General features: G+C 41.5%; 1 protein-coding gene across 3 annotated transcripts; it reads left to right on the forward strand.

Moving 5' to 3' along the window:
* The first annotated feature begins 10,791 nt into the window (after window positions 1–10,791).
* On the forward strand, window positions 10,792–95,481 carry TGFB2 (transforming growth factor beta 2). 3 transcript variants are annotated; one of them, XM_014849872.3, is made up of 8 exons: window positions 11,547–12,531; window positions 26,621–26,704; window positions 62,907–63,070; window positions 86,213–86,345; window positions 86,468–86,578; window positions 88,112–88,289; window positions 89,491–89,644; window positions 92,685–95,481. In XM_014849872.3, exons 1-8 carry the CDS (start codon window positions 12,186–12,188, stop codon window positions 92,841–92,843), a joined length of 1,329 nt encoding a protein of 442 aa, XP_014705358.1. In that variant the 5' UTR covers window positions 11,547–12,185; the 3' UTR covers window positions 92,844–95,481. The 3 variants fall into 3 exon arrangements, with proteins under 3 accessions (XP_014705359.1, XP_014705358.1, XP_014705361.2); XM_014849875.3 differs by having other exon boundaries at window positions 11,633–12,531; window positions 88,227–88,289; XM_014849873.3 differs by lacking the exon at window positions 26,621–26,704 and having other exon boundaries at window positions 10,792–12,531.
* Window positions 95,482–131,129: the final 35,648 nt, after the last annotated feature.

The following is a 131,129-nucleotide window of genomic DNA, read 5'->3' on the forward strand; positions in this document are numbered from 1 at the left end:
TTAAGAAAACAGGAGTGTGCATTGTGGCCAGCTGGAGAGATGAGTCTTACTGACTGTTGCAGTAAAGTTTGACCCAGAGAATTTCTCCATTGGGTGGACTTTTCTGAACCCATTAAATGTATTATTGATCAGGAGGACCTGTGAACAAATTTGGAAGTAGAACGATGTTTGAGGTAGGTGATGGGACATTTAGCATAGTAATTGATGTTCAACAAAATACTAAGACTTTTCATGAATATAATCAGAATATCATAGATTGAAGGTAGCTTCTAACAATCCTTAAATAATTTTAGACTCTAGTGTGCTTTCTAGCCTAGAGAACCACATTAATATTTGGCATCTACTCTAAGCATCATTTCAGGGAGTTATAATTTCGGGCTTTTTGCCTGGGTGTTACGTGGAACCTTTTGTGCTCAGAAGAAGCGTCCTCAGAGATGCAGTTACAAAACAGGTTTTATTTTATTTCGTTTTGTTAACAATATCTGGTCCAACATTGCTCACCTCACTCTTCCCTCTCCTTTGCCCGCCCCACTCTCCCAATAGCAGGAGTACATATTTAGCTTTCTGTGAAATGCTCTGTGGTTCTCATCTGAGCAGGGAAGCAAGGATATGTATTGGAGTAGTGGGCATAATTCCTAAAATTGTAGTCTCTGAATCAGTGCTGTGCAACAGAACTCTCTGAGATGAGAGAAGTGTTTTCTCTCTCCACTGTCCACGGTGGCAGCGCAAGTGGCTGCTGAGCATTTCAGATGTGGCCAGTGATACAAAGATACTGAATTGTTAATTTTACTTAATTTTAATTACTTTACATTTTAAGAAGTTACATGTGGCTAGTGGTGTTCTGTCTAACTCTGAAGATAAGAAAGTTACAGAGCATCTATTTAGTCTAAGAAATCATCAGTAATTTTGGAATCGTGAGTCTGTCTTGAGGTTTTCCCATAAACCTTTATGGATACAATTTAAGTATATAAAAATACTGGTGTAATTTTATTGATAAAATTATTGTTGATTTCATTTTCACTATTTGTGTTTCAAAAAAGATATATTAGGGTCCTGCCCAGTGGCGCAGCGGTTAAGTTCGCACGTTCCGCTTCTCGGCGGCCCTGGGGTTCACCGGTTCTGCTCCTGGGTGTGGACATGGCACCGCTTGGCAAAAACCATGCTGTGGTAGGCGTCCCACGTATAAAGCAGAGGAAGATGGGCATGGATGTTAGCTCAGGGCCAGTCTTCCTCAGCAAAAAGAGGAGGATTGGCAGTTGTTAGCTCAGGGCTAATCTTCCTCAAAAAAAAAAAAAGATATATTAAGTTGCTTTATAATTAAATTATTTCCTGAGGTAACTATTGTCCTTAAACATTAGGCCACTGGTTAAGAAATAGCATTTGACTTTTTAGTAGTATTATCTGCACCTTTCAGAATGAATACACCAAATTTTAAATCTTATTGCTGTACTCTAAAAGAATAGTTCTATGATGTACAAAAAAGCACATATTGAGAACTGCCAGAGCAGCTGATACCATGTGCCATCTAAGCCAGTGAGCTCCCGTGCTTTGGACTTGTATCGGGGAGCCCACTTATTTAGGAGGTTTCCTGAAGAAGTGCCCTCAGTTGCAGGACTCTATAGTTGTCCAACAGCTCCAGTCTCTTCCAGCACACTTAACATCCTGCCGAAGCAAATGTAACTTGCAGATTTGGGCAAAAAACAGAAAACAAAGAGCACAATGAGGATTATTAGCACAGCCAGTTTAAAATGATGAGGTGTTAACCACATTTGTATAAATAACAGTTTCTCTAACCCCTGAATCATTATCCTGTATTTTTAATGCAATCGGTTCATAAACATCAAAGCAAGAACACCAAATTCGTATGGGGTCAGGACCAACTGGGGCTCTGAATGGGAAGACAGCTGAGAGCTGTGTCCTTATGCGTGGGTGGCCTCGCAGCTGTTGATTCACCCTTAGGCTACTAGACAGTTGCCTCTGTGCTTGCAGAACCAGACTTCAGTCTTAGGTAAAAATGTATCCCCTCCCATGGAATGGCCATAAACAATGGATTGACATCAGCTCTCAAAACATCAGCGAGGCAGCCAGACACAGCAGTTCCCCTGAAATACTGAGTAGTACCAAGCATAACATCAGGGCTGTTTCTACATAATATTTGTCTTTGTACGCTAACACTGGGTCTCTTAAGTGTACTATAAAAGCTCATAGTCCGAAAGGTTCAAGGTGATATTATCTTTCTCCACAAATGGTAAGAGCGCTAGGAATAACTAGCTTGCATGACGCACAACTGCCATATTTTGGTCCTTACAAGGACTCCCAAATATACTTCTTAATGACAAGTGAAATTATATTTACATCGAACATTTTTAGAAAAATCAGTATTCGTTGTGAGATGATAGAAGGCATAATTTTGGAATCAAAACTGAGTTCAGAGTTCATTTGGACTCTTATTAGCTAAGTGTCCTTGCACAAATTTCTTAAACTTTTGAGACTTAAAATCAGGCATGGGGATACGTTTGTTCATATTCTAAGGATTTGAATAGTGTATGTACAGTGTGTATCTAGCACAGTGCCTGATACATAGTAGGGTCTCAAGAAATGTTCCCTGTTACGCATTTGGAGGATCAGGTGCTGTGCGTGTAGATGTGTCATTCATTTTTGACCTATGTAATAGTAAATGTTCCTCTCCTAGGTAATGAGTTCCCCCACAAAAGGTTAAAGTCTGGCAAATAGTAGATACTTACTGAGACCCACTAATTCTGCTTCTAGAAACCCTACTCAGGAAAAGATCTTGATTACAAAAACTGCTGTGTGAATAGTATTAGAGTATTGTTTTTAATAGCAAGAAATTTGAGATTATGAGTTCAGTGATGTGAAACCATTTATGTAAACTATAGCGTTTCCATTTTGCTGCTCCCATTTAAAATGGTGGTTGTGAAGACTGGTAAAAACACACATGTCAATAGTATGTTCACTGGAAATGTAAGATTTAAAACATGGATAGTGTGAGTAAATTTTTTAAATGCCAAAAATTCATTAGATGAATATAAGAATATAATAATACATTCTTTTTTTAAGAAAATAATTTTTGAGAGTCTGAAAAGACAAGTCTCACACTGAGTTTTAAAAAAGATCCTGACATTTAATGAGATATTAAAACATAATTTGTGCCTATTTATACTGTTCCAGAAGCCAAACTCTAAATACTGTCTTACTAGGACCCTCTAAGAGTCTATAGAGAGCTGCAATAAATGACTGTAGGGAGAGTCCTTTTTGCTAGAATCCTAGTTTTTCTCTTACATTTTAGTAATTACCCTGCTTTGAACATTGAACATAAAAAAATCTGACTTTTCCTCTCTCATGTATCTCTTCTGTTTCTCACTGTCTCTGAATTAATAAAAATTTACTATAGTTTGCAATGAGAACCTCTATTTTTTTTATTTATTTTAAAAATATTGTTGCCATTTCACTTTCGACCATCTTATTTTGATAGTCCCATCAATTATTCACGTGTAAGTTGGGACAGAACAGTAATAACAACCAACATTTATACAGTAATTATATGCCAGATAATATTTCAGGGTTTTATAAGGCCCTTAACTCACACAGTCAGTCTTCCTCTAAGCCTGTGAAGTAGGTGCGGTTATCGTTCCCAATCTGTAGCTGAGGAGACAGGCGATAAGTCAGATAGCTTGCCCAAGGTCACACAGCTCGAGTCACAGAGCTGCTATACACAACACTGCTTCTTCACATTTCAGATGATACTAATGTCTTAGAGAAAATCAGATTCTAGAAAATAATGTCTTAGAGAAAATCAGATTCTAGAAAATAATGTCATATAGAAAAATCAGATTCTAGAAATTGAACTTTGCTCTGGAACAGTAATTGGGCATGTTGCTGTTTTCAGTCTCCTTTACTTACGGCTTGAAGCTATGGCCAGTGGAAGGTAGAAGCAGACATGTATGAAAGGGTGAAAATTTTCCTGGCAGTGGCACTTTAGAGTTTAAAGGAGCATACACTTCAAGCTTCAGTTTGGTTGCTACTGTCAGTTTATTATATAACGTACTATTGGAGAAGTTACTAGAGGTCTTGTTTGAGTATGATAATTAAAGTTTTGCTGCAGGATGCTGCAGAAAGGGAACTACTGTAACTACTGGGGCGTCCAATAGTTTCGTCTGTTGGAACATGACTGTTGCTCCTTTTATACTAAGATACAATATATTGCCCATATGCTGCTGTTTGTTACTTAATGACATTAGATGACTTATAAAAGTATAAGTGCTCACATTTTTGCTATTAAGAATTTAGATATTGAAATATTAGCTAAGAGATAACAAGTAACTGAAACTTTAAAATTAAGGAAGTTCCATTGTTACTGATCTAGAATCTGTTCTAAAAATGCATGTTTCCCAATCTTTATGTGAAATTGTAGTTTTCATTTTATGTGCAATAATTTTATATAGTGCCTTTCCTCTGGAAAAAAAAACCCAGCCTATCAATGGAAAATATTCTTGAGGTGAAACTGTTAATTACAGTGTTAAAAAATGTTTTACAATAAAATGACATTGTGTAATTGTTTAATAAGCCAGTGATGAAAATACCCAGAGAAAACTGGGCATGTTCTTCTCCAAATAGGAAATTGTAAGACATACCACTGCTCTCCTCTAGGTGGCAGGATTTAGGCTATCATTGAATTAACTGATTGATAGAATTTTTTTTCCCACAGCCTGACAAGTGGCTAGTTTCTGAACAATCAGTACAACTGTAGCATTGATTAGATTTAATTGTTACAACTGGTCGAATAAGCAGATTGACCTTGTAATAGTCTGTTGTTTAATGACCTTAGTTAACATTGAAAGACAAAGACCTCTTAAACAAAAAACAACTTCTCTCTCATAACCAGGCAGCCAAAATCATTTCTGTGTATTGCTGAAATCTCTTAGAGTCATATCTCACACACATTTTTGGATTTATTTCTTTGGTATATGGTAAATAGCTTGCCATTTGATAGGAACTATGAAGATACTGCCATTGTACTTAAAAGGACACATAGATAGAACTGAAATAATAAAAATTTGCAAGTTAACAGGACATACAGCCCTTTCAATTAGGTAAGGTTAACTTCCCAGGTATCCTTGGTTTTGTGCAAACTCTACTGTTTTATTAAACAGGAAAGGTCAAGATGCAAAAAGTCAGTATTTGGTGACCCGTGAGCACCACATGACAAAAATGAAACGTTCTCTTCTTTTTTCTGTACATTAAAATGGGAAGGAGACAGAATTCATTTTTACTTCTTGGATTCTTTAGCTATTGTTCATTTTCCAAAATGTAAAAATGAGTTTGGCTGTACACGGAATACATGAAATGCTTGGTAATCCCTAATCACTATTATCTTTATCCTCTTCTTCCTTTCCATGTGGGAGACTGGCTTTCCTGAAGCTCAAAAGAATCTTGACCAAGCACCTCTCAGGGACCTCAGTTTCTGGATGGTGCATGTTTATAGAACTGCTAAAATTATATGAGTATTTTCAAATTATAGCTGATACTATTAGAATCTGTAGCACAGGCAAAGAAAAAAAGGCTTGGAAATATGCAAAATATATCACTATTGTAACCAAGAAGAGGGAAAAGTCTAACTGGTGTGTTTTACAGATTCAGATGTAAAGTGGCTTCATTTTAAATCGGGTGACTGTGTAGCCATCCTGGTTTACCTCTCCTAATGTATTGATGAATAGCATCCTCTTCGCTCTTGAAAGTGTTCGGGAGTGTGTGATAAATTATATGGTCACCCTAGTTACAAGAACTTTCTTTTCTAAGACTTGAAACAAACATCAAGAAAAGTTTGTGGCCATTAATATCCAGTTTTACAAATTATAACTACCCATCCAGCTTTGCTTTTTAAAATGTTTATTAAAGTATACTTACACTTTGCTTTTTAAAATACTTATTTACTAGTTTTTCCTTCTAACTTAAAAAAAAAACTATATCCAGGTTATGTACAATTACTATTGCCTGTTGGTTTTTATTTCATTCTCATTTTTTAATTGCAGGACAATTGAGACAGCAGAAAGGCAGGTTGTTTGAAATATAGGTTGGTAACTTCGCTAACGGAGATTTACACATTCAGAATCTAACAGAATCTGTGAAGCCCACAGAAATGATGACAAATTCATTTAAAGACCATGTATCTTAAAAAATAAAAATTCTACTTTGTTATCATACTCATTTTAATTATGAGAACATAATCATGTTTTTCTCTATCATTTGCCTTTTCTTTTTGTTCCTCATTTTTTATTTTTATTTTTATTTTCCCTTCGTTAATATTTCTCTTCCTTTACCCCCAGCAACCTAATTCCGGCTTCTTGCTCAGTGAAGCGTGTCTGTGGACTGCTGGGGCGGTGGGGTCAGTGAAGTAGTAGAGATTCTGGAAGGGCGAGTGTCAAACACTATCCTAAAAAGTATGGAGAACTATGCTGCTGGCTTCTTTTTATCAATATTAGCATTTTATTAAGCTCGTATCCATACTATACTGTATGACGACTGTCCCCATATGTTCATTTATTTATATCACTCCCTAAATGCTGTTTATTTATATCAGCCACTAAATGCTATTTTAGTGGATAAATTTCACCAGGGGCAAGAAACCAGAGCTGCAACTGACTTCAGTAGACCCAGGGGATGACAAAGCCCAGGCCACTAAGATACTGCCTGCCAAAGAAAGACTTCCCTCCTGCTGGACCTCTCACAGAGCTGAAAATGTACAGATAGACGGGCCCAAAAGCAACAAGCAATAATCCATCCGCTAATCATAATTCCAAAGGGTAAGATAAATGTTCCAGTGAGCGTATCAGTAAAGGGTGAGGAGTTTATCTCTCTCAAACCTCACAGCCTACTGATAGGCTCTGCTTTTTCTAGTCCCTGTCTCTGGAGTTTATCTCTTTATCTTGTACCACCTCTGAACTTCTCTTTAGGCCCTTCTCCTCCCTACCCATTGTTCCCTCCTTTCTCTGTATCACCTCTTTCTTAGATTAACCTCAAGATACAAAACGGAAATGATGACTGTATTACTTTTCATGGGGAAACCGCTAACCTTTCCATTTCCTTATTCTGAGAGCAGACACTTGTTTATCCATAGAAATGCACACAGAACATGAGACAAAAATTGCTATAGACCAAACATTGCTTTTGAATTGCAGCATCAAAGGAAAAAACTGTTAAGAACTCAAAAGGCTTTTTAACGTATTATCACATTCAAGGGTTATTTTGCATTTATCAGGTGTCACTATTAGAGTAAAATGTAATCAATAACAGTAGTTCCATATCTTTCTTTTCTCCACCTCCTGGTTTTTAATGCTTGAAACCATAGTGGAAAGCTTTCAAAATTGTTACAAATGAAGTTATTCTTTCATCAGAGTTAGGAAGGACCTATTAGATCATAAACTCTTGCCTGTGACCCGTAGGGGTAAGACTCCTGGACAGAGATGAGTAGTTGTCTTGGTATCAAACATTTGTTTCGCCTCTTGCAGGAATTCCACATTAATTAAGTGAATAGACCTATTAATGAGCAGAGGAGGGCTAGTGGTCAGAACAGCTGCACCCTCTACCTCTCTGATCTGGAAAACAAAGAATTCTATTTTAGGATGTTAAATAATGAGCGACTTTCATCTTGAATTTGGGCTTAACTGGACTTTGATAGTCATTTAGAGTCGTAGTCACCAAAAGTGTATTATCTCGTCCTTTCTTCCTACAATTACCAGGGGCAAGATACCATACTATGTAAAGTAACTTAATGAGCATGTCCTTCTAGAAACTGCTAGGAGACATAAACCATGAAGCAATTCTCATTAGCGTCTTCCCTGGCTGTTTCTTTCTATTTATATCTGAGAAAGAGTGGAAGCCACACGTGTGTTATCGTACATTCTCCGACAAAATGAAGAAGTCAGAGGATAAGAACATGGTAGGTAGCATTTACTAAGCACAAACTGAATGCCAGGTTGCGTTAGAAGTGCTTTCTGTGCCTTGTAGAATTTAATCCGCACAATAATCTTATGTTGTTGGTATGATATGTTAACCCCATTTTGCAGATGAAGAAACTAACCCAAAATGTCTGAGTAACTTGGCCAGGATCACAAAGCTGGAAAGTGACAGAAATTTGAACCCGAGAAAACTTGACCTTGGAGCCTGCCGTTTTAAGCACTGTGCCCTCCTGCCTCCTTGAGGTAATCATGACGATCTGTATGGGTTCAATACCCTGTTACCCTGTATAAAGTCCTTAGCACATAAGATCTCAATACATTTGGTGAATGTTTACATCTTGAATATAAAAGTGAAAAGACTCCAGAGAGTTATTTAGTAGAAGAAAGGATCCATTTATGGTTACCAGGGAGACAGCTCTTACAGTCTTACCTGTTACATCTTCAAAGGATTGCTCACCTGAGAGGTAGAAAGGGGGTCCTCCTCTGGTGCTCAAGCTATTATACTCACCCATTCCAGAAGATTTCACCAACCCCTGCCCTGTCCTACCTTCCTGGGCAGTGGGAAAATTAAAAGTAGCTTAAGGAGTTGTTAAGTTAGCAATAAGTGTCCCACCAAGTATTGTGGACAAAAGTGTGGGTTTATGTTGGGAAGGGAGATGGTTGTCAGAAGAATTTATGGCTTAGTTGTTTTCCTAGAAGTGATGTAGGTGGGCTTTTGCTGCTCTCTTCACACTAATCTGAATCCGCTCACCATCAGGGGCCTTTGTGTCTATACCAAGAAGGTGGTCTCCCTGGTTTGAGGGGAGGTGGAACTGACGTCCCCAGCGGAGGATGGGGACCGAGGTAACCAGCCATATTCCAAGCGACATCTTCACTGGGTGGCTCTAGGTCGCCACTCCTTGTCTGTGTTCTCTAATTACCCCAGGTGTGAGGATATTCTCGTTTTCCCCTTTGTGCATAGCTAGATTCCTGCAGTTCTCAACCTGAACTCACAGGGCTGACAGCCTGATGAAACGGCTGGCCCCACATTAGCTGCTCTTGACTATATTTTGCTTTGGCTGTTGGAATGGTAGCTGGTTATCTAACTCCCTTCCAGTTGCTTCCATGTGAAACTGGCCTCAAAGAAAGGAGTCTGCTAATGCTGATGTATACATAATTTTCAGAATTATTCAGAAGTGAGTTGGAACAATTCTTTTATTCCAGAATTTTCTGATGTGTATTAATACGGAAAAAATTCCATGTTCAAGGGAGTTCAGAATATGCTGTGTTAAAAAGAGCTGAACAGTTTTCTTTTCTGCAAGATTCTCAGAGCCTTGAACATGATGGTGGGAACTGTGAATCTACAAGAAGGCAAATACAGTACCCAGTATCTCCCAAACTTACTTCACCACAGCATCCGTTTGAAAGACATATTCTGGGTACCAGTGTTTCTTAGGAGTACCTAGGGGGTAAGAACACAGACAAGGATCCTGACTACAAATCCAGCCCCACCACTTAATGTGGTCCTGAGCAAGGTGCTTAACCTCTGTACCTCGGTTCCTCATCTGCAAAGTAGAGATGATAATACCTATTGTATAGGTACAGGTTGTGAAGATTAAATGACCATCTATATACATCTATATATGTATCTCACATTACTAAGTGTAATATGTGTTAGCTATTGTTATAGCTATTTATTCAGCACTCTATTTACTAATGATATAGGCCCCATGCGCATGTCAAGTATAAACTCCAAAAGTTAGAGGAACTTCCTTGTGACCTTTCTACAATAAAAGGAACATCTGAACTAGGGAATAATATAGAGGCTTTGAGTTTGGGGGGACACTCAACAGAGTTTCCAGTTTAAATCATCTGTCTAGTCAGTATGGCCACAGTCATGATGAAATGAAAATGTTGACTTTGAGTAACTCAAGGTAAAATAAAAGAAAAAGGGGAAAGTGAACAGTGGCAAGAATTATTTTTATATTCATCTAATTTGGACTTGGTTGAAATAGAAAATGTCAAGTTGTGTGTAGTGTGTAACAGTAGACACCAAACACTTAAAATGGCAGTTTCCTGGATGGATGCTACAGAAAGAATGAAGTTGGTGGCTAATGTCTAGCTGGGGAAGAGGGTGAAAAGAAAGCCATATCAAGAAGTGGCTTAGGCAGCAAATGAGGAAGATAGCCAGTCATTCACTCAAACAGTGAAACAAATAAATGTACTTCATTCTCCAGGTAAAAAAAAAGATGGAGCTCTCTTTTTTCAGCAGTCCACAGTCAAATGGAGGACTACACTGTAAACAACAAACCATAATGAAATAAACTTAGAATAGAGGTACTAGCACAGTGTTCTGGCATCTCAGAAAAGGATTCCACTAAAAACACAGGAGGTGAATTTTAAATTGGAAGCCATGTCTCAGGGCTGGCCTGGCCCTGAGTGAACTGTTTGATGCCCTTTCACGTGTGTGTCTCTGTGTGTGTACAGTACAGGGGGGAAGACTTCCATTCTACAGCAAGTGATTCAATTTGGGAGGCTGTGGGTGAGCCACACCAAGTGAAAACGGGAGGCTTGATAGCTTGTCCTTCAACAGACCGGTCCAAAATGACTATATAAAGTAAATACCGTAAATCACTGTTGTCAGGGCGCACACTCCACCTCCTCCCGCCCTCGCCCACAGCCATCCTCATTTCCACACCCCCTCAACGGTTCGGGGAGAGCCCGTGGTCTAAGTAAACGAGAGGACTTCTGACTGTAATCCTAGCACGTCACTTTGTTGAAGGCAAACACGTGGTTCAGAGGGAACTTATAAATCTCTCCTCCCAGGCAAGATCGTGATGTTATCTGCTGGCAGCAGAAGGTTGCTCCGAGGGGAGCTTCAGAAGCTTCCGACGAGAGAGAAGAGAGAGGGAGGGAGGGCGGGAGGGCGGAGCAGGCAGACAGATACAGAGAGACCCAGAGAAAGGCAGAGAGAGCGAAGAGCGAGAGCGCAAGTGGAGGGGCATGGGGAAAGGGATGGAGAACACAGTGTAACGGTCTAGGGAGCCATTTGGGAACAAACGGGCTGCCTGGCTGCAGACAGGAGAAAGCAGAAGAGGGTCTATTTCAGGGTGCCAAGTGCCTGCCTACCTACCCGAAGCGAGAAAGTCCAAGTGGGAGAGACAGGAGAGGGTGGGACTCCAAGGGAACCCCTTCGCATCCCCTTAGGAATAAAACCCCCCGGTCCGCGATCTCCGGGGCTGCCGTTGCGGTCCGCAGGGGGTGAGAGCCACGGCGGCGGCAGCTGCTCGTCTGTTGCCGGGTTGGCGTTTGGAGCGCGAGAAGAAGGAGGAGCAGAAGCAGGAGGGAGCTGGAGGCTGGACGCGTTTGCGAGCGGCGGCGGCGGCAACGTGGAGTAACCGAGAGGCTCGGCGTGCGCCCGCCCGGGGGTAGGCCCCGGCGCGCCGCTCCGGGAGCAGGATCCTCGCCGCCTCGGCAGCCCTTGCGGCCGCTGCACGACCCGACCGAGTGCCCAGCGCCGTGCGAAGCGCACCCGCCTCCCGGCGGCGCGCCGGGCTCGCCCGCAGCGCGCGCGCACGCCAGCGCGCGCGCACACACACTCACACACACACACACACTCACACACGTGTGCGCTCCTCCGCTCCGGAGCTGCTGCTGCTGCTGCTGCGCTCAGCGCCGCAGTGGAAGGCAGGGCTGAACCGCTCCTTCTTTAAATATATAAATTACAGCCTGGGCCAGCCTCGGCGGCCCCCCTTCCAGCGCTCCCGGCGCCCCTCCCGTCAGTTCGCCAGCTGCCAGCCCCGGGACCTTTTCATCTCTTCCCTTTTGGCTGGAGGAGCCGAGTTCAGATCCGCCACTCCGCACCCGAAACTGACACACTGAACTCCGTTTCTTCCTCTTAAATTTATTTCTGCCTAATAGCCACTCGTCTCTTTTTTCCCCCCCATCTCGTCGCTCCAAGAAAACTTTTTCTTACTCCCCAAAGTTAGGGTTCCCCCTGGCCATCGTGTATTAATATTTCCCCTTTTGGAACGACTTGTATTTTCTTTTTAAAGGAATTCAAGCAAGATAGCTTTTCTATTGGACATTGACTCTCGACTGTTTGCAAAAGTTTCGCATTAAAAAAAAAAAAAACCTACCTGATCTGAACTTTGAGAGTTATTGGTTTCCTTTTTTCCTACTTTTTAAATTTTTTTTGTTTTTTTTTAACTTTTTCCACCTTTAAAAAAAATGCACTACTGTGTGCTGAGCGCTTTTCTGCTCCTGCATTTGGTCGCGGTGGCGCTCAGCCTGTCTACCTGCAGCACGCTCGATATGGACCAGTTCATGCGCAAGAGGATCGAGGCCATCCGCGGGCAGATCCTGAGCAAGCTGAAGCTCACCAGCCCCCCAGAAGACTATCCCGAACCGGAGGAAGTCCCCCCGGAGGTGATTTCCATCTACAACAGCACCAGGGACTTGCTCCAGGAGAAGGCGAGCCGGAGGGCGGCCGCCTGCGAGCGCGAGAGGAGCGACGAGGAGTACTACGCCAAGGAGGTTTACAAAATAGACATGCCGCCCTTCTTCCCCTCGGAAAGTAAGTACTGTTTTTCGCTTCCACTCCCAGAGGTTTAAGCGCTGCGCGGAGCTCTCAAAAGCGCAACAACTCCAGGGATCGCCCTTCCCTCTCTGGGTCCCCGCTCGCTCTTTTCCCCTTCTGCTGTACTTCGTCCCACCCACCCCCTTTCCAGTTCTCTGCTTGAGAAAGGTAGGCTTTAAAATCTTGACTTTCTACTTTATTTTCTCCATTTCTCCCTGCCCCCAACGCCTCAGTCCTTTCTAAGGCGTTATTCTCTTTGACTCTTCCCCGAAATTCTTTACCAGGCCACCAGCTAGGAGTCAGCCTCCTCTGTCAAACTGGAGGCGCTCCCTGGGGCAGAGTTAAACTGGGAAATCCTGGTAGGTTTGTTTTCTTTGCTCCGATTGGCGTGGAGCCCGGCGAACCGGTGCACGAAGGGTTAAAAAAAGTGGCTCAAAACTAGCCTCTCCGGAAGGCGCCCCTTTCCTGCCGACCTATCAGCTGGTTCCCCAAGCCTCCTCTATTGTCTGTAACTCCCCGAAAAATGTCAGCATCGCCAAGACAAAACCTGATTTGGAGACTCCTCGGGAAACCTACCCCAAAACCTCAACTCTTGAACCGATTGCCATAGCTAGGTGTTTACATTCCCCGAAGGCGAGGTCCTGTAACCAAGTCCCCTTTTGATTTCACCTGGAGGGGTGGAAAGAAAAACTTCGTTTCTGACTATATTTAAAAGGTGTTTCATCATGTTAATTTTATAATTCGCCCAAATCTGCCTTCTTAAGATAGCAGATCACTTTTCTGACGCGTTTGTCGTTTATCTTTCTCACCCTTGAGCCCCTTGCTCCCTGCCCTTTCATAGGCTTCCTGCAGTTACTTCGATGCATTCCTGAATCTCAGAGTAGAAGACAGCCGATTTTTTTTTTTTTTTTTTTTACTGACTTCTCTGAGGGCAGTGTCCTCAAAACCAGCTGGCATACAGTAGCAATGGGAGTGAAATGATTTATTGTGGAGTTCCTTGGGAGGAAGGGAAGAGGACAGTTAGATTAGAATTTTTCCCAAGTTCTTAAAAAAAGAAAGAAAAGAAGAAGCATCCAGTGATACCTGAGAGGGTTAAATACCAGGAAGAAGAAGAAAAAGAAAAAAAAAATCCGCTTCGACATTTGCGTATTCCAAATCCCAAGTCGTAAACTTTTCATTGGCCGTCCATTTCTCTCCTCCCCTTTCCATGTCCTATATACTCACTGGCTGCCTTCACAAAGTCTCTGTGTCTTGCCTAAATAGATAATATGGCCATCTTGGTAATTTCATCCTAGAGGTTCTAATTGCAGGGTGGTGCTTTTCTTTTTTAATATTTATTTTTAGTTTGACAAGTCCTAGCTGTGTGACTTGCCATGTCTTGTACTTGATGGTCTCAGAATGTCAGCGGATGGATCTAACCCCTGTCTTCCTGGCAACCTTTCCTCTGCTGCAGCTTCTCCTGTGCTTTTTCAAGAGCAGAGCAGATGCAGGAGATCCTGGCAAGCAGGATGATTTTATTGTTGTAATTATGGCACCATCCACAACAGTGGTGATAAATCCGCTCCACCCTGCTTATTCCCCTCGGGAAGTAAAGCTTTCTACCTGGGGCGGAGCCAAGGAGATATTAGGCAAGAAAGTTCATTGTAATTAGTCCAAAACCATTGAGACCGAACAGAGGGTTGAGTCAGTTTGCTTTCTCTTCCACGTGCATCAGTTCTACTGGTGTTTGGGCAGACAGGCAAGTACAGAACCTGACCCAGTCATCGCTTCAATGTTTACCTGCAAAAGCTCTAATGAACAGCCAGCACTTTTATAACAGAGGAGGTCTGATCGCATCATTAGATAGGTGTGTGGAAAGAGCAAGAGCAAGTGGAGAGAGGATGTTCATTCTTTGTTCTTTCAAACACACTTCAATCCAAAGAGCTGACATGATCCAACCCAGAATCATGGTATCACCAAATTAGAAAAGTTCTCAGGTTATTAGGATTTCAAAGGATGGCATCAAAGATCAGTGTGTAGATTCTCTTCTCCATCCTACCCCCAGCCACCAAATAAATTAAACGTCTGATAAGTTCAGTATGAAAAATATACTCCTTAAAAGCCTCCTTAAAGCCTGTATTCTCTGTATGAAAGTTTAGGAGCAGAAAGCCATATTAATAGCAGGTTTGATACTACTGTGCGAGGACTGTGCATAATTTTATAGAAAGTAGGTTAACTGATTTTCCAGCACTTTCTAGGTATACTGGAATATAGTGAACCCTTCCAAAAGAAAGGAAGAAAAGAAGAAATCACTCCACCGTATTTTTAAAGAGCAAACTGAAAGTACAGCATTGGCTTCTATACCAACTTTGCCTCTTTAAGATTTTTCCGCCTGATTTTTAACTGGGCCGGCACTGAAGTGGCTGTGAGGAGGGAGTGTGCCTGTCATTTCTTGCAGTGAATCGGCGAGGGTCATAAGCCCCAGAGATGAAGGCATGGGAAAGATCACTGGTTCATTTTTTACCACCAACTTATTAGCGTTCAGGGAGTGACTTCAGCTCAAATATTACAAATATGCTCTAATTATACTCAATGAGCTGTATATCATTACAGATTGCTGATAGCCCTTTGTGGGACATTTTATATAGTTCAGACTAAATATTTTTAGCAATGTTGAGACTTAAAAGTAAAAATATAAAAGATATTGTATATGCCCTCAGGCATATTTTGTCTTAAATATTATCCTTGGCCCAGGATACTATATAAATACAGTAAATATGAATAGAACTGGCCAGGTGCCAATCTCCTAGGATGAATTTTAGTCAAGAAGGTATTTATGGGATATAAATAATACTGTGTCAACATTTAAAGAAGGAGTCTGATTAGTTTTGAATTTATTCATATTGATCTTTTCATAGGCTGTTAGTTTAAGGCTCAATGTGTAGTTATGCTAAGGTTTACCGATCGTTTACCCAGTGGGAGTTAGTGGACGTCTAGTCCTTTGACAATCCATTTGAAGTTCAAGGCACATCTATTCAAAAGACTGTGCACAAGGCTTTAGAAATTTACTAAAGGTGACTCCATTAACTAGAGTAAGGATCCAAATGATTGATGATTCAAATCTGTAGAGGCTTGGACAATCAAAAAAAGGAAGAGACAAACGTTTCATTTTCTTTCTTTCCTTTTCCTTTTTCATTGTAACAATTCAGGCACACGGTGTGGTTTTAATGTGGTGATTTTGCCCCCCTCCCACACCCTCAGGGAACATTTGACCATGTCCAGAGACATTTTTCATTGTCAAGACTGGGAGTAAAGGGCTGCTCCTGGCATTTAGTGGGTGGAGGCCAAGGATGTTGCTGACCATCCTAGAATGCACAGGACAGGTTTCCCCCATTCCCCTAACACATCAAAGAATTATCCAGCCCGAGAGTCAATAATGCCCATGTTAAGCAGCCCTGGTAATCCAGGTATTTGTTTGGGGTTACTTGAATTCTGCTAGTAGTACCTTTTTAAAAGTAGTAACCTAAAAATAAAATATCTTTATGATCAAAAGGACATTAAAATGAAAGCATTGACTAGAAAGAGAAACAAAAAGTTATCTTAATTAAATGGGAATATGAATTGGACCATTTTTTATGGCATATACTTTATTATGAAGATCTGGAAGCTCCTAACTTAGAGACATCAAAATTTCCCATTCATTTAACCTAAGTAATGGTGTTGCCCCACCCAGCAGTAACTTCAGTCAGCGCCAATGTGATGTTAGTCAGAGCAGAGAAAAAAGAAATGAGGAATTACCTCGGGGGTTCCTTGCAAGGAAAATAAGCAATTCATGTTGATGGAGAGTAGAATCTTCAAGGTAGGCAACCGAAGACAGTAAATAATCATGTTGGTTTATTCTATCATGTTGAATTAGATAAACTAAGATATACAGCCTGAAACATCACAATAGGTTTCCTTTGTAATTGTTTCACGAGCATGTTAAACATTTAGTACCAAACAATCTCCTTTTCTATTTCCCCTGTAGTTTTCCAAGTGAAATCCTGGAATGTAGAGTGAATACCAATAGCACTATGGCTGGGGGGAATGCAACTGAGGATTCTGGTCATGGATATGTCTTTCTGTATACGAACTGCTGGACTCTTGACCAATTGCCCAATGAAGGAAAATATCAGCAACTGCTAGAACATAGTGATATTTTTGTTTTCTGTTCAGGGATTTTACTTTTTAAGATTCTCTGTGTGAGAAAAAGAGAGACAGAAAGAGAGAGAGAGAGAGAAGGAGAGAGAGAGATCAAAGGAAGGCAGACAGACTTGAACCTCTTGACTTCTACAATGACTGAGTTATTAATACACAGCAGACCAAACTTTATTCCTGCATTTTTATTGCATCATTGCTTGTACTAACTCTAGTGCCTAATTGTGGTTACATTTCACTTAGGCCACATTCTCTTTCAGGATTTCCTCTTTTCTTTCTTTTTCTTTTCATAGACTAGGAAAAACCCTCGAAGAAATATACTGTTTATAACCGAAGCAGTTGGGCAGTCTTTGTTGCCAAGTGAGGCCAGCCAGCTTCAAGCCTCTCCTGAGGAGTCTCCATCCCAGAGGGGCTGGGCTTTGCAAAGCTGGAGGGGCAGGTGGGAACCGCTTGACCTGGCAGAGGGACCTAGAGCCCTCTTTGTCTCCACAGCGACCCCTGGGGGCTCCTCCAGGAACTGCACTTTTGAATTAGGACGTGTCTCTGGTGAAAAGATGCTGATGTAACCTCGTCACAGCATCTTTCATATAAAGATATGAAAGAATGACAGATCATTTTTCCTAGAGAAAACTGAGATGTGAAAAAAGGGCTAATGACTCACTGCTGATCCCACATCAAATCTGGGTTAGAACTGAGGAGGTCACCAACTCCTAGGCCTTCGTCCAGAGATTACAACACACTTCAGGCTGCATTTTTAAAGATTGGGGAAAATAGAGTGGAGCAGCCTGGCCCTGGGAGAGATGTGCAGGCCGACCACCCACCACTGAGGGTTTGACTGTGGTCTGACTCCTCCCTCCCCTGGCACCACTGCCACCTGCTTTATAGGTTCAATAGTAAGGTGAGCAGCAAGCAAGGAGACTGCATGGAAGTGCTCTGGACCAGCCCTTTCAGCTATCCCCATGTAGCATTTCCGGTACTGAGGGATCCTGGACAGAGAATTTGGTTTGGCCAGATGTTCTTGCTCTGCTCAGGCAGAAGGGTGTATTCCACTTTGCAGATTCTGAACAGCTTGATGAAATGTGCCTCTGGCCGAGATAAACAAATGTTTCCATTGTCATTTTGAAACCAGATGGTGTGCTTTTGTTTCTTAATATTCTTTAAACAAAGATGGTTTTTAACCTAGGGATTCAACTTTCTCCAGGTATTTTAAATTTAATAACATGCTAGGGATTCTTCCTGGTGGGTTTGTTTAGACTGAAAAGCTTGCTTCCGTCATTTGTTTAGGAGAAATTCGCATCATGCCGCCACCAGAAGTGGATTTGGGGTGTTGTCCCTCTTTTTGTTTCTTCTCTAACCTCTATCTGAAAGTGGGTGTTGAAGTGCGCTGCACTGTGACCACCCCCTCACTTCCGGGGGTGGCTTGGGCATAAAACTCCCCTTGACCTCTTCCCCACAATGTCTGAATTGTCTTCCTGTTCTGCACTATACTGGAATATCTGCATGTATGGAGGTTAACTTCACTTAACCAGGCCTCAGTTTCTTCACTTAGAAGGATGAAGAAGGACTGAGGAGGACGTCTGTAAAGAAGCACCTAGCTCTGCTTCTGGCACTTAGTAGGACTTCTTTGCATGGCAGCTATTAATCACTGAATCTCAAATCCTTAGTTTTCAGATGCACCATTATTTTATGTACCACTAAGACAGAAGTATTACTGACAACTGTAACGTGCCATTGCTTACAAGAGATATGAAAAAAGAGATATTTTAGAGATATTAAAATTTGATTGAAAGTGATGCCCTGGGAGCCACTTCCACTAGCCTGAGGTGTCTTGGAACTTCCCTCTCATTCTCTTCTTTGTAACTTTCACTCAATGGATCTATTTCCCTTGCTCCCTGGGATTATTCCTTCCATGACCTTTACCACTTAAGGGGCTGGGAACAGAGACTGTCAGGGCTGGTAAGCTACCATGTCTAGCACTGTCTATTCCTCGTATATGAAGGCCTTGAAGGTTTAGGCTTCTTAGGTAAGATTTCAGATTTCTTAGATAACAGCCAAGAGCTTTCAGGATCTGGCCCCTCCTCCTTGCTCGGCCCCACCTCTCTTTAAATACCTGCATGAAAACTACACTCCAGCTACATTATCCTCTTTGCCTTTACCCAAATGAGCCATTTATTTTCGTGCCTCTGGGCCTTTGTTTTTGCTATTTCTTCCACTGGGAGATCCATCTTTTAACTCCTTTAAACATCCTTCGAGTTTTACTCAGTTGCTGCCTCCTTTTGAAACCGTCTTTGATTTTCCTAGTCATATTTAATTAGCTCTTCCCTTGCCCTCTCACAATCCTGATATTCATCTCTAACTCGACTTCTGTTCTTTCGCTGTAGGTAAAATCTGGCTGTGTTCTGACCTGTCTTCTTCATTGGTTCATAAACTGCCTCAGAACAGAAACTGACTCTGACTTATCTCTGTTCTTACAGAAACTGGCACATTGTATTTGCTCAATGAATGCTTCATAAATGAATGAGCATTTCCCTTTAGAGAATTAGATTGAACCACCGGAAGAAGGATGTATGAGTTCAAAGCATTAGGATCAGGAAATGTGGAGAGATGAAATCTACTCACCTTTGTTTTCAGGGAAAATGTGCCTGATGCATCACATCACTTTGCTAAAGGTGATAGAGGCTTCTCATAACCATACATTTCCTGTTTCCAGTTTCACAGATAATAATGAAAATGATGGTGATAATGATGATGATGAAAGCTAACTTTCACTGGGTACATACTGTGTGCCAAGCATAGTTTTAAATATTTTACACATATATACTTATTTAATCCTTACGAGCAACCCTATAAGGTCCTTAGGAGTATTTTCCCTGTGACTTATGAGGACATGGACACAGCTATTTCTATCAGTGATGTCTTATTGGAAGTAAGGCTTTTAGTTACCACAAATCATAGAGACCAGGACATGAAGAGCATGACTTTTCTGGCCCTCTTGCAAAATGATGTAACATAACCGTGAGAGAGTGGTGGCTTTCCTTCTCCTACCGGAAATCACATTCATAGGCTCTGGATTTTTTCCCTAAAAAAGGAAATAGACCTGTGAAGACTTGCATACAACCCTGGATCTTCTTTCTTGCCTCTCACACATTCAGCTCATTCAGCTTTTGTCTCTGCACTTGGTTGACATAAAAATTGTGATTTATCAAGTCTCTTGGTCTTGGTCTTTAACTGCAACCATTTTCTCCCCAAAAGTTTTGGTAAATTTGATTGATAGGGCATTCATCTTATCTCTTTCAGAGAATTCATTTATTTGGGAAGGCAGGATAGTGTCATACAATGAGCATGGACTTTGGAGCCAGACCGACCCAATAAGTAAAAGAAGGAGCATAAATAGCAGGGAATTGCACAGTAGGAAGCTCAGAGGCTGAAAAGGGGAGGTGGCATCAAAGACAAGGAGTCCTACTCCAGGCCTGTGGCAGTTGTTATAATGTGGTCTTGTTCGGTTGGCAACTTGGCTGTCTCAGTGTAATTTAGTAAAACTGCCTCATTGACATTTAAGTTGCTTCCTGCTGAATTCAGATCTGCCCTTAGTGGCTTTTTGGCCAGGTTGAAACCCCTTCACTTAACCTGACCTCAGTTTCTTCACTTGTAAAGATAAAGAAGGTATTACCTTCTCCCTGGGGTTGTAAAGGATGGACAATGGCATGTACAAAGAAACACCCAGTACAGCTGCTTCAGGCTGCTTAGTAAGCCAGCTTTGCACAGCAGCTATTCATTCACTGAGCCTCATCGAATCTCCAACCCCATTAATTTTAAGATGCACCATTATTTTATGTGCCACTAAGAGAGAAGTATCATTGCCAATTAATTATAACATACCATTGACTATAGGAGAGAACAGGGATTTTAGAGGTATTAAAATATGAAAAATAGGTGAAATCCCGTAAATGTTTGTGGAATGAAAGAGTAGCAGCAATCCATGTGCACAGAGCACAGAGTGCTATACTAGAAGCACATAGAAAATAAAACTAAGTGTAGGTGTGATATCTGCCCTCAGAAAACTTTCCTTTGTAGTAAACTTTAAGAGTCGCCAACTCATAATATCCTCCTCTGGAATCAAGAGCACGAGGCCCACGTATGTGTTCCTCCCAGCCAGCATGTCTTCCTATGCATGCTCAGTGTATTAATTTTCAGTTCTGATTTTTTTGACATCTCAAAATGTTTCCAGTTGTTTCGAAGGGTATATCAATTTTTAGGGAGAAATGTTTAAATTATTTTAACAGATCTCTCTGAATAGGCATATGAGTCACATAGCACTCACCTCTTTATCTTTCTGGGCCATAAAGTCTGAAATCCAACAAAAGACGAAGGGAATGCTGTTCCTAAAAGGCTAACATGCAGAGGGGGCTTCTGTATAATGTGTTTCTGGGCCTGGTTTGGCTCCTCCTCGCAGGTCCCCTGTCTCTCATCACCTCCCCTGGTGAGAGTCTCTGCTGAGAAAGAAGCCAGGACATTTGGAGTCAAGGCTTAGCCGGGTCAGGCAGCTGCAGTTGGACTCCGGTAGACCTCATTCCACCTCCATAAGCCAGCACCAGCCACAGAAGTTTCTTAGCTGTCAGGTGATTCATTTAAAAAAGGACATTAGCAACGAAATGACATTAGGGAGTAGAAGTCGCAAGAAGATGGATGAGAGGAGAGGAGAGGGTGGTTAGGAGTCACTGCAAAGAGGCTAGGAAGAAATGAAAACTTGGGAGGTGATATCAGAAAGGAAAGGCCACATGTGGCCTTGGGTCGTTGTTAACAGAGCAAGATGTTCTGTGCGTGAGGTAGCATCCTGGCTTTCCCCGGGGCAACCGAGTAAATCCACTTCAGGGATGAGAGAAACCAGTGCTGTCCAAGAGGAGTTGAGTTTACTGGGTTCAGCATCTGTTAGAAGGAAGGAAAGCCTCATGGTGCTGAGAAAGCTATCTTTGTGGACCAGGACCATCCTTTCATCCTCTCAAATGAGCACTTGGATTTGTTGCTGCCTGATAAGTCAGAAATGTGGGGCTTAGGTGTTCCTTCCACCACAACAACTTGAAGAACTTCAGGCAAATGGAAAACGCTTTCTGGATGTTGGGAAGCCCAGACATCTGAAAGTAGTTCAAATGCATTTCTAACTTCCCCGGCCAGCTGTTTGCTCTCACATGAGCGTGTTCCACATGTCTCTGTTCGCGGACACAGTGTCACTCTTCCTCTGGGCCTTCCTAGCTGCCTACACATTGATAATGATGAAGCAGGCTAGCCCTGAAGAAGAGACATTGTGTTTCTGAAAGAAGAGTCATGGAGTAGCTATTTGAAAATAAGACTGCTTTTTTGGAGATGTTTGTTTCTGGAAATACTGTAGCATCTTTCCAGTCTCATGAAAGCAAAACAAAAATGTTGTGACTTAGACCTTGGCTCTGTTCGCTTGGCTTTTCCTATGTGACCCACACTACACTGACAAATACCACATCTGTCTTGACAGGCTAGTTCGTAAGTAACGACTCATTCATAACTTCAGGCTGCTGTAAGAATCGTTATTTGTAACTGCATCTTGTGAACGAGAAGGCACAGTTTGGCTTTGAGGAAGATACTGAAATGACCACAAGTCCACTGGTCTTTGCAAACCTATGAGGAAGCACTATCTAAAGAGAATACAGTTATTTTTTTAATGCATTTGAAGAGCACTAAAATATTTATTGTTGCCAAAACAGAAATGGGAATTTTCTAGGAAATATGACTTAATTTTTTAATTTTTGGATTCATTTCAGTGTGGGTAATTTGATGTTTCTTAGACCAAAGTCATCAGGGATTATTCTCTCTATACCATACATAGCAGTAAATTTTCCATTTCTTCTATTTGGAGACTTTATTCTTATTTTGTCATTTATTTCCCTATCCTTTGACTTAATCTCATTGTCACTTCTGCTTCGATGTGTTAATGACAGTACCATTGAAGTTGTTTCTACTTGCTTTGTAATAAACTCTTATAATTAAGTTGCTAAATTAAGACCAAAAAAGGTAGATGACTTATTCTGATTCTGCTTTAGAAGGAGAAAAAAAATATCACAGACTCAGGACATTTCTTTGCAGAAGATGGATGATTTGGTAAAGGAACTGTCCCCTTGGAGGTCTGTCAGGGGTTTCCGTGGGGAAACGTTTCCACATGCAAGCTCATACCTTGGCATTTGGGGCTCTGGAAGTTCAGGAGAGGGAAACAGGGAGGCGGGTACCAGACTCCTGGCTTTTACCCTGAAGTAGCCAGGCAGAACCCAAGCTAAATTATGGATTTCACCTCTGGTTCTGAAGCAGCAGTTCCTGTCCTTAAATATGTCTGTTAAAAATCATGTTGATTTGAATAGTGATTTAGCATTCATCTGTACCTCCTCATACTGTTAAGCCTTAGGTTGTTGGATGTTAATGGAAGTTACTGGTCAGATCTGTGAACTAAGTCCTGAACAGCCACTGTTTCACCTACTAAACTCGTACTTTTCTCCTCCAAGAAATGAGGTGACTAGGGTACTAGTTTGTCTTGGAGAGAGCTATCTTTCAGAAGAATTCCACTGTCGGAAAATATCACCATCAATAACGAAACTATGTGTACAGAGTCATGTCTTATTTCATTAATTTTTTGGCACTAGTACCTGAATCCTAGAAAGAGGGTCTTGAGCCAAGCTGACCCCAAGTCATTATACATTTGGGATCAGCAGTTTGCCCTTTCGCAGTAACATTTGTGGGAATTCTTTAAGTAGAGTAGAAAAACTCATAGCATAGTGTCGGGGGGAAATGATAGCACCCGCTTATGGAATTGTACCATCACGAGAGAGATGTCCGTGTGGCAGTCTTGGGAGGAATTGAGGCAGGGGCTAATTTGACACAAAGTTTGCCTGAGCATTTTTAATAACATTTAATCCTGCTTAAGATATCAATGCAGGAAGAATGGCTTTATCTTTATCTCTCTTATAGACACTTTAACACTACACAAAACCACTACTTACTCAGAACAAACAGCTCTTATGAGGGGATAATTTTTTCTTGATCCACCTGGTTGGGTTGTTTTCAGGTCAAATGAGATTTTGGAAAAGGCCTTTCTAACCTATAAGTCACAAAGGCCTACACCAGTGGTTCTCGAATTTTCCCGTGCAAAAGAATCACCTGCAGTGCTTATTATAAACGCAAATTTCCAAACCTCTGTCCCCTACCCTCCATCCAGATTATTTATCAGTAGTTTTAAGGTCGGCTCCAGAATCCTGCACCTTGACAAGAAGGCCAGCTGATTCTCAGGCAGGTAGTTCAAAAATACTCTGGAAACACTGCGTATTTTTTGTTTTGCTGGTTTATTTCTTAGCTGTGTCATCACAGGCAAAAATGAAGCCCAACACTTTTATGGTTAACTTCATCTTCTCTTAGTTATTTTAATTTAAATGCAAAATTTTAATTCCGGGACTGTTTCTATCTTGTGACTTCTATGAGCCATGGTCTCCCATTATCAATTAGTGAGTGTCCAAGTACTTCTAAAAACTTTATTTCTCTAAGACTGTTAATGTCTCAGATTTTTCATAGGATTTCACATTTTACAAAGCATTTCTCATTTACCCAAAGCCTCATTGCTCTGAAAAAGTGTATCCGTACCACAGTGCCACATCAATCATATAGATTGCTGAAAATTGTTTTTTTGAAAACTAAGAATTGCTTTCTTTGGCCTAAATAATCACTATTAGCATCACTTATATCTCCATCCAATTCATGGTCCTAATTTCTGAGGCACCAGAGCGCCCTGTTGACCCTGCTTAAAGACAAGCAATTAAATAAAAAACAAACAAACAAAAACAACCAAAAAAAGAAAAAAAAAGGAAAGAAAAGATTTTCATACTGCAGCTGTACAGCAGAGTGAAAGTAAGCCAATGGTGCATACTTGAGACCTGCTTGTTGGAAATTGCAAATAAAACTAGTAACCTTGCCTTGTCCCCACCCAGAGCTCCTTCGACCTGGGTGACCTGGGGCAATCTCAGGGATCAGGATTCAATTAATAGAATTGTCCCTCTTCTGCATCACAACATCCACTGGCCTGAAGAAGGTGCTGTTTCCCAGGAAAAGGAGTTAAATCCCCCCAAGAAACGCAGAGGGCCATAGTTTGAAGAAAAAGTGTTGCTCACCAAACGACTTATGCTCTGCCTTTCTCGGATTATACGCTTTGAGATTTTTATTTAAGATAACTTTCAGCATCTCCTTTTAGAGGTCAGATGTGAATGAGAAGAATTTGTTTGACTTGCTAATCTTGTGACAAACAGTTTATCCCCAGTGTAGCTTCCTGTCTTTGCTGACTGGTTATTTGAGGGCATTTTCTCCCTGTAAGACTGTGAAGAAGGCTCTAAAAATAAACAACATGGTTGCTTATTGGTGAGAACATATGTGAGCAGATGTCAGCTGGTAACAGCATATGGTGGCAACATGATAGCAGCATGTTGCAGAAACCTGAGTGGTGGGCCTTCATCTTTCATGCAGGCCATTCAGAGTCCCGCATCTCAGTTAAAAAGGGTTTTGACTAGAGGGTGTAATCCACACAAGGGTGAAAATATATCACTGGGATCTTGTTAGTGGGCTGGATGTTGGAGACGGTAAGTTACAGGGGATGGGAAAAGTCTTATCTATTTGAAAATTGAGAGATAAAAGGCACAAATCTGGCAAAAAAAAAAAAAAAAAGAGGGAAAGAGAGGAATCCACAAGGCCTTTGTCTTTTGTCAAAAGAAATTTACAAGTCAGGTCTGAATAGTGGCAATGCTACTTCTAAAAGACAGGCTTTGGGTGAATGGAAGGTGTGTGGATTTTAAATCTGTGTAAGGAGCTAGGGGAGAAGTATATTCCTGCCAGGCATACAAGGCAATCAGAGCTTCATCTATCAAATAAATTAGATCACTAATAATGTTACATCCCTTGATCACCGTTTATTTGTCAGTCTCTTTGAAATATGTCATCTCATTTCAATCTTCTAAAAACCCTCACGGGTGGCATTATGTCTACTTCATCTTATAGAAACAGAGGCTTGGGAAAATCAAGGGATTTGTCCAAAGATTCACGGGAAACCTCTGACAGAGCAGGGCTTTCAACCTACATCTTCTCGTGCAAAAATCCTATATTTATTATTGACTCCACCACAGATAGGATAGCCTTTGAATGCTCAGCAATGTTTTCTCTTCAACTGGAGGTATTTTGAGGGGTATTTTCTTTTATAAGACTATAGTGGGCAATATACCAGATCTGGTTGCTGTGAATTTCAAGAAAGAGAAGTTCAAAATTTCAGGATGTAGTAACCATCACGGAAGACATGTTTAATCCATTCCAAGGAGCCCTAGATTTTAAAACTGTAGCTAAGCAGCCCCAAACCAAGATCCATTTGTATTTTTGACTCATTGGAGAAGGACTTTTCATGGGCGGGTTAGAAATGATGACAGGTGGTTTTAAGAAAACTGAAATCTAGGCCAACCAAATGAAAAACAGAGTTTTATGCTTAATAGGTAGGCTGTCTTTTGTCAAAGGAGGTCAAGGCCTTTCTTATTCATCTTTATTATAAGTAAAGGTATTTATTTTACCATTTCAGTATATAAATTGTACATTGTTATTTTAACACTAGAGCATGTTAAAGGGAAAACTGAATTCAGGAGCCTGACCGCTGGTTAAGGGATGCCAAAAGATCTGGGACTAGAATCCAGAAACCCCTGTAGATGCTTAGTGTCTAATCTTCTGGCCCTGAGTAGCAGGGACCTTGTATTTCTGGGGGAATGATAAGTACATTCAGCGAGTCCCTCTCCTACTTTGAGTCTTTGTATAGCTCTGTGCAAGGCATCTCCTCAGTAAAATAGCTAATGACTGTGCTTTTTAAAACTCCTAGCTGTCTGCCCAGTTGTTACAACACCTTCTGGCTCAGTGGGCAGCTTGTGCTCCAGACAGTCCCAGGTGCTCTGTGGGTACCTTGGTGAGTACACTTGTCTGCTTTATACCTCATTTGACATAGTGATAGCAAGCCCATCTTGAGTGTTTGTCTCCTGCGGGGAACTTGTCAGAGGCAAAATAGAATTCTGAAATGCAGCTTTGGAGCTGAACCATCACAAAGGTGCCCCCAATATTTTAGTCAGTGTATATGAGAAAAAAAACCTATGAATAGCTTTGAAGTAATATGATGACTTGATAGCAATATGTGAAAGAGTGGATTGTGGGTGTATGAGATATGTGTTCCAGGGGTTCCAAATAGATTTGAAACATTGATCACCTGACCCTAATGGAAGACACTTTCTGGAGGGTTGAACAGAGTGGCCAGAATGTCCAGGGTCCTTTTTGTGTATCATATTTGTATCTGTTCTTATTCCTGACACTTAAAAGTCGCTCAATTAATGTTTCTTTACTGAACTGAAGGGGAAGAAGGAGATTTTCTCTCCTTTGACATTCTAGAGGGAGGCCTGAGGAAGAGTTATGCTGAAGCCATTATTTGTGACCTTCATATTGTCATTCCTGGGTTGCATGAGAAAATGGACTTCCATGGGTCAAGCCTTCTGCTGACTGGACCTGGCAGCTTGCCACTTGCTCCTGACCCTCCAAACAAGTACAGACTCCTCAGAGCCAGTGCCATGAGTTAGTCTGGGGGACACCAAAGCCAGAGGTCTCACCCTTTTCTGATTTGGAACATTAATCAATTCAACCAGGTTTTATTGAGCGCCTACTGCATGATGGGCAGTGAGACCACAGCAAAGATGTCTCAGATGATCCTGGCACTCAGGAACTCAGTGGCCCAAGTTGTCTCTGATCCATTCTCAGGAAGAGAGGAAATGGACTCACAATCCTGGCGTGGGTTCACTCTGCATTTTTGAGGCCCTGAGAAGATTTGGATTATTTTGATTCTAAGTGGGTAGAGGTCCTGGATAGGAACAAAATAAATGTTTTTATTACCCTGGTAGATGTCTGATTCACTGGTATATCCTAGTCTGCCATTTATCATGCTTAACCTTGCTTGTTAGGAATAAAAGAATAAAATAGTTTATTTACAGTGGCCTAAGCTAGGGTTTCCTCAAAAAGAACTGATCTATTGAGAATATGCATGTTTTTCAGTACAGAAAGCCTCACAGTGGCTAGAAGCTGCCATGTGAATGAAAAGAGGGAAAGGTTTGAATAAAAGGAGTGAAAGGCTTGATCCATGTTTTTAAAGTTCCCTTTCATAAGACAGATTATATTGTTTTTAATCTCTAAATTTGTGTTTTATTTCACTATCTAAACCAAGGAGTTAATTGTCTGACTTTTTTTTTCCCCCATTAGCTTTTTGGGAAAGAAAGGGAAGGAGAGAAGGAAAATATTTGTTGAATACCCCCCAGCTCTCTGGTACTTAGTTCACACCATCCTGGTCCTCCCCATGTTGGTCAGTTGGGCAGGGCCAGGATGACGATCCCCATTTTTCAGGAAGCTGTGCTTGGAGCAGTAAATCCCTTGTCCTCGGTCAAAGCACTCGCTACTGGCAGAGCCAAAATCTGAACTCAGGTCTGGCCTGATGCTCTCCACCTGTCCGCAGAGACCCCAAACTTTTTTGCCTTCCTTTTGCTTTACCTTTGGAATCCTGTCCCGTTAATTTTATAATTTTCTTACCTACTACTTTAAATTAATTTCCTTTTCATCTTTTCCTCCCATAGTAAGCCAGTTGAGCAGCCTACCCTGGTTCTTTGCATGGTTTTCCTTCTCGGACACTCCTCTCACTTGGGGTTACTTTTGGTCATAGAATTGCGTCAAGCTTCCCTCTTTCTTTGGTGAAAAAACATTGGAAACCCACCCTGCTCCTCAGCAAGTCTGGGAAAATCAGGAGTGTCTCCGAGGGCGTGGAGAGGAGATAGGCGCAGGCTCCAGTAGATTCCCATACAGTGGGAGGTGCCTCCACCCCACCCGGCTTCCAGGCCTCCAGGAAAGCCCTGCGGACCCCTTTCCGATCTTCCATGCAAGGCTGCTGAGCAGTGGGGCTCTGCATTTTTTTTTTTTGTCTCTGTTCTTAGAAATAGTAATTGAGTAAAAATGTAAGTGAGCGGATGCCAGGGGGCAGGCGTCCAGGGTCAGGGTGAATTTCTCCATGCTGAGTGTGATTCTGAACACTCGTTAAGTGAAGGCCGGCCTGTGCCAAGCAGCTCGAGGGCCATCCCTGTCACCTTGGGTGAACCGCTTCTCCATTCCAAGGAGATGCTGGGAGCGGCTGGAGGGAGCGCAGGGCCTGTGGCGCCTCCTGCTCTTCCACTCACTGTCTAACCTGGGTGTAGTTGATAACTCTGTGTTCTGACACTGAGGATTGGACTGGCAGCTCTGATGCTTCATCAGCTTTAAATAAAATCCCCTGGAGGACAGAATAGTCCTTGCTGTTCACAGCCCATGTGGCTCCTAAATCATTTTTCTCTTTTTAAATTCATCATCCCTAAAAATATTGGTTAAGATGAGGTTATCCTGCCCCAAAGTTTTCCCAATAAGATAAAAGAACCCAGAAGATAAGCAATAGAGACGGTCTCTTTTTGAACAAATGGATTAAAAGTCATGAAGGCGAATTCATTTTTTATTTTCATGTATTTACTGAGCAAGAGGCTTTTAAGTAGCTTGGTTAAGATTTAAAGATGGTGCTGCCAAAGTGTAGCCTGTGTTTGTGTCTCCCGAGGTGACATAAAAAGGAGATTCCCTGGCCTATCTCAGACCTACCTGCAGAGTCAGAATTGCTGGGGTTGGGGGACCCGAGGAATCTGCACATTTAAAAGCACTGCAGGTGACTTGGACCTCGCTCGAGCAGGAGGCACTGGATGCTTGGATTATGCAGGTCTGTTTGCTCCCGTCCTCCAGCACAGAAGGATCAGATGCAGTGGAGCCTCTGTTTGATCAGCTGGTCCTGCAGTTCTGGGACCCTGAATGTACAACACGGCTGAGTTTTCACCCTGGACTCTCCATTTGCCCAAACACATACAGATACCAAGATAGCTCTGTGGTTAATCGCACATATCACACTTATCTCCAGCTCACCATTCACCACAGTGAGGGGGACAGTGAGTGGCAAGGAAGTCGTTTAACCACATTGAGGGGTGGATGCATAGTTTGGAAGTTATGGATGAGAGTGATTGCCTCCACTCAGGTGCCTTCAACTGGGCAACTGTGGAGTGGAAAGGGGATTTCAAAACTAATGTATACATGACATATATTGTATAATGTGTAAGTCAATGTCTAATGTTGAATTCCCGGAGGTCGCGTTTGGTCAAAGCACTGCCAGCCTCTTCACGGCCTGAATCCTGTTCTGAAACATTCCACGGGGTAAGGATCTAGCCAACAGTGGAATGTAAACTCCACTATCTCAGCCAAACTCAGCTTTGAGTAACTGCAATGTTCTCTTTCCGAATAGTGTTTTTCTCAACCAGAGCTATCAGAGCAGGTGAAAATCTGAGCCAGCTATTAAAAAGAAAAGTTAATGATAAATTACTTGTTATTGTCTTTGTGCAACCCTGTGCCTCTTGTTATTCTGATGTTATTTTGGAACCATTCAGCATTTTCTATCCACCCACACCAAATGGATAGTCTATAACTACTGTAGTGTTTTTGGCCATCAAACTAAGACAGAAATATCCAGTTCTCATATCTGGTCTTTATCACTAAACAGCCCACGTGGTCTGCATCACTGAAGTATGAAAAAAATGACTGATAGTATTAATTCTACTTCCCAACAAGCCTTCAATGGAAAATCTCTGCATTAACTACAAATATGGGTATGGCTTTAAGATCAATGTCAAATGCAAGCAGAGATCGTGGGAAGACTAAGGTAAAGACAAGACATTCTTAGGATGTATTGTTTATCAAGCATCCATGTGTTAGGCACCAATGTTGGCATTAGTGATACTATCAGTGAATAAAACAGCAAAAATTTTGCCCTTGGGGAGTTTTGCATTCTGGATGAGGAAGATAGGCAAGTAATTAAAAAGATTACATAAGAATGGTAGAATTTGATAAATGTTGTAGGGGAGAGAAGTAGAACAGGGTTGAGGGATGAGGAGGCGAGTTGCAATTTTAGATGAGCTGGGCGTGTAAGGGCTCATTGAGAGGGTGGCATTTAAGCAGAAACTTGAGGGAGGTCAGAGAATAGCCTGGGGCTATCTGGGGAAGAGCATTTCTGGCAGAGGGAACAGCTGCTGCTGTTCCTGACATGTTTAGGGACTATCAGAAGTGTCCTAGAAGACGAGATTAGAGAGATAATGATGGACAGGTCATGCAGGGCCTTGTAGGCCATTGTAAAGTCTGAAGCTTTTCCTCTGACTAAAATGGGGAGAAGAGTGGATTTAGCCAAGGGGTTCCCATGGCTGTTAAGTTGAGAATAGTGTCCAGAGAGACCAGGGTAGGAACAGGAAATCCAGTGAGGAGCTCTTTGTAATGCATTAGAAGGACTCTTTGCAGCTGCATTTCTAGGTGCAATTGCTCTATACCAAGAATTTCCCTTGTGCTGAGTTCTTTCTTTAGTAAATAACTTGATAGGCAGGCTACAATGGGTTCTGTATGTAGAATGTGTATTTTGGTTTTTTTCATTGTTTTTAATTAATACTCCTGAGTTATTGGCAACTCACCCCCTTCCTTTCTGGAAAGAAGCTATCTTTGCACCCTTCTATGTATGAAAATAACCCCTTGGACCTCCCATCTTGTGCTGCCAAGTGTGGAATGACAGCTGTTGAGGTTCATACTTGCTATTAACACCTACTCACAACCATCTCCCACTTGGTGTGCAGAGACAGTAGCACTAAACGCAGAGATGACCATGCATTGGCCTAGGAGAATGACCAACTCTCTTGCCCTGCGTGAAGTAGAAAGTCAGGCTTAGAAGGATCTCTGGATCTTTCCAGCTGTGCCTAGTGCATTTGCCTAAACTTTGAAATGAGGTCATGAGCCAGGGAATTTATAAAACTATGTCTCTTATCAGTCAAAAAGCGTTTCTGTTGGACTAGAGTTTGCTTTCTAATTTTTAAGTTTTGAACAGCGAGACTTTGCCCTGGGATGTTGACTATATTCCTTCATCCTTCTGTACAAGAACTATCTATTGAGTCTACCGTGTGCCAGGCGCAGTGCGAGGTCTGCCGGTAGATGGAGGAATATAGTGTAGACTCTGACTTCAGGGAGCCTACAACTTACTGAGGAAATGAAGCAGACCGAACCAACCAAACAAAGACAAGAAGCCAACATCATGTGGTTGATTATAAGGAAGGGCTCTGAGAGGTCAGAAGAAGAATTGCTTACCTTGGTCTAGAGAGGTGAAGGAAGTCTTCTTGGGGGAGGTGATGTTTACTGCTTGAAAGTTGACCTTTGGGATTATAATTTGGCAGTCATCAGGCAGTAATAGGAAGCTGCTTATGTTTTCTGGAAGGAGAAGATTTGCCCTTTCATGTTTTCTTCTTTTGTGAGCTGGCATGACTACCATCTTGATGAATCATGGAACAGCGGAAGTGCTTAGTGTGCTTTGAAAACATTGATGTGTTCCTACAGGAGACTCGCTTTGAAATACTAAGGCTAGAGAATAGGGCGGGATGGTTATATCAAGTATTAGTTATCCCAAGTTGATACATTCAGAAGACATAATTGCCCTATTGCATAAAAAATCCATGTAACAATGTGCTGTGGTATAATGGAACTCTGTGGAATAGGGCATTATTTTACAAACTCAAGATCACTAGAGCTTTCTTCTTCATCTCAATGGCATAACACAAAGATGGATCTCTCACTGATATTATATGGACTTGTGGGTTGGCTGTGGCTCTGCTCCATGACATCTTCTTTCTGGGACCCAAGCTGAGGGAGCAGCCTCTAACATGGGTGTGCTGACTTCATGGTGAGACCATGAGATGTGGCAGCTACGCCTACCTGTACTCCATTGGCCAAGCCTGATTTTAATAGGGTAGGAACAGGGCACAAGGGAGGGGCCATGTGAGGATGGGCCCAGGGGAGAGGGACAGACAACATTTTGAACAAATGATACACTGTACTACACTGTAGGTGGGGGAAGATGGGTTGGGGAAGAGAGAAAGATTTCACCCATGTTAAAAACTTTCCATATTGTGGGTATGACATGATTGGATCTGCACTGTTGCTTTATCTGTAGAATTATGAGGAGCTTTGTAATGGATATCTACTGACTAATTAGTAGGTTGACTTTATGAGACAGACATAAATGTCATCCTCTTCCCTTTTTATATATAATTTGCTCCTCCAACTGACACAAGTTTATCTGGTGTAAAAGGCACAGATGGAGTACCAGGTTTCTGAAGCAAGTCCTGATGTGTTATGTGAAGTGTAGGTATGTCAGGGAAGCTCTGAATCTCAGGCTTACCTCCAAAACATGTAGTGACATCCCTTAGCCTTAGGGTCTCAGGTTGCCACCATGGTCCTGACACACCCAACAATACTGGGTAGATGTTGTCCACTGTAAGGATCCAGGCTAAGTTTCCATGAGAGTGTCTGTAGAGGCTTAACTGTTTGCTAGAGGGAGCATAACTTTCCTATTTCTTATCTCTCTTGTATGAGTTCCATGCCAGTTTGACGATTTCTTAAACATTGTGTATGATGTGGTTCCCTAGAAGACTGTCTAACTTGAACCTTTATCTCCTGACAGTGACCTGTCAGATAGATTGGTCAACTCATGCTCCTTCTTACTGTGTCCAGTGAGCAAACTGGCGTGTAACCTTGCCTGGCCTGGGGCATCTTCTCTGTGACCCTCAACACAGTGGCAGCCATCCGTCCGCACTGACCTCCCCTGAGCATGCTATGTAGCTTGGTGCTTGCAAGTTTATGATCACCTCCACAGCCTATTCTTAGTAGCAGCAGATGCTGAGCTTTTCCATCCTGCTCTTGGGGTCAGTGGTGGGAAAGAGCAGAAAAAAATGAAAGCATTGTTTTGCACATGGCTGGACATCTGTATTTCTGAATTGCCCTGTTGTGTGTATGATGCAACTGCTGGAGCTGTTTTGCTGAATGTGAACTTTGTGCACCGACTGGAGTCTAAATTGGTTTTGGATCCTTCTGAAATCTTAATGGTCAGACCCTATTTTTCTAAGTGATTGGGTTGTATCTTTGCTCGGAAGTGGAGCTGCAAGTGGATTCTTGTCCGCAGCAGGGGTTGCTGTTCTGCTTTCCTGGTCTGTGTTCTTGTTTTCCCAAGGCTGCTCCTTACCTCTCCCATTGTCTGTATTCAGGAGGGCAGGCCGGCAGCTCCCTGTGGCTTCAAGGATTGTTTACCCAAGGCTTACTGGTAGGGAGAGAGCTGACTGTTTTTCAGAAACTAAACAGGTGAAGCACCAAGATCAGCTAACCTCCTAGGTGTGCGGGTACCATGGCAGAAACGTGGACTTGGGCCTCAGATGTCAAAATACTCAGGTCCTTTACTGGAAGCTTTGACTGTCAAGTCTGTGGTGTCTGTTTTGTAGCTCTAGTGCAGAGATTCTCGATTTCACTAAGCATCACAATCACCTGGGGAGCATTTAATACATCCTCATGCTGGGTCCCCCTCCTGAAATTCTGACTCACAAATTGATCTGGGGTGGGACCTGACATCTTTTGTTTTCGAAAGGTCCCCAGGTGATTCTGACCTGCAACTAGAGTTAAGAACCTCTGTTTTGGGAGTTTACATAGCTTTTGCTAAAACCGAGTTTTGATCTAGCTCTCTGTGTTATAATATGAGTGAATTTCTGCATGAGGAAAAGGCATCTATTTGGGTAGGGGTGTTGAATAGGTGAAGAGAGTTTAATAACAATAAAATGAATAATAATGATACTGATAGCCAGCAGTTACTGACTACTTCTATTAGGCACTGTGCTAACCTCCTTATTAGCCCTATAAGATAAGCAGTATTATTATTCTCAGCTTTATCCATGGGGAAACCAAGGCTTACAGACAACATGTGACTGCCCCACAGTCACACAGCTAATAAGCGGCAGAACCAGACCTTGAACTTGGCCTGTCTGATTCCAGAGTTCATCCTATCAGTTACTCCCATAAGGTGATAAACTTAAATAGAAATAAGGAGATTTTGGATGAACGAATGAGCTGTCAAAAAGGAGGATCCATTGAGTGAGAGTAATATGTATCTATGTATCAGGAAACCATTCTTTTCTGAAAAAGGAAAACAAGATATGTTTGGATATCTTTCTTTTTTTCTTCTAAATCCAGTATTTCTCTCCTAAAAACCTATGAAAGTTCAAGGCAGGCAGCAGGACTCAAGGGCTTGACTGCTGGTATTCAAATTAGGCAGTGGCTTCTGAGCTTAGTGCCTGTTTGTTCTCTGGGATCCCCATTTGAGGAATGGAAACGGTTTCTTCTTATATGAACATATACAAAGTATGGTGCATCCTTACAGATATCTCCTGTCCAGACTGGGCAATCACTGTAGTATGCAACATAAAATCCTGGTGTTTTACGTTTTGTTCCCTGGATAGGAACAACGTTTTTTTTTTGCAGGCTGGTAATCTGAATACTTGCTTAAACTACTGCATTAATCCTTTAATGCCTGTTAAAAGATCAGAATGGTACTAGGCCAGGGCCCTAGAAATTCCATCGCCAGTTCCTGGCAGTCCTCTCTATCCCCATACATATGAAGGAATGTTGCAGATTCAGGCACCCAATAAATATTTGTTAAATTAGGGAGTGAATGAATTTTGCAAATATGGACCATACTAGAAAGAGTGCCTTGCATGTTCTCAGGAAATGGGAGAGGGCTTAGACAATTGGTATGCTCCCAGTTTCTCCATGGGGCCACGTGGTCTGTTTGCCAACTCCCAATTGCCTAACTGAGAGACCTTTTTATATACTAAGCATAGAAAATATTAATAGGCCGTTTTTCTTTTAATCTTATCACCAGCTTCTACTCACATCTCTCAGCCTTGATGAAATGACACTGACTTTTTCTTTGCTCTCAGTAGTATTTTTCATATAATAAGTTAGAAAAAGTTCAGAGTCCCCGGGGCACAGAGGAGAGAAGGAGAGAAGCTCCTTGCCAGCCCACATGAAAGAGGAGAAGCCCAATTCTGCTGCATTCCTGCCACGGATAGTCCTGTGGGGACACCTGGATTAGACCCTACTCCCTCTGTGAGTTCAAACTGCTGTCACTGGAGTTATAAAGGGACAGTTAGGCCTGTGTTCTTGGGGCCTTAGCCAGACAACACAAGTATTTTTAGGGCTCTTCTTGTTTCAGTCTGATTTCTGCTTGAAACTTTAATACATGCAGGCTGCACCGACACGACGTTTGAACTACTCTCTGGGTAGCGAAGGAGGGATTAGATTAGTACTACAGCCTTTAAGCAGGGTTTTTTTTTTTTTTTTTTTTTATTGCTAAATATCCAACAGGCTGAATGGAGGAAATTCGAGTCTAACCCTGGAGGGACCCCTGTTTAGTCATCTGTCTAGACAGACGAGTTCATATAATGGGCCTCTCTGTTTCTTTTTGCTTTGTTATAACAGACGGTGGTCCCTTCCTTTAAACGTTGTGAAGATGTCAACCTTTGGTTTTTTGATCCCATCCTACTGTTGATAAGCCAAGAAAGTGACTCATGTGTGAGCCAAAGATGACTCTCGAGTGTGACAATTAGTCTGTGATGTAATAGAAAGAAAATACTCGCTTTGTGCAGAGCAGACCTGGGCAAATTCCCAGCTGTGTACTATGGGGCAAGTCAGTTACCCTCTCTGAACCACATTTTTCTCTTCTCTAAAATGAGAATTAATGTTTGGAAATCTACTCCTTCATGGTACTTCAGAAAAGGAAATTAACATATAAAAATGCCTTGCATGCGGTGGGGACTGAAAATATTGTCATCCATTCACTCATTCATTTCAAGGTGATCAGAGAAGCCTCGAACTTTCTTGTTTTTGTATTCTGAGAACTATAGGAAAACTAGAAATTCCAGCCCAGGTTTTTAATAGCAAGTTGCCGTACATGGAGAAAAGCAAGTGATATTTTTTTAAAAGTCTAGGAAAAAATAAAAAGTAGTACCAATTTCTGTAAGAGGAAAATCATATTGGGGAGATTGTTTAAAATTTGGTAGAAGTAATTAAGGCAGAAGGACATCCTTGTTCTTAGCAAGAGGGCTTGAAACTCAGAAATTGCCTAAAAGGACTATGTGTGTTGGTAACTGTTTCTTCAACAAAGTGGTACATCTCTCTCCTCTGTTATTTCACTTTAATTCCTACTTGGATTGTCCCTGAAAACAGTGATGTGGAATATTTTGTTTGATTTAATTCAGTAAATATTCACTGAGCGTATATTGCCTCATGGGTTTGGTGCCTGAATCATCCAGGTAGATAAAAAAATGAGATAAGGAGGGATGGCTCTCTCCCGGAACAGGGAGCACAGTCAGCCCAGAGCAAAGCACTGGGGTGACACAACCTAGGTGGCAGTGGAGGCACCACTCTTTCTAGTTACATGACATCAGATTGGGCACATTCCCTCTTTAAGCCTCATTTCTTGTTTTCCACCAACATGGGATAATGCCATTGAGTACATGATACATGGCATGGCCCTCAAAACTAGTAATGTGGCTTTTGCTATTGTCATTCTTACTCTTTTTTATAGTTATCATTATATTATCCCTGCCCTCAAGTAAATTATAGCCTATTTATGGAGACAGATTTGTAAACTAACTCCCCTACACAAAGCAGAATAATTAAAAAATGCTGAATGATCTTTACAAACAAAGAGCCATGGGAACACAATGGCAGGGGGTGGTTGGTTAATGAAAGCAACTTTTAAGAGAACTGATCCCTAACGTACATAAAACAATGTTTGTACCTAAGCAGTGAATAGCCACAGCCTCCAAGTAAAAGAGAAATAGGAAAATCAGCCTCTTCTTTAACTGTTAAAGGACAGAAGCAAATGGTGTCTATGTTGATAGCAAAGCTTTTCCCATTTCACAGTACGGTTCATGACATTCTCGTACATTGAAATCCCATTAGAACCCAGTGCTTTACGTGGCTTCGGATATGGTCTGTCTGAGTCACGTCTCTTTGAATACAACTGCAATCAATAAAAAAGCCCAGTAAAAGGTGGTTAACCACAGGGACATCCCTCCCCACCAACCCCACCCCCAAATCAGCACTGTGATTCATTCGATTTAGTGTGCCTCCCCCTAATATACTTCATATTGAGAGAGACTGATGCTTCTTCAAGTATAAAGAACAGACGTCCCACTCTTGTGCTGGTAGCCTGCCCCTGTGTTGTATAGCTTGCCCCCCTCTTGACACCTGGGAAGCCCAGTCCTGTCCTGTACCTTGGGTGACTGTGGCTGGGGAGAAACTCTGCTCAATGTCATGGGTACGCAGGACAGATGCTTCCAAAGGATGCAGTCTGAGGTCCCAGAAGGCCTTACTGAGTACAAAAATCTTGCCCTCTCTCTCACTCCTCTAACTCTGGCTTCTTCCTGTATCCTCTGTAAAATGAATCCCGAGATGGGGCTCCCCACTAGCCACCACCTCCTTATTTTTCATTCATTACATATGTTGTAGCACTTTTTCCTTCTTGTTCCTACACAGAAGGGACCTGAGGCGACAGCATGAGTTGGGAATGCACAGAGAGGAGTGGGGAAGGAGAGGAAAGGAGGGTAATAGAGAAAGAGGTGTGGAAAGGGCATAGAGTCTTCACCTGCTGGCTGGGTGGGCCCTCTTGAGCAGCACCTTCCCAGGCCGGTGAAGCCAGAAGGGCGTCCGCCAGCCAAACTCTACTTGTCATCCTAGTGGTCCTTGAAACATGACCTTCTGTCACCCACAGAGGAAATCTGGCCTCACTCTTACCTTTAATTGTAAAAGCAGACCAAGAGAATGTGCTATATTTTCTTTGTTCTTGGGGAAATTTAGCACCTTTCTTTGCTCCTCCCTGATGCTTTTGTATTTTTAATCAAAGTTGTCATTTGGGAGGAGGTTTTACTTAAAAGCTCTGAAGTTAGATATCTGAAGGATAAGATGAAGCCGGTTGAAAACAGTATCCTTTTTCTGTTCTTGTGACCAAGAGCAGTTCAGTCCTGACAACATCTGACTCAGTGAAAGCCAACATTTAAGTCACTGGCTGTGATAGAGTCTAATTTTACCACTTTACTTCCTTTTAGTTAACGGAGAAAGGTGGGCCTAAAGAAGTGCAATGTGTTTAACTTCTTTTACTTCCTTAAGCAAGAAGCTACCCTTCGCTAAGGACCTAGATCTAGTTTCTTTTTTTCACACTTGACATTTGGTCAATAATAACAATAACAACAACAGTAATAATAATATTTATTCCGTCTAATAATGTAGTGCTTCTTATATTCCAGGTAGTTTTCCAGGCATTTTAGAGATCTTGATTCATTCAATCTTGGCAATAATAGATAGGTTTTATTATTTTCTCCATTTCACACATGGGGAAACCAAGGCACAGAAAGAAATTGAATAACTTGCCCAAGAAAATAGCTATTAAGTGGTAGTACCAGGGTGCACACCCACCATAACTGCCGCTGTCACCATTACTCACTCCCATTAATTGGAAGCTCAAGTCAATCACAGATCATGTGACACTAAAGCCACAGGATGGTGTAATGGTTAAGGGCACAAAACTCTAGAATGGAGATTGCTTAGGTCTGTATGTTTGGAGAGAAGCAGTCCACTCTGGAAGTAAAGTTCACCTGGCCTAAAATAGAGAAATCATTGATATATTAGAAACCTATGTGATACTCATGTAGGCGATGCTCCTTGGGGTCTAAATTGTAAAGAACAATCGGCATGCCAAGTTCTCTTCAGATAGGTTTTTTTTGAGCGAACCCCTTTGATTAGCAAACAGTACAAATGTTTATAGAGTTGGAGGATTTTTAATATCTTTATTTGAATTGCACAAAGCAGCCAAATGTAGTTTGGCCCTGGGCTGCAGCGTATACGCGTCTGGATGCCAAGAAGCAACTGTGCTCCGCCTGGGATGCCAAGCATTCCAGACCTGTTACCTTGTAAGTGTAATATTTACCAGATTTTTGCTTCATCTGGAGATGAGGAGCAGAGCTGAACAGAGTGGGGGTGGGTCAGGCTGCTGGGAAGGGAGCTCAGTGTTCAGAGGAATCCCTGAATGACTAGGTAGCTGGGAAGGGGAACAAAGATTGCCAGAAACAGCCCTTTTGCTGGGAACTTGGAATCTAGGAAAAAATAATAGAGGCTAACGCGTTAGGGTGCTTAGCATGTGCCAGGCACAGTGCTAAGTGTTTTTGCTTTCACGATTCTATTTTATCCTCACAGTTGTATGAGGTAGATGCTGTATTGTTCCCTTTTTATAGATGCGGAAAGGGTAGTTTCAAGAGTTAGGTGGATTGCCCAAGGTTCTGTTCCAAGATCTGTCTTTATTTTTACTTTAAAACTGGTCTAGAGCAAGAGATGAGAATGGCCAAGAGAGGCCAAACTGAGCGGAGGCAGTCCCTGTAACCTCTGCTGATTCCCCCTTCCTCCAACCTTCCCAACCTCCCTGCACCACAGGTGTTATTCACATCTTACAAATGAGGAAACTGAGGCCTAAAGAAGTTAAGAGGTTTACCCGAGGCCAGCTTTTCAGTGGCAAAGCTGGGAGTAGAATCTGGGTCTGCTGAATCCCAACCTTAAACCTCTTTGTGTTACAGCACGATGTCTTCCTTAGGCACCAGTGCCAAGATTGCAAACAAAACCAAACCCTAAAACTGGACAAGCCCAGCAATCTGTGATGTTCCTGAAAGAGAAGGGGCTTACGGCGGAGTTCCAGACAGTCTGTACTGAACCCGTATGTCAATAAACAGGGCTAGTAAATGAGATAATGTTATTAGGAGGGTGTGAGTGTGTGTGTGTGTACGTGTGCACGCAGTGGGGCAGTTGTAGGCTGGAGCGAGGGAGAATTATTTTCAAATTGCAGAGATCAGCAGTTACCAGAGAAGCACATGTATAATGTCCTTCATTTTACCTTCATTGTCACTTCATCTGATGAGTAAACAGTGACAAGATCGCCTAGGTCAATAAAAGGAGACAATTAAAGCTAGTTCTAGTTCTTTCAGCCCCTACCAAATGGAGGCTGCCATTAGGACTCTCAAGAGAGCTGTAATTTTTGGAGGGAGAGGAGTGTTTGTGTGAAGATTAAGCCATAGCATTGGAAACAGATGCCCATCCCCCACCTGGAAGCTCCCAGGGCCATCTTCCAATGAGGCTGGAAACAGAAACAGAAAATCCTTCTTGCTCCAAGCCCCTTGCAAGAACCTTTATTCTCTTACTGTGCCCTTTGGTTTGGGGGTTTATGCTTTGGTTGAATCTCACCCAAAAAGCAGTATTTTTAGCCAAAGCTGGAAAATTATAAAAGCAAAGGTGTGAAATGAAGCTCTTTGGTTAGTGTTGTCAGTGGAAGAGCCATCCCCCTAGCATGGAGAAAGTGTTCTCCAAGATACACATTCCGACCCGAGCAGGGCCCCTGATTCATCGAGGCGCCCGCGGAGGCGAGACTGATAAAGTGACTTGTCTTAAGCACTTGGTTTTGCTGCCAAATTAAAGTAGGTAGGCAGGTTTTTTCTCTGTGGAAATTCAAATTTTTTTCTCTACTGGCTTTGCAGCACCGCTGTGCCTGTTGGACATTTGGGCAGAGGAACTGAATCCAAAGAATGATTTTTCCGTCATTTCAAATCTTTTTTTTCTTTCTGTATATACTACTTACTTTAGTTATGCTACTATTTTGTTGAGTTGGTTTTGATTCGTGAGTGGCTTTGGTCTATAAATTCCCTCTTCTAATTTGGTTTTGGTATAAGGTTACACTAGCCTGCTAAAGTGAGTTGGGGAATATTTCCCCATTGCTTTCTCTGGAATTGTCTGCCTAGATTGGAATGATATATTTCCTAAAAGTCTAGTGAGATTCCTTTGTACAACTGCCTGGGACTAGTATTTCTTTGTAGAACATTTCATTATGATGTTATTTTAAAAATATTTATATGAGTATTCATCCTTCTAACTCCTTTTTTCCCCCATTCTTAACTGAAGTATGATTTACATACTAGGAAATACACAGATCTTAAGTGTGCAGCTTGGTGAGTTTTGACAAAAATATACCTATATCTTCAACAAAATCTTAAAGTAGAAGACAGTCGAGTACTTACTTGGAACAAAACAGCAGGTGTTTAGGGAAAAGGGTCAGGATTAGGAAAAGGAACTAAAGTTACCAACTCTTGCTCCCAACACGATGCTAAGACCATCTTCAAATGCCGCCTCTGCTGTCCTGAGGAGCTCCGATCTTTTTTTTTTTTGGTTAAAGATTTTATTTTTTCCTTTTTCTCCCCAAAGCCCCCCGGTACATAGTTGTATACTTTTAGTTGCGGGTCCTTCTAGTTGTGGCATGTGGGATGCTGCCTCAGCGTGGCTTGATGAGTGGTGCCCTGTCCGTGCCCAGGATTCAAACAGGCGAAACCCTGGGCCCCCACAGCGGAGCACGTGAACTTAACCACTCGGCCACGGGGCTGGCCCCCAGGAGCTCCCATCTTAAATGGGCATTCCTTCTCGAGCGCTGGTGGTATGAGGAGGTAGGATGTGCTGTTTCTGTTTTGGTCACTCATCTCGCTTTTTGAAAATAAATGTTTATGGGCATGAGGAGGTTGTTAATGGACACAAGCCTGCTGTGAATTGTTTTTACAGTCTTCTTGGGAATAATTAGGTTTGGGAATTAAACCCAAGATGATAAAGAAAGGTTTCTAGGAAGAATAAAAAGCGAAAGGAAAGACAGATCCCAACCAGGAGGAAAGAAAACTATGTGATAAAGCCTTAACTTTTGGATTCTGCCCTGGGATATTACAGCAAAGCTGTAGAGCTGAATTTATGATGTAAACAGATGTTTAACTGGCAGCCTAAGAGCATAAATGAAGTCAGGTTTACACAGGATCTGAAACCTGGTTTCGTCCATATATAATCCTCCTGGGATGTGTAAGTGATCCTTAGGAGGGTCCAAAATGCAAGGCAGGAAAGAGTGTGTCTTTTCTAAAGATGTAACATCTATTGTAAATATGAATCTACATTAAGAAATAGCAAGAACGTTTTGAAATGCAATGACAAGACTGCTAATTTGCCCTTCACAAATCCCTTTTCTTTTTGATGGGAAAGCAGGTGGCATGGGGGGAGGGGAGTCACAGGCCTTCAGTGTCACACAGGCTCCTGTTGACTTCATCCTTACTGAGAAGTGGCAATCCTTGTATAACCCATTCATCCCCTTGACAGTGATGTTTGGGAGTTTTTTACTGAAGAATGGAACACAGCTAACATGTCAGAGGACTTGCGAGATTTGGTATATGTCCCATGGGTCAGGTTTCAAGAAGTTAGAAGTTGCAACAAAATTAAGTACAAGCTTCTGAAGAACTTTCCCTGAAGGACATTTTTGAGTGAGAAATGTTGCCTTTGGATTTCCCTACCTAAAAAGGTAGATAGAGAGTAAACACATACTGACAAAAAAGTACCACCTTCTGGAGCCTCCCCCAAATTGTGAAATGGTCCAAGAATGCCTTCCCTCCACCATTCTCCTTCATTTCAGCATCACAGTTTGTCATGCATGGCAATTTTGTGGTGGTGTGACAGTTCTGTAGAAGTGAGATAGAGAGAAAGTTTTCTTAAATAATATGAAGTAATTCAGGTTTTTTTCCTGCTCCTATTCCAGAACATCTTGGTTTATTTTTTTAAAAAAGGGAGAAAAAAAGAATTAAGTAATGTAAGTGATTTGAGTGCATTGGGTGCTTGTCTTATTTTTAGTGCTGTATCTTGTCATTCATTATTTTATAGGATTAGAAGATATAATATTTTTCACGTAGGTAATTAAAATAGCTACGTATGTTGGAATAGAATTAGAATAACTTGAGATGGAAAAAGCATTGCAGGTCTGTGAGCTCTTTGAAAAACTGAGAAAAACCCATATGTTAAATGCTCTACCACGTGCTATAAACAAGATCATGTATAATAGGGGTCTATCCTACCTTTTGAAGTGAAGGACTAAAAGTAGTCCATTGTAAGTCCCTTCCACTCTGGCGCACCATGTTATTAGCTGTGTGACCAGAGAGAAATTATTTAATCTTCCTTAAGCCTTAGTCTCCTTGTCTGCAAATTGGAAATGAAAATAATATGTACCTCATAGAGCCCTTGCGAGGCTTGATAGAGACGATGCAGGTAAGGCTCTTAGCTGCTGTTTTTGTTATTGGCGCCTTACGTACTGGCAGCCTGACTTTCCAGACAGTGGATTTTCCATGCATTTGCCTCACCTCCTTCTTCCTTAAGCTCAGGGGGCATATCCAGTCCATTCATATCCCTAGAGTCTGGCCAACAAGGACAGAAGGTGAAACTCAAATCTGTTGAGAATGGGTGGTTAAAATGAAACTTGGAGGATAACCTGTAGGGGGCGTTCAGTGAAGCCAGGAGAACAAGTGAGAGTTGGCTGCAGGTGCTTCGGAGGCTGGCCAAGTGCACGCTGAGGCCCTGTGCAGGTATTATGCACAGGACCGATGACGCACTGATCTCACGTCACCACTCTGAGAGTGACTTGGGTTCTATGCGTTGAAATCTGAATGAACACTTCCCAAGTTTGAGGTGATGTAGTGAGCGGGAAGAACCCCTGCTGGGAGTCAGGATCTTGGTTTGATAATCGCTTACTGGTACTTTCTGGTTACAAGCTCTCAGTTTCCTTATCTGCAAAATGGGAGAGCTACCTCAAAAGTTGTTTCCAGAGGATTAGATGAGAAAATGTAAGCAACTGTTTGTTATCTTTGAATGTCCTCTGGGGATGTGTGGCTAGCATATTCTTCAGTGACAATTAAGAATGAGTTTAATACAGTCGTGCCACATTTCCTTGTTTATCACTTTGCATTTAACAAAGAACTTTCACATACATCATCATATTTGAGCCTGATTAGAGTCCTGTACAGGGGTCACCAGTTCACAAGGTATGGAGAGGTTACAGGGTCTTCCCCAATGCAACACAACTTCAGAGGCAAAGGAGAATTCTCACTAAAGAGTGGTAGTCCTTGGCATAAACTCTGCATCCCTTTAATCATGAGGTTTGGGAGTTTTTTTACTGAATAAGTTTAACATGACCACAAAGTCTCCTTACATAGCTGCAACAGACAGTATTGAGCCAGGAGTTAGAAAATCACACACAAGACATGTCCTTGGCTGGTGAGGAGCAGTAACATGGACCTCATGTTGGCGTCTTCAAAACCTAAATTAGGCTGTTCATAAGCTCAGTCCCTGAGCTCTCAGTGTTGTCTGGCTCCTTCCCCGTCATCCCCCTTTGAGGAAAATTGGAGATTCAAACTGCTAGAACCAGTCTTGCCTAAGAAGCCTCAGTACAGCATCACAGGTCATCAGGGCGGTTGCATTTTAAAGGTCATCTGGTTCATGTCTCCTTGAATCTTGCATAAGACCCCGGCTGCTCCAGGGAAGTCACTAGCTCCTTCTGTGGATAGCTCTGACCCTTAGAAGGCTCATCATTTACTGAGCTTGGGCGAGTCTTCTGGGACTTTCCAACCCAGGTCCTTGAAGTACTATAGAACAAACCTTTATTGGAAGGGGAGGGGACATGGAACCATGGAAAGAGTGTGGACATGGGGTCAGATAGACCTGGTTTGCAATTTCCAGACACTTCTTTGTTCTGGCTGTATGCACAAGTGACTTGCCTGCTCTAAACTTCACTCTCTTCATTTGTACACTGGGAATGATGGGGAGCGGGAATTATCTAGCACATAGTAGGCACTGTCAACAAGACAGCACTTATATAGATGTCACTAAGGTTAAAAATGAGATTATAGCCAAGAAAGCGCTTTGTAAATTGCATGTTAATGTGGGTACTTTTTACAGTAAAATCACTAGAAGTCTCCTTTTACACCTGCTTTATGTGCGAGTAATCCAGTGTGTCAATAAGTCTAGGTTTTCAGACACATGCCTGACTGAATCAGGCTCACGTGTGCCCACAGGTTCCTGATACTAATAGTTATAAACTGAGGAGCAGAGGCAGATCCAAGAACTGTGCTGGTTTGTTTGATTCTGTAAGGTAGAGAAAAGGATGGCTCCCATCCACAGGGATTCAGAAACTGCTATGGTCTCGACATATGTGACCTTTTCTTTATTCCTGGTGTTGACTTACAAGACAAATCCACCAGTTATTTTATCCTCGAAATGAGTTTATTTGGGAATAGCCAAAAGAATCACAATTTGGGGTGTGCATGCTATGGCAAACCATAGGCAAATCCGGAAAACAAAGTTGGGGAGCTGCCTTTATAGAGAAAAACGGGGAGTAGGGAGGGCCTGTTCTAGATGAAAGTCCATTGGGGGAAGGTAACAGTTCAGGGCGGCAATGGCTTCTCATTGGCTGAGCTGTGGTGTTTCTCCTTGCCGGGGCTATTTCTGGGTTGGCAGAGAAATCTTCCTTCACTAGGAAAGTAGTTTTACTCCCCTATCTGAGATGTAAGCATCCTTCTCTCCTGTTTGGTGTAATTGACAATGTGTGGTAGGGCATGAGACCTCCCAATACAGTCCTTCCCGACTCCAATTTAATTAAGGTTTCTTTTATTAATTTCCACTAGTTAGGAGAGTCTTGTTGGCATCAGACTGTGAGAGTAGATGCAGCCTTTCTCTTCTCTTCGCAGTGGTCTGTTAATTATTTAAGCTTACTTTTATTGAGTACTCACTATGTTCATATTCATTACCTATTTAACCCATAATAGCAATTCTTAGAGGCAAGAGTTAGTATTGTCACTTTTTTTTTTTTTGAGAAAGATTAGCTCTGAACTAACATCTGCTGCCAATCCTCCTCATTTTTTTTGCTGAGAAAGATTGGCTATGAGCTTACATCCATGCCCATCTTCCTCTATTTTATATGTTGGACACCTGCCACAGCATGGCTTGATAAGTGGTATGTAGGTCTGCGCCCGGGATCCAAACTGGCGAACCCTGGGCTGCTGAAGTGGAATGCACGAACTTAACAGCTGCACCACCAGGCTGGCCCCAGTATTGTCACATTTTAAAGTTGCAGAAGTGAGTCTGAGTCCTTGCTGCCATGCTGCTCACGTCTATCAGGTAAAAATCTAAAAAGGTAACTATAATACACAATATGATAAAGGTTGTTGGGGCACAGAGAAGGGAGAAATTGATTCTGCTCTGGAAGAGCTAGAAATTCTTCTGAAAAGAGGGACACTAGGCTAGACCTTCAAGGATGACTAGAATTTGTCAAATGTAAAGGGTTTCTAGGTGAAGGACATGGTGGTGTGTCAGGGCTTGGCAAGGTTGGAGATTGGAAGTAATATGGTGCACTTAGGGGGTGGGGCAGAGTCCCGTGTAGCAGGGACGGGTGGGAAAGGGAGGTGGCAGTGTGCCTATGAAGCTGGAAGGGTAGGTTGGAGTCACAGGGTACAAAGCAACACATGCCACGAAGTGGTCTCTTTGAGATATTTGGAAGTTTTCAAGACTTTTCACTGGTTAGAGGTTAAGAGAGAGGAAAGGCTGGCTGAGAATGGAGGTGGGCTTGTGTAATACCATGATGCCAATATTGGTGGAGAAGGTGCACCAAGCTATAGCAGTTAGTGCTTTCTAACCTTGAAACCTTTCTAACCTTGAAACCTTTCTAACCTTCCCCAGAAGCTCAAGGGTAGGCAGTGACCTCCCAACCTTAGATGGAAGAGTCTAGTCCAAGCCCGGCATTCTTTTAGACGTAAGGGAACTGAGGCCTGGAGAGGCTGCTGATGCCCCGTCCTGAGATCTACAGACAAATCGTACCTCACCATCCTCTTCATGCTCGCTTCTGAGAAGCCCTTCCCTATTGTGCAGTTTACATCCCTTCACAGCCTAAATGGCCACTGTCCAAGACCCATTCCCACTTGACCTTCTCACTTGCTTTTACTCACACTAGACTTGCCAGGAAAGATCATCGGATTGAAAGCTGGAGAAATAGGACTGATGCTGTGGTGACTGTCTTTATATATATATTAGACTCAGAAAGTGCTTTTAGGACTCTGGGATCCTTCTCTGAGATATTTTAAGGTGCTGAACATGCCATGAGGTTCTTGTCTCTGTGTCCACCAGCCTTATTACCCTCCCCATCAGTGTTATTCTTCACAGAAATGAATGCAGCCTGGAAGGTCCACCAATAGCGAAAGCTTGCATCTGTGTCCTTTGCAAGACTAGAAGCTGTAGGTAGAGGACCCTGTGCCCTCACAGAGCAATGGGCATGAGGTTAGATATAGTGCATAATTATAGTAGAACTTTGGTAAAGGCATATTTCCCTCTTTGAACCCTCCAGCTTCCTTCCTACAATAAAAAAGAGTAATGTACAGTCAGTTGGTTTCAAAAAAAGGAAGCAAAGGGATCAGCTGGAGTTTGTAAAAGTCCATCTGTGTTTGGGCTGCATCTATTGACTGTCCAAGGCATAATGGCCTCTGTGAGGCCATCATGGGGGAAGAGGGGTCACAGCTGGTTCCCCACTCCAGAGGGAAATTTTTAAAGTGCTAGAAACTCCTGGGCAATTGCAGACTCTCTTTGAACACCAAAAAATGATTTTGTCATTGAGGCTGATGGTCAGAAGCATCTCTGAGTCTTTGCTATGCCCACTGCTGCCACTGTCTATGGTCCAGTCTCCCCCCACCCACCAAGGGAGAGGGAGCAGATTGTTCCAAAGACGTCTTACCCCTCCTGCTGAACTGTGAAGAACCTGGCACTCTCCCTGCTTCTCTCTCTTATCTTTAAGTCATTCCCAAAGTACAGTTACAGAAAAGGTCACTGTAAGTCATGATCCCTGAGGTGGCTGCCTACACATAAATCACTTTCTCCATCCTTCCTGGTCCCTTGTAGGTACTGTCACCCTCAGGCTGCTGTGCATTTTAGGAAAATGCTTCTGTTCTTGGCACTAGAAATAGCTGTTCACAATAACAAGGAAGAGAAAACTGCTCTCACCAGAGCGTCAGAGCCAGTTGAAAGACAAGAGTGTTTATTTTAATGTTGCTGCATCTCTTCAAGTTGGAATGCCATGACGGTCTCAAAAGCCATCTCGGCCCACTTTGCCTTCACCTTAGAGTGCGCCCAATGGGGATTGTGCTGTTCCATGGCCGATTTATATCTTACAGGGGAGGTGATTCCTGAGCCTGACGTCAGAAGATGGGCCTTGGATTAGCCCTAAAAGCCCTGAGAATCACTGAAACAACACCATTTGGCCTGGGAATTGTGGTTTCCTCAACAGTGTAATGAGGATAGCAGTACCTAGTTTACCGGGTTATCATCAGGTTCAGATGAAATAATGTGTGAACGTGTGTTGTGAAGCATGAAGGCCTATGAAGGTGTAAGGACTGTGACTAAGATTCATCGTTATCATGTGACTTAGCTGTTGAGCAAAGCATTTATTTCCTTTTGTTTTGTGATATTTATTGGGCACCTATTATGTGCTAGGAGGCCCTGTCCTGGGTCTGGAGCCAGGACACAAGAGTGGGAAGATGACAGATTTAGCTGCTGTCCTTGTGAAACTTACAAAGCCTCCCCCATATAGAGCTGGCGCTCCCAGGGTCAGTGCTCCCAGTGCCAGTCCTCCCAGTGTCTGTGCTCCCAGTGCCAGTTCTCTCAGTGCCAATTGTCCCAATGCCAATCCTCCCAGTGCCAATCCTCGCAGTACAGATCCTTCCAGTGCCAGTGCCAGTGCTGTCAGAGTCAATGCTCCCAGTGCCGGTCCTCCCACTGCAGATTCTCCCAGTGCCAGTGCTCCCAGTGCTGGTCCAATGTGCAGTGTGGTTAGGAGAGTCTACAGGGGAGCTCGCCAATGAGGTGAAGTAGGTGTGAGCTGACGTCTTCCTGACCCTCAGCGATCCCTCATTCAGCGCTACAGCTGCGCAGTGACACAATCGCTCCTGCTAGAGTGAATCCTCGGGGTGTTGAGGGGCACTGGACAGAACTGAGAGGAGTCACCAAGTGTCCCTGGTCAGAGCTACTCTGACAGGAGTGTACCCAGACCACATCGTGAGGTGCTCTGTTGTACTATGTGTGTATCTTTCCATGGTGGCCTTTCATTCACTCACACACTCAAAAGTGAAATTAATTTACTCAGATGAGATTATGGAGCTGGCTATCTTCTCACTTTTCTGACACAGGGAAATCTTTCAGCTATGTTGTCTATCCTTTAAAAAGAGAGACGCTTGAAACTAATATTATATGTCAATTATATCTCAATGAAAATAATAGTCTAATGAAACCAATGTAATATGACAAGAAATGGATGTCTTCAATGACATAGTGCACAAGCCCTGACGTGGTAAAAGTTATTCCTCTGACTTTGGGATGATAGGTAAGGATGACCTGTGCCGGCTTTGAGTCAATTTCCATCTCTGTAGCATAGTTTTCTCCTTCTTTTATTCTGGTTAAGTGTGTGTATATGCCACTCTGGTGCCTGGGGATTCTATTTGCTCTAACCATCACACGTCTAAGAAGCCCTGGCTTTATTCAAAGAGCTCCTCTTTAAAGGGGATTTAGTAAATGCTTTTTAAGAAGTGGAAGAGTGAGGCTGGCCTGGTGGTGCAGCGGTTAAGTTCACATGGTCCGCTTTGATGGCCCAGGGTTCGCTGGTTCGGATCCCGGGTGCGGACCTGTGCACCGCTTGTCAAGCCATGCTGTGGCAGGCGTCCCACATATAAAGTAGAAGAAGATGGGCGTGAATGTTAGCTCAGGGCCAGTCTTCCTCAGCAAAAAGAGGAGGATTGGCAGCAGATGTTAGCTCAGGGCTAATCTTCCTCAAAAAAAAAAAAGCAAAAAGTGGAGGAAAGCTGTTGACTTGGGCGTAAATAAAGGCACTTGTTCCCTCCTATCCACACAACCATCTGTGAGAAAAGAGAGCAGGGAAAGCTTCAGAAACCACCTGAGTTTTGACCCCTGTCAGAAAGACTTCTGAATTCTTCTAAGGAAAATAGAGAAAGCTGTAAGAGAGCGTAAGCTTCCCTAAAGAGTAGGAACTCATTTTTCTTAGAATTTTCCTTCCATTCTCAAAATTACAGTGCCTTCCATCTTTGCTGGGCTATACAGTAAATTAGAACTGGTGGGAGTCACCCTTTGGATGTCCTAGCTGCTATTGGTTAGTCAGTTTTTGCTCCCAGTGTCCCTAAGAGCAGATTAAAATTTGTACATTTGCACATTTTATACTCTACACCAAAATCACAAGATTGAAGCAGAACTGTATGACTTGCTCTCAGATAATTAAATAAAAATAACACATACTCAAACATTTAAAAAAGTACTTAGCTGTGATCTAGTTCTGCAGTGGAGATTCTTACTTTAAAGACTGTTGGGTTTTTTCCTCTCACAAATGGAGGCCCAGTCTTGAACAGAAAGCTGCTTAGCACCCAAACACAATTTCTTAAAACAAGCATAACACCCGCGGCTCCATTCCAGAGCTCATTCATGCCATGGTTCATCTGGATTCCTATAATTCCTTTATGTTCCCATATCTTAATTGCCCATAGCTGTGTTGCCAGTACAAACAGGATGGGGAAGAGTACACGCCCTTAATAACTACATCTACCAACCCTAAGAAAGCACCATCCTTTGAAACTCGAATATTCTTTGTGAGGTACTGAATGGCCATCTACTGAAGTGCTCATAAGGATATCTGATAACTAAAAATTCCTTCCAAGCAGTTCTTACTCTCTACCATCTTTATATTCAAGATTCGGGGCTAGTGTTCACCACGAAGAAAAATTAGACCTTCCATTCAGCTCTTAAAGGAAGCATATTTGGAAACTAACCCTCAGAGTGTTGATTAATAGAGATTGAGCATTCTGAGGTGAGGTGAGGTGGGTTCTGGAATCTTCTTCAGCCCTGTCCCTTTGGCCATTTTTCTTGGTGATTCTCAATAGGAAACAGTAGCGTGCTGGCCCACCTTGAAGAAGATGTGCCACTGGGCAAACAGAAACCTCATTGTGGCAGTAGTGTGTGAGTGTCCAGCTCCAGGGGCCCCCTTCCTGTAGTCTTGGCTGTGCCCCCCTGGAGACCAGCAGCACAGTGGTGGTGCCTGGTGTAGTGAAGGCACCTCAGAAGGAAGAAGTTCTAGTATGGATTCAGGTCTGTATTCACCTAAACAAATCATAGAAACTTTGTTCATGATCTGTAAATCTAAGGCATTGAATGAAATAGACACTAGGGATCTTTCTGACTTTGTCCTCTGCAATATCATTTATAAATGAATGCACAAGTTTACCAAATTGGAATTCAAATCCATCTCAGCATATTTGAAATGAGGAATTAAGTCAAATATGTACACATTGGATAAGGATATATTATAAAATTTATACAAAAAAAGCCTCAGGCTATAAAACATTGGATAATGATATCTTTAAAACAGTTTGTGTGGAAAAGACCGAAGACTTGTAATTTATTATGCATTCAAAACACATGGAAAATATGATATGATTGCAAAAGTTAAAAAAGAGAGGGAGAACAATTCCCTGTTGGGATATATTAATAAAAGTGTAAATTCCACAATAAGGAAAGTTACAGTTCTATTCTACTGCACCTTGGGAATTATGTTCAGATCGAAGAGTCCGATTTTGAGATTGGAGCAAAGAGGAGAACATCCACAAAATCTAAATTGCTTTCATGAAAAATAATGAAAGGAACTAGGAATGTTTGCTTAGAAAAGAGAAGAGCTGGGGGTGGGGGACATGAGAACTGGCTCAAATTTTTCTAAGTAGGGTCAAGTGGAAAGGGAACAAATCATCTTGTGTGGCCTAACTGGACCCATTGGATAGATAAGCAGATCTGAGTCCAAGATAGGGACAAACTCTTGTCCAGTTGGAACTGTCAGGGAGTGGAGTGGGCCATCTACTTAAGCTCTGAGTTCCCTGTCACTGAGAGACTTCTGGGAGAGACTGTCCTGTCTTGTCTTGTTGCAGAGAGAACTTCAGTAAAAGGAATTAAATACGAATAACACTGAGAGAGCACCTAATAGGTACCAGGCAATCCCTGTCTGGGATCTCATTTCTAAGTGCAATGAAGAGTTTCATTGACTGTATGTGCATTCCTTCTCTCAAACTGGATAATCCAGACCATGTATTCCTTTTCATATCTACTCACTCTCAAGTCATGAATTTAATAACGTTAGTAATAATAGCCCATGCCACTTGGTTAAGTTGGTAAGTAGCTTGCAATCCCAGCAGGGTGTGCCCTGCTGCTTATTAGCTTAGCTTTATGGCAGAGCAATAACTCAGCACAGTGCCTTCAAGTAATTAGGCGATTGCCTTGCAAAGAAATTAGGCCACAAGCAAGAAGCTTACAAAAACTATAGAGAAAAGCTCGCAATACAAGACACGCATTGGCCGTTGTATGCATCACTGCTATAATTTTAGAAAGATTAGAGAAAGATTTTCAGGCTAGTAAGGAGCCACTCCACCCATTAAGCATGTCACAAGTCCACCCCGATCGTTACAGAGCTGCAGGGCAAATGCAGTAGTTTCTGGAAAGGAGAATGCTGAGGTTTGTTTGTTCTGGGATAAGAGTGCTCTCTTTGCAGGGATGAGCAAGAATGTCCAAGGTTGTGCATTTTAATCCTTATTTTGGCAATGTTTGGTGTAATCCTGGAAAGATTTTACTCCTCAGTTTCTCAATCTGTAAAGAGACACTAAAAATAAAGTGTGCTTCCAATCCGTTAAGAGATTAAGGATGAGATCCTAAATTTCCAAGTTTAATTCGTTAATGGAATCAATGCATACTGCCTTCTTTCTGTTGACCTTGTTGGGAGCCATTGCTGAATTCTAGAATAATTGTATGGATATCAGTGTCGTGGGATCATTGACCTCTTTAAACATCATTAGTGGACCAAAATCATAACTACTTTGCCCCCTGGATATTATAGAGAAAAAAAGCACAGATTGAAGTGAAAAAAGAAAAAGAGGAGAGAAAGAAAATGGAGAAAAAGGAGAGAGGATAAGAAGGGAGAAAGAAAAAGAAAAAAAAATCAAGAGAGTTTTATGTGCTTTAAAGAATGAGATGATGGCAGAGAAGAGAGCTTCAATTGTCTGTTCCAACCATGAAGATAGCCTGCCACTGTGAGACTGTTCAAAGGGATATGTCACATTCGTTGTCCACTTGCCCATGAAAGTGGGTCCAGGCGCTCTCCTCCATGCTTGTTGTCTCTGACCCTCCTCTAGGTTAGCCATTGGCCTCTTAGCAGCAATAGTCGGCCTGCCTCTTTCTGCAAACAAAGATTTTACTGCTAAAATCCAGTACACCCTACACAATTCTCCTGCACAGTCCAGAGCATGGTGAGAAACGTAGCGGAATTGAAATGAAATAGGTATCTCCCTGTAGGTGGGGTTTTATGAGCGTGATGGAAACTTTGGAGTAGAAACTAGAAATCTCGTGTGTCACAGTTCAAGAAAACCAACCACCTTGGGCCAGCACCACTGTTATTTTACTTTTTTTTGCCCTGTGTAAGAAGAGGCCCAAACACTCATGCTGACAGTATGCACAGTCTCAAATAGCAGTTAGACGAAGGCCAAGTCACATAAGCTGATGCTGACACAATTAGACTCACACTTGCCAACAGCATGTCAAGTTTGACACCATCCCCCTCTTGGAGACTCCCACTTAAAATTGCAGATGCTCTGGTGCTGGGTTACATTTAATAGAAGGGATGGCCGGAGAGAAAATCAGAACCCACTGCTGATGCGCTGTTTATTCCTCAGTCATTTTGTGTTAAATTGCTGTGACTTGAATGTCAGCAGTGTTTGGGATGTGGTAGTGAAATAAAATCCATATCCAGTGTGCCAAGACAAATTTCAGAAAACCCCAAAACACAATTGTCTTGGTTTCTTGCTGGCGGTATCTGCGCACACACAAATAGAAGCTAGTTGACTGCCCTCCAACCATTTGGTGGGTTACTTGTCTTGCTGCACACTGAGGGATGTCTAATGAACCCCAAACTACTTCCCTTAAAGCTGGGGATGTCAAGAATGAGGGACCACTGCTCTCATTAAGCCTGTCAAAAGTTCATGCCAGTTACTATAGAGCTACAGGAAATGTGCAGTCATTTTTGGAAGGGGGATGAAGAGTTTGTTCTGTTCATTCGAGGAGCTTGGGGATAAGAGCCAGTGGATGCCACTGGAGTTGGGGGCACTAGGTATGTCAGAAGGGGGTCCAAAGGATCCTGGGCAATATCGGTATTAGCAAGATGCCTCTTATGGGGGAACTTTCACACTGAGCAACCCCCCAGATTTCCAAATCAGGTCTGTTCTTTTAAGGAGCATCAGTGAAGATACTGGGCCTTGCGTTAACGTTCTTGAGCTTTATTGCAAGGTCAAGCAGATCTCCAGTTGAGGAACGGCCACTTCTTTGTGCCCATTTTTGCAACAATGCTCCAGGGTAGATGTTGGTTCTTCTGTCTGGAGTGGTGTTAATGCCTCTGATTCTGGGGGCTCCTGCAGAAGGCAGGACATTAGAGATAAGCCAGAGCTTTTGATTGCTGGGCCAGCCTCACCTTGACCTTAGCTAAAAACTATTTCACTTCCTTTGCTCTTAACTTCTTGATCTTTGAAAGGAGGATAAAAAACACTTTTGCAGAAAGGAAGTATAGAAAGTGCTTATAAAACGGGAGGGGTCATGAAGTAGAATTCTGAGTCTACAGTGAGACCAGGCTGTTCTTTTTGGGGTGGGCATGGTGGGATGGACATATTTTATATCATCCCTAGCTAGTTCATGACTCTGAGTAGTGGGAAGGGAAGCCTAGCCAAGGTTATTGTGGTTACACCCTAGTCTAGGGCAGAAGTGAGTAAACCTGAGTGTAAAACAGAATCTCCTGGGAAGTCGCCCAGTAGGTGTGGAATGGAGCCGGTTAATAAGAATATTAGTAAGTCCCCCAGGTGATTCTGATGTGGCTGGTGAGTGACAATCATCTAACCTAGGATTTAGGGGAGAAAAGCAATTTTGGGAGGCTCCATCCGTGGAGAGCATCAAAATGACATTGATGTAATGGCAGAGCTGCAAGTGATGTGAGTGGCCATCTAACTCAACCCGCCACCAGATTCAGGACACCCCGCTGCATCTTTTGGGACAAGGTGCATCTCCCAACTACATGAATTCTTCCAATGAGGTGACAACTCCCAACCCCCACCTTGAAGGACAGTGCATTCCTTCTTTTTTTTTAACTCTTCTAAATTATTGGAAAATTCTTTATATATTGAGCCAAAATATGACTCCCTGACTCTATGGAAAGTAAGGACTTTCCTTATGCAAGCCCCTGAAATATTTGGAATCTCTTAAGGGGGTTTGATGCCTCTAAGTTGTCTCTTCTTCAAGCTTTCTTTCCGTGAGGGGTTCTCCGTCCTGCCTGTGCATGAGAATCATCTGAGGAGCTTAGGAAAGTCCACCTCAGTCCAGTTAAACCGACTTGCAGGGGCTGGTTCCCAGGCATCAGTATTTTCAAAGTTTGTGAGTTTGAAATGTACAATCAAGGTAGATAATTAGTGCAAATCACAGAGGAATTTTATTTTTCCATTGTAAGAGCCTCAGAGCTCTCATGTTGCTGCGATTTCTTCATCTTACACTTTTTTCTGTGTGTAATGCCTGATCAAAAGTTTAGATGCTTCTCTTTTTTTTATTAATTATTCAAAAATATTTATTGAGCTGCTACTATGTTTGTGTCCTTTCCTAGATCCTTTGGATACTTTATTGAACAAGACAGACATAGATCCCTTTATGGAGTTGACATTCTAGCAGTAAAAGACAGATAATAATAAACAGTAGACTAAGTAAATAAGTCAGTTGTATAGTATGTTATAAGGTGACGAGTGCTTTCAAAAAATGAAAAAGTCTGGGGCCGGCCTGGTGGCATAGTGGTTAATTTCACGTGCTCTGCTTGGGCAACCCAGGGTTGTGGCTTTGGATCCTGGGCGCGGACCTATGCACCACTTATCAACTGTGCTCTGGTGGCATCCCATATACAAAGTGGAGGAAGATGGGCACAGATGCTAGCTCAGGTCTGATTTTCCTCAGCAAAAAAAGAGGAAGATTGGCAACAGATATTAGCTCGGGGCTGATTGTCATCACCAATAAATAAATAAATAAAAATTAATTAATTAATTAAAAAGTCTATCATAGATGCTCTTTGTCTTTCCATCCTTGCGGATTTCTTTTCTTCCATGGTTTATGTCAGTGGTTCTAAAACTTGGGGCACATAAGACTCACCCAAGGAGAGTTTGTTAAAATGCAGACCATGGGGCCCTACCCCATGCCCACCCTTTGAGAAACCCTGCTGTATAGGATCCATACATCCGTGCTCATCTATGGGAGTCTGGACTGCCCTGTGAGCCTCTTGCAACTTTTCCCCTAGAAGGGAGACTAGCTTGGACTCAAAGTTCAGGTACAGGGTGAGTGCCTCACGCAGGAAGACAAACACAACCCCCTGGCCTCTAACCAGCCCTTTCCTACCCACACCTTCTGCCTTTCACTTTCAACTGCTGACCTGGCTTATCCTGGAAATCCCTCAAGAACACTGAGACCAGAGCCCGGTTTCCCTTGGTGGTTCTGGTCAGTGCTGCCTCCAAGAAAACTGCTGTTAGAAGCTAAGGTCTCTTTCTTCTTATTCCCTGGCTTCTGCTAATCTGCTTGTTCTGTTAAATAGAGCTAGTCTCACCAGCTAGGAGTCAACTAGTACCTTTTAGCACAGTGGTTCTCATCCTTCAATGCGGCATCAGCTTCCACTGGCTAGTTCGTGGCTGTCACAGGTTCCCAGGTGAGGCAGATGTTGTGGGTCTAGGACCACACCTTGAGAACCACTGCTTTAGCAAAGACAACAAATACCCGGAGATCCTTGACCCAAAATTCCAGTGTCGGTCCTGCACCATTTTTTCTGCCAGTTTTGCGGTGTAAGCAACCTGGGAGGGAATAAACAACAAGTAGATGGTCGGCGCATTGCCTTCCTAAAGGCTGAGCTCTGGACATCCTTGCAGGATTTCTTCCAGGCTCCAAGTCCACACTCTCTGTTAGGGCTCCTCTCATATTGGTGGTGTTATAAGACCTTTCCTTCGTTTTCGTTTTTTTTAAGTTGTCCTACTAGGAGCATCGTAGCGGAAGGTGGAATTGCTTGATGCAGAGATATTTGGTGGGAAGATAGGATTCTCTTATCGCCCTTTCTGGGGGCCAGAATTTAGTAAAACAGGTGTAATATTACAGGATGGTGGTGGGGAGTCTGTGAGAACGTTGGTGACTGTAATTCCTCTCTGCAGGGGGAGGAATCCAAGTATATAGAGTCCTTTATAAACTGCCCCAGTACACTTAGCTGTTCCTGCACCTTTTCCTCTCCTCTTCTAATTAAGTTAGGCAATAAGAGAGTTCTCTCTCCCTGGGGACACTCGAGGAGGGTCCAAGGACCACTTGGCAGCATTGTTGCAGGATGGGAAGGGAGACAAGGAAGGGACCTTTCTCAGGGGAAATTTGTGCTGGACCCAGTGCTCGAGCTTTCCGTCTGCTTGCGTATGTAGTCCTGACAACACAATTCAATACATATGAGGTAGGAAATTATTAACCTCATTGTATAGATGAAGAAACAACCTCAGAAGACCATAATAATGTTCCTCTTGCCACATAGCTAGGACTGGTTGATTTGGGATTAAAATTCAGATAGCCTTAAAATCCTATAGCTGTATGTGAATGCTAACTACAGAATTTGTGGGACCCTTTTCCAAAATGAAAATGTGGGGCTTCTTGTTCAAAAAGCAAGAAAAATGTACTGTTGAAGATTCTAAAATATAAAGCTTTTCCCTTTGTTCCGTGGTTTCTGTCTCTCTCTCGACCTGTCATGCTGTTTTTGATGTGCTCTTTGATGTCGCGTTCCTCTGGGTATGGGGATACTCCCAGAGTAGGAGCAGACTCTCACAGACGTCTAGGGCCCTGCCCTATAACTTGAAGTGTGCAGTCCACTAGGTCCTGGGTTCCCCCTGCCACCAGCGACTGGACTGATGTCATGTTGAACCTGGCATCTCTCTTCCCATAGGACCGTCACTCCAACCCATAGGATTGCACCCTCTGCACTAGGATGTGCCTGGTACCTGGATCAAGAGTGGGTGAGAGGCATGCTCCTACTGAGTTGCCCTCTGAATGCACTGTGGCACTGCCAGCTGCAGGTGGGAACAGCTATGCCCTGCCCTGAGATGGTTCAGGTGTGTGTGTCTGATCTGACTCTGCCAGGTGAGGCTGGGGGCACCAGAGGGCAAGGGGCAGGGCGTGAGAACCAATCCTAGGGAGGCCAATAGCTCATGGAAATAGGACAGCACATGCCCCAAATCTCCACGCCCCCTGGGCATGCTCCATTGTCTCATCAGACTTCACTTACAGAGCCTACATTCAAAAATGAAATGATTAAGGATTTCAAAATGGTGATGGTAGAGCATGAAACTCAAGTGTAAGGCTTATCTGAGCATGGGGACCCTGTGCATCTGCACTGGTCACAGGCCCGTGAAGCCAGCCCTGGGCTGCGGAGAACTACACAACTGTAAGTAAAGATTCCTGAGCTCAAGGTATTTACAGAGGGAGAAGACAATAGGCAATGAGCTAATAAATTATTTGGAACAGATACCAAGTCAACATATAATGCTAATAAAATAGCTTGTGAGTAAGTGCTGTAACTAGGCTTTCTGTACACTGTTACTTGGTAAATTAAAAACTAGTTAGATTTCCTCATTTTTTTCCATCTGTCCATTCCCCAAAGTTTGATTCAGCAGGGACATGTGGCCACGGTTGAAGTGAGAGGAATAGCACTCACTTGATGTTCTGGAATCTCCTGTGTGCAGCATTTTGCCTGAGAGGAAGGCACATGAGAGAGCATGGGAGGAGGAGCAGAACCGGCCTGGTAGTCAGATGTCCAAAGGGTTCAGGGAAAATCGATCGGGTTGAACCAAAAAAACTGGGTCAGAAATGGAGAGGAAGGAGCCAGCCAGGGTGTGAGTGTGGGTAAGTTGGCAAAGGTCAAGCACAAGAACCTGACCACCTGGCGATGGGATAGGAACTGGGGTTGGAATTACAGAGGACTTTAGAGAGAACTCCCATTCCAAAGGGGAAAACGGGTTCTTGGAGAGGGCAGAGGAAAAAGCTCCATCCCTCCAAAGCTAAGTGGGTGGATCAGTACTGCACAAGCCATTAAAGACCTACCCTGGCTCCCTGGTACCCTGAGCCCAGGGCGCCAGCCCGCCGTGTCCAGCTGGGTATAGATGGGCCACTCTCAGATCTTCCTACATGGTTCATCCAAAAGCTTTTATGAGGTAAGGGCAGGATCACAGACTAGGCCAGAGCAATTTGCTGTGATTTTTTTTTTCCCAAATGCAGAAACATTTGGCAAGTTGCTCAAGTTCCTCAGCCAGGCAGGGGGCTGGTGACCCATAGCAGATGACAGCAGAGGACAGCTGGGACCAACCCTTGGAAGTTGTAGTCAGTTCTTGGTCAATGGTCTTTATGGAGCAAGCTCCCGCTGCTGTGGGCTGGAGCAGGGGGTTGGGGAAGGCTGCTGTTCCTCCTGGCCTGGCCACTTCACTGTGGTTAGAAGACCAAAGCAGAGCTGCTGATGGGGGCTGCTCATGCATTAACTGCTTCTACTTATAAAACAAGAACCAAAAATGTGGATTTGTGTTATCAGACAGTTGAAATATAAACAGCTGAAATGGTTATAATGGCCAGAGGGGAGGAGGGCTGTTTGCCAACGTATAGGGAGCAGAGCAGAACTGCACTTAACTATCGAGCTACTCCTGTAAATATTTGCAAGCGCCCCTTCAAAGCTCGAAAGCCTAGGACAGGATCATTGGACGATTTGCTTAGAAGAAGTGGAAACAAAATTGACCTCGTGGTCCGAAGCGGCCATAAAAAGAAAGAGTGTGTATGGGCAGAAGACCAGAAAGGGAAAAAAATTGTTCTAAGTTTAATAAACACAAAAGAGAATAAAAATAAATCTCAAGAGCACTTATTTACAAACTTGATGGAACGATAAGATTGGGGCGGGTGGGTGTGAAAGATGGGTGTTTGTGGATGTAGAACAGGCCTATGGCGGTTCCACTGGAGGGGAAGGGGAAAATCAACGAGATGTTTACTCTTCCTAATGACAGGAAACACACTGAATTAGCTTTGCCCTCTCAGGATGCTCTTTCAAAGCGTGTTTGAAGCTTCTGCTGTCTGAGGGGGAGGCCATGCAAAGATGAATGCAGCCACTAGGCCTGTGGAAGGTTCTGGCCAAACTAGAGGGTTCAGAGCCAGAGAGTCTGGCCCCAGCTTTGCCCAGGCTTCTCCGCCTGGGCATCCAGCCTGATTTCAGCTGAGCTGATCAGGCTAGTACCAGCCCGTCCAGTCACCTGGGGTGGGCATGTTCCGGAGGAGAGAAAGATCGATTTTTTTCTCAGCAGCTACGGTTTTAAATTGCCGTGCTAGGGGGCTCCAAAAACCTTTCTGCTTGTATGAAGGTTGGCCCGCCTGAAAACTGTCCACCAGCTCCTTCAAGTAGCCACGGAGCGGGCCATCACCGTATCTGCATAAATACTTTCTTTTCTCTGAACCCTGGATGCTTTAGATTTTTGGGGGTTTTTTGTTTGTTTGTTTGTTTGTTTCTGAGGCTTCTGGGTCACGAGCTACAAGGCCTCAATTCATAACGGTGGTTTATGAGCGGTCATGGGGCAGAGCGTGGCTTGGAATTCACCGTGTCCCCATGAGCTGCTTTCAGAGAGTCACAGGACGTGGAAAAAGGGACCGGGGAACGTCCTTATGGGGGATGAAAGTGCAGAACTCTGATGATGAGGAAATCTTGGTGTGTTCCTAGCCTTTTTTTCAGTGCAATCGTCAGGGCGTGGATTTCCCAAGAAATCATGAAAGGTATTTATTTCTATTTTAAGATCGGCAAGATGGCTCATTTATTTAATAAGTTAGTCTTGCCAATAGCCAGATGCCTGAGTCTTTCAAGACTCCCATTGATGACCAGCTATGCAAACAGTGGATATTTGGTGAACTCCATGTGCGCAGAGCCCTGTCCTAGGGATGTGGGGAAAAAGAAAGACCTGGCAAGTATGGTCTCCACCCTCAAAAATCTTAAAATTTCCTGGGGGCAAACAAAATAAACAAACATAATTCAGAAGTAATAAAAACATTTGCAAAGAGCCATAAACAATGATTATGTGGTAATGAAGCTACATAATTGAGGAGAGGGTAGAAAGTAATGGTGCCACCAGGGTTGGAGGGAGCATTCTGGAATTATGAAAGTAAGCTTGCAGGAGACTGTGGAAGAGAATTGTAGAAATATACCTGTAACAAGTGGCCTGCCGGGTGTAGGTGCTCAATAAATGGGGGTTGTATATGAAGCCCGGGGGTAGAATTAGGACCTGCTTTGGTTTTGGTGTAGAATAAATTGCATATTGAAAGGCAATGGCAGATTATAAACTCTAACAACCCGTGAGCGTGAAATTGTTGTGTACTGTCTGCATCTCTGCATTTTACATGGCTCAGAACTGAAGGAATTTGGGCTGATTCTTTCTCTTCATTAGCCAGGATTTCCTCCTACCAACGGACATTATCCTGAATAGAATCTTAAGACTGGACCTGGTGTAGTTTGTATGTGGCTATAGTTTTTTTTATTCAAATCCCCTCACCCTAACTTGATTACAGGGTGTGTTTGGTCATATGTGTGTGTGTGAAAATCCAAAATGTCAAGGCCAAAAAAGCTGCAATACACGAACCTGGATAGAGTAGAGTATTTGGATGCCAACGTTTCAAGGAAAAAAAATCATGGGCACACTGCTTGCCATTAGGAGCTGTTTTCTTGGCACATCTGATTAAAGTGTGTGCAAGCCCATCAGCTCTCTTCAGCCATCGATCCTCATGAGCTTGTTCCAATTCATAACCATCTAGAGTTTTCCACCCCCCTGTCAACTTTTCAAAGGATAGAGTTAACTGCTTGCCCTCAAATGGAGTTGGAAGGGGTTTGTTAATCTCTCTTAATCTGCTACCTCTGTAACCAAATGCACATGTTTGTTTCTTTTTCTGGTTAAATTGATAATGGTGTTAAATTGGGCATTGGAAATGAAATCATTCTGTAGACATTTCCCTTATGGTTTCTTGAGACTATCTCATGCTGCATGGTCTTTTTTGAGAGAACAATGGATTTTATCATTTTCAATGATTGCCCTAACTTTTTACAGATGCCATCCCGCCTACTTTCTACAGACCCTACTTCAGAATTGTCCGATTTGACGTCTCAGCGATGGAGAAGAATGCTTCCAATTTGGTGAAAGCAGAGTTCAGAGTCTTTCGTTTACAGAACCCCAAAGCCAGAGTGCCCGAACAACGGATTGAATTGTATCAGGTAACTTTTGTTTGGGTTGTTTTAACAGGAAATCAGTTTGAAATCTTAGGATAAAAGACTTTCTACTGTCTTAGATTTCCTAAACTGATAGAAAGCATTCTGTATGTTCATGATCATGATATAGGCCCTCATTTGTTATTACTCCTACAATGACCACTCATTTCTCACTCACTCAGGAAGGAAGGAAGAACCTTTAGAATGAAATTGTGAAGCTCTGAGCACACTTCTTAAGTGGCATCAATGGCTGGAGCACACACCCTTGGGAGGGCTTTAGTCCTGAAATCCACCCCCGATTCTGGAAAGTCAGATGATGTAGGCCCAATTCCATGCTAAGAAGAGAAGTCAGCTGACCTTGCTTTTCTCATCTTGTGGCCCACCTTTTCTCCTTTTCTTTCTTCCTATTGTATTCTCTCCCTTTCACTGTTTTTTCTTTCTCTATTTGCTACCTCCCGCCTCTTCACGAACCTGTCTTCTTTTCCTGTCTGAGTCTACCTGCTCTCTCCAGGCCACATCCCTTACTTCACACACACACCCACATCCTCTGTCCACCTCTGTCCTCCATTATTTCAGGCAGCACTGACATCTCTCTCATCATCCTAAGTACAGTTGCTGGGCTGCCGTGTGAATGGTGATGATGATGATGAAGTCCCAAGTTATTGAGATTTCAAAGATGTTCTTAAAAGCCTGTTACTGAAGTGGAGTCTAAGGGCAGTAGCATCAGCATCACCTAAGAGCTGTGAGAAATGCAGAATCTTAGGCCCCATCCCAGACGCATCAGGTGTCTCCATCAGACGATCTCCAGGTGATTCTTATGCGCCTTCAAGATCTCCAGGATCTTCATGCGTCTTTGAACGTCTTATGTGGAACGCGATCTCTAGTGATTCTTACGCACAGTCAAGTACTGCTCTAAAAGCCCTGAGTGTGGGGAGGGAGGCGGACCTGTACATGCATTGTAGTGTCGTATGAACAGTGTGTGCAAGCATAGAGGGCAGAGCTGGAAAGATTTCCCTAAAGGGTTGACATTTGAATGGGGCCTTGAGAAGTGTCTGTTAAAGCAGGATGAGGGATGGTCACTCTTGGCAGAAGGAGCAGCCTATGCAAAGACAGAGTATTGAAGGGGCCTGTTGAGGGCACCAGATGGATGGCGCTCAGTGCCTGGAGGTGAGGAGAGATTGAGGAGAAGGTTGGCCCCTGGGGAGAGTGTGTAGAGGGAGACAAAAGAAGATTAAGAACAGACCCCAAGAGCCACAGTGTTAAGTAGGTGTGTATGACAATACAACTAAAGAGTGGACTTACTGGAGGGAAAGAAGTCAATTAACCTCTGTATACAGGAACCTCTTATTATGAAAATGGAGAATTACTATACAAATAACTGTTGTATGTGAGAGCTCAGAGAATACGTTTAACGTTTTTAAAACAATTTTCAAAGACTAGTTTATATGTGTATTTGTGAAAAATAATTCTTACTTATTAAAATGAGTCCTCAATGACCTCTCCTGAGGGACCTTCAAATCTTAAAGTGCGTTTTGGGAGCACCCTGAGGGCAGTGCAGAGGCTGACAGGCTGGCCATTGCTCTCCGTCATCCAGGAGAGCGTCAGACAGTTGGCTTCCTGTGTGGAGACCTTCTGTTCAGCACTTCCTAAGCATTATTTCAGTTAATACTCACAGCTGTATTGTGAAGTTTGTATGCTGAGGTATCCTTTTCTTCCTCATATTTATTGAGATATAATTGGCACATAACATTGTATTAGTTTAAGATGTACAATATAAAGATTTGATGTATATTTATATTGTGAAATGATTACCACAAGTTTAATTAACATCCATCACCTCACATAGTTACACTTGTTTTTTTAAAGATATGTTTTTTTTAGCGAGGAAGATTGGCCTTGAGCTAACATCTGTTGCCAATCTTCCTCTTTTTTTTTTTTTCTCCCCAAAGCCCTAGTACAGAGTTGTCTATCCTAGTTGTAAGTCCTTCTAGTTCTTCTATGTGGGATGCTGCCACGGCATATCTTGATGAGTGGTGTGCAGGTCTGCGCCCGGGATCCTAACCAGTGAATCCCTGGCCGCTGAAGCGGAGCATACAAACTTAAGCACTATGCACTGGACTGGCCCCTACAGTTTTTTTTCTTGTGATGAGAACTTTTAAGATCTACTCTCCCAGCAGCTTTCAAATCTACAATACACTGTTGTTAACTATAGTCACGATGCTGTACATGACATCCCTAGGGCTTATTCACCGTACAACTGGCAGTTTATACCTTTGGACCACTGTCACCGATTTGAAATATTCTTTCCACTACTGTATTCTTTCTCCATTTTGCAGAGAAAGATGCTGAATCATACAGAAATTAAGGCACTTGGCCAGGGTCACACAGCTAGGAGGTGGCAGGGCTGGAACACCACTCCAGCTCTCACTCCCAAGCACCCTTTCCTCATCATGTACCATGCTGTTCATAGCCAATCAATCTCTTGCTCTTTGCCTCAGTATCAGCCAGAATCGAAGAAAAATAAGAGAAACTAGGCCGTCCAGAGGGTGGAGTGTTACTTGGAGGGAAAGCAAAGACTGGTTTCTTTGAAAAAGAAGTTGGATTGAAGGTAACCAGATAGATTGCAAGATGATTTTAAAAAAGCAAAAGCAAAAACATGATTACATCTCCCCTCTTTACTTCTTTTTCAATTAAATCACTCTTACATGTCTCTCTGTACAGATGACAGCATCACTGATTGTCCTTCTTGGCCCTGTTTCAATTCTATGACTTCAGCACACGGAAGGCAAAGTCTCTTAGTTTTTGTTGCCTGTAATGTCAGCCACCACATCACTGTTGTTCTTTGGCCTGACCTTATGCTCTGAGGAGTGGCCTCTGATAGTAGGACTACTGATGACTTGCCTTCTCCCAGAGGCTGTGTCATTTCTGGGGGAAGGATGTGTTCCTGAAGGCTGGTAATTTAGAGGACCGTAGTGAGTTCTTAGTGGGTGTGTCCCTTCTCCGAGGTTACTGCAGCGCCAGCTGCCCCATGACAGGAGAAACAAGATCTACACAGATTAGAGTCCTCACGTTGGAAAAGACACTGCCCAAGATAGAAGCTTAAAGTATGAAGAAAATGAGCTTGGGCTTGTTCACTGTCACTGAACACAGGAATCCGGAAGGAGGCAGTTTTAGAGGGAAAATAAGGAAGACTAACAGCTCCTTATCTATCTGGAGCTCAGCTAGGCAGCAATCTAACCTCCTGAAACCCAGCCAAGGCCCAGGAAGTAAGTCAAAGAGATCCCTCACCACCCTAACAGAACACACAACACACACACACAGCTGACTTACCAGAAAGGCAGCCTTTGGCCCTTTATCCACTTCTGACTAGCTTGATTATCTCCAGGGCCACAAGAAATTAGAAGCACTGAATTGGAAGAGGAGGGTTGGAGGAAGACAGTCTGAGAGCAGCAGATGGCCTGTTAGACTTGAGATTTTGGCCCCTGCACCACAGTGGTGCTAGCCCCGAAAACCAAGTCACAGAATGCAATGCGTATTAGGGACCATTCTCCTAAATCTTAGCCTGTTTATAGTCAAGTCACTCTTTTTCTCCTTACTACCCTTCTGACATCTGCTTGTGGCCTCTTTATTTGGAGTCCCATGTTGACTTGTGGTTCCCCAACTTTCCACTTGCCTTCAGCTGCCATTTGTAGGTCTTTGTAGTCTTCAGTAATAAACTCCCTCTTCTAGCCTCAGTACAGAAATTGATGCTTGTGACAAGAGCCTTGAATTGTGAAGGTGAGGCTAAATTATATTTAGGAAGCTGAACCCATGCAATGAATTTTAGAAGTTTTATATGCAAAATTGCTGGGAAAAGAAAAAAGGCTTGGTACTTAAATGGGCAGCTCTTCAGCTATTTGGAAATCTCAGCTCTTCAGAAGAACACTGCCTCTGGAGTTTTGGATGCCCTTTTCTTTTTTTAAATTTTTAATTTGTTTTCATTTATTTATTTTTTCTCAGAAAGATTTGCTCTGAGCTAACATCTGTTGCCAATCTCCCTCTCTCTCTTTTTTTTTCCCCTCCCCAAAGCCCCAGTACATAATTTTATATTCTAGTTGTAAGTCCTTCTAGTCTTCTGTGTGAGCCGCCACCACAGCATGGCTACTCACAGATGAGTGCTATGGTTCTGCGCCCGGGAACCAAACCTGGGCCACTGAAGAGGAACACACTGAACTTTAACAGCTAGGCCATCAGGGGTGGCTCTGGATGCCGTTTGATTACTGTATTACTTGGCACACAGTTGACTTTCAACTCCCTGGAGGAGGTAGGATGACTATGACTAAGTTCTCAGGATGTTTAGGTGGTTGTATGGATGATTTATTAGGATTCCCCAGGTCATTGATTTTAAGTAGGGAGTGTGTGTATGTGTATGCAAGCTCACATGTGAGTGTAGACATTCCCTTAAGTATGAAAGGCCTGGGGGAGCTTTGACAAGCACTGACCATGGTCCCCTTCCTGGAGATTCTGATTCTCTCTGGAGAGGAAAAATACTGCCTCTGCACAGATGTGGTTTGAAAAAGTTCTCCTCATGATTCATATGTGATCATTCTCCATTCTTCATTGAGAATCACAGATTTAAGGCATCTGAGGCTTTTGGGGTCATTTTGTCCTTTAAAATGTATATAGATACTCTTTCTAGAGTCAGAATACCAGGCTATAAGGACCTAAGGTAGCATTTCTGTGAGTGAGTTCAAGTTTGTCTTGTCCAGGGCTGTGCATCTGTTGATTTTCCCTGCCTGGGAGAGTCAGGACACCCGAGCTTCTGTGGAAGTCGCGTTTAGCTTGGCAAGAGAACTCAGAGTTCTTGCTACCCTCCCCTTTCTACAGAATAGACTGTCAGAACTTTGATGAATGGTAGTAAAACAAAACCTTACTGCTCTCCTGCTATCTCTGACTTTTGTTATGTTAACAGACTCTGTATAGTGTATACTGGTGTGATCACAGTATGACTTCAAATGTACATCAATATTGGAGGAAATATGAGAGGGATAACGCCCTCTGATAGATGAAAGGAAAAAGGAGGAAAAAGAGATGAAACTTGAGCTTTTTCCAAATAGGAATGACCCTCACCATGTTTTTAATGCTTATGCCAAAGGCAGATTTTATGGAATCTGCTCAGACCAGCTCCAGGGCTCTGGAAGTGCCTCTGAACCTACAATATTTAGTGTAGCTCTCAGCCTATTTGCAAAGTTGAATACATCTTTCTTTGATTGATTTGCTCTTGTGTTTATGATTAAAATCATGCTCAGAGTTATCAGAGGGAGAAAAGAGGAAAGGAGAATCATCTTCAAACTAAATATCACCAACATGAGCAAGGACACCCACCGTCTTGGAGTGGGGTAAATCCTCAATTTTACAGTGAGGAAATGAAGCCCGAGAAATTAATAACTTATTAAGGGCACCCATGACCTCATGGCCCCATAGGACCACCAAAGAATACTTATGTTTAGAATGTGCTAACCTCAGAGGGCCTTGGAGCTCTCAGATATTTCTGACTTCCTCTTACCAGCTCACACCCTTTTCATACTTATTGCTCATTTGAAACTTTACCATCTCTAGGATAATAAGATTTGTACCTTTGTAACTGTTTCGATGATTGATTCACTGAATAACAACCTACTCCAAAGTTTTGTGGCCTTAAATAACCATTTTATTACATGTCATGATTTGGGGAATCAGAGACTTGGGCAGGGCTGGGTTGCTCTCCTACTCCATGTAGCTTTGACTGGGGTCACTTGGTGGTATTCAGGTGGCAACTGGGCTGGTCTGGAGGATCTTTGATGACTGCTCATCTGCCTGGGGCTTGGGTGGGATGAGTAGTAGGCTGGATTCATTGAGCTCCTTGTCCACTCCAGGGAGTCTCAGGGTGTTTCCCTGTGGTCTTCCCAGAAGAGTAGTCAAGCTTCTTACATAACACTCAGGGGCCAAGTGTCCAAGGCAGAGGCTGCCATTCCTCTTAAAGACTAAGCCCAGAACTGGCAGACTATCAGTTGCACCTTATTCTATTGATCAAATCAGCTGTAGGCTAGCCCAGATTCAAAGGGAAGGGAAGTAGACCCCATCTCTTGATGGGAGGAATGTTAAAGAAGTTGCAGCTGTTTTTAATCCACTACATTAAACCCTCTGTGTAGAGTAGAAGACAGCAAACTCTGAGTGAGCACCTCCTGGTGTCAGCACCATAATTAGTGCCAGCCAAACATATAAATCAGACTCAGCCTCCACCTTCTAGCTGCTCAGTGTCTGGTAGAGAAACAGACGTGTAAGTGGCATCTCAACAGAACAATCTTTCTACTCATAGAGATATATGCAAGGTACTCTTAGAGCGAAATCTGGAGAATCCAGAGAAACGCCCCAGAATTCATTCCTTCCAGAAAGGGAGTTGTGAGACTTTGGGGGCAGCCTGCCATCTTGATTGGACTCCTTGCATGGGCAGGCACATAATTCCAAGGGGTAGGGCTATCTACTTGAATCAAGAATCAAGAGATTTCTTTCAGGCCAACCTGGTGGTGTAGTGGTTAAGTTCATGTACTCTGCTTTGGCAGCCCAGCGTTCGTGGGTTTGGACCCCAGATGCAGACCAATACACCCCTCATCAAACCATGTTGTGGTGGCATCCCACATACGAAAAATAGAGGAAGATTGGCATGGCTGTTAGCTAAGGGACAATCTGCCTCAAGCAAAAAACAGGAAGATTGGCAGCAGATATTAGCTCAGGGCCAATCTTCCTCACCAAAAAAAAAACAAAAGAGAGAGAGAGAGATTCCTTTGAACCCAACAATATTTATGCAGGGATATCTGAATCCATCAGATTGAGATAGGAGCAAGTTTGGTTAATTAGTATGCACAAAGTTTTCTTTTATTTATGTTAGAACTACCTTCCTTGTGTTTCAGTGTGTGCACTAATATCCTGGGATTTGATGATGACATCTGTGTTCACAATTTTTATGAGACAGCATGGTGTAGTGTTCAGTGATGTGGGCATCGTGACCTACGTTTTCTTAATAATTCTGACTCACTTGGTGTTTATTATGAGGGTAAAATGAAACAACGTATGTAACTGACAGAAGGAGAATGGGCCATCAACATCTCGTAGTTCCCTTCCTTCCTTGTCATCTCTTAGTTTGACTTCTAAAGCCTTTGATTCCTCCAAAAGGAAGAGCCCAGTACTGAGTTACCTGAGAAAGCAGATGCCAGGTTACTTTTAAGATTAATTTATTAGCTTCAGACCACTAAGAAAATTATGCAAAAATAATTCACTGAGAGGCAGTGTGATGCACTCAGTTCATACATCATGAAGCATCAGGAGAAAGATGTGAAATTCTTACCTGGGGCTGGTGTGAGGCCACAAATGTTGGTACCAGGTAGCTTGGTAGAATACAGTCTGCCGATGGGTCCCTGTTGATCAGTAGAGGATGAATGTGCTGAGGTGAAATAAGCTCAGTGGATTTCAAAGGAACCTTTGATTTCCTGATTGTGGCCTTAAGAGGATCGATGGCACTATTCATTTTTGTAGAGAGAGCCTCTGGCTTCAGTTGAAGTCACCTCTGCCTTGACAAGGGAGCTCCCACCTCTAGAGAATACTCTCTCAGAACTTTGATGAAGGAGAGTAAAATAAAATCTGTCCTCCTGCTTTCTCTGACCTCTTTCTTTAATATTTGGGTTTGAACGCCTCATTGAATTTGCATTTAGACAACAACCAGTTTGTCAAAGGTGATGAAATCTCAGAGATCAGTTGCAAGGATATGCAAAACAGTGGCTAAATCCTAAGTCAGTGATATCCTTTTAGTTTTGGCTTCAAGCTGTATAGTAAATATTAAATGATTTTTTAGATTTTAGGATGAAAGGGTGAATTGATGCTTATGGAGAAAAATAAGTAAACTACGATTTTCGTAGGGAGGAGTGAATCACCAGCCACTTTTAATGGCCATTTTATATACATATATGAGCTCTGCAAAAGATTTTCAACTGTGCACACCCATAAGGCCTACAGTGAAAATTCAAGGTCGATGGCCGAGGCCTGCTTCTTAAGGGACAGTAATACTCAGAGTGAAGAGTGAGGTTCCCATCATTGTGGGGAGCACAGCACTAAGAGGGTTAATGAAATTGCCCCTTTTCCTAACCCCAAAACCTGCATGTGCCTGTGTGCACATGTACACACGCGCACACACACACACGGAGTTCAGCTTTCAATTCTCATGTTGCCCAAGGGTGTGTAAAATAAAGAGGTCAGCCAAAAAAACTGACTGTCTATTAAATTAGACTTGCAAAAAGTGCTACTGAAAAAAAAAGTTATACTGTGCCCCTGTTGTACAGAATTTTACAGCATACAATCCCCTTAATACTGATCCTAACTCTGGCGCCACGAAGGAGACACGCACAGTATAGTAACCCACTTTAGAAAAAAGCCGTGAGGTATAATAAACACTTTGTTTGCACAAGGCTATTAATATCTCAGGTTTTTTTCAAACTGATCGAATGACGTGCTCACCTCCTAAGGACATCGGATCATGATCATTTGCATCAGGCTCTGGCGTTCTCCAGAGTCTGTTAACTTTGTGAGCAGACGGGACCCCAAAAGCAGTGTGAACGGTAGTCCTTCCTCACTGTAGGCAAAGAATGTTAACAATCGTGCAATAGTAACTAAGAACTCTAGGTTCCTTTTTGCAACATGACTCAGTAACAGTGTTGATAATTATTGCTCACACAGATGGTGCTTACTGTGTGCTGGGCACCATTTGAAGTGCTTTAGATAGATTCATTTAATCCTTCTAATAACCCTATGAGGTAGATACTTTCATTATCTTTGTTATACCAATGAGGAAACTGAGGCACGGAGAAGTTAAGGAACTTGCGCAGGCCATGCAGCTAGCAAGAGGCAGAGCCAGGATTTGAACCCAGGCAGTCTACCCTCCGAGGCCCTGCTCTTGACCACTTGACGAGACTAGTAGGAGGAACGCAGGGTTTGGAGTTGGGCCAGTATGGGTTCAAGGTGTGGCTTTTCCCCTTTGGGGAGTCTGAAGAAGTCAGATCACTGAGACAATTTCTGCATCAGGAGAATGGGGATAAAAATACCTATTTGGCAAAGATTTTGTGAGGCGTAGAGAGGGTGCATGGAAATTCCTAGCACAATATTACTCTACTTGATGGTTGCTATTATTATTGTTACAGTTTCCAAAGGATTGAGTTTGAATTTTTATAAGAAACAGTCTCTTAAATTTAAGATCTGCTCAAAATCTCTTAAAAAATGAAAACTCACCCTAGCTCCTGTTGCTAGGGTCTGGGTTCTCAGAGGCCGTCCCAGGAGTTTGCTTTGGGGCCTCCTTAAGTAATAGTGTCAACTTACTCTGCTTGCGGTGGTCTCATTCAGTTGCTGATGAGCAGCTCAGAGCAGGAAAGAAGAGAAACTTTGCAGCCAGTTGGCCCTGGGTTCACCTTCCATCTTCTTTATTTATTAGCTTTCTGATCTCACAAATCACTCATCTTGCTGAGCCTCAGTTTTTCATGATAAAATGGAGATAACAGTTCTTGTCTAATGAGTTACTGTGAGGAGAACACATATGTAAAGTGTCTGGCACGTTGGATGCGTAAGGAGTGGATTATTATCAGGTTTCGCTTGTCATCTAGAACATGGTTTATATTTCCCCTAGAGTTGGCTTGTGATTATAAAACTACTCTGTGATGACGTCAGTCACCTCTGGTTGGACGAGGTCTCGTCTGACCCATTTCCTCTTATCAGTGGAGCAGAGCAGAGTGATGCGGAGCTGCTATGGTTTTAGCCTCTGTGTGTTTGCTTTATCAAAACTCGAAGGGTGGCCATGGCGGGCTGGGGACTGTGATGTGTCTCGCTTTTTCTGGAAGAATGATTATAGAGTGACTAACCCCAGTGAGGGTGTCTTTTTACCTCATTCTTTGCCCCATTGCTACCTCTCCCTGATTCACCACCACACAAACAGGCTTGATCCATGCTTCCTGGATTGACTTTAATAAAGTTTCATTTTTCTCATATTGTAACTATATGCTAACTTTTCTATAACTTCCACAGAGCGGAAATTGTTCCAAAGGAGGATATATGTTTATTTCCCGATAGCAGCAATGACCGGAATATTTTTTGGAGCTTCTGTTCTAGAGCTGTGCATAGAACCTATAAGTATATAGTTGCGAATTTCTTCAATTTGGACAAATCTGAATTTTTAAAAGGTAGTGTTGATTTTTGAAGTCTGCCAAAGTTCTTGGGAAGAGGAAGATGAAAAGTAATTAAGTTGATTTTCTATGTGATGGCAGTTTTTAAAAGATAAGTCTGAAAAATTCTGTTCAGATCCTCTGCCCATTTTTTAATTGGGTTGCTTGTTTTTTTCTTGTTGAGATATATGAGTTCTTTATATGTTTGGATATTAACCCCTGATCAGATATATGATCAGAAAATATCTTCTCCCAATTGGTAGGTTGTCTTTTCGTTTTGTTGTTGTTTTCCTTTGCTGTGCAGAAGCTTTTTAGTTTGATGTAGTCTCATTTGTTTATTTTCTCTTTTGTTTCCCTTGCCTGGGGAGACATTGAAAAAGATACTGCTAAGAGAGATGTGAAAGAGCGTACTGCCTATGTTTTCTTCTAGGACTTTTGTGGTTTCAGGTCTTCTTATATTCAAGTCTTAAATCCATTTTGAGTTAATTTTTGTGTATGGTGTAAAATAGTGGTCTACTTTCATTCTTTTGCATGTGGCTGTCCAGTTTTCCCAGCACCATTTATTGAAGAGACTTTCCTTTCTCCATTGTATGTTCTTGGCTCCCTTGTTGAAAATTAGCTTTCCGTAGATGTGTAGGTTTATTTCTGAGCTCTCAGTTCTGTTCAGTTGGATGTAGTCTATACAGAAAGTGAAATATAATGATGTACACCTGAAATTTATAAAATATTATAAATCAGTTATCTCCATTAAAAAAAAAAATAGATCCAAAATCCATCTTTTTCTCACATCTCAGCCACTACTATCCTTGTCCAGGCGGTTCTTGTCTCTTGCTTGGGCCTTTACAATCAATGGCCTCTGAGCTGGTCTCACTGTTTCTGCCCTGGCCCCGTTAGAGGTGTTTGCGACATAGCGGTTAGAGTGATCCCTGCTAAGACGTTGGTCAGATCAAAATGCCCTGTTCAGAGCCCTGCAGCGGCGTCTTACGTCACTCTGCGTAGGAGCCAAAGTCCTTATTGTGCATTATGAGGCTGTCCCTGAGCTGTTACTCACCCCCCTAGCTGTGACTTTCACTCACTTGTGGCTCCCCATACTGGCCTTTTGGCTGTTCCTCAAACGCTCCGCGCTTGCTCCCTCCCAAGGCCTTCTGGTAGCTATTCCCTCCATCTACAGCAGTCTTTCCCACTGTCCAGAAGGTTCACTCTGCCCTCTTGATTCGTTTAGGTCTTTCCCAGGATGTCATCTGCTCAGAGAGGTCTTCTTGGCCACTCTGTCTAATCCTCAGGTTTCCTCTTTCCAACACTTCCTACCCCCCTTCTCTGCTATATGTTTCTCCTCAGACTCTTCATCATTTGCTATACTTTATCCTCTACTCCATCTTGAACTTGGTTATGGTCTTATCTGCCCCTCTAGGGATAAATTCCTGGAACGGTGTCTGGTGCATAGAGGGTGCCCAAGAAATGTTTTCAAATGAATTTAAGAAAAATTTCAAAATAAGATTCCAGTGCAAGGAATGTTGTGGAAATAAATGTGTAATGTCACGAAGGGACTCTTTTGAGAAACATCATTCATTTATTTGGATTTGGAATTTCTGCTACATTTGTTTTAAAGATATCTATCTAACTATTTATGAAGAAAGAAACACACACATACTCATTTTCTATTATTTCTTCAGAGCAAATTCTGGATAATAACCAAGTGGGGAAAAAAAAGAAAATTAGTTAATAAATTAATGAAATAGATATTCTTGCATAACCCATAAACTCTGTATATTTGTAGAAAAACCAGGCCCATTATTTTTTTTTTTTAGACTCGTTACTTTATAGTCACACCCCCTAAATTAAAGTGCTCAGCTGAGACAAGCAGGGACTTAAATCATCGTGCAGACCACATGTATTATTGGTAGCCAGGAAGAAGGAAAAGGGTGTTGGAAGTGTGTTCCCCAAGTATGTGTGTTTTAGTGTCAGGTCAGAGTGGAACTGAAAGGGGAAGTCAAATAAGAAATCAGAAGATATGGCCCCAGAGAGCTCAAAGTTTTGTTGGGGAGACTCATTCCTCCCATGGCAAGAAAAACTGAATATTTATCAAAAGAAACAACTGGATAATTATCAAAATCCATGGTACTAGGCAGTGTGGTTCAGCCCCAAGGACTGACTTGCTTTTATGGTCTTGACTTAGTTTCCCTTCAGATTCTATCATCGAATGTTTTTTGTACATTTCTCTTTCCTTGCCTGTGCTGATGTGACCTTATTCCAATTCAGTCTTATCTCTGCTGGGTGATTTATATAGGATGGTCTCCTGAGTGCTGTTGAGTTGCAGCATCTCAGAGACTTTTCATTTACACAAAGGACTCCTTCATCCCTCATGCCTGTAGAAATGAATTTACTTGTTTATGTACATGTGCAGTCAGCACAAAGGCCCATCTGTAGAGAATATAAAAAAAGGAAGGAAACAATAGAGAGTTAGGTGTTTTCATCACAGAGGAGAGGCTTTCCTGTGTGTGTGTGTGTGTGTGTGTGTGTGTGTAGCTTGAAGATATATCTGGTGCCATTTCCATAAAGATCATTAAAGATCTATGTATGCCATATTTTATCATAATTGCACATGGATATGTGTAATATAGGAACATATCAATGTTCATTACTATGTACTATAAAGATAAAGAGTTAATATAGTGACATAATGCTGTAAATATCTAAGCTCCAAAGAGACTACTTTTATGTGAGTCTTTCTTTTGAAGCTGATGTGTATTCCATGGGAGTCTGCTCTATGGGCTCTCACAAACCCCTGGTGAGGTATACATTACTTACGACCTCTTAAAGGGGTGCAGTTACAAAGGACCCGGGGCAGTTACGGGACACGGTGATGGGAGAAACAAGACGAATGCTGGCTCTGTGAAGCCACTTCTGAAGGGTAATCATGCAGTGTGTCGGTTTGTTAAGCACCCCCAAAGTGACCCAGCATTGTTCAAGGAAGCTGCAGTTGAACAGGAACAGAGAGCCATGTTTACGCCTCAGTGGAAGAAAAGCCATTCACCCAGCTCTGATTCTCTATAAGGCCCCACTTTCTGTTACTTGGAAATTCACTTTATTGCTTTTTCTCCCTTATTTTCCTTCCCCTAATGAAATATATTAAGTAGAAAAGGTAAAATACAGTATAAAATTGCTTACTCTGTGTGATGATTCTTTCTGTCCTCCTTGACACATATATATGTATGTATGTGTGTGTGTGTGTATATATATATTTGTACATATATGTGTACACTTATCAGTTGCTTAATGACAGGGGCACACTCTGAGAAATGCATCGTTAGGCAGTTTCATTGTTGTGCAAACATCATAGAGTGCACTTACACAAACCTAAATGGTAGAGCCTACTACACACCTAGGCTGTATGGTACTAGACTTATGGGACCACCATTGTATACGCATTGACTGAGACATTGTTATGTGGCACCTGCCTGTATATATTAATATATGTCTGACTGTTCAGGGGCTTGTTGCATGATCATCTATGTCTTTCTAATGAAGCCTGCTAGTCAGTAAGAATTTACCAATGAGGGACTGTGAAAATTGCAGTGGAAAAGACTGTGGGAGAATAAGAAAGAGAATGTTCTTTGCTTTGAAAAACTTCACAGTCAGGTTGAGCGTGAGAACATATTCAATCCAGCTCAGTGTCTGAACACCTACTGCTATAGGTTGAATTCTCTCCCCTCAAAAAAGATATGCTGAAGGCCTAATCCCCAGCACCTCAGAATGTGACCTTATTTGGAAATAGGGTCATTGCCGATATAATTAGTTACGTTACAATGAGGTCATCTTGGAGTAGGGTAGGCCTCTAATCTTGTAGGATCAGTGTCCTTATAAGAAGATGGCCGTGTGAAGACACAGAGACACACAGGGAGAACACCAGGTGAAGACAAAGGCAGAGATTGAAGGTATGTGGCTGTAAACCAAGAAACGCCAAAGGTTGCCGGCAAACCATCAGATGCTAGAGAATGCAAGGACGGATCCTCTGGAGGCTTCAGGGAGCGAGAGCGTGGCCTGCCAACACCTTGAGTTTTGACTTCTGGCCTCCAGAACTGTGAGGGAGTACATTTCTGTGGTTTTAAGCCATCCCGTTTGTGGTGCTTTGTTAGGGCAGTGCTGGGAGTGCAAAATGCCTACGTAGCAAACTGTCCATCAGTTCAAGTGCACAGTGCATGGAAAGGACGAAAGGCCCTGAAAAGAAAGGAACATGCAATTATTCGTTCTCTTCTCTATGAGCCAGCACATCCCTATTACCTGGACTGTGTTCTCTTGGTACCCAGCATCCTTGCCAGTTTTTCAGATGTTGGGAGTTACCTTTTAATCCTCTCCTTGCTCTAGGAATCCTTCCCAGACCTCACTAGGCTATGGCAGATGCCCTGTCTCAGTGACCTCATTGTGCCCTATGGGCACATTCCTTTAATTTTTGTTGAGATGTCTGTATTCTCTCACTGTAGCGTGAACTCCTTTAAGCACAGGGATCATCTTGTGAGCATGGGATAAAAGTGTAACGGCTTGCTTATAGCCAGTGCTTAATACTTGTTGAACTAAACTGGAGAAAATGGACTATAAATAAATTCAAGCAAATGAATAAATAAGCACTCAGGCACATCTGAGATGCTCCCCACACAGGGTCAGTTCTTCAGCTCATGGCCAATCAGTGGCCTTCTCTGGGCAGAAAATGACTTAAGTTATATAGCTTAAGTGGGGCTTTTGGGCAGGACCATAGTAGTGAGAAGTCTGAGTCCGTTGAAGAGACAGAAGCCACACAGTGGGTGAAACAGAAATTATTCAATGAATGAATGAATCACTGGACAAATTTACTGATTATATTAAGTATTCTATTACAAGTAGATATCATCATTGTTTTTTGTCATGCAGGTCGAAAGGCTCCTCAGAGTATGAATGCTGAAGTGGTATGTTGGAGGATCATTTGTTCTTCCTGTGAATAAGCCAAGAAATTCCTTCATGAGTGTGTTCTGTTTGTCTGTCTGTGTGAGATTAAATGTTGATATATCGAGATTTCAACCCAGAGAGTCAGATTCCTGTAAAATTAAATCAGTGACTATATATTCCTTAAGCTGCTCTTGTCAGCAAACTAGAATAGAGCATTTGTGGAGATTTAAATAAATTTATTCCCACTATCTTTTAGGAGCTTGAGATCTCATTGGAAGAAATTGAAATGTACGCACATACAGGATTACCTTGGAAGTCACTGTGTGCAAGGGGCTAGTTGCTCACACACCCAGTAATTGCTTGGGGAGCAAGGAAAAGAAAACTGACTTTAGAGTGAATGTAACCATTTCATTGAAAAGCTGGACTAAAGAATAGAGGGGTTTTTTTGTTGTTTGCTTTGTTTTGTCTCTAGGTAAAAATCAGAGGCGGGGTAGGGCATTCCGGTAGGGATACTTGGCTGAACAGAGTTTGAGACGTGGAATATAGCTTTTAGGGGTCATGTTTAGGTTAGCTTCCAGGGATAAGCGGTGGGTCTAGGATAATAAACTTGGTGGCAAGTTGCATCTTAAATACTAACCTAAGGAATCTGGGCTTTATTCACTAGACAGTAGAAACCTCTGGAAGATTTTGACCAGGTAAGGAGTGTGATTATAATAATAATTCATATTTATTGAATACAGGGCAATATGGTAGGGGCTTTGCTTACTCTGTGTCATTTAATTCTCTCAACAAACATACAAGGTGGGTTTTATTGACCCCTCTCATAAGTAAGAAGATCACAGATCCAGTAAGTAACAGTTTATGTTTGTCTGACTTCAAAGCCTCTGACTCTTTTCACTCACTGGTGATTTCCAAAGGCCCTTGGCAAGCCCTATGGGTTCTTCAAAGAAACCTAAGGGGCCACAGAAGAAATGGAATGGATTGTCAGTTGGTGAAGATGGGCTGGACTCCTGGCCTAAACAGGGCCTCATGCCTCAATTAAACTAATGAAATTCTACTTTTTTCTGCTGTATACAATGTACCACAAAGTATTGATTAAAGAAACAAGGTCTTGCAGGAAAGTACCTGAGTACCCAGCAACAAGTTGTAGTTTTGGCCTTATGTAATTTCACAGTGTTGTCATCGACCTCATGAAGACATTGGATGCGCAGTTGCTGGTACTAGGTAGCTAGAATGGATAGGTTCTATGTTGAATAGCAAACTTAAGATTCAGAGAGCTTCCAAAAGGCTAAACACCAAGATCAAATAAGCTCACAATTAACAGAGACATATGAGTAACTTGCGTTTAGTTTAAAAAATGAATTGCATAGGTATAGACCAGAGTCGGGGTTCTCAGAGTGGACCGGCAGCTTGTGCATCTCCGAGGAACTTGTTAGAAATGCAAATTCAAGTTCACCTCTATTAAATCAGAAACTCTGGGGATTGGGTTCAGCAATCTGTGTTTTAATAAACCCTCCAGATGTTTCTAATGCAGGCTAAAGTTGGAGAACCACTGGGCTATAAAAACCAGCCTTCCCTCCCTCTTTGCCTTCCTTCTTTTCTATCTCTTTATTCCATGTCATTCTAGAAAGAATTTGAGGTGAAAACTCTGATTTAACAGTTTCTGTAAGAACAAAGGTTTTATTTTATAAAAAGTTTACTGTGATTTGATGGTAAATAGTAAATAGGTTGCATTAAAAATAATAACCAGAACAAGAGAAGTAATAGCCATTCCTTTCGCATTTGGCATATCCTGTATATTCTCCGTATTCTGCTAGACTGTATCTGGAGTTCGTTGAGGAACTGATTTTAAAAGGGACATTGAAAAGGGGCTTGACAAGGATGGTGAAGCACCTCAGACCTTGACCTGAAGGAAGCAGCTGACGGAAGTCACCTCTTGTGATTATGGCCTGACATAGAGAAGAAAGAGAATTTTACTTCTCGTTCTAGAGAACAAAATACAATATTGGAAAGCCCTCTCCCCTGGTATTAAGAGAGCAAGATCTTAGTGTAGGCTCTTCCAGCAGGACTTCAGTAACCCAGGTTAGTCCTTCAGGCTTCTTTTCCTTCAGCTGCAGAATATAGATAATGTAGGGTTATGATGTCTACCTCACAAGGTTTTTGTGAAAACTGAAAAACATGAAAATATTCAAATATTTGAAACACTTAAATGATTGTATAAATATGAGGCAATGGTACTACGATTCACAAAGACTGGTTGATGGAAATTTTAAGTCCAAGATAAAGAATTCTCAACATACAAATTGTCCAAAAGCAGGATGGCCTTTCTCAAAATGCAGTGAGTTTACTGTCATGAAAGGTCTTCAGCCAAAGAGATGTTAGAGAATGAATTGTAGTGGGTTGGAGCAAATGGCCTCAGAGTGCCTTTCTGGCGAGTATTTCATGAGACTGAAGTTAATGACTCGAGGTCGGACAGATCTGAGAGAGGGTGCTCATAGCCAGCAAGGTGAATGTTTAATTCAGCATTTATTAATCACTCTGCAATTCACTTAAAATAGTTAAATACATTTAAACATTAAAAGCTTGAAATGCATTTAAAAACAACAACAAGATGGGCCCATACTGGTTAACCTGGCATCAGTTTTTCTCTACAGCCCTGTTCTTAAATTTCCCCTTCCAATAGAAGTCTGGTTGAATTGGCCCCTTGGTTCTCCTATAGGTCCGTTGATGTCTGAATATGGGAAGAATTCCCTGAGCTTTCTTGTAACTCTGCCATGTCTCATAGGAGTGGAAGAGGTGTTGCCCTTGGTGTCTAAGCCAAATCCTGAGTTGAGTTACAGCATTATTCCTTTAAGACTTAGATTTCCTCTGGCTATAATTTTGCATCTAGACTTCTTTTCTTTCTTTTTGCTCCCAAACTGTTGGGTAACATCAGTGACTTTCACCTCTATCCACTCCCTGATTGGCTGCTTTCCAGTGGCAGAGAGATGAATGGATCCTTTTGTGTAGGGAGTTTGGTAATTCAGTGAAGAGCTTAGAGCGTTGCCAGAGGTGATATATGGGTATTTTGCACATATTATGGATAATGTGTATATATCAATAATGTAATGAAGATAGCATTCAAACATCACTGTGGGTGGTAGCCAAGCGAGAGACAGCTAAATCTCATTTTCAATATATTAGAAGCCGTCTTTTCTTGTTCAATCAGGAACAATTATTGGTCTGTTACTTAGAGAAAAAATGTCAGTTATAGCAGGGGATTATTCAAACACAAGAGAGAGATGCAAACCTTATATTTTAACTTAAAACGTATATATATGTACCCATGTATGTATAATGCACTCCCACACAAATACGTAATTTACATGCTGAGTTTTTTATAAAAGACCAAGGACTTTTCTTTGACTGTGGCTCCATTTATTGCCAATCTGTGTCTTATTTCTTGCATAAACCACATCCATAGTGCATCATCTATGATTTCTAGTTTTTAATTTCTTTGAAAAAGAAAGAGAAGTTTCAGGACAATTGCTGAGCAACCAGAGTACAGGATCCTTCCAGTTTTTTATTATCTTATTTCTTTCTTTCATAGCTGTCTCTCCCACATTTAAAATTATTAAAAAAAATTCATTGTGGTAAAATATACATGATGTAAAATTTACCTTTTAGCCATTTTTTAAGTACACAATTCAGTGGCATGAAGTACATACACAATGTTGTACAACCATCACCACAATCCATTTCCAGAACTTTTTCATCATCCTAAACAGAAATTCTGTACCCATGAAACAATACCTCCCCATTCCCCCTCCCCCCAGTCTCTGGTAATGTCTGTTCTACTTTCTATCTCTATGAATTTGCCTATTCTAGGTACCTCACGTAAGTGAAATCATACAGTGTTTGTCCTTTTGTGTCTGGCTTATTTCACTTAGCATAATGTTTTTAAGATTCACCCATGTTGTAATATGTGTTAGAATTCCATTCTTTTTTACAGCTGAGTAATACTCTGTTGTATGGATACACTACATTTTGTTTATCCATGTATGTGTTGATGGACACTTGGGTTCTTTTCACCTTTCAGGTGTTGTGCATAGTGCTGCTCTGGACATTGGTGTGCAAGTATCTGTTTGAGTCCCTGCTTTCAATTCTTCTGGGTATATACCTAGGAGTGGAATTGCTAGATAATATGGTAGTTCTATGTTTACATTTTTGGGGAGCCACTAAACTGTTTTCCAAAGAAAAGCTTTTTTAAAACAACTTGTCTTTATGAAGACTTTGCAAGGCATTCAACCTGGTTTTCACAGAAGCAACAGTTCGCTTTACTTTTGGTCCTGTATTTCATCAGTTTCTAATTAACTTGAATAATTACAATATCGAGTTCAACTACCATGAACAGGTTTAGAACCATATACAAGTGATACTTGCTAAGCGTATAACTCAACTGGCAAAACCAGAAGTGTTTGGAACACACTAGAAAGTAGCTTTCCAGCAATGAGCCCCAGCATACTGTGGGTATCTGCCAATATATATCACAGAACAAATGGAGAATACTGGTTAATCTGGCTAGTTAAATGGAGGCCAGTTAAGAGAGCTTCTCTTATTCAACTAAATTATCTTTGTCACAATAAGATATACAAAGGAATTCAGGAGTGACCTTGGCTCCAGAAAAAAAACAACAGCTGCATATCCACGACTATTAACATTCAATACACTTGTTGTGGGGAGATTGGAGAAAGGCAGACAGCAAAGGCTAGAATAGAACGGAGAGTTGACCAAACTGGTCATTTTTGTATAAACTCTTAAATTGAAGAAAGTACTAATTGATAATTGCAACAGGTTGATTTTCTTCCTTCACAGTTGAATTTAGCGTGGGTGATAAATGGGAGATAAACAGGGAACAGGGAGGTTGTGCCTATTCTTGGAAAGAAGATACCTTTCCAGTTAAGACTCAAGACTTTGAGATGTGATTAGAGGGTTTTCTAGCCAGTTCTGAAACGAAATCACCGAGCTGTGGGAGGAGTACCTTTACAGAGCATCATTCACCCTTGTTAGCGACCCAAGTGATTAAAGGTTTGGGAAATTGCCCCTCTAAATATGGGCTCAAGGAACTCGGTTTATTTAGCTTAGAGAGCGAGCGCGAGCATGCTGAGGGGACTTAATAACAGTCTCCAGGAATATGAGGGATGTTCTATGAGTGATGGAAGGCAGCTGTTTCCTGTTTCCACTGAGGACTGAATAAGAAAGAATGGAGTTAAATTGCAACAAGTGGGTTTAAGAACTGCTTGGCCATACAGTTCGAGACGACAAACCCACAAGACCAAAGTCATGTCTCCGTTTCAGGATTACGTAGCTAACTAGCTGGCTTTCTTGACCTGTTCTTGAACTGGTAAAAAGATAATGGAGAACCTTTCACTTGCGGGAGAATTTGAAGCGGTCCATTGTCAGAACCTGCCAGTGTTCCAGGACTGAGCAAGCACATAACTTCCAAGGAGATTTAAAAAAGAAAAAAGTTTCAGAATCTCTTTTCTCCCCTTTAGTCTGATTTTAAATAAGATAATCTAGATTACTCCTTCTCTATGAGGTGAAGAATTTCTGTAGATTTGCCAGTATGTGTTTTTTTCTGCCCATTTGGTCAATGTGGTCATGATTTTTTAAAAAAAAATTCTGTCTTCACTTAATGTATATATATATGGGGTGTGTGTGTGTGTGTACCATATGGTGTCTTATACATATACACATATATCTCGTAGATAGATAACACAGACATTTGGTATATGATATATATATCTTGCATGTAATTAGTTCAACAATGAAAGCAATGTTTTGTTCTAGATAGTATGTCTAAGTGTTAGGGATATAAAGATGAATAAGATATACACTGTGCTAATCTAGAGCAAAGCAAATATACAAAGCCTTCTGAAATAGTGCATCATTATAGGAGGTCAACTAGGGGAAGAAATTTAAAGACAGAAAAATGAGTTCTGGGTATATTACTAGTTATTAAATTGCTATTACTATAGTCAATGAGGCAGATGGAAATGCTGAAAACTTCTCAACCATTGCTTTATCATTGTTATTCTATCTTAGGTTAATTATACCATTTATTCTGAATTGGCTAAGTGGCGTCTTATTTACCCAACTGGGGGTGTTTTCAAGGCAAAGTTTGATTTCCAGAGGACTGGCTGCTGTTAAGTTGTATCTTTAAAGTCATAGGTTTATGTCGGCATTAACTGTGCATACAGGCCACATGTTATATTTTCATCTTGCACCAACCTTTATTATAATCTTATTAAACATCTTTGCCTCTATCATTGAATGTTTTTTGTCATCTGGAAAGGGGGAAGGGTGAATCATGGTGCCACCCTGACTCCTACAACTCTGTTGGCCTTCAAAGCTGCAGCACTGAGGTGGGGAAATGACTTGGGATTGCTTTAAATCCTCTCCACGCTTGTTCACTGTGAGGCATTGGGTGAGTTACTTAACCTCCCTGAGTTTCAGTTTCCTAATCGACCTCATAGAAGTGTTTTGGGGATTAAATTAAATGGAATAATGTGTGCCCAGCCCTCAAGTTGTGTTAGTTTGCTTCCTTTAATTCACAAAGAGCTTTTCTTGCCCGTGATGGAATCATGGTTACCTCTAGATTCTCTTCACTTAGCGGGGTTTGTTGGACTTTAAGGAGAAGTCTGTAGAGTAGGGTTTGTCTAAAATTCGTGAGGGCACCCGAGTCCGGTGGTATGAATCTTTTTCTTTTTCTACACTTAAGTCAGAAAAAAGTCTATTCTAATGCCAAATATTCTAGGAAGCATTTGTGGCCAAATTACTTGAAACCAATCATATACGCACTTGGAAGGAAAGTCCATTTTAAAATCAGCAGGACGATTATGCATTTTTGATTTACAAGGTTTAAAGAGAGTAAATAAATCTTCTAGATATACAGATAGTCATTTAATGGTCATTGATTACATCCAGTACTATGCTTTGAAATGATATCACATTGAAGACATGATCCCTGCCCTGGGGAAGCTTATGAACTTACTGGAGAGATCAAACTCATATATAGGAAATGACCACAGAACAATTAGACTCAGTATCAGGAAGGGCAGCATAAAGCGATAGGGCTTCAGCCCCTGAGTACCGAGGAAGGCAGGATATAGGGCTTGGGGAGGAATTCACTATAGTTCTGGGAGTTTTAGGATCATCATGTGACTGGTTCACAGAACACTATCATTTAAAGACAGACAGAATTTTTTAAAAACCACTGAAATGCTCACTTCCTGTAGAAACTCAAGAACATAATGCACTTGCTCTTTATGTATTTGAGGTGAATACATGCTTCTAAAGTCTCATTGTTCAGGCTCATTTGCTTTCTGACTCTCACTACACCCTGTTGTACGAATGTACAACATAGTGTGTCTCACTACGTCCCGATACAGTCTTAGTCTGCAGGATATGGAATATCTTTATAAATCACAAAAAGTCTCATTGGGAGTAAAAGTGCCAGCCAGAGACTTACCTCAAAAGCTGAGGCATGCCACCTATTTTAATGTCGGTGGATTTAGGAACCAAGGTGAGGACGTTCAGAGGGTGAGCAAGGGTCCTCTGAAGTGGACCCCTCCTCCGGCCCCTCCCCGCATCCCAGCTCCCCAAACTAAATAAATAGGGAGGCTGAACAACAAAACCATTAACTTAATAGCATAGAATTTATGGCTGAAATCTTGCAAAGCTTATGTCAGCAAAGTAAAATAATTACTGTCACTTTCTTTTAGACACTTGGCTTTATGGTTCCTGTCACCTTTATCATAACACACAGCTGATTTAGTAGCTCTATTTTTCATGGCAAATGGCCTGGTGTTATGTTTTTATGCATGTGGCCATGCTGTTGAGATGACAATACATGGATATACTAGAGTGGAGCTAAATTTAGATAATGAATTGGAATACTGTTAATGGTTTTGGTTTAGTCATGCTGTCAGTATGCCAACTGAGTTTTTCCTCTTGCTCTTTTCTTCTCCAGATTCTCAAATCCAAAGATTTAACATCTCCAACCCAGCGCTACATCGACAGCAAAGTGGTGAAAACAAGAGCAGAAGGCGAATGGCTCTCCTTTGACGTCACTGACGCTGTTCATGAATGGCTCCACCATAAAGGTTACCACCACCCTCTCTTTTCCTCCCTAGATGTTCAGTGACCCTAAAGTATGGCAAGTTGCTTGCAGATTTAAGGGTGTAGACACACGTACAAATGACCTCCTTGACTTAATGTTTTCCAGACAGGAACCTGGGATTTAAAATAAGTTTACACTGTCCTTGCTGCACCTTTGTACCGTCTAATAATTACATCATCCCCAACAAAAGCGAAGAACTAGAAGCAAGATTCGCAGGTAACTGAAACTTGGTCCTATGAGGTGGGGGAGGGAAGGGCCTGTGTTGATAATCTCATGGGGATGAAGTCAGCTTGCATGTGAAAATGGGATTGTTTGGTGAGGCCTGGGGGGTTTCATTTGTTTGGGTAACGATATGGTTGGAGAAAGATAGATGAAGGCAGAAAGGATTAAAGAAAGGAATTGGTTCCCAGTTTACACTGCTTCATGCCCAGTGATGATTCGGTCAATACTAACTGACTGACTTATCAACCCTCCAAACTATTAAATAGTCAGTTGAGCCCTTTTTTCTTCATTTAAGCAAACCAACTTTCTATCCATGCTAATATTATAGAAGAAGAAGATAGCATGCATTCAAGGAAATCCATTGATAATGCCCCAAACCCGACGTCAGGAACCCACAACTGTATTTCACAGAAGAAGGGAGTCCTCTCACACTACGGCTTTTTCAACCTTACATGTATCAGAACACCCCACCTTTTGTAGCTCGTGCCTGATATTTCAAGTGGCTTCCTTGTCAGACTTTTATAACAGTTTATAAACACAAAACAAGTGATCTCATATTTTTGCTCACCTTATGGTGAATTAGCCAAAAGTCAGGGAGAATGAGGCGATGCCAAAGGTTTGAGTCACTTCATGTATTAGATATCAAGTCATTGATGATGAGAAGTGAGAGGGAGTCAGTACACGTGCTGGGGCAGCAACATCAGCGCCACACCACCAGGCCTGGGAACTAATGTCCCTTCCCTAATGAACACCACCCGGGACCTCCGTCCACTTGCAGAAGGCTACAGTGGCTCTTGCTCATGGAAAAATACTCCCAGAGGTCTAGAGATTTATTTCAGACTCTAGCATAGCCGTGATTCTCTAGAGTGTGGAGATTAAATGCTTAACTGGCAGTCTCTTGAGCATGCTTTGGGCAGCTCAAGTTTCTAAATCTCAGATGGAATCAGGAAAGTGTTGAGGATGCCATAAAATAAATGAAAAAGCTCTTTCTTCACAACGTCCCAAAATAGCATTAGGTAAAGGTGACTTCTGTTTCACTTGAACCTCATTCACTGCAATTTGGTGTAAGTCTCAGTTCATGTCCATTAAGCAAGTCTTTTGAGTTTGGTAGTCCTAGGAAGAGAGGGAGCCACTGGGTGACAAGGCATCTTCTATTGCTGTGGGTTTGGTTGTTGAGGGGTTGAACACAGCCTAAACTGAGCATTGACTAAAAGAAACTGCTGAGATCGCCCTTGGACTATAGGTCAAAGACTTCTTCTGTAGTGACTTTCGTAACTAGCAAGCCCTGTCTTGGACACTGAACTGTCCTCCTCCTCTGACAAGAGTCTCATTTAGAAGTGTTCATTGTCACGTGCAGCAGTCCTCTTGTGCCATATCTATATCCGTGGGGAATGACTATAGCCAGCTGCCGCTGCTGTTGTGGTCATCACTGCTATTTGTGACAATATGCAAAGAAAAAAAAATATGGCTGATTATATTTGATGAAAGTAAAGCTAAATGTTTATTACTCAAATGCATTTTTTCAAGGTATTGATGGCACCTCCACATATACCAGTGGTGATCAGAAAACTATAAAGTCCACTAGGAAAAAAAACAGTGGGAAGACCCCACATCTCCTGCTAATGTTGTTGCCCTCCTACAGACTTGAGTCACAACAGTCCAACCGGCGGAAGAAGCGTGCTCTGGACGCAGCCTATTGCTTTAGGTAAAGGAGATACAAATAAAACTAAGCAACTGTGTGTGTTACGTCTTGTGCTGCCTTTTCCCTCTCTTTCCATACAAGTTAACTTGAACTCCATTCCTTGCTGCAGGCCAGGTATAGTACAGTATAGCCATCGTATCTGGTAACATCATTCTTCCCAGAGGCTTAAAACAATTATTTCTGTGTTGTATTCATCAGCATTTTAGCAATGAACCAAGTGTGAAGGGATAAACTAGCCCCCTGAGTTTTTCCCCAAAATCCCTCTGAAGCACTCTGGGGCCGAAGAAGAAAATGAGCCCTCTGTTCCCCAGAGCAGATACATGTTTATTTCAAGTGCATGATGGTAGCTTCCTAATTAGGAAGACCCACCATCCGTATGAAGACTTCACCCTTGCTGCAGAATGCCCATGGTCATACCTCTTTCACAGTAACAGAGATGAGAGAGACTGGAGAAGAATGCTGTTTGTCATGTCTTTAGCTACAGAATGAGAGAAGTGAGGGCAACGCAAATTTATTTCCCATTCCCATGCGAGTTCATGGAGGCAGAGTGTGAATGTTCTTCTGTGGCTTCCTGTCAAGCCTGATAAGAGGAAGGCTGTTTCTTCATTTCAAGGGTTATGGGGCAGTGAGGGGTCCTCACTGATAAAGTGCCCAAAGTGTCTGAATTCATGAGTAAAGTGGCATGTTTTAGGTGCCGGAACCAGCAGTTGCACTAAGCGAGACTCCATGTTTCTTGATCTGTGGTTCATTCCTATATCAAGGAACGTGAAATGAAATAAAGAATTTATTCTCGAAGGAAAATGCCCAGGTGGTTCTTTGAAAATAGCTACTGTACTTCATCCATTTTGTATTTGAAAGGGCAGTGGAGGCTGGATGGCGTAACTGCTTAGTGCTGGTTAGAAAGGGCTTGGTCTCCATCTGCTGCCTCTCCGCTTATATCTAGTCTTTCAAGGAAAAGGTTTGGTTTTTGAGGTCACAGATAAGGGGGTCAGGGTATAGAACTCATAAGGGAAGGTAGTCCAGCGAATCGCCATAACATCCCATCATGAAAGTCAACTGAGATCACAGTAAAACCATTAAAACCTGGCCTGTGACATTTGCTCATAGATATTTGTTGAATAAATGAATGAGTTGTTTTTCTGGTTTGGGATGAGGGGCGGGGGGAGATCAGCTTTACGATCTCCATTGTTCTTTCTTTTAACAGAAATGTGCAGGATAATTGCTGCCTACGTCCACTTTACATTGATTTCAAGAGGGATCTTGGGTGGAAATGGATACATGAACCTAAAGGGTACAATGCCAACTTCTGTGCTGGAGCATGCCCATATTTATGGAGTTCAGACACTCAGCACAGTAGGGTAAATATTTGGCTAACTTGTCTCTTCTATTCTTGGGTTGCTAATGTGTACCTGCTGATAGTATTTCTAAATGAATTCTAATTAACCTGGTTCCTTTTCATCATCACACATAAATGGGCGCTGGAGAAATCCTTTTCAATGATGAGGAAGAGTGTAGGAGGTAGTGAACTCAGAAAGTAACACTGATCAGTTAGAACAGTAGGTCTTGCCTTCCCAATTAGATTATAAGCAACTCGAGGACAATTTTCTTTAATTTTTTCTTTGTTTTATGTTCTTAACAGCTGTAAGCATAAATAGATAGCGAGAAAAGAAACTGTTTGGGATGAATCTATCACATAGTGTCAAGTACAGCTGTGAAGGGACTCACGTCCCCATCTAAAGAAAGGATCTGTCACCCGTATCAGGGACTGTCATATTAGAAAGAACATTAGGACTTGAGCAGATGCTTTGGCATAGAGATTCACTAGTGTATGACAGGTAGAAAGTTGGTTAACTCCTCTGACCCTCAACTTATTATCAGTAAAAAGGAATGTCTACATTAAAAAAAATATGTTTAGGGGCTGGCCCCGAGGCCGAGTGGTTAAGTTTGCGCGCTCCTCTGCAGGCGGCCCAGTGTTTCGTTGGTTCGAATCCAGGGTGCGGACATGGCACCGCTCATCAAACCACGCTGAGGCAGCGGCCCACATGCCACAACTAGAAGGACCCACAACGAAAAATGTACAACTATGTACAGGGGGACTTTGGGGAGAAAAAGGAAAAAAAAAATAAAATCTTTAAAAAAAAATGTTTAAAATAATAATGCCAAACTTGAGAGTTGATAGGAACAAAAAGATGATATATGTGAAAACGATTTGAAAATTGGCATCTCTAAGTCTTTTTGAATATAACCCAAAGTAAACAAGAATCTGCATATTTTATCAAGTTACTTCAATGAGGATGGAAGGCTAATTCAGAAGACAGGTCCTAATTCAGAATCCATGGGTTCCCGGCCCAGATTTGCAAAGACGTTTTCTATGTAACAATGATATTTGTGCAAATACTTCTTCCTGGTGCCTCATCATGTAGGATTTTAGAGATGGCAAGGACTTCATAAGTTATCTTGTCCAAACCTTTCACTTTTCTAAAGAAATTGGAGTCTAGATCATGTAGATGACTTGCCCAAGATCAAATGGTTGGTAACAAACCGAAGCTTGGAACTCAGGCCTCCTTGTTTTAGAACCAGACCTCCGATTGCTCTGTCTGCCTGAGTTTAATTCCTGAAATGTGGCTACACATTGGGGTTGTGCCTCCGTAAATCACCTTATTAAAGAGGCATTCAAAAAATTGCCTTCACTGCAGGATAGGAAAATGAATCTGCTGCCAAGAAGATCACATAATGCGTTCAGCTGAATTTAAGAGTTTCAGGGTTATCAATTATTTTAGACAATCTGTATTATAAAGTTCCCTCTTTAATTCGTATGAAAAATCATGTGTTATTGGAACATGAAGTCTATTTATTTATAAATGCCTACATATGCTAGACTTTAAGTTGACAGATATAGCTCCCCTTCCTTCAGCTGTTTTCCCAGCTCCCCTGTAGATTTTGGCACCCTGGGCTGACCATGTGCTTGGCCATGTGAGCGAAGCTTGCTCATGCCTGTCCCTTTGTCTGAGCTCTCTGGCCAGGCTGCTTCATCTGGGCTGTGGCAACAGTAGCTGTAATGTGGGCAAGGCCCAGTTGCCAAGTAGAAACATAATTCTCCTCCCTGATACACAGAGGGAGTGTGTGAAGGCTGAGCCCATGCTTGTTTTTCAAGGAGAGAGGAAGAATAACTGTCATGGTCACAAATATGTGGTTTGGACAGTTACCCAAGAAGCCAGAGGTAGCTTAATAAAGTAGTCAGTGTTGCTGCGCTGAACAGATCTTCTGTCTTAGGCTGAAAAAATTGCAGTGAATCTCGAGGAAAAGGTCACTTGCTGTTTGACTAACACATTAATGGCATCTTTGGAAATGTCTCTTTATCATCACTGGGGAACCTACATACTTCCATTGGGGAACGTCACATACCCATTGATACAGAGTGGGGTGAAAGGAATGGGACTAGCTGTAGAACTTTCTCTTCATTTTGTTTTAGGGACAGCTATCCCCTCCTCCAGCTTAGCCACTACCATTTACCACATGGAAAGCTAAATGGAGTGACGATTATTATTATTATTTTTATTATTGTTTTAAGCAAAATGTAAGAAAGTGAATAGTTAAGAATATAGATTGCCTTTGATGTCATTCTTAGCATGATTGTATTTATGAAGCAATGATAAGTGAAGAGACTTTTATCTTTTAAATGAAAATTTAGGTGGCATTAAATTAGACTGAAAAGACACTTAGCATAGAACGATTTCACCTTGCAGACAAATGTCTTTTTCTCTATCTAAGGGTAGATTAAAGTTCTGTTGGGAATTTTAATTAAAAAATTTGTGTTTCTATGTATGCATGTATTCGTTTCTTCACCTAGCACGTGAGTCTTATTTTGTCCAGAGGACACTTACCAGGGCTGTGAAGTAAAAACAAAGTCTGCAGAATCCCTGGTCTTAAGGGGACTCATCTAGGTGGGAATTGAAAATACGTGCTTACGAAACAGCTTAAATTACAAAGAAGTGTAGAAAAAACACCTAATACTAAGAGGACCCAAATTTTTGAGGGCCGTATTCGTACGTGCAGCAAAGCAGCGATCAAAGTAAAGACATATTGGAAAATCTGGAAAATCTGTTGAGTGAGCAATTTTGTCCAGTCTGACTTTCACAGAATCATTTGTTTACCATGTACAGGAAAAGGATTCTATGGGAAAATGGGGGATGCGGCGATTGCTAGGGACACATACCAATTTGACCATAAGTGGGAGTTAAGAAAAGGAAATTGCAAGGCAAAACTAATTTAAATTGCCTACTCTGTGCTCTGACTGATAAGGTGACAAGTTGGAATGGTTCGTTAAAAAACAATTGCCCTTTTTCTTGTTTTTTTAGTCTTTTCCTATGTTGTCTTTCCTCTTCTGTGTCCTTTTAGGTTCTCAGCTTATATAATACCATAAACCCAGAAGCATCTGCTTCTCCTTGCTGTGTGTCGCAGGATTTAGAACCGCTGACCATTCTCTACTACATAGGCAAAACACCCAAGATCGAACAGCTTTCTAATATGATCGTCAAGTCTTGCAAATGCAGCTAAGATTCTTGGAAAAGTGGCCAGATGATAATCACACGGTGTTGATGATGATAACGACGACGACAATGACAATGTTTGTAACAAGAAAACATAAGAGAGCCTTGCTTCATCAGTGTTAAAAAAAAAAAATTTGAAAAAGCGGTACTAGTTCAAACACTTTGGAAGTTTGTGTTCCGTTTGTTAAAACTGGCATCTGAAACAAAAAAAGTTGAAGGCTTTATTCTACGTTTCACCTACTCTGTAAGTGAGAGAGACAAGAAGCAAAACCTTTTTTTTTTTAAGAAAAAAAAATAAACACTGGAAGAATTTGTTAGTGTTAATTATGTGAAAGAAAAAAAAAAAAAACAGGAAAATCCCATTAAGTGGAGTTGCTGTACATACTGTTTCTATCCCGTGCCTCACCTGATTTTTCTGTATTGCTATGCAATAGGCGCCCTTTCCAGTCTTACTCCTAGAGTTAACAGTGAGTTATTTATTGTGTGTTACTATATAATGAACATTTCATTGCCCTTGGAAAATAAAACAGGTGTATAAAGTGGAGACCAAATGCTTTGCCAGAAACTCATGGATGGCTTAAGGAACTTGAACTCAAATGAGCCAGAAAAAAAAAGGTCATATTCACGGGATGCAAACCCAAGTGAGTTATTATATGACCAAGCAAGTCTGCATTGAGATAAAGACCCTAAAAACACATGCTTTGTACCAGCTGCCTAAGGAAGCTTCTTGTAAGGTTCAAAACTGAAAAGCCTGTTAATAAAGAAAACTTTCAGTCAGAATAAGTCTGTAAGATTTTTTTTTTCTTTTTAATTGTAAATGGTTCTTTGTCAGCTTAGTAAACCAGTGAAACGTGGAAATGTTTTGATATGTACTGGTCAGACTTCGGACCTTAAAGTATTGCTGTATCTCTCTGCTATCGGGTTCTCCTTCGTTCTGGTATATGTAACCATACCTATGTTATTACCATAGTTGGGTAGAGAAGCCGGTGTAATTGGAAACACATCTGGAGATCTCTTTTGCAAACTATTAAATCAAAACATTAACTACTTTATGTGTAATGTGTAAATTTTTACCGTATTTTTAATGTTCTGTAATAATGTCAACTCTGATTTAGATTGGACTTCAAATTGGGCTCTTTTTAACGATCACTCAGAATTGTGTGTTTCCTGTAGCTGGCCAGTACTTTTGAGTAAAGACCCCGCATTTTGACTTGCACTACAGAGACATGTGTTATAGTATTTGCTCCACCTGTGCTTTGTGCCTACTTTATTATTAAGACATAAGCTACCTGAGTTCACTTGTCCTTTTGTTCCTTTTATAAAAAGGATAGATTTAAGTTCAGTAGTCTTCCTTCATCTTCGAAGCATCATTACTAATCAAATCAGACATTAAAAATCTTCGACTTTAGGAAAATTGGGGGGAATAGATACATAGATAATTGCGGTGAAATATTTTAGTTTTAGCGAGGGCTTAAGGATCTGCCTGAAACTCAGAATCTTGGTGACTGAGTGAAGAAAAGTTTCTCTAACTTGGTTAATGAGTATTTTCCCAGAATTCTCTTGTTATTAAAAAGCAGACAATTCATAGGGATCATTTTTTTCCTTTAATCTAGTTTTTAGTGTTCAAGGGGAGATGGAAAGATTCACATTTCAGTTGATTTTTTTTTAAGGGAGACGAAAACCCCAGGTCAGCATAAGTCATTAGTTTATTTCACTGAGGTTAAGATTTTTATAGATGTTCTTGGAAGGTTGAAAAGGCACAAGCCAAATTCTCCCATCATCAAAACATTCTTCCATTCCTCTGAATGAGAGTTAAAATCTGCATCTGAGGCCACAATTTACCTTGTGTTAATGAATTATTCCCACACCATTGCAGAGAAGGTAACCTTATGTCAGGGTTTGTAGAACATGTCAGTTTGTCAGTTGTCTCTTATTTCATTTTAACATAAAAATGAATAGGTAAAAATGGAATATTTGCAGTTTCACCTAAAGAGCAGCACAGTGAGGTGTGGATCCAAAGTGAAATTGTTTGATATTGACACTTCTTTTTTGGAATTTCCGGACCCTTAATTAAAATGGCGGATTGGGTTTGCAAGTTTGAAAACTGGAAAAGCAAGCGATGGGATGCCACCATAGCGAACAACCCTTGTGTTGGATGTAACCCAATCCCAGATTTGAGTGTGTTGATTCTTTTCTCTTCCACTTTTCTATTAATTCTATGTAAATCACTTTTATTTCTGCAGGTATTTTTTCCTCTCAGATAGAATGACATTTTGTTTGTATTATTTTGTCTTTCCTCATGAATGCACTGATAATATTTTAAATGCTCTATTTTAAGATCTCTTGAATCTTTTTTTTTTTTTAGTTTGGGGGTTCTATAAGGTCTTTATTTCCCATAAGTAAATATTGCCATGCGAGGGGAGGGGGAAGGGAGGGAGGTGGGGAGATGGTAGTATGCGGGTGGGGGTGGGGCAGCAGTTTTTATGTGTTAAGCAGCAGTACAATGTCATGGTTGGCAAGGTTTAAAAAAAATGGAATATAAGAATAGTTGTTTTGTATTTTGATGATTGATTACGCTGTATTTTAACACAATGTATGTCTGTTTTTGTGGTGCTCTAGTGGTAAATAAATTATTTCAATTATAAGTGGATGTGTTTTTTCCTATCATGGTGTCATCACTGAGGCCAGAAAACACCTCTGATGCAATGAGAATGTGATCAAGCTGGAAAAGTCACACCATCTTTAAGGTTGGACTTTTTTCTCAAGGGTATTCACTCCAGAAATGTCATGCTTTGTATCTCAGGAGCCAGGACATATCTATTGAGAAGAAAGCCCTGTTCAGTCTTTTTATTCTCTTGTCTATTGCTATTTGGTAATTGTTGGAAATTTAGTTTTCATTCAATTTGACTGTCTCCTAGAAAAAATGCAGAGAGATATTTGGACCATGCTTTGGCTTTCTGGTTCTATGTTCTGCCAACCCCAGGGCCAAAAGAACTGGTCTAGACAGTATCCCCTGTAGCCCCATAACTCGAATAGTTGCTGAGCCAGCCAGATATAACAAGAGCCACGTGCTCATTTGGGTTTGTCTTTGGGAGCAGCTACTCCTCTCTCCGTTTCACCAGTACCGCTGCACCAAAAAACCCCTATTTCTGCAAATTTCCTTGGCTGTTCCCTACAAGACCAGACTTAGCAAGTGAGTTGCCAGTCTCTTAATAAATAGAACTAATAAAAAAGTAGTTGTGGCTCAATCTGGTTGTCTTGCTTTATCTAATGAAAGAACTAGTTTGTGCTATCGTGTTGTCTAAATATCGCATATAAACCATCAATTTAAGTGTTTAGGTAGAATAGAAAATGGTTCCCTTTTTACAATCTGTTTCATCTTTTATACTCAACTCATAGATAGAGGAAATGTCTCACGTTAAAACAACTAGTTCATGCTTTTCTGCAAAGGGCTAGCATCAGACCTATCACCCCAGCCCACATCCCCTTGATGTGATGAGTGAGAACAGGAGGGTATCATAGGGTAATGAAGAATCACCCAACAGCTCTATCAACTTTGGCAATTTGTCAGCCACACCGAACCTCTGTTTTTTATCTTTAAAAGGAGGATGAGACTACCACTGCTTTACAGGGTTTTGCATGTTTGTTTTTTTGCCCCTGCTGTTGTTAAGTGAATGGACATATGAAGAGTACTTTGCTTGGTGTTTGGTCTACAGCTGATGATCAGTAAATGGTAGTCTTAACAATATCTCCCAACCTGTTCAGTTTTTGGCTTCTTGGCAATGCTATTGTAATAAGCTTTTTTATATTCAGACTGTAACCTAGGCCCATACTTCATCCTGCTCCTGAATGGATAAATGCTCCAGACTCTAGTCTCATAAATAGATCAAGCCATCAATTATTCCTGAGCATATTCTGTAATTCTATTTGTTAACCTTTTGGTTACATGACTGACCAGAAATTGTTTAAAATAGAGGAGAAATGTTCATGTTACGCTTTGCCTAAGTCCACCAACTAAAATTCAAAATAAAAGAGATAAAGTGGCCAGTTGATCCATTTGCTGAGATGATGGTAAGGAGGACCACAGTTGGCTGAGCACCTGCCAGGTACTGGTCTCTGTTAACCTTTTTAACTTCACGTTTCACCCTGTGATGTGGGTGTTTTGTTATAGAACTCCATTTTAGAGGGAGGTGAGAAGACTCAGAATAGTTAAATTACTTGTCCAAGATCATCTAATTCATAAGAGGGCAGTCTAGAATTTCATTATCCAATTCATTAGCTGCTAGCCATATGTGACTTTCAAGGAATCAAACTATGGCTAATTTGAATTAAGCTATGCCATAAGTAGAAAATACATATCAGATTCTGAAGACAGTACAAAAAAGAAAATAAGAATGTAAAATGCTCATCAATTTTTTATATTGATTATGTGTCTAAATAATACTATATTGGATATATGTGGTTAAATAAAGTATATTATTAAAATTACTATCACCTGTTTCTTTTTCACTTTTTTAATACAATTACTAGAAAATTTAAGATTACATATGTGGCTCACATTCATACCTTGCATTCTATTTCTCTACCATTTCTTTTTGGTTCTTTCTCAGGACTTCCTTCTCTCTGCTTACATTGCCCATCTGTTCTTACATGCTGTATACTTCATCCATTAGAGCCTTTAGCATATGAATCATAGTAGTTTTAAACTCCTGGTCTGATAATTCCAGCATCCCTGCCATATCTGATTCTGATGCTTGCTCTGTCTCTTCAAATGTGTTTTTTGCCTTTTGGTATGCCTCGTAATTTTTTCTTGATAGCCGGACATGATGTACTGGGTCAAAGGAACTGCTGTGATTAGGCCTTTAGTAATTGCTTCCCAAGGGGAAGCGATCTATAGTCTATGATTAGGTCTCAGTCTTTTAGTCAGCCTATGACTCTGGACCATGAATTTCACAAGAGTTTCTCAGTATTTTTCTCCCCTCTTACGTGGCACAGAATGGTTAGAATGGGCTGGAGTTGGCTATTTCCCTTCCCTGAGCCAGTTAGGCTCTGATAATAACCCTAGTAGGTTAGCCTCTGGCTAATTTTTTCCCCCCAGGGCAGACCTTGCTAATAAAGACAGAATGCAGTGGTGTATAGTAGTCCCCCCTTATCCGTGGGGGATATATTCCAAGCTCCCCAGTGGATGCCTGAAACCGTGGACAGTACCAAACCTTATATATAGTATATTTTTTCCTATACATATACACTTACGCTAAAGTTTAGTTTATAAATTATGCACAAGTAAGGGATTAACAACAATAACTAATACTAAAATAGAACAATTATAATAATATACTCTAATAAAAGTTACATGAACGTGGTCTCCCTCAAAATATGTTATTGTACCGTACTCACTCTTCTTGTGGTGATAGGAGATAATGCCCACATGGTGAGATGAAATGAGATGAATGACATAGGCATTGTGATGTAACATTAGTCTACTATTGACCTGCTGATACCTCAGAAAGAGGATCATTGAGTATGACGATGTTGACGGTTGGGTGTCAGAAGCAGAGGATGTTGATGGTTGGGGATCCAACAAAGGGATGATTCACATCCTGGGCGGGACAGAGTGGGACAACGTGAGATTTCATCACGATACTCAAAACAGTGTGCAATTTAAAACTTATGACTTTTGTATTTCTGGAATTTTCCATTTAATATTTTTGGACTGCGGTTGGCCGGGGGTAACTGAAACCACAGAAACCGCAGATAAGGGGAAACTACCGTATTTCAAAATGGTTCCTTTTCCCCTCCAGCTGCAGGAAGCACTAGGAGATTTTTCTGCAGTATTTACTATAGGAATCTGGTTGAGCTCCTAGAGGTAAATCTCATAATATTGTGGGGGCCCCCTTATGAGTGGGTCCACCTTAAAGCTTTTAACTCTCAGAGTTATCCACATTGAGCCTCCAGCGATTTGTCAATTATCATTCAGGTTTTCCTACCCCAGCACTGGTTCCCATGGTGGTTTCTGCTTTTGAGTCTCTGCTCTGGTAATTCCTGATAACCTGTATTTGCCCATCTGTCTCTCCAACCCTGGAGGCAGTGGTCTGCCCTGTGTCCTCCCCTCTCTTATGGATCCAAGAAGAGTTGTTGATTTTTCAGTCTGTTTAACTCTTTACTAGTTGTTAGAATGGAGTGGCGACTTCCAAGCTTGTTACATGTGGAGCCAGAAACCGGAAGTTCTATTTCTATTAGACATCTCTGGTGTAGAATCTTAGAGCAGCTCTGTTTAGAAACAAAGGCTAACCTGTTCCCATTAGCTATATTACCAGTTTTTGTTTTTGTAATTGACATAGAATTGAACAATATTAGGTCAAACCCTATGGACCTGTTTTTGTAGGTCATGATTTGACGAACGTTGCCAATCTTTTAGGGTTCAACCTAACGGTTGGCACAGATTGGCAAGTGTGGTAATGAAAACACAAATATTATACAAGCCCCACTGGTGAAGCTCTTGATAAAATTGATGTTTACATACCAGCAAAGGGCTCCTAAGGGGGACAGTACAACCTACTTCCAGGTAGTTGGACTACAGTATCAAATGCTTCCAGTCCATAGAAATCTTCATCAATGTACTTTGACATAATGACAACCTTTTTTCGCTGTCTTTAAGGGGGAAAAAAACCCCAAAACACTCATTGAGTCACTGGTCTTGAGACGACATTGCTTTTTCTATCTGGAAATAAGCTATGCTGCACTTTTTGCTAACAAGCCTTAGAAGGGTGGATCCAGGCTTTGTGTTCCGGAAGCTTATATAAGGAGGGAGGGGTGTTTGTTTTTTCTTTTTTAAAGAATCAAAATTACAAATACAAAATTAGTTTCAGAACCTTAGAAAGGGCCCATCAAAGTGAAAAGCCAGGACATTATAAACTTCAAGAGCTTCCCTACAAACCCGCCTTTGACCTTTAAGCTAACACATGCCTTTGTTTCTATCAAACACTGTTACCTTGTAATTCTAGCAAAATCTAGATCCCATTCTTTATTGCTAATCTACTCAATTGGTTGCTGTCTTCTCTGCCCTCCTCTTGTCTCTGCAACCACAGCTTAAGTGCTGATCACAGTAAAAAGAAAAAGACTGGTTTTACTAACATTCCAGGTCAAAGGCAATAGAGGAAATGTTATTTTTATACCTTTTTTGAAATATCATAGCTAGCTCCTATTAGATTGGAGAAATCATTAATATCAATACCAGGTAATTGAATCACTAGATATAAATAACTTTACCAGAAATTGCAAAAGGAATGATTTTCAATTACCTGTTTTAAATGAAAGAATTGCTCTAGGTTTTTCCCTGACTGTGTCTTTATTTCCCTGAAATACTTTGTAGTTGGTTTCTTTATTTCAGCAAGTAATGGCTGTTTGGAGAAGAGATGAGTGTGTTCCTGTAATTGGGCAGAGACCGAGTAAAAGGAACAGAATGTACTGAGGGAGACTGTGCTGTGTGATCAAAACTAGGAAAATCACTCAGCCTAAGAGAACAGACATAATTAAACAGCAAGGCAAAAAATTGGTGGTAAAGAAAGAGGCCCAATAGAATCTCTCGGGCTTTTCCCCCAAAGTGGGATTTTCTCTCCTATAGATGCCAATCCAAGTGAAAGAACACAGATGTGTTACTCAGGTGACATCATAAAGGTCTGGCCAGCCCTGGAGATGGAAACCCTTTCCTCAGGTCCAAATCTCCATTCTGAATCATATATAAAATTCCAAATCTCAGGATGTTGGGAGCAAACAAGCTAAGAAGTTATGTAATCGAATACTGTTCGAAAGGCGATGTGAAGTCATGCAGCTTGGCTTGTCCTCAAAAATGGGTGTAACACTAATTTCTTCATTTGAAACAAAATTAAATTAAACAGTACAGAAAACCAAGGAGAACTTTAAATCAAGTACTGGTTGTTCATTTATTGAAATAGCAAATTTCACATCAGCACCTGTGTACATCTTCCCGTTGCTCATATCCTGGTGTTCCAAGAAACCACTGGCTAATATTCAGATTCCTACAAAGGTGAAATATGGAGAGAAGCAGGTGTGGTGGGCCTGGAAACCCCCTGAACACTCTGCCTACTTGTTATAGGCTCTTATAGTCAGCTGTGGGGAGTTATTCCTGTAGGATTTTCCCCAAGGAGATACAGATATATATTTAATTTCAATATCCTCAGTGGTGTAGCACAGGAAACAATTCCAACCAAAGGTGCTAAGATTGATTTTGATTTATTTGCTCTTGATCCGGGATCTCTATAGTGAAACCAGTGAACACTTCAGGGCACAATGGAAGTGGAAGGGAGGAGGGGACACAGGGAAGTGGGCAGGAACAGAAGTTGGGGACACTGAACACCGACTTTATGTGCCCAGCACATTTAGTCAAGTTTGATATCTGTATATAACAGCAAAGCAACTAAACAAATTTAGTGAGAAGTACAGAACAAATTGGTCAACTGGGCTTAACTTTGAGTAAAAGACTCAAAGGAGGAATCCCACCGTGCCATTGACTTTCAATAGGAGTCTTTAAAAGCCAACGTGCTGGTTGCATAAATGATGTGACTGGAAGAAGTGGCTCTTTGTTCTCTGTCTCTGCCCTGCTGTGCTGGGCTTTGGGAATGGTCACATCCCACCCCCAGGGGTCTCCCTCAGAACGTGAGCCATCACGATCCTATGTTTCCTATTCTGGACTAGTCCTTATTTATCTTGTGTTCCTAGCACTTCATATACAGTTTATCTCATGGCAACTTAACCAATGTTTGCTAAGTTGAGGAGAGGCATGGGATGGGATTATAGCCCCAAGTCTGCCACTGACATATTATCTGGACCCCAGAGAAAGTGTCACCGACTAACTGCCCCAAGTAACTCAAAGGAGGTTTCAGAAGCACTTAACTGTCTCCAAATTGTTTTTTTAGCTATGTGAAGAGATGCAATCACCAACCACCCTGAACCAGTCCAAACCCCACCACAAGAGCAGCGCCTGCCAGATGGGTCGAGAAGTGCCCAAGAGATGACAATTACTTCATTTTAATGTTAGGATCTCCCTCCTAGGAGGAGCTTAGGCCTTATTACCATAACATGTGACATGTTCCATGTTCCATGGAAAACATGTTCCATGTATGTAGAAGCATGTTATCCAACTGAGCCTGCACAAATGAATACCCATCTCTCCCTTCTGAATATTTATTCCCCATCTGAAATGAAAGGCCTCTGCTTTTCCTTGCTCAGGGACCCATGGCTTTGGAAGAGATTCCCCGTGGTCTCCTTATTTGCTGCAAATAAATTTTAACTTATGTCACAACTACTTCTGGTGAATGCTTTAGTTTCAACTCACTAAGAAGCGGACCCACTTTGGTTCGGTAATAACATCACTTAAAGTTCTCAGTGTCTTCTTCAGTAAAACAAAAGCTTTGCATTAGGTGATCAATAAAGTCCTTTGTAATTGTTTTTCTGATTTGTAGGTTGTCTGCATGTATTTTTCTATGGTTGTACCAGCGAACAGGAAGCATCTATTCATTAATTCATCCATTCAACAAATAAGTATTGAGTAAGTCTCTGCCTCCAGTAGATTATGTTCGAGCGAGGATTTCACCCCAGTGAAAACATGAAAGAAGATGCTGTAATCTGCTCTCATGCTGTACCTTCTTTGTTGCAGGCACTGAGACTTGGTTTACCATCTCCAGTGGAGGCAGAATCCCAGCCTCTTCTTTGGCATGATTTTAGAAGTGTTGGAGAAGGAAGATCCTCTACTTCCCAAAATGCTTCTCCAATAGAGCCTATGCAAAGGCAAAGGCTTTCATTTGCCAATCAGAGAAGAGGCTGGAATATAAACCACTGTGTGAGAAAGAATCCAACTCTGCCAGTTTGTACAAAAGATTTGATAAACTGCTCTTCATAATGAAGGAATACTGGAACAATGTTGTCTCTGCAGATGGAGGATCAGCAAATAGGGCCTCTGATCTCATTCCACTACCTATAATCCTTCTTGACAATCAGTAATAACTAGTTGAGCACCCCAGGAGCTCATAGCTTAGAGCAAAAGAAGCAATGAAACAAATTATCATCATCATTAGTTTTGTTGCGAGCAACATCATCATCCACAAAATCGTTACTATAGCTTACTAAGTGTGTGTATCTTGATTTATATCCCATGACTAACTTGTTCCATCTAAACCAGTCATTCTGAACCAGGAGCAATTTTGCCCACCCATCCTCGCTTGCTCACTGGACATTTGGCAAGGTCTGGAGATATTTTTGGTTGTCACAACTCAGCAAGCGCTATTGGCATCTAGTGGACAGAGGCCAGGGATACTGCTAAACATCCTGCCACGCACAGGATAGCCTCCCTCGATAAAGAATTATCTGGCCCCAAAACATCAATATTGCTGAGATTGAGAAACTCTGATCTATACAAAAACTTCTTCAACATTTGGCGGTTATCAAATATTTCATGATGTAGTAAAGAATTATGAACACATTTGTAGAAATAGTGTGACTGTGATGAGTTTCTGAAATAACTCTCTAGTCACACAATACCAAAAGAGAGAATATTTCTAAAAGCATTTAGCTCAAACTGAGGGTCTCTTAAAGCAAGTTCTGCATTAATTTGTATCTATTATAAGGCTCCAATTACAATGCATACATCGGAATGTAATGTCAGTCCCAATGTGTTCAGAAGTCTTAGGTCTCTGGGGAAAGTAGGCTTCAAGGGCCATCTTTATTAATAGGAAAATTTATTGGAGGATATATAAAGCTGTCCTTCTCTATACTGGATACTGCTCAAAACTTTAAGGAAGGCCACTTCTGGATTCCTCAATTTATGCTGTTCTGAAAAGCCTCTTACCTTGTCCCTTCCAATACATTTTTCACAGTTCAGCAAGAGGATCTTTCTCAAGCAATAATCAAATATGTCAGTTCCTGCTTAAAACCTGTCAGTGCAATCCCATTGCCTATAGCGCCAATTAAAAACCCTTAGCATGGTAGATATGCATTTTAAGACTGTGCATTCAGATATGAAAAAAGGCATTTTATGTTTCTATGACCAGATCCACTTAACTTATGAGCCTCTCATTTTGTTTGGGTAACAGAACGTTTAATCCTGCCAAGCCAAGATAACTATGTCGCTTCAGTTTGAAAAGCGGTCTCTTTTGGCTAGCCACTCAGTCAATTTTGGATTTGCTCGGCCCACTCCTTTCCCTTCTCCTGTTCCCTGAGTAGCATATGAGTCCTAGGAGAGGCATCCTTACCCTATGGGGCCTACAAGGAAGTACATATTTGGTCTTCTCTCTTCACTGGTCTCTGGGATATGTCATAGCCCATCAGATCCTGGCCATTGCCTCCTGCATCAGAAAGGATCCAAACAGGAAAATAATATCCACTAGCGTTTGAAAGAGGAAGTTGATGTATGTAACTCATTACCCAGGTGATGGAAGAGCTGAGAAACCAAATAGGGGACTTTGAGGCAACCTGCAGATTAGCAACAACAGGAAGCTAGCACCACCCCTAAGCCAGAGGGACAAAAGAGGAAGCAGTGTTTTTAGAGCCTGGGGATCAGTGTCAGAATGGGCCTGTCTGTTGGGAGCTGGCATCTTGAAGCACAGGCAACCTTTGCTGGAAATCTTGTCTGAGGCAAAGAAGGATAGGAGAAATTCCCCAGCTTCTTTCTTCCTCTTGCCCTCCCATGTCATGTTATGTCTCCCCTGGTTAAACCCAGTAGGAAGCCAGGTGAGATGAGGGCCTAGGAAATGCAACATGCGGGGGTTAGCGTCCCTATGTTAGAGGATGGAGCAGAGGAACAGCGAGGAATGGATCTCATGGCAACCAGGCCCAGACCCAACACCCTATGTGATTGCTTCACGGGCTGTTAATGTCAGAGGACTCGCTGTAGCCTCCTCACTGTCAGGAAGATGAGCTTTACATTCTTCTCATCCCAATCCCCACGTCTCCTCTGGTTGACTGACCCTCTCATACCCCTGTGCCTTTTTCACAGCATTGGGTACTTTTGTCTGTTTTTCTTGATTCAGGCTGAGTTCATAAAACTCTCTGATGCTGCCTTGGATTCATCCTTTCAAACATCTCCTTTAGTCATTGTTTTCCCTGGCTCCGGTCCCATGAGTGACTGCCCAATGAGGCTTGCTATCTGGGAAAGTGGGGACATAGATGCTCCTCAAACCTGTCCAAGGTTGTGCGACCTTGGTCCCCTTCTTGTCTTCTAAACCTGATCAAGTTGCCTCCGATCTCCTTTTTCCTACTCACTTGTGAAACTGTTGTATCCTTTGGGGAAAGAAAACATTCTTCCTGTCCTATATTGGGCATGTGGGGGGCAACAACTTAGTTCATTTGTCTTCAGATTGAAAGAAACAGTACTCAGGGCAATGTACCTGAGGAATTTCACCTGAGCCTCGTCCATACCTGGATCTTATTTAGATTACAAGATACTGGACTTCAAGTTTCTGGCATGGGACGTGGAGGTCTTGAAGGAGGATTTAAGTGTTTGTGGCATTTCAAAGGGATGTGAATTATGGTAATCAGAGGATAGACTCTGGCAGATTATATTTTTCAAAGAGGGCTGCCACAATGTATCCCAGCCTACATGTCCATCTTACATCTAGAACACGGGATTATAGAGGAAGAGTCTGGCTCCCTTGGCAAGATTGCTTACACTGGGCAAACATAATTACACAGAAGAAAAGTTAGCTTTATTAGGAGGGTAGATGGAGGCTGGGCCACCAAATATTGACTAATGTTTATGTATTAGTTTGCTACAGCTACTGTAACAAAGTACCACAAGCTGGATGGCTGAACAACATAAATTGTCTCACAGTTCTAGAGGTGAGAAATTCAAACTAAGGTGTTGGCAGGGTTGGCTCCCTCTGACAGCTTTGAGGGGAGGATCTGCTCTAGGCCTCTCTCCTTGGTTTGGAGATGGTTGTCTCCTCCTTGTGTGTCTTCACATCATCTTCCCTCTGTGCATGTCTATCTCTGAGTCCAAATTTCCCTTTTAACAAGGACACGAGTCATATTGGATTAGGTTCCACCCTAATGACCTCATTTTAACTTAATTACTTCTGTGAAGACTCTGTCTCAAAATGAGGTCACATTCTGAGGTACTGGGAGTTAGGACTCCAACGTATCTTTTTGGGGGGAACACAATTCAACCCATAACAGGAGAAGGGATAATTATTGCAGGGAAGTTCAGGGAATAATGAACTGTATTCAAAATAGGCTTTACCAATCTGCTAATGGCTAGATATTTCTGCCAATAATAAAGATTTGTAGGGTGGAGAAAAACTCTCACATCCCCAGATGGATGGGCACTCCATGGGCCTCAGCAATCTCAAACCAGGGCACACAACAGAGTCACCTGGAGAGCTTTTAAAGTTACAGATTACTATGTCCATCCCAGACCTACCGAATGAGATCATTTTTGGATATGGGGAGGAGATTTTATAGCAAAAAAGAAAATCTCTTCTAGGTAAATCTGATGCAGTCCAACACCAGCATTTGTCAATTACTGTCTAAACCAATGGATATAAATTTATGAGAAAATGTTCATAAAAATGGGATCATTTCAATGAGAGATGGTTTCCAGACACTACGCATATTTGAAAGACTATCATTAGGAAGATGAATATCAATAATATCATGTGGAAACAGACTCACATTCACTTCTCTAGGGATCTCAGTTGTCTTGGCTCCATTCTCTGCTAGGAGAGGCTTGCATCTCTAACTCTCCAAAAGAAATGTTACCCGTCTCTAAAAAAAGAAACATCTTTATCTCCATTCCATTGCATGGTGAGGTAAGATTGGGTCTCTTGGGAAAATGTCAAATATCAAGCATGAAATGTTTAGAAGACCACAGTTTATTTCCCAAAAAAGTCGTATCCCAGGACAAAAAGGAGCCACCACGATGGTGGCTCCAGGAGGCTGAAATGGAAGTTTGGCAAGTGGAATGGTCTGTGATCCATCATCTCAACTAGACATTTCCTGTGGGGCTGAGTTATTCTATGGGAACTTTCTCGAGAGTGTCTCTGGTAGAGTCCTTCCCTGATGGCAACTCTTGATTGTCTCTCTCCAACTCATACAGAGTTCTGGCTTTGCTATTAGTCTCCAATCAACTCAATCTCTCATGATAACAAGAGTAACTCAATTTCGCTAATTTTTCCACAAATTAAATCAGTCAACTACTTGAGTAGTCTTAGGTAGCCAAAATAACTAGATTTTCTTTCTTTTTTTTTTTCCCCAACAATGCTTTGGTGTCTGCATAAGTTCCTCTGATGAGAAATGTTTCTGAGGCAAGAGGAAGATTAGCTGGGCTTATGACATATGAAATGAATGTTTTCCTGACTGTGTTTAGTGTTTGGTTCAAGCGTCTGTTTTCCTCCCCCAGCACCTGTCTGCCAGGTGCAGAGGGAAATGGAAGAAATAAGCAAAGACCTGAGTTGTCTATGAGGCACAGTATTTACTACTTAATTGGTTCACAGGAACCAGGTTGCCACAATTTATTTCTATAGGAAACAGACCATGCATGAGAATGTGAATGTTTGACCTTTAGAGTCCAGAGATAAAATTGATGAAAATGCCGACTCACAGTGCCTGGCACATGATAGGTGTCAAGATTTCGCTGTCCTTTCTCCATCTCCCTAATCACATTATATCCTTACCTCACGGCATCTTTCTTAGTGGTGAATCACCCCCTGAAGACAGCTTCCATGTTTTCTTCAAACCTGTTCCAAAGAGGCTTGCTTGACAGCTATTACTTACCCATCAAGCAACACTTGTGTAAGTTGCTCATCAATTAGGAGGCTCATCCCAAAGCGAGGCCAGGTCTTTGGATCCCTGCTCTGTCTTCACAGCTCTCCAATTACCCACTTCTTTTGGAAAGCTGTCCCAGCTACAACTGTGCCAGAGTACCCCTAGAGTGCAATTGGCCCTTGTCTGATGTCCTTGGAGGGAAGAGAAACTCTACTTCTTTCGGGGCTGGGGGAGGCAGCAGTGCCCCTCCACGTGCTGAAACTCCGGTATCCTGGGAATTTGCTCAGCTGGTTCTGTAAAGGTTGTCTGCCCCTTACCATGGCAGAACACAATTGCTTTTAAGGAATGTTTGGATAAAACATTTTCCAGGCCACATTTATCCCACTGCAGGACTATGTTATATGTGACAACATTCCAATTTTGAGGCATGACTTGTGCCAATCCACACAGGCAATTAGAGCTGACACATTCCACTGGCTATTGGTCAAGTCCTCAATAGACCAGAAAGAAAACCCACAAAGAAAAACTTTACCAATAAAGGGAACCAATTGCAGTCAGGCAAGCGCTAGGGCAGAAATTTCTTCCTCAACTTGTGCACTGGGCTTTTCTACCATCTCACCATTTTTCCTGTCTACATCCCCCCAAGGCTGGGTGTATTGGGTTCTGTGCAATGTGACAGATAGTGGTGGGCAATACATGGACATGGCCCACTTGAGGCTGAATGTGCCAAGCTCAGTGACCATTTCTGAAAGGTGGAGCAGGTTAAAACTAAGTCGGCTCCAATGCTGTCACAGTCAGCCTGAAAGCTGCCCTCATGCCACGGAAGTGCACTGCAGGTGGTATAAAAAGTATCACCTTGCTCCCACCTCCATGACCAGACAATCACCAAGACAAACCTTGGCCCTGCATAAATCACAGAGACAACCAAAAACACACTTGGAAAAGCTGTGACGTCATTTCCTAACTATGAATCCTGTTAACTCTTACTCAACAAGTCCCACATACAAAAAAATGCTATCTTGAGGTTTCTGTGATCTTTTGAAACATGAACCAGCTGTTCAAAAGGGAAGACTGTTCCGTGGATGGTTTTGGAAATTTCTATGGTTCTAGGGGCCTGGTTCTGATCACTGACCTCGTTTTAGCCTTTCAGTATCTACACAGCTTTAATTATAGGAAGGTATTAATTGAACCACTTGAATTCATAGAAAATCTAAATGTGAGATATCATTTCAAAATGCAACATTAATGTTTTCAAATATTCAAAGTGCAGTGACTTTAGGATAAAGAAAGATAATAGAGGCTTTGGGGAACAATACTAGGATGATACAAATAAGACACAGAAGAGCTATTTTTAATTGTTGTCAGTTTTTGGTATGTAAACAGTTTATGAAGAGCTTTAAATTATTCTCATGTATGTTTAATAAACTCAGTGCAATCTTGTCTTTCTCATTCATTTTTTTCAAGCCTTCTAAAAAATGACTTCTGATACCATGATCAACATACCATGTTGCCACTATTTTTTTAATTCATGTTCTTGTCTCAAAGGGAATGAATTCATGCATTGTCTCTCTTAAAGTAACCAGATTGGGGCCCAAGATAGACTCCCTCATGCTAAGTCCCATATTAGCAAACCAAAACAGAATTAAGTTTCTATACTCAATTCTCCCAGAAAAGGAAGTCTTAGGTCAACCAATCAGTGCCCGCCTGACCAGCACAAGTTACCTGTCAGGGCTCCAAGACTTTCCATATAAGGAAAGCAACCTTATAATAAACAGTCAGCTCTTACCCAGTATAACTTCCTCATTCCTGCTCACTTCGGTCTATAGAACCATCTCAAATTGTGTAACTCTTTGGAGCTCCTTTCTATTTGCTACGAGATTGAATGTTGCCGGATTCATGAGTCACTGAATAAAGCCAATGAGATCTTTAAAATTTGCTCAGTTGAATTTTGTTCCTTAACATCTCTATCAAGAAACAGTGTAAGTGGGAATTATATATCACAGTAACATAAAATACTGCATTAAACCACACAGACTTAGGATAAAGCAAGTCAAATCTACTAGACTAAGGGCAATCTGTTGCATGTGGGGTGATTTAAATTTGTTTTTACAAATATGATTCAATTTTAAAAGCAAATGATTACACACTTGGAGAGCATCAAGAGAAGATGAGAGGTGGCTGCCAGAGGAACATCTGTGTTTTTGGTAAATATTTAAAATATAACCACTACTCTGTTTTTTATGGTCCCATACATAAGACTATACAATAATTCCTCTTATAGTCAACTACTAATAGGTTATATGTCTTTCCTGATGTAATAGGAAGCTTTCCTTAATGAGATTATGAGAGTATACAATGCATCAATTATCTATTTTTATTCTGGCTGCCAGTGAGCTCAGAGCTAAATTTTATAATCAATCACAGGAGTTTCCTTAGCTTAGGTTGCCAGGTAAAATTTTCCCCACCTTCTGCTCCTCTGCCCTCTGTAAATGAGCCACTGTTATCTCTCTTTTGGCTGCAATGCATCCTTTCTGGAGATTAGTCTTTACAATGAGCCTATGAGATTGCATCATTTCAGATGAGGACCGTGTGACAATGAGAAGTTGAATAGGTTGGCTAAAGTCACACAGGTCTCAAGTGGAGGAGCTAATATGAGTCAGGTAACTTTCTCCAAGTCTATGCACAAAGAAATATACCCAAATGCTGATAGTTCTGATGTCCGAGAGTGGGATAATAGTTCTTGTCTCTTTGTGTTTTCTTTTTTTGCCTTATAATCTTCATGTAGTGAATATCATTTTACTATTATACCAACAAATAATTTTTATTCAAAAGCCAAAAATCATTAAACAACATCAAAAACCTAAGGCTCGTAAGCACTGCCTATTTCACAGAGTTTGGTATGGATTAAATATAAACTGAAAGGCCTTCAGTTTGTAAGGTAATGTAGCAATCTTGCTAGGATTGTTGTCCAGTATGGGCCCTTGACTTTTGCTGCTGACTTTCAGGAGAGCCGTGAGGCAGAGGGGTTGAGGCCTGAAAGGAAAGTGTGTGGAGCTGACTTAGGCAGATGGCCAAAATGGCGGCTTGGCTGGTACTGCAGCAATGACACCAGAGGAAAGTGGATCTAGGATATTTGGGGAAAAGGTTCAATCAGCCCAAGTCCCTTGCATTGAGCCATTGGCCTATTTCACTTTTGTCTGTTGCCTGTCATCTGAAAAGGGTCTTGTTCTGAAAACAGAAATTAGCCTCTGCCTTCTCTTCCTGAAAGTGGATCAGTGTCATCCGGGTTTCTGACTCTTTCCCCCTCTTCTCCTGGAACTCTCCTGGTCAAGACAGAAGTAAATGCTGTTTGTGAGACCACGGCAGCAAAGGTGACCTTGCCTGCACATTGCACAGGTCCTTCCTGGCCACAGAAATGGGATTCCAAACCAGACCCAGTAAAAGCCAGTTGAGGAGCTTCACAGAATCAGAGCAGGGTGTTCAGCTTCATACATAGTTTTGAGATGACTCACTACCAAATGCTTCCTAAAAGAGACTCATTAAGTTACGGTAACATTTTAGAATGATATTTATAGTGGCAATAGAAAATAGGAGGGGCAAGTTCTTAGGACATTGCCTCTTTCTGTCCACCGACATCCCAGCTATTTCTCCCTTTTCAATTTTCAAGTCTTCTTTGTGCCCTGACCAAAGGCAGAGCCTGCAGGAAACTGCCTTCTGATGCCCTAATAGCTCTGCAACTGACCTCCTCTGAGTCTCAAGTTTTCAAGAGCTCCCATTATATCTCCCCCTACGAAATCCTCCCCAGCCCCTCCAGCTGGACCCTCCAATCTGCTATGTTCCTTCCAACAATTCTGTTCTGTGTTTATTAACAATTCAGATGTACTGTCCTGAAATGAGTGGAAATGCCAGAGGTTATTTGTTCTGGTTTCCTTCCACTGTGTATGCTCCGTTTCCGTGGCTGTCTGTTGGTTACCTAGGATATGGCCAGGGGAGGCAATGGATTGGCTGGGAGCTTGGATGGATTCCCTAGGAGGCTGTGGAGCAGGGCTTAGTGGTCAGTAGGATGCCTTAATTGAGTGCTTGATTAACCACTCAATGACCCCTTCTGGACTGAGCTCACAGTGTCCCTCCAGGGCTCTGGGAATTCTGCATACATACTCCTATTTTGACTTTTCCCCAACTAGCTTTATAAATTCATATATCTGCCTACCACTAGGCTATGAAATCCTCTAAAGCAATGATTATATATGTTCTGTGTTGTGCCCAGCACAGTTCAAATCACACAAAAGATGCTTAATATATGTAGGTTTAATTCATGCCTAAATGATCACTGTTCTGTTTCTTTGGAGTTTGAAGTAAATTCAGCATTTTGTTGAAAAATACAACTAACATTTATTAATCACCTATTGTGTCAAGATCCTTTTTGATATATTAACTTCCTTAACCTTCACAACAATTCTATGATAAAGTAGGTATTATTATCTCCAATTTAAATCTGAAATTACCGATTTCAGGGAGGTTAAGTAATTTTGCCTGAGATCTCTCTGTTAGTAAGCAGTGAAACCAGGATTTGGGCTCCTGGGTGTCTTACTGTTTACACTGCTTCACAATGCCTCCAAACTACCTTGCTAGCTATGTGTATGCTTTAACTATGTGAGTTAAACTGGGAAAATGTGCTTTTTTGAAAGAGCCACTCAAAGAGTCGATACTGAAAATCAGTGAATGGTGACATAAAATTTTAAAAAGCTTTTCCTTACAGAAAATTTCAAACATACACAAAAGTAGGAAGAATAGTACAATAAATCCTCATGTACCTTTTATGTCACTATATCTGTTTTATTTACATTTTACTCACTTTCCTCTTCCTCCCATTGGATGGTTTTGAAACAAATCCCAGATATTGTATCAGTTGAGTAAGATTTTAAAAATCATTAGCATTACGATACTCCTTCTCTGGAACATAAACAAATTCACATAATTTGGGTAAAACCAACTGGAGAAATTGATTCCCTCCAGGTGCCCAAACCATACGGCTGCTGTTTTTTTCCAAAAGAATAGGGCAAAACAGTTCATATGATCCTCAGATCCCATCTGCTCTAGGGGATAACATATGTCCTAGATTAGTGGAAAATAAAAGATCCATTAAGTGTACTCCATATTTGAGATAGATTCACAGTTTGGGAATAAGCATGCAATTGTGCTTGTTCCCTGCGGAACTTCAAAAGAGTGCTCTAGATCAGCACAAATGAGCTCAACTTTCAAGCGTTATTACCTTCTTTTCCATTGTCGATTTTATATTCCGTATCATGGAAGGGAGCTTTTTCATTCATTTCAATGGACTCCCTGTCCATTTTTCAGAGCCTGGTTATTGGTAGTAGCTGCAGGAAGGATGTTCTCTTATCCCAGCATTTTCCCGTTGCATCCTCAAGAGTTCAAGACTGGTTTGGAGGAATAACGATCATTGAAATACTTACAGAAAAACTTGCAACCACCCCAGCAACTTTTAGAAAAATTTTGGGAGGAAACCTTAGCAAGAATGGTCTTTTATCTGTGGGAAACAGGTCAGTATTTCTACCACTCATCAGGGTTTGGGTTATGATCAAAACTAGACATTATGGCAGTGAGATTTTATGCAGAGGTCTGAGATGCGTGAACGTGTGTATGTGCACAAATACACCAGACCAAGGAGAGAGCAGTCTTTGAAGGTAAGAGGAAGGGCACATCCATTAGGATGAGAACCATTCTGGCATCTGTAGCTTTATATACTTTGGAATCTCAGGTCTAAAAATAATCCCCATTTGGAATCCTTGTTGTTTATCCGTATCCTGGGTTTTCCCATTCTTAAAAATACCCTGACATGCATATAAAGACTGTGTTCCATCCAAAGGTTAACGCTCCTTAATCCTGAAGGGAGTGGTGAGTAAATTCCTTATATATCCATCTAAGAATAGGTCTTGGAGCCTTTCTAGTGTATGTCATAATGTGAGTGATTTCTTCTTTTTTTAAAGGAAGCAGATGGTAATGGATGAGGAAAGACAGGAATAAAAGGGAGGGATGAAGAAGAGTTTGGACAAAATAAAAATTATCCCTAACATTTCTTTATAGCTTAAAAAAAAATCATTGCATAGAAATGGTTTTATCTGAGACTGGGGGAAAATGAACTTGTCTAAGAACACATTCCCCCCGTGGCACTTCCAGTTGAAGCCTGACAGGAAACTCTGGAAATCAGAGGAAAGTGAACACTTCTGAAAAAAATTTTAAGGCTGCTTTCCATTCTGATTTTAATGACTCAAGAGATTCTGATTATTTCCTCTGCTTGCAAAGGTAGCAGGCCCGTGCTACGTCCAGCTTGCCCTCTCAACAAACAATCCTTTTCGTCTTTCTGTTTCCGACAGAATGTCTGGCAGCCAGACTCTGAATCAGCGCTGTTTCTGCTCTGCTGCTCCCGACACGCTAGATCCAGGCAAAGAGTAAAATAAAAAGAGTTGAAACGAACCCAACAAGGCTGGTAAAGGTTTCACATAAATCCCAGTTTCCTCTCTGAATTGATTGCCCTCCTCTATGCCCCTCTACACTCCCGGACGCCACCTTCTAGGCTAACAGAGCACGTCTGACCAACACCCTGACCATATTTCCTTGCAGTACCTGTGTTTTGGCGAGTTAAACACAAGCAAAATTTTAAAACGGTGTGCATCTGAACGAGTTGGAAAGGTCAGCTACGTTTTTTTCTTTTTTTTTTTTTTAAAGGATGTATTTCTGCATGACTCACTGAGCCTTCTCACTTCCTGCTAGAATTATTACAAAATGAATCCTGGAGACAATGAGCCTGCTGAAGACTTCATGGAATATGGACAGGCCTATTATAGTATCAGGTGCCCCTTTGCCACTGGGCTTTTCCTTGGTCCCCCTCCAGGGTCACCAGCAAAGTCAAAAACTGTGTGTACGTAAAAATTTCTTCCTTCAAGCTGGCTTGTTACAATAGGCATTTCAGGAAGACGAGTGTCTATTGATAGTGATTGAGACTTTGCTCTTGTGTAACCCAAATGGAAAAATGCACCCTGGAAAGGGACTACAGAATGGATTATGCTGACATTGCTTATGGCGATTGTTATTTTGAAATGCGTCCTGTAATAATAATATATATTGGCACTTAGTTTAGATTTCAAGTTCTCAAGCAAAATTGTATACAGTAAGGAGGGAACTCTCAGCTCCCAAAACCTCTTGTTCTAGTGTGATGCCTATAATCCTGTAGGCTATTCAGATGTCTCCTGAGATAATTAGTTGCATGTAGTCACTCCCTCCCTTTATTTAGTAGTATTTTCAAAGGAGACAACACATTAAAAAAAAAAATCGCCAATTCAGGCTCAATGTGAGAACCTCAGTTTAAATACAAAGAATAAATTTCATAGCTATAGTTATGTATTAGGCTATATCCAGCCCCAAGACCACCTTTTCTCTTAGATTCTCTCTTCTATCCCTTCCTCGCTGACATTATCTGTTCACATCCTTGTGTTGCTGGCTCTCCACTCTGAATCTTCAGCTCTAACCTCTCTCCTGGGCACTCATCATCCATCTCTAAGGGTCACTGGAATAATTCAATTCAATTCAATAATTCAGCCACCTTAACCCAGTGGTTCTCAACGGGGTGACTTTGCCCCTTGGAGGGTATTTGACAACGTCTGAAGATGTTTGGTTGTCACAAATTGGGAGAGGGGAGTGCTACTGGTGTGTTGGGTAGAGGCCAGGGATGCTGCTAGACATCCTACAGTGCATGGGGAAGGCTCCCCCCCACCGCCCAAAGAAGTATCTGACCCACAGTGTTGCTAGTGCCTAGGCTGAGAAACCCTGCGTTGACCTAAATTGGAACTTACACAGTTTTCTCGTCAGTTCTGCTTCTTCTATTAAATATTCTCTGAACAGTCGTATTTTCTCCTTCCTCTGAACGCCACTATGTGTTGGCACTGAGTCACGTGCTGCCCTGCATTGTTCTCTTGCATTTGTGTGTGTGTAGCTCATCTCTCTAATTGGAATTGAGGTTTTCTGACAGCAGGGCTCATCTCCTCTTCCTTTTGTATCTTTAACTGTACCCAACGCAGCTCTGCACTTAGTATCTACTGAACGCATTCCAGATAAATGTGCATATCTGCAGTGAATGATTAAATCCTGAAGTTTGAAGGTGATTCATTGGGTGACAGCAAGGGTTCCCCAAGAAACTTAGAGATGGGGTAAAAAAGGATGTTCTTGGAGATTTAAATACATTAAATAAACACACAGTGGGAGCCAAAAGCATATCATCTGGGGTCCACAGACATAGCCATTTGATAACTGGTTAACAGTAATCTTAACACTTCTAAATAAAGCCATGCAGCACCAAAAAAAAAAAAAAGGAATAGCAGAATTAATGATTTATGTTGAGTCTTAGTCAGAGGATTGAAATGACTGAATTTAGGAGACACAGATATCTGTATAGTGTTGTTCCCTGTGAGATGATGGGAATTTCATTGAACCTTATCTTTGCTTAGATGACATGATCCTCAAGACATTTTCCACCCATTTGTTTCAGTTCCACGCCAACCAAGTAACATTCAGATTAATAGCCCAGCTTCCTAGCTACTTAGTACATGAAAAGGGATGTCTTAGATGGGAGGGGCAAGCATTCAAGACACTGGACATAGATATGCCCCATAATAAATTAATAAATTGACCTTTTGTTTTACACATTAATCTCCTCTGAACTTAGTGGGTGGGTCTCTCCCCAAGATTCTAACCATGTCTGGGATTATTGATAAGGTCCACTTGTAGGACTGAACAGGCAGAGGGCCAGGCTCTGGTCTGTGACTCATTCACCAAAGCAATGCCATGTTGGAAAATGCTTGTTCAATAGCTAACTGGCTTTTCCCCTGTGACATCCCTATTTTGTCTCAAACCTTTCTTTCCAGCTTCGACATATCTTAACATTCTAAGATTTCAAGTCCCATCCTAGAACCAAGAATTATCACGTTTTTGCCCCCAAAGTCCCTTGAAAATTCCATTCATACTTTATTTAGAAATATTCTCATTGGAAATAAAACAAAAAACCTACATGCCACTTCTTTTTAATAAAAGAAACTAAATGGGAAGGTCAAATTGCTCTTAGAACTTTTTATAGGCCTGGCAGCACTGGAAACATTTCATCATTAAAGAACGTGTGACAAGTTACTGGGACCATTTACTGAGGGTTTCTCAGGGACAGACCAAGAATAGCAAAAGGGATCTTTTCTAAAAGACTCCATGATTTGACTCGATTTTCCTGAGAACAGCTAGGACTAATTAGAAATAACTTACAGCTTGTATTAGTTACATCTGAGTATTTGTTAACAAGCTCTTGTATGCAAAACAAAGATTGACTTCAACTTGATTCATCACTCCAGTTCTCTTTCCATGTTCTGCTTCCATCTTTTCATTTAAATTCAAGAGTTTCTTGTTTAACGTCACTAATTAACAGAGGAAGTTGGGATGAAAATATCTCGAATGCTCCACCTAATTATAATCCCACTCATGAATGCTGGAGAAAATGTGGCTCCTTAATAAAAAGAAAACAGTCTAGAACAATATTATGCAGTTTATAAATTCCATTGAACCACTGTACAAATAAACAAAGCTACTGAATCACACAACAAATTGTCTCACAATTAGGCCACACAAGACCAGCTGCTTTACAAAGGAGCCCGTGAGCCAAGGAGGAAAACTTTGAAGATAAATATTGCCATATGTGAAGAGGAAAAAAAATTCCCAATGAACCTTAATTGCACGGAGCATCATTTTCAAATGCTATTTGCCGTGGGAATAAAGGATTTCATGTGGTGACCCACGACTATTGTAAGCATCTTCTCTGGTATGGGGGATAGTATTACGGATCTGATTGGAGGCAATGTGAGCCTGGATACATGTGGAGTGTGCCTCCTTCTTGCTCCATCTCATCTTCCCTTTCCTCACCCCACTGGCACCCTCACCACTCAACATATAAAATCAATTCTCTGTTAATCTATGAGGATTGTCCACTTTGTACCTCAACTGAAGAAAAATGTTAACTGCGGGCTGGCCTCCCAGAACTATGAGTTGGTGGATACCCCCAGGGCATAGACTCATTTTAGTATTTGTTAGAGTTCAACAAGAAGGCTTCCTAAATTTGACGATCCATTTCAAAGCCAAGCATTAACGCTCTTTGGCTTGACTGCAATTCTTAGATTATCCTTGCATTTGACAGTAACTGCAGTTCTCGGATTATCCTTGTCACCACTTCTCCCCCTTTTTTAAAGCCTGGACAGTGATTGCATTTTCAACTTCATTTCTCATTTATGTCAAATAGTAGCCAGAGTGGGACAATCACCACAGAAAAAACTAGAGAAATTCCCAGGATGCCAAAAGCTTAGATAGTAGTGCCAAGATTTGCAGGCCCATTGTGAAGCCCAGAGAATAAAAGTCACCCAAAGACTAGAAGGAAAATTCTTGCTCAAAATTCTAGGGGTGTCTCACTCTGCTTTTAATATTGTGATCTTTGTAAATGCAATACTTGGAGAGCTCTTTGGAAGAAAATCACTCCATCTTGTTATTATTTGTAGAATGTTGACATGCCTAAGGTCTCTATTCACAGGTGCACGATCTTTCAGCTTATATAGAATCTTCCTTTGGTCCATGATGGGTGAAGTAGCAATATTAACATGCAAACTGTGCTTTTATAATGTCAAAATGTCATATTTGCACTCTGCCTCCTGACATAAATTCTTTTTTTCCCTCATGCTTTATAAAGAAAATGCTTCTCTTTCTTTTTACTTTCTCCTTTGTAGATTCAGAAATCAAGTCTGCTTGACTCAAATTAGAACCTCTCAAAGGAGCAACCAAGCATATCAGATAGTTATACTTTATAACATTTGTCAAAATACGATGCAGAATGTTTTAAGGCTGATGGCGAAATAATGTTATATTTTTGAGCAATTACCATCGTTTGTACAATGTTTTATTTTAGAAAGCCTGAGAAGAAAATTAGAGAGTGAAGAAGAGGTTGCATATTTTGTTCTTTTGCAAGGGGAATGCATCATTAACAGAAAAAGACGGGGAAGCACCTATTTACTTAAAAAAGATATTTAGGATTTAAATTATATGTAATTTGGGGTATCTTTTCTCCTGTATAGTTACCGGTCACAGGTCATTATCTCCAAGAGTGTAAATCAGGCATCTTCCATTATCATTTTCTCAGAAGTTGCTTGGGTTATAGCTCTTCCGTTAAATCTGCTTTGTATTTTAAATCAGCACTGTTAACACAATAAATGTCTGCAGCGATGTGGAAAAGAATGTTGGTTACCTCATGTTTCCTTCTATACCAAATATAATGATTCTTGTTTGTTAGGAACTCCAACAGCAGTGCAGCACAATAGTGAAGAGCATGGGTTATGGAGACACACAGATTTGGGCTATAAAAGTTGCATGTGCCTAGAAGCACTCCATTATTAAATGGAAGAGGTATAAATGAGATCAGGTTAAAGCAGGTCCTGATGGCAAAAATAAGTTGCATGCGCAAAGGCACAGAAGCTCATGGGACATCCTCCTGCTACTTTGCTTCTTCCCTCTCAACACAAACATATGGCCCCAAGGGGGCTTCCTACAATCAGTTGATGGAGGAAGGAATCGTTTAGGCCTCATTTACAGATTGTTCTTGATGATATCCTGGTACGAGCATGTTGTCAAAGTAGACAGTTGTATAGCCCCACTCTGGGGTGACCCTAAAGACAGTGGAAAGGAAAAACCTACCAGTGTGCAGAACTTCAAGCAGTGTACTTGGTTGTCCATTTTGCTTAGAAGGAGAGAAGTTAAGAGATGTGGATATATGATTCATGGACTGTGGCTATTATTTTACCTAGATGGGGAGAAACTTGGAAAGAGCCAATTGGAAATTACTTCAAAGAGGTCTAGGAAGAAGTATGTGGATGGACCTCTGTGAACGTGTATCAAAGAGCAAGCTAAACAGAGATGGATCTTAGTGATCAGATGTACAAGATGACTTGTCTTATGGACACCAGTCAGTTTCTCTCCCCAGCTAGCCCTGTCCTTGCCCAATGGGCTACGAACAAAGTGGACACAGAGTAGGGGTGGAGGGCACGCGTGGGCTCAGCAACATAGACTTCTATTCACTCAGGCTGATTTGGTTTCAGTCACTGCTAAAGATCTGTCATACCAACAGCAGAGAGTGACACTGACTCTCCATTATGGCACCACTTCTCAGGGGGTTTAACTAGGCACCTGGTGGCTGATTGATTGCATTGGTTCAATTCACTCATGTAAGGGATAGCATCAGCACTTTATTCTCATTGGAATAGATGTTTACTGCAGACGCGTATTTGCTTTAACTTTCTGCTGTGCTTCTGCCAATACTGCCATCTATGGACCTACAGAATGCCATGATCACCACATGACATTGCTTTTGACAAAGGAAGTCATTTTACAGCAAATTAAGTGCAATGATGGGCTCATACTCACACTGGTCTTACAAGGTTCTCCATCACTCTGAAGCAGCTGGCCTGATAGAATAGTAGGATGGCCTTTTGAAGACTTGTTGCAGTGCCAACTGAATGTAAATAGCATGGAAGACTGAAGTAATAGCATCCATGAAGTTTTGTCTGCTCTACACCAGTGACTGATACATGGTACTCTTTCTCTCATAGATAAGATTTATCATTCTAGGAATCAAGAGATGGGAATATGAATGGTTTCTCTTATTATCACCCCTAGTGATAAACTAGTGGAATTTTTGCTTCCTGGCCTTGGTCTGTTGGTCTAGAGGTCTTAGCTCCCAAGAGAGTAGACACAGCAATGATTTCATTCAGTTGGAAGCTGAGAACCTGGACAAGTTCATGTGCAGTATTGTGGCAAAGTGCACCAGCTCTTCTGCAGGTTATATGCATCATCAAAGTTGGAGACTCAGAGGCATTGAGAAGCTACTATTTGTTCCAGTTCATCCTTATAGATTTCAGCTTATCTTCATGGATTTAGTTTGTCTTCGCTCTCCGTTACTTCATGTCCATCTTTCCTTTCCTGAAAGCCTGCCCTACTGACTTCAGGCCCAGAAATATATAAACCATTTAACCAGTTCTAGAATTGTGTAAGGCCAAATATGTATCATTTCTGGTGATCTTATCTCTCTGATTGAATCCTAGCCAACTGATTAAGTTGGAATCCAATATCTGCTTCATGCTATAAATGTGATCTTAGGCAAACCTCTCTAAGCAGGTTTCTCATCTACAAAATGGGGATAATATTGTCCCCATGCTACCATATAGAATTGTTGTGAGCATTACATGACCTAAGAGCTGAGCACTCTGCAAGGCATATAGGAAACGCTCAATAAACGGTTACTAAATATCTACAAAACCTGACTTGGACTCTAGGTGATTTTACATAGTATCATGAAGTTTGGGGGCTAGAAGAGATTTTGAGAAGTCATCTGAACCAGTAGCTTGTCCTAAAAAGACCAAACTTCCCAATCTTTTTAGGGTAGATATCCTACCCTTGTTAGTTCACGTCACTACCCGCAGTGTTATTTACAAGACGTATTCTGGAGAGGAATTCATTCAATGATTATGATGACTGAGAGAGGAGTTTTAAAACTAAATATTTGATTTTACAATTCAGATAAATGCTATTCTTCAAAGTAGTCTTTCTGAGTCTGCTTCCTTCTTTTTCTCTTGTAAATGAGGGAAATTGGAAGAATTTATTTCCAAAGCCCCTTCTAATTCTAAAATTTTATAGGAATTAGTCAAATGGGTGGCTATGCATTTATCCAGTGAGGATTCCTTTGCTTTTGTTGGGGAGGGTTGGGTGTTTCTACTTGACCATTGTCTTCAGAATTGGCTTTTGAGGTCAATCCAGAGAGAAAGCCTCATCACGTTATTGCCATACTTTGTGACTCAGATTAAAAGCTTGTGCTACGAGACTTGACATCAAAGGCTTTGGGACTCTTTCCAAACACCAAATCTATTGTCGAAAGAAGATGTACCCCCATTGAAGATATTCTGATAGATACTTTAAAAATGAGATTACAAAAATCTTTTGGGTAATATCAATATTATCTTCGGATCTTAGTAGCGTTTAATTTGACTATTTACCTGGGCAAATCAGAGGAAGCAAAGACTTAGTGTATGCCCTAAATTGGAACGGGTGAGGAGTTAGGAAGTACAAGTTTGAGTCCCGGTTCCAGAATTTACCAGCTGTATTCTCACAGGAAGCCACTTTATTTGTGGAAGTTTTAGGAAATTCATCTCTCATATGGGACTAATGTACTTATCGAGGCTTCTCATAGAATTATTATAAAGCACAAATGAGAGAGCAGATGTGAGAACACTTTGCTCCTTTGAAAGCACCAAGACTAGAAAATGAAAAACATGGCAAACTATGGCCCATAAGTCAGATTCAGCCTGTTGCCTGTTTTTGTACAGCCAGTGAACTAGGAATGATGCAGATGAAGAGTTGCACCAATTTGCTGATCGGGAACAGTAACTTTGGACCCCAACTGTAAGAAATGTTACCACACGCCCAAAGAATTCCTTTCTTCTCATTAGTAGATCTAGATTGCAAAAAAATTTGCACTCAATTATTATCATAATTGTATTTTGAATTTCAAAAAATTTTGTGGAAATTTGCTTCTCTTTTGTTAGATAAATACCTACATAATATACTCTATTTTGCTTCTTGGCTCACAAAGCCTAAAATATTTGCTGTCTCATTTTCATGGAAACATCTTGTGGATTCCTGCTCTAAAGTATTGTGCAAAGAGATTTGTATTATTAATAATAAGCATAGTCATAGCTCACAGGCAAAGGTTGCTGAGAACGATTTGTTTGCTTCTCCTAGTTATATTAAATCTCTTTGTTTATACCTAATTTTTATAACACAATACTCTTTCTTACAGAGAGCAAAAAGAGAGAGAGAAATCTGTTACCTGGCTGAATTATAATCTGAATTACAAAATGGCAAAATTCCAAACTTTTGAAAATTTGAAGGAAAGAAAGAAAATTAAGTAATAAAAAATAATCTGAAGGACTAAACTGAGAGTGGAGATGCTAGCTTGTCTCATGCTCCAGAAGGTCCTTCAAGGGCTTCTGTTATTGGTGGAGCCTGGGCAGGCCCTCAGAAAGAGAGATGGATGTGGAAATAATGCACTGGGGGCCTCATGCAGGCAGGTGTGAAAGTAGGAGGTTTCTTACCTGCCTTAGATGGAAAGCCCGGTAGTTCTAGTCATAGCAGTAATAGTATCTTCATGGGTAGAAAAATCTTAAACAATGAGTCAAAATTAGTTTTGTATGAGGGGCCTGCCCAGCAGCACAACAGTTAATTGAGCGTGTTCTGCTTCGGTGGCCTGGGGTTCGCTGGTTCAGATCCCAGGAGCAGACATGTCACTGCTTGGTGCGCCATGCTGTGGTAGGCATCCCACATATAAAGTAGAGGAGGATGGGCACGGATGTTAACTCAGGGCCAGTCTTCCTCAGCAAAAAGAGGAGGATGGGTGGCAGATGTTAGCTCAGGGCTAATCTTCCTCAAAAAAAAAAAAATTAGTTTTGTATGAGAATGATTTCAGATGTGGATGTCTTTAGTGGAAATACAGAATACCGAAGTAATCTTCCAGGGCCACAGCTGCCCTTGTATAGTTTCCTGACACATCTTGATATCTTCATTCAGGGGGGGAAAAAAAAAAAGAAAAGGGAGAGAAAGGAAAAGAATAAGGTTTTCAAATGTATACCACTCGTTTTTAGTGTTGTTTCAAATATTCACCTTACAGTACGCCTGGAATGCCTTTGTTCGAGGTTAATTAAGCACATTTGAGTTTCTAAAGGAGATGAGCCAGAGTTGCAGAGGTGGTGTTTCTCTTCTCCTGTGCAGGGGCAGTGGGGGAGATGAAAGAGAGAATAACCTTTACCTCATAATTTCCCTTTCCCTCCTCTCTGTGTAAGCCACATTAGTCTCTCAGTAAAGGTACTTGGAGAAACTTGCTAAAATTTTCCCTCATGCTTGAAATTTACTTACCCTGGGTAACAGGAAATGTGGAGTCTTGTGATGAAGATTGTTCTACCAGATGGCAATCTTAGCACATGCTATTTATGTAGATCAGCCGTGTGTGTGAGTCACCCATTTGAGGCTGACCTCAGCCACTGGGAAATTGGGTTCCATACCACTGTTATTAATAAATAATAACAACAATAACGGTACTGATTATATATCATTTTGATGCACACTTAATGAGGCCATTACCTTTACATGATCTTAAATATGGAATTGTTTTCTTTTTTTAAGTAGCTTTATTACTAACTGGCTGTATGGTCAGATTGCTGCTCTTTACTGACAAGGGCAAACACAAATTTCTCTCGGTGAAGTTAGATCATTAAGATATCTGCCACTTGCCTTGACCTAGTCATTGGCTGCCCTGACTACTTGGTTCTTCCTTTCAAGCAAGTTTCTATTCAGATTCAATCTGTCCTCTTCTTGGCTTTGTGTTTCGAGTTATTATTTTACTGCTGAAGATGAATTTGAGTAGTGTGAGCTACACTCTCCACCTTCTCTCCCTTTTGACCGCTGGCTAATTTAGCCGCAGAAAACAGTTTCATATTTATGACAACTTCAGTTATCTCTTGGTTGCAAATAAGCCAGGAAGTAACGACTCTGCAAAGATAAACTCTGCAAAGTCAGGAAGTATATTTCCCTTGCTTCCAACCACCTGTCCATTCAGCTTTCCATCCTCTCCCACGTTTCTTCCCTCCTGCCTCCTTTGAAGGCACTTTTCTCTTGAGAATGCCCAGTACTGTGTTTGCACACAATGATCAAGATCTTTTGGCTTTGTAAGCGTCTGCAGACATTTGCTAAAGTGACTCTTGGCTGTCCTCTAACTCGCAGGGCTTCCCATTGGCACACTGTCTTCTCATTGACATAGGAGGCCACCGTGCTGCGGATCCGACTCCCCCTCACATTTCATACCACCTGAATAATGTGGCTCTTCTTTCTTTCCTCTCCCTTCCTTCCCAGCTGTTGTTTACTTCTAAATTTGGTCAGATATTGGGCCTCCTCGGGGAAGTGCAAAGCTGCGATTCACCGCTCTCTGACATTTCCTTAGCCCTGCTCTTACTGTTCTTTGGCTCCCTCAGTTATGTCACATTCTTTCTCAAACTTCCTTCTCAGAGGAATCAATCTTTGTCCTCTTTTCTTCCTCCTTCCTCCTTTCCTCGGGACTGCTGTCAGAGGTGGGTCACTCGTGGCATTGTTTACATAGGCAATGACACAGGGTGGCCCCACCTTTTTGGAATATTTCCTGCTTGTCTCTTGGAGAGAAATGCCATCATCCTTTTTTGCTTGGTTTCTCTTACCCAGAGATAACATGTCTGACCCAACATTGTCAGGATAAGGACTCTCAGGTTTAACGGTAATGAGTTTACAGGCATTTTTTTTTTTTCTTGCCTCTGACTGTGACACAATCAGACACAGAGAGTCTTTCCTTTTCTGACTGAATTTGGATCAGAAAACAAAGATAGCAAGTTCAGAAGGGGTTTTAATCTGTATAAAGTTCCACTGGAGCAACATAATGATGAAGGGTATAGAAGAGACAAGTTTCAAAGGGAAATAAGAGGCATTGGTTGATCTCTTTCTGGTGGGAGTGAACTGTTACTGAAATTGTCCTTCCAATATTACTTAGCCCTCATTTTAGGTGATATATATATATACTTTTTAGTTGCCTTATTGAGTAAGACATAGAGTAGTGAGGCCTCTGGGATTCTTTGGAGCAAGGTCCTTTATCATCAAGAACTTTTTAGGCATAGACTTCTCCAAGGATCCAAGCTGTGTGGGGGCAGTTCACGCTCCCTGCCTCCTTCTCTCTCGGGAACACTCTGTGGTACCTCCCTGGTACCTCAGAGGAAACTCCATTTTACAGTTTACTCAGATCTAAGCAGGGACTCATCTGAGACAGGCTCAGCTCCCTCTGGGAGGGGCTGGCCCCTCAAATCAGCACAGAGAGCAGGCTTAGCAATCAGATCCGCGTAGGACACAATTCCAGCCCCAATGCCTGCAACAGCTGACAGATAGCAAAACCTCTCCTTGCCTTACATTCCTCATGTATTAAATGGGAATAGTATAGCACCCATCTCATAAAGTGGCTGTGAGGATTCAATGAGAGAATTGTGTAAAGGGCCTGGCACCAGTAGATGGCAGCTATTTTTATCTATGATCCAGTAGGTAGAACATTTCTGTGCTCTCCCCAGCCTGAAATGGAGATGCCTTTACGTCATGTTTCACGGCTATTCTTAAATACTCTTGTCATTTGACTTTGAAGTGCCCATCATTAGCTTTCTATCAAGCCAAATGCCTATAAAACAATCTGAATCACAATTATATAAACAGCCTCTGCAGAGCTTTGGGATCCTGAAATTTTGTCAGGATTGTCTAGGTTAGTGATCAAGGCCACTGAAAAACAGAGCATTTCGAGTCTAGGAGGATCATTAATACTAACCACCACCACTCCTCTGCCATAAAATGCTACGCTAAGCCCTTAAATTCACACAAGATACCTAGGTAGTAACATACAGGTGGAATTTAAGAGGTCAAAACCGGAGCCAAGAGATGCAGATTTCAGGGTTGGCTCTGCCAGTTCTAATATCCTATGATCCATGAGATCCTTAGCTAGATTATAAACTCTTTGAGGGGCTTATTGATTTCTGGAGGGAGGAAGATGGGGGTTAGAATTTATAGTGACTTGAAATAGAATCAATTCCTATATTGCTTCCTGTGCTTATCTGAAAATCCCACTCTTCTTTGAAAAGGAACTAGTCTCCCCAAATGGTGAGCTTTATTGTCATCTCTCCGTGTAGCCAGCATCTGTCTTGTGCCTCCCAGCTCTCTAGTACAGAGCTCCCACTTCATATAAGGGACTTGCATACTGATTTCAAGGTGATTATGATAATTTAGTTAAGGAGATAAAACAGCTCAATCTTGAGGCATGAAGAGTACCTTATAAAGCAAATTATGAGCATAGACTGTGCTCACTCCTCAATTTTCCTTAACACACAGAGTAAATATTCAAGCCTGAGTATTTTTACTCCTCTCTGAAGCTCTTTGTTCATTCATTTATTAAACTCATAAAACATCCTATGTTAGGTGCTATAAGAAGTAAGAATTAGAAAATTCTCGAATACAATTATTGCAAGTGCCTAGTTTAAAGGAAAATGATTTGTTAATTTAAGATTCTGTGACTACAGATATCAACGTGATGGGTGATCAACACGATGGTCCTATCAGAAAATGCCAAGAATCCAAAGACTCTTGTGTGATGAGTCACTGCCATTTAGCTTCTTCCACAAATGGTCTTAACCTAAGCAGGACTCTTAAATCAACAAATGGTAGTTGCTAGAAAGGCATTTGCCATTTAACAACGAAGTGCTAACTGTTTTTCAGTTTCTATTGGCAGTTCTTTAACTTATAGCATGAAATTTGGAGTCTGAAGGACTTAGAGATTGGGCCCAGTCCTTATCCAATAAGGAAACTCCCTCCACACTGTCCATGATTGTCCAGCCTCTGTCCACTAGAAATAGAACGTGAGCCAAAAAATGAAGTCACTTATGTAATTTTGCATTTTCTAGTGGTCACAATAAAAAAAGGAAAAAGAAACAGGTGAAATTAATTTTAGTACTATTTTAACTCAGTATGTGCAAAATATTATCACTTCAGTATATAACCATTATAAAAGCTATTAATAAGATATTGCTCATTTTTTTTTTCATACCAAGTCTTCAAAATTCAGTGTATATTACAATTAAAGAACCTCATAATTTGGACTAGCCACACTTCAAGTGCTCAATAGTCATGTGTGGTTGGTAGCTACCGTATTGGAAAGTACAGAGCTATGTAGTCAAGGAACAATTCACTCCAAGGCCCTCTGACCCTGCTCCAGAAACCCATCCCTTTTTTTCAACAGCTCTAGGTATCAGAAAGTTCTTCCTTTTGTTGCCCTGAAATCCTCATACTTTCAATTTCTACCCTTAGTCTTTGTTCTATCTTCTCAATCACACTTTTAACACTACATCCATGCCCCCCATAATGACATTATGGTCAATGACAGGCCACACATACCATGGTGGTCCCATAAGATCAGTACCATATGGCCTAGGTGTGTAGTAGGCTGTAAATCTAGGTTTATGCAAGTACACTCTATGGTGTTCATACGGTGACAAAATTACCTAATGATGCATTTCTCAGAATCTTTCCCAGTGGTTTAGCGACACATGACTGTACTGAAATTTCACATTGGCTTTTAGTAGTGGCAGTATATCATGATGTAACCCTGGTTGTTTTCAAGTTTTTTCCTTTTATACTACATTTCTCCATTTTTTCACTTTTGAAATTGGACTTTTGAAATCAGCTATAGAATTTTCTATTTAGAGTCATTACATTTCACTTTGCTGGTTGGCCCATTGCTCCAGATTGACAAAATCTGCTTTGGAACAGAATTTTCTCTACTAACTAAGCAAGTATCCTTCTCAGTTTTGTGTTATCCATATCAGCATACCATCAGCATCCTCATTTAACTCGATGATAGATGTATTAACTTGCACAAAGCATCTATGGTTTGCTCTGAGAGTCCTCCTTCCAGGTCAGGTGTGCTCCATAGTCATCCCACCTAGGTTACGGTCATTCAGCTATAAAGCCACCAACCAACTGGTCATTTCAGTCCACAGTTCTTCATCTTCCCCACCAGGACATCATGACTCACCTTGTCAAATGTCCTTCCCAGACAGTCAAAGTTCTCGGCTGTCAGAACAGGAAATAAGTTAATACTTCTTGCTTAATTCAATGAACCCATGGTAAGCTTGGTCCAGAACCACATTTTTCTCTCTCCAGGCTTCTGTCACCTTTCATATTCTTCATAGTTCCTCAAAATAGTTGACAATGGTTCACGGTTCTCATCTTTTGGTTTCCTCATCCCACAGATCTTATATAAAATTAGTAGTTGGTCTTCCTTCATTCTTTTTAGCATTAACTCTTTTCTATTAATATTTATTCTGTTCTTCAGGTGTGAAAATTATTTCAAAATATTCTGGCATAAGTTATATAACTATAAAAGTCACTTTTATGGTTAGCTTATTAAAACAGGCTCATATGTATGGGAGTGTGTGTGAAAATTTTCCTGCAGTGCAAGTTTCTGAAGTCAGAAGGGTCTCAAAATAAGGATGATGAGGAGATATTTACTTCTTGGATCAGAGGAAGAGAGAGAACAAGCTTTTTGCCATAGAAAGCATGATTTCCAAGGGTCTACCGATATTATTTTATTTTTTCTTTATCTTTTACTCCCTACTGATTCACTTTTTTTGGCAGCACTGCTTGTTCTACTATTCTTTTCTTATTATTCCAACTTGCTGCTTCTCTTTAACTTAAAGGGATAGGCAGCATTTTCTTTTCCAGTAACACAACCAATGGATCGGAAGGCTTGGTTTTCTCAGAAGCACAGAAAAGCAACCAATCAGAGGCCCAGTGGAAGAATATATATATATATATATCTCCAGCTCTTTCTAAAGTCAACTCCTATGTGTGGCCCAAAGCTGGGTCATGTTTTCAGCTATTGACTATATTGTCAATTTATTGTCAATTTCAACTACTGACTATATTTTCAAACAGAAAGGTTTAACTTTCTGTGTTTGGGTTCCATTCTGTGAATTTCTGGATGTCGATGGCTATATCTTAGTAATCTCTGCATTATCAGTGCCTTATGCTTAATAGGCATAAATGATAAAAATGTTGCCACAAATGAATAAATCAATGAATGAATCACTTATATGACACATACACAACTTCTGTTGCATTGCTTCCTGTTATGAAAATACTACTTTGCTAGTAAATCCATTACTATGTTGGATAGCTTTAATGATAAAAAGCTTTTCTTTTGTATTGTGCTAAAATCTACCCTCAGAACTTCTATTTTCCCATAGAAAACATCTTTCCCAAGTATTTATTCTAAATATTATACTGAAGGCTTCAGGCCTGAAGAAGATAGCAATTTGTTTTCAACAGGAAGTACTGTGCTATTCCTTTGCTCGTTCAACCATCTTCATTCCAGTGGCATTCCAGTGGCAAGCTTCTGGCATGCCAACCACACAGGTCATTTAGGGAGAAATCCAAATTCCATTTAGACACATTTTGAACTCCTCTAAATATTGTACTTTCTCAGGCTTCCAAGGAGCCAGTGTTTATCACTGGATGAGTACAGTTACAGAGAGATCAAGGGCTTAGTTTATTCTGGGTCACGTCCATTATAATGGCCTAGTTTAGGCCAAGGAGTCCTCTTGTTCCCAACCACTTTCCTGGGTCTTAGACTGAAACTTTCTGCCATGTTGCCCTCCTTCCCAGGATGAAGCCAAGTGCCCAGGCTGTGGCCGCTCTTCCTTTATTCTTATCAACAGTGTTGTTTGCATAGCTCCTATTTTCTCTTGCCAGACAATACAGTATGTGGAACCCAGTATCTGACACTCATATTTGGCTCAGGACTGGTTTGTGAATCACGGGTCAGAGCAGAACTTTAAATCTCACGTCCAACACAAAGAGAGATGACGCCAGTGCTTTGAAATGTCCTTTAGCACAAAATATGTCAATTCAGTGACCCCCTCCAACCCTGCCCCCTTCTTTCTTCCTTGCATTTTTTGAGATGTTTAGAAGTTATGTCATCTTTGTTTGCAAAATATTATTTTAGGATCAAGGTATGTCAATATTGGAAATCTGTTCTAAAAAATACTGCAGGGAACATGAGACCGTGATTGTATCAGCTTTGATCACACTGATTCCACTAATTAAACATTCCACTGGGGAGAGTGCTGTGGAATCATGTAAACCCTGTGAATTACCTAATAATGATAGAAATATTCAAAGCATTAGTGATTAATGAACAGATGTGAAGAGGCAATGCAACCTTATGGGAAACCATTTCTAATGGTGATGTCAGCAAGGAAGAATTTGCAGACATAATTACTAAAAAATTATCAGAGACTTCCTTGTCAAGTATTTTGTATGTTTATAAAGCTGTTGGTGACTCATTTTAGAAGTCTGGGAGACTTATTTGACTTGGAATCAGGATTTTATTATAGCTTAGCTGTTATGTAATAGTTTACTCAGACTGATGGGGAGATATTCTTCCATGTCAACATAACTTGTATGTGTGCAGTGAGATTTCCTTGTAGCTATTTCAGCAATTCATATCTGAATGCTTTCCCATATTTTCATGGCTGGAGCATATTCTCAGTTTGTAAAATGGAGCATAAGAGTAGCTGTGAGATTAATTATTTAATAGATTACTACCAACTCTAATGGCTTAAGATATTGGAACGAAGTGGCTTTAGGTTGTAAAATTGGTAATGTCCTGTGAAGTGACTGTCTCTGGCATGCTTTAAACTCACCATATGAGTTTTTTTGTCATACTTATGTCATGCTACTCAACACAGTAAGCCAAAGTCCCCCATGGCTT

This window comes from Equus asinus, chromosome 30 (assembly GCF_041296235.1).
Source record: "Equus asinus isolate D_3611 breed Donkey chromosome 30, EquAss-T2T_v2, whole genome shotgun sequence".
Classification (NCBI taxonomy): domain Eukaryota; kingdom Metazoa; phylum Chordata; class Mammalia; order Perissodactyla; family Equidae; genus Equus; species Equus asinus.

What these genes read in the sequence shown, in the direction of transcription:
- TGFB2 (XM_014849872.3), top strand. Translation starts at nt 12,186, where the DNA reads ATGCACTACTGTGTGCTGAGCGCTTTTCTGCTCCTGCATTTGGTCGCG. An exon ending in ACTAGAAGCAAGATTCGCAG is followed by an intron (nt 86,579 to 88,111) that starts GTAACTGAAACT and finishes CATTTTTTCAAG; the next exon opens with GTATTGATGGCACCTCCACA. An exon ending in CAGACACTCAGCACAGTAGG is followed by an intron (nt 89,645 to 92,684) that starts GTAAATATTTGG and finishes GTGTCCTTTTAG; the next exon opens with GTTCTCAGCTTATATAATAC.